General features: G+C 40.3%; 6 protein-coding genes and 1 pseudogene across 8 annotated transcripts; all 7 read right to left on the reverse strand.

The window, feature by feature from the left end:
• Positions 1 to 15,698: 15,698 nt before the first annotated feature.
• On the reverse strand, positions 15,699 to 24,367 carry LOC148104139 (uncharacterized). Its single transcript, XM_087835876.1, has 9 exons — positions 24,084 to 24,367; positions 23,842 to 23,978; positions 23,302 to 23,596; positions 20,360 to 20,511; positions 19,981 to 20,272; positions 18,125 to 18,270; positions 17,593 to 17,860; positions 15,840 to 16,018; positions 15,699 to 15,760 (listed from the first exon to the last, which is right to left on the reverse strand). Exons 1-9 carry the CDS (start codon positions 24,086 to 24,088, stop codon positions 15,699 to 15,701), a joined length of 1,536 nt encoding a protein of 511 aa, XP_087692002.1. The 5' UTR covers positions 24,089 to 24,367.
• A 2,161-nt stretch (positions 24,368 to 26,528) lies between these two features.
• On the reverse strand, positions 26,529 to 30,381 carry LOC148104140 (uncharacterized). The gene is made up of 7 exons (XM_087835870.1): positions 30,215 to 30,381; positions 28,748 to 29,259; positions 28,405 to 28,593; positions 28,179 to 28,274; positions 27,825 to 27,978; positions 27,500 to 27,676; positions 26,529 to 27,368 (listed from the first exon to the last, which is right to left on the reverse strand). The coding sequence occupies exons 2-7, from the start codon at positions 29,255 to 29,257 to the stop codon at positions 27,325 to 27,327; spliced, it is 1,170 nt and encodes a 389-aa protein (XP_087691996.1). The 5' UTR covers positions 29,258 to 29,259; positions 30,215 to 30,381; the 3' UTR covers positions 26,529 to 27,324.
• Positions 30,382 to 39,194: 8,813 nt separating this feature from the next.
• Positions 39,195 to 41,370, reverse strand: LOC148104141 (uncharacterized; annotated as a pseudogene).
• Positions 41,371 to 42,770: 1,400 nt separating this feature from the next.
• LOC148104142 (E3 SUMO-protein ligase ZBED1-like) lies at positions 42,771 to 44,627 on the reverse strand. The gene is made up of 2 exons (XM_087838260.1): positions 44,342 to 44,627; positions 42,771 to 43,717 (listed from the first exon to the last, which is right to left on the reverse strand). Exons 1-2 carry the CDS (start codon positions 44,625 to 44,627, stop codon positions 42,771 to 42,773), a joined length of 1,233 nt encoding a protein of 410 aa, XP_087694386.1.
• A 6,724-nt stretch (positions 44,628 to 51,351) lies between these two features.
• LOC148104143 (uncharacterized) lies at positions 51,352 to 58,501 on the reverse strand. The gene is made up of 7 exons (XM_087835882.1): positions 58,373 to 58,501; positions 53,420 to 54,468; positions 53,060 to 53,248; positions 52,834 to 52,929; positions 52,480 to 52,633; positions 52,148 to 52,330; positions 51,352 to 52,016 (listed from the first exon to the last, which is right to left on the reverse strand). Exons 2-7 carry the CDS (start codon positions 54,464 to 54,466, stop codon positions 51,973 to 51,975), a joined length of 1,713 nt encoding a protein of 570 aa, XP_087692008.1. The 5' UTR covers positions 54,467 to 54,468; positions 58,373 to 58,501; the 3' UTR covers positions 51,352 to 51,972.
• A 13,133-nt stretch (positions 58,502 to 71,634) lies between these two features.
• On the reverse strand, positions 71,635 to 86,093 carry LOC102786141 (uncharacterized). 3 transcript variants are annotated; one of them, XM_006808520.3, is made up of 21 exons: positions 85,951 to 86,093; positions 85,392 to 85,437; positions 85,215 to 85,274; positions 83,607 to 83,663; positions 83,455 to 83,520; positions 81,745 to 81,804; positions 81,608 to 81,664; positions 81,256 to 81,315; positions 80,532 to 80,594; positions 80,372 to 80,422; positions 80,185 to 80,262; positions 79,786 to 79,845; positions 79,625 to 79,675; positions 79,397 to 79,471; positions 78,744 to 78,821; positions 78,410 to 78,451; positions 76,726 to 76,803; positions 76,586 to 76,625; positions 76,466 to 76,511; positions 74,025 to 74,439; positions 71,635 to 72,298 (listed from the first exon to the last, which is right to left on the reverse strand). In XM_006808520.3, exons 2-21 carry the CDS (start codon positions 85,434 to 85,436, stop codon positions 71,819 to 71,821), a joined length of 1,962 nt encoding a protein of 653 aa, XP_006808583.2. In that variant the 5' UTR covers position 85,437; positions 85,951 to 86,093; the 3' UTR covers positions 71,635 to 71,818. The 3 variants fall into 3 exon arrangements, with proteins under 3 accessions (XP_006808583.2, XP_006808582.2, XP_035771601.2); XM_006808519.3 differs by having other exon boundaries at positions 85,392 to 86,093; XM_035915708.2 differs by lacking the exon at positions 80,372 to 80,422 and having other exon boundaries at positions 85,392 to 86,093.
• A 7,068-nt stretch (positions 86,094 to 93,161) lies between these two features.
• LOC118455806 (uncharacterized) lies at positions 93,162 to 104,681 on the reverse strand. Its single transcript, XM_087839286.1, has 30 exons — positions 104,590 to 104,681; positions 104,353 to 104,424; positions 103,646 to 103,711; positions 103,047 to 103,088; positions 102,551 to 102,607; positions 101,286 to 102,440; positions 101,018 to 101,137; positions 100,830 to 100,919; positions 100,623 to 100,685; positions 100,036 to 100,095; positions 99,889 to 99,924; positions 99,732 to 99,788; positions 99,586 to 99,636; positions 99,443 to 99,505; positions 99,057 to 99,122; positions 98,868 to 98,975; positions 98,677 to 98,736; positions 98,509 to 98,574; positions 98,332 to 98,385; positions 98,160 to 98,213; positions 96,923 to 96,985; positions 96,587 to 96,697; positions 96,398 to 96,496; positions 96,238 to 96,297; positions 96,084 to 96,152; positions 95,267 to 95,335; positions 95,123 to 95,162; positions 94,967 to 95,021; positions 93,974 to 94,319; positions 93,162 to 93,812 (listed from the first exon to the last, which is right to left on the reverse strand). Exons 1-30 carry the CDS (start codon positions 104,605 to 104,607, stop codon positions 93,408 to 93,410), a joined length of 3,675 nt encoding a protein of 1,224 aa, XP_087695412.1. The 5' UTR covers positions 104,608 to 104,681; the 3' UTR covers positions 93,162 to 93,407.
• Positions 104,682 to 115,152: the final 10,471 nt, after the last annotated feature.

A 115,152-nucleotide genomic window follows, 5' to 3' on the forward strand; every position in this document is an offset into this window, starting at 1 on the left:
ATCAATAAAATGGCTCAAAACTGTGACCCGTGGACTCACCGTGCCTTATTCACACCACACTGGTGCCGAAACCCAGGACGCAGCACGACGGGTGCACGCCAGTGCCAGGAAAGGGGGGGAGCTGGCCCAGATCATAGACGAAATGGTGGCCATCCAGTGGGAGCAGGCGTCGCCAGCAGGAAGAGCTGCGGGACCAGACCAAGATCACTTAAAAAGGATTGGGGGTCTGGCGGCACTGCTCTGGGCCTGCGCCACCCCCACAGGGGTGTCCCGGCGGTGGTGAAGCAGTGGAGGAGCCGCGTGAGGCACTTCAGCAGCCGGAGGTGGTAGACAAGGGACGGTCCACACCGGCTGGAGGAGTGGGAACAGCCGGGAGAAGGGCTGCTCCTGCCGGGAGCGGTGGAGGAGCTGCTCCAGTCGGAGGTGGCGCTCCTTGTAATTTTGCTTGACTTCCCTTGTCTCCTCCTCTGTGATTGTTTCCAGCTGTTTCCACTTCCAGACGTTTAAAGTGCTAGTGTGTTTCTAAATAATTTAAAGTAAGTTTATACTTTTCAGTTTTCCGTTTTGAACCTTTTGTTTCACCTTTTTAGAATTCCTAAAATGTAAATTAATAGCTCACTTTGACATTAAAATTGTCTGCCAACGCATGGCTTCATTTGGGTCCTCTTTTTTACGATCTAAAACATTAATAGGTTTTTTCAAAATGGATCACAGACAGGTTTTTTTGATAGTAGCTAGCTGGTATCCCTGTCAAAGGGTAATTTAAGTGCCATGTTGGGGACAATACATGTCTTGTAAACTTTGAACTCTCGCTATTCTGAAATGACTTTCACAATAAGAGTAGTCTAATACAAATTCTCATCATTATCTGTGGTTGTTGTTTCCATTGTTCTCCAGCACTCTGGCATAGACCTTCCCATGGAGGCTGAGGAGTGTGATTCCCCAATAGTTGGAACACACCCTCTGGTCCCCTTTCTTAAAGATGGAACCACCACCCCAGTCTGCCAATACAGGAGTACTACCCCTGATCTCCACGCAACATTGTAGAGGCGTGTCAACCAAGACAGCCGTACAACTTCCAGAGCCTTCAGGAACTCGGGGCTGACCTCATCCACCCTAGGGGCTCTTCAACAAAGGAGTTGTTTAACTGCCTCAGTGACCTCGCCCCCGAAAATTGGCAGGTTATTCCCCTCATCCCCAGACTCTGCTTCCTCCACAGAAGACCTGCCAGTGGGATTAAGGAGGTCCTTAAAGTATTCCTTCCACCGCCCGACAATTTTCTCAGTCGAAGTCAACAGTGCTACACCCGCGCTATACACAGTGCAGGTAGCACACCACTTTCCCCCCCTGAGTCACCTGAAGGTTTGCCAGAATCTCTTCAAGGTAGTCCAAAAGTCTTTTTCCATGGTCTCTCCGCCACTCCTCCCACACCCGAGTTTTTGCTTCAGCCACTACCTGTGCCGCGTTCCACTTGGCCTGTTGGTACTATATCAGCTGCCTCCAAAGTCCCACAGACTAACCAAACCCGATAGGTCTCCTTCTTCAACCTGGTGGCTCCCCTCACCTCTGGTGTCCACCATTTGGTTCAGGGGTTACCACCACAACAGGCGCCAACCACTGTGCGGCTGCAACTAAGGGCAATGGCTTGAGCAATGTAGATGCTGAACATGGTCCATTCAGACTCAGTGTCCCTGGTCTCCCTCAGAATGCTGTTGAAGCTCCAAGTGTGGAGGCCTATCTCCCCTCACCACACTCCCTGCCGTTGACTGATGCCCTCAGGGGTCGGTGCATTGTTGGTTCTTGGTGTCCGGGGCTGGGCGCTCAGGTATGTGCCAGCTCACTCCCGGTGGCTACTTGGCGGGGCCTGGCGCCTGCCGCTCCGGCCTCTGTGCCTGCGGCTCGGTTCACTCTGGCACAGCTGGCTGCCGGCAGAGCCGCAGCCCCCTCTAGCTTCTGCCCGGTGGCTACTGGTTGACCCCTCGTCTGGGGATCCTCAGCCCTTCCCATGAAGGTGGCACAGATGCCCCTCCGGTGGTCCTCCTTGGGCTCTTGCACTCTGGGGCCTCTGGATGTCTGGGGCCTGGATCTCCTCCATGCCTGCTTCATGCCCTGGGGGACAGGGCTATGGCTCTCTACATCCTCTTGCAGACCATTACATGGGGAAACCATTTGAATGCAAGCGCGCCGATCCACACAGGTGTGCACACGGGTGTTCACTATTCATAGACTTAAATCACACCTTTCATGGCTGCTACTTCAAAGCACATTGTGCGCTGTCTGTCCTGCGTGCTGCACAACAACATTCAATATTTAGTATTTACTGCTGTTTACACTTAGCTAGATTAATGCGATGGTGTTGTGTTTAGTATGTTGCTTTGTTTTGTTTTTTTTGCTTGTTTTCTATTCTTTTTCTCTCAACAGGTGATCCCGGAGATATCCCCCCCCCCCTTTCTCACTGTCCCTCTCCCCTTCTGTTTTTCTTTTCCTTCCTCTTTCTTTCTCCCTTTCCTATCCCTCACTCATGTCTGTCCCGTCTGTAACAACTTAAAATAAAATAAAATAAATAATAAAAACAAAGGTCGATCAAATGGACCAATACGGCAATGCCATGATGATCCATTTGGCAAAATAAATCCATTGGGTATCCTTGTTGGTCTTCAGACAACAATTCTGACGGCTAAAGAACCAAATGGGACAGGCAAAAAAAAAAAAAAAAGAATGCTTGAGCAATACAGATGCTGAACATGGTCCATTCAGACTCAGTGTCCCTGGTCTCCCTCAGAATGCTGTTGAAGCTCTGCCGGAGGTGTACGTTGAAGATCTCGCGGACTGGGGCCTCTGCTAGGTGTTTCCACCACACCCTCATTACACGTTTACAACCCTAAGAAAGATAATCACTGTAAAATGCATGCACTGTATTTTGTGATAATCACAATGACCCCCAAATTAAACCTTGATTTGTTTGTTCTTTGGTATTTGACAGGCACGTGCAGAGGGGGGGGGGGGCTAGAGGGGCTTGAGCACCCGCCCCTTTCCTGATGGGTGCCCAAAGTGCCCTTTTGTTGAGGCAACTTTTTAAAAAAATTAAAAAAATATATATATATTTTTTTATGTTTGTGTGCGTGCGGAGTCCTGTCTGTGCCCCTCAACAATAATATGTAACTATTAATCACAGTTTTGCTAAATAAAAGGCTCTGGCTTGCATCATTCACATGATCACATTTAACCAATGATCGCTCTTGACTCCAGAACGCGCTGGTTACGAGCCGGGAATGAGCTCACAAAGAGCATTAAAGAGCACAAAGAGAATTAACTCAGAGACACAGACTTACTATATTTCTTCCATACAGACTGATGCGACAAAACCAGTAAGTAGGTGTACAGCGTACACTGTTGTGTATAGCACACAGGAGTATTAGCTTATTACGTACACGTTGGTAAGCTGTCTTGTTGCAACTGACGCACTGAAACAAACGAGCGTGCTGTGTGTGCAACAGCGTGACAAACATTACCTGTCCTTTTATTAACTGCACAAGTAGTGCTGGTCATAGCTGCTGGCTACCGGTGTGAGGCTGTCATGGGTCTGTAGCTCTGTCCACCGTTTTAGGGAACATATTTAGTTTTAAAGTAAGTTACAGAGCTTTTCCTGCCTTTCTGGTGGGATTATATTTCACTAAAAAACGATCTAATGTGCATGTCCACATAATTATGCATTATTATAATATTTTAAAAAACACACGCTGTATTTTAAAGAACACACATTAAGAAGCAGATTATATTAGATTTATATTTTAAATTAAAAAAAATTGGATTTTACAGCAGTAAAATTATTGTATCTCTACAGTTTAAAAATGTAATAAGCTTTGCCCCTGCACAGAGTGGATAGTGAAACAAATGGAATCATCATAAATACATTATTTCATATTTATTACTTCTCCCTCCTCATTGCTTTATTATTGTAGCTCTAGTAATAAATAATAATGTAAGGATTCTGGATCAGCACCGTGATGCCCTTGGTATATACAGTATTCTGAAGAAGGTCTAAAATGTCACTGTGTGTGCGTGCATGTGTTTGTTTTATGTATATGGATTTTTTTAAATTATTACTCATGATATAACATTGTCCAGACATGGCTGGTAAGGACATGAGGAAGAAACAGTAGGAGCTGTGTGAGGCTACGAAAGGCAGTGCTATAACATTTTTCTGTCATCATTTTATTATAGATTAAGTGCAAGAGTTGTTAGGTGTGGATAATTAAATTATAGTTTATTGCAATAGCAAGTTGTACCTTTTTCTCAGATAGACAGCAAGTGGAGAGTGATATATGAAATGATGGGATGGAAGGAAGAAGAGAAGCAAAGAGTGATTCACAGGCAGAGCCTAATTTATTTCTCACAGTTTTTTGTTGCCTTATGGTTCCAAGCGCTGTCACCAATCTTTGCATTTTGTTATTATCTCATGATACTTGTTTAATCAGCTACCATCTCTCCTATGGACTTTTTAATGTCTACAGTCTCAGATCAACACAGCCCTGCCCTTCCCATATTAGATTCTTGATGAATGTGTGTTGTTGTTATTCAGCCTGGTTCAATGTGCCCCTTTTTAACTTTGAGCCCCCGCCCCTTTAAACCTCTCTGCACAGCCCTGGTATTTGATGTGGTTACCCTAAAGCGTGTCTGCTGGTAAAGTAAAAATTAAGGCTTCAGACTTGGAATTCTGTGAACTACCAAACGTCTGTAACACCAACAGACTGTCTACCATAGTACACTTCAAGCTCACAGAGACTTAGGACTTTTTTACTTCCTGGTAGAAATACAGTGATTTAGCATCCCTCCATAGAACTACATGGAAAGTAGAATGTCTGTCGATTTGGAATGTGAGAGATGACCGCGCAGCTGTGTTGGAAGGAATTGGAAAAAAAGAGAAGAAACAGAGAAACTAAATTTTTATGATAATGATTTTAGATTTATTATCTGGATATGGATCAAGCTTTTTTTACCTCATGCTTTCATGGTCACTGATCTCTGATGAATTTCCAATCCAGATTTCAGCACCATCCAACCTGTTTTCCAGTTCCATTCTATTGGTTATTATTACAGCACCAATTTTATAAACATTTACCAGGTCTACTCTCCTCCAAGGGTTGGATTCTACATTGGTAAGCGTGCAGGACTCACTTTGATAGCTTACATCTCTGTTTCCAATCAAATGCCTTGCCAGCAAGACCCACATTGCTGTTGATTGAAGATTGGACAGCTTTTTGTTTCAGTGCCGTGTTATAAAGGATGATCAATGATGTGACAAAATGGCGCCAGCAGTATGCACGGCGACACGTCTGTCGACATTGCGTCTGTCAACTCTTGTAGCTTTGCTTTGGCTTCTGCTAGCTTTATCCTTTTCTATATTATCCCAAAATGCCATTGGTCTGCGTGTGTACAATCGCCAGCTACTTTGAAATGGTAAATGGCTTGTATTTGTATAGCGCTTTACTTAGTCCCTATGGACCCCAAAGCGCTTTACACTACATTCAGTCATCCACCCATTCACACACACACATTCACACACTGGTGATGGCAGCTACATTGTAGCCACAGCTGCCCTGGGGTGCACTGACAGAGGCGAGGCTGCCGGGCACTGGTGCCACCGGGCCCTCTGGCCACCACCAGTAGGCAACGGGTGAAGTGTCTTGCCCAAGGACACAACGACCGAGACTGTCGGAGCCGGGGCTCGAACCGGCAACCTTCCGATTACAAGATAAACTGCCAACTCTTGAGCCATGATCGCTCCACTTTTAGAAATCAAAGCATCATATGATCTGGCTCTTAAACAAACGGAGACAGGAGATGATTATGGGCCTCCTCCACCACTTTTTGAGCCCCGTATTCCAGCCTATCTGTGCCGACACTCCTACAACACCTCCTGGAAGAACCACCCGAGGAAACGATGAAAGCGAGCTGGTACACTCATCAAAGTCAGAGCTCTTCTCCGTGATTCCCGTGGAACTACTGGAAAAGCAGAGTTCATCTTTAGATGGATCCTGCCTGTTGTCCCTAGAGCTCCCACAACACCCCCACACTGAGCATTTTATTTCCCTAAGCGGCCTCGGACCCGTGGATGCGGTGTGGACCACAGAAATCTTTGCACGCTTAACTGAGCTGGAGCATCAGATGTTAGGATCTACACCCTTCAAATGGCTCTACCTAATGTACAATCTTTAGCAAACAAGACATTTTGTATTAAATTACTTCCTAAAGTCACAACAGCTGGACTTTGTTTCTGACAGAAACATGGCTTCAACTTTGTTTCTGACAGAAACATGGCTTCAACCTGGTGAGTCTGTAGCTTTTTCGGAACTGGTTCCTCCTGATTGCTCATTCTTCAGCCTCCCTGGGTCCTCTGGTAGGGGGGGAGGCTTAGCCACCGTGTTCAACGCATGATTTCATTGTCATCAAAAACTACAGCACGATTCATTTTCTAGTTTTGAACTCCAGCTGTTTGAGTTACACCTGAGCTCTGCTGCGCCTTTGTTGTGTGCCCTCATATACCGCCCTCCCAAGTTTAATAAGGATTTTATTAAAGAGTTTTCAGATTTTATGGCTGGAATTGTTCTTAAATTTGACAATTTTTTAATCCTTGGTGATTTTAACATCCATGTCTGCTGTGACTCTAAACTTCTGGTCAAGGACTTTTTAAATATTATTGACTCTTTTAACTTGACCCAGTGGGTTACAGGTCCCACGCATGAAAAAGCTCACACACTAGACTTGGTGCTTTCCCACGGGCTGGATGTGTGCATCACGGAAATATCTGAGTTGCGCATCTCCGATCATTTTCCTGTGTTGTTCACTCTAACGCTGCCCTGCTCGGTAGATAAGCCGTGCGCCCCAGCGCAAAAGAAGCTCGCGCTTAATGCTCTAACAGCGCCCGCTTTTTCTGCTGCCTTTATGGACTCTGGAACAATGAACTCCAACTGTAAAAGTGTCAAGGATGTTTCGGACATTCTTCATTCTACCTGCACTGATATTTTGTACTCGATTGCTCCGTTTAGGACTGTGTGCGCCGAAAGGAGATGGAAAAAGGACAGATTGCACGTTTCTCTACAGATTTTAAGGTCTCGTCTTTCTGCTTACCAAGAAGCTGTAAAAACTGCAAAGACACAGTTTGTCTCAAACTTAGTGTCAGTAAACAGTCACAGGCCTCAGGTACTTTTTAATGTCCTTAATCGTTTTCTTAGTCCACGTGATTATACCGGTATACCAAGTATTTGTGATGATTTTTTAGCATTTTTTAACAACAAGGTTCTATCCATTAGGGCCCTTGTTTTGTCGACTGCTGCCTCAGATCCTAGTCTTTCTCCTATGTGCTCAGCTGTCTTAGAGCAGTTTGATCCTGTCTCCCTGAATGACTTGACTCCAGTAGTTTGTAACCTAAGATCATCACACTGCCCCGCTGATTGTCTCCCCCCAAGTTTGCTTAAAAACACTTTTAATACTGTTGGGCCTTTTATCCTGAGATTAATTAAAACGTCCCTTGCTACAGGCTGTGTCTATCATCCTTTAAACAAGCTATAGTTCAGCCTCTTCTTAAAAAACATAACCTGGACCCAGCTGTTCTGTCAAATTAAAGGCCAATCTCAAAACTTCCTTTTCTGTCTAAAGTTTTGGAGAAAGTGGTCTACTTACAGTTGCAGGCTCACCTTGATTTTAACATGATTTCTGAAAAATGTCAATCTGTTTTTTAATCATTATATAGCACTGAGACAGCACTTTTAAGGATTTTAATGATATTCTTTTAACTCTAGCAGCCCTGCTGCCCTTTTATTGTTGGACCTGTCAGCAGCTTTTGACACAGTCGACCATGACATCCTGTTATCACGGCTAGAATTTCATGGTGCCCTAAAGGGATCTGCCCTATAGTGGTTTCGGTCTTACTTGTGAGGAGGGTCTTAATATGGGCCCCCATAGCTCCAAAATAGCCCCTCTTAAATACGGTGTACCTACCTTGCGTCCTGCCCTTTTTGCACTGTATTTGTTGCCATTGGGTTCCATCTTCTCGCAGTACAACATTTCATTCCACTGTTTCGCTGATGATTTGCAGATTTATCTGCCTTTAAAAGCAGGGTCAGACCATCCCCAGCTCTTATTACGCTGCCTTGATGACATCAAACAATGGATGTCGTTAAACTTTCTAAAGCTAACTGAAAATGAAACTGAAGTTGTCATTTTCGTCTACCTTGATGGTTCTTTTAAATTGAATAAGCAGCTGAGTGCAGTAGTCCAGGCCTGCTTCTTTCAGTTAAGACAGCTAGCCAAGGTAAAGCCATACCTCCCGGCTAACATCTTTGAACATGTTATTCACCTCTTCCTTACTTGCAGGTTGGACTACTGCAATTCATTGTATTTTGGTCTCGACCAGGCCTCCATTCATCGTCTTCAGATGGTCCAAAATGCAGCTGCTTGCCAGCTACTTGGTGCCAAACGGAGAGAGCACATAACCCCAGTTTAAGCTTCTCTACACTGGCTTCCTGTCTCCTACAGGATCCAATTTAAACCTTTACTTTTTGTTTTTAAGTCGCTTAATGCCCGAGCCCCTTCTTACCTGTCTGAGCTCCTTTCTGTTTATGCTCCTGGAAAAACCATGAGCTCTAGCTCAAAATTAATGCTATCCATTCCACAGACTAGTCTCAAATCTCGTGGCAATAGATCCTTCTCTGTGGCAGGTCCCAGACTTTGGAATAGTCTTAATTTATATTAGTTCTGCACAAACACTTGATCAATTTAAATCACTACTAAAGACACATTTCTATGCCCTGGCTTTTAACACACTATGACCCAAGCATTTTGGTCTTATTTTAATAGTCTTAGTTATTGTTTTAATTCTTTTATTGTCCTATCATTGTTTTATATTGTTATTATTGTTTTACATTGTCTCTTTTTAATGGCATTTTTATATTGTTAAGCATTGACAGCATTGTCTGTCTGGAAACGTGCTATATAAATACATTTGACCTTGACTTTGACCTTGACCTTAAAGAAGTTGACCTTAATGGCAAATAAATACATAAATAAATAGATAGAAATTATTAGTCCAAATCTCAGAGTGTCAGATTTAATAGCTGCTTGCACTAGCACAAAAGTGCCTGTTCGCATGAACACTCCAAGGGTTAAAGTACTTCTCCAAGTTCACAAAACACATGTAGATTGGTTGGGCAAACTCCCACACTTTGCCCTCTCAAATATTCTTGAGGGGGCAAACACCCCACCCAAGGACTCTCTACTACTCTGAACTACCGTTTGATACAAACATGCAGATGTCAGGACCTGTTCTCTGACCTGAAGGCACAGAGAATAAAGCCTCTTGTTCACTGGGAAAAACTCCAGTGTACAGGTAGCAAGCTGGAGGGATACCAAGATACCCATTCCAGCCTATCGCCTCTCACCAAGGGCAATTCCAGACTGAGGCAGAGTCCAGGCCCTCTGCAGTAGACTGGTTCCAGAACTCAAGGCATGTGTTGAGGTGAGCTGGACTATATCTAGCCATTACCTCTCAACCTCACACACTAGCCAGGCTCCTACCTCACCAGAGAGGTGATGTTCTATGTCCCAGTCGCCAGCTTTGGTAGCTGGAGATCGGTCTGCCAGGGTCTCCACCCTTGCCTGTTGTGTACACATAAGGGTCTTCTGAATTGCTCTTTGTGTAGCCCCTCACCCAGGACAAATTTGCCATGGTAAACCCTACCAGGCAGCAACAACCCCCTGACAACATAGCTGCTGGGATCCCTGGGACACGCACATCGCTGCAGCATGATAAGGTAGCGATGCACTGTACAAAAATAATGTATATTGTATTTTATATGGAAATTTAGTTGACTTCACATTCATATTTTTTAAATAAAGTATAATTTATATATAATTACAATTTAAAATGTATTTAGAAACATTGTTGTTAATAACAATTTAGCATTAAAAACACATAACACAAAGTTATATATTGCCACTAAAAGAGTTATAAAAAATTGCACTGTATATCTGTGGTTTCTGCAAAAAAAATATTAGTTAGGTTCTAAGGAAAAAAATCTGTGAATCTGAAATCTGTGAAAGAGTTTTATTGTTTTCTCAGAAATGACATAGACATTAGTGATGTGAACATTAAGTAGTATCACAAGCGACAAAGGACCCATTACTATCGAATACTGTTCACAAATCTGTTTAAATCTGTGTTAGTGAGAACTTCTCGTTTGCTGAGATAATCCATCCCACCTCACAGGTGTGGCACATCAAGGTGCTGATTAGACAGCATGAATATTGCACAGGTGTGCCTTAGACAGCCCACAATAAAAGGCCACTCTAAAATATGCAGTTTGATCACACAGCACAATGCTACAGATGTCGCAGCTTTTGAGGGAGAGTGCAATTGTGTGTGAATGTGAGAGTGAATGAATAGTGGAATTGTAAAGCGCTTTGGGTGCCTAGAAAAGCTCTATATAAATGCAATCCGTTATTATTATTATTATTGGCATGTTGACTGCACGAATGTCTACCAGAACTATTGCCCATGAAATGAATGTTCATTTCTCTGCCACAAGCCGTCTTCAAAGGCGTTTCAGAGAATTTGGCAGTACATCCAACCGGCCTCACAATCGCAGACCACTGTAACCACACCAGCCCAGGACCTCCACATCAGCATGTTCACCTACAGGAAGGTCGACCAGGTGGAGACCAGCCACCCAGACAGCTGCAGCAACAATCGGTTTGCACAACCAAAAGATTTCTGCAAAAACTGTCAGAAACCGTCTCAGGGAAGCTCATCTGCATGCTTGTCATCCTCATCGGGGTCTGGACCTGACTACAGTTCGTCACTGTAACCAACTTGAGTGGGCAAATACTCACATTTGATGGTGTCTGGCATGTTGGAGAGGTGCTCTGTTGATAGATGTTTTTACTGTTCAGGGTAGATGGCAGACAGCTTGTGTGGCGTCGTGTAGGTGAGCAGTTTGCTGACGTCAACATTGTGGATTGAGTGGGCCATGGTGGCGGTGGGGTTATGGACAATGAACACGAGTGCATTTTGTTGTTGGCATTTTGAATGCACAGAGATACCGTATTGAGATCTTGAGGACCATTGCTGTGTCATTTATCCATGACCATAACCTCATGTTACAGCATAATAATGCACGGCCCCATATTGCAAGGATCTGTACACAATTCCTTGGAAGCTGAAAACATCCCAGTTGTTGCATTGCCAGCATACTCACCAGACATGTCACCCATTGAGCATGTTTGGGACGCTCGGCTCGGCGTATATGTCAGTGTGTTCCAGTTCCTGCCAATATTCAGCAACTTTGCACAAGTATTGAAGAGGAGTGGACCAATATTCCACAGCCCACAAGCAACAACCTGATCAACTCTATGCCCATTGCACACCATTTGCCTCACACAGTACAACACATCTCCATTAGATGTGTTGCACTGTGTGAGGCAAATGGTGGCCACACCAGATACTGACTGGTTTTGGGACATCTGTAGCATTGTGCTGTGTGATCAAACTGCATGTTTCAGAGTGGCCTACGTTCACAATGCAGGTGAAAGCACATCATCATTTTTGACCCTATGCGACACATATCCAATCATGGTATGACAGTTTGAACTACACAAATCCGATATTTTCAAATCTGATCTGGGTCACTTTTGTATGTGGTACTGAATCCGATACATATCTGATGTTTTAGAAAGCGACTGCTGTTTGAACGGTCATGTCACATGAAATCCGTCTTTTATGTCACTGACACAAGACAGACGCCAATTATCAGCTCTGGAGAAGCACCCGAGAAGACATTGTGAACACTTCCTGGCCATCCAGTGTAGATGTCAGTGAAACTGTTGGGAAGACAACGTTGGAGAAACGTGAACATTTTATTTGTACTGTATAATCTGCAGATTCTGACAGAAATCTGCAACTATCCTTTGAAGCACCGCTCCTCTCTAAAACAGCAATAAGGATAATTATTAGGCCATATGTAAATAACAAAATAACTTTATAACTTAAAGCAAAATTGGGAAACATAAAGTCTGAAACAAGTCTTTATATTAAGGGCCATCAGTCAAACAATTCTGTTTGCTCTGGGTCTAAACAGAGCGCGTTGTGTGTGACGTCTTCTTTTGCGCATGCGGGCCGCTTTGAGGGTTCACACTAGAGCGCGTTTGCTGTCACATTTTATATATAGTGTGAACAAGCAGACAAAAAAATCAGATTTGATCAAAAAATCGAAATTGAGCATTAAGACCTGCAGTGTGAACGTAGCCTAAGGCACATCTGTGCAATATTCATGCTGTCATGCTTGACATGCCACACCTGTGAGGTGGGACAGATTATCTCGGCAAAGGAGAAGTTCTCACTGACTGAAATCTGTGAACAATATTTGATAGTAATGGGTCCTTTGTGTCTATAGAAAATGTTTCAGATCTTTAAGTTCAGCTCATAAAAAATGGCATATAATGCGTTTATATTTTTGTTCAGTGTAATATATTAACCCTTTAAAGCCGGCGGGAGTGGGCACGCTCCGTTTTGCGTAACTATTTTTAAATCCCGGTAGCACTGCAACCACGCACGTTTTTTGCAAGTTATGTAATTACTATGCACTTAATGCATACATATTATTAGATTTTGGGCTATAATGGTTGTATTGATGTATAGCAACTTGAAATGCTCCCAAAAATGGCACTACAGCATGTAAAAATATAATATAAGCTCTGGCGGACTTGGTTCTATGGTAGGTCTTAAAGGGTTAATGGCATGTTTTGTGCTATATCCACAACTGAAAACTAAGATTTTGATGTATATACATCATTGTATTTGTAATGTTGAGAACTTACAAATGTGCGTTCACACTAATACACAAACAATTTGAAAACATGTTTTTTGTTTGTTTTTTCTATCCCTTTTTAAATAAACTTTATCCCCAGATTGTTTTTAGCTTGTGAATCGGACAATTCCCCCCCTAAAAGAAGTCACACAAATATTTTGTTGTGTTAACAAGTATATGTCTTGATGCATGTGCAATCACCCGGGTTATTAAATCCCAAAAGGTTAATTCTGTTCATCTGGACGTAGTGTTTTCAGTGGGAGAAACATCCAAGTGACTTCTTCAGTCTCAGCTGACTGCAGGTTTCCCCAACCTTATAAACAGTAAATTTTCATAATGACTGAAACCAGCCCACTGAAGGAACAATGGGCTGGGAGGTCAGTTCCTTGATCATCAAAATTCTCCTGACTAATCATCAGCAAGCACTGATGGCTGATCATTGACCATTGCTCAACGGTCATGAGTACCATTCAGAGAGAGTTGGCCTTCTCGTTTGGCTCTCAGTGAAGGCGGTCGCACTTTTCTCCTCTCCTCCTTACCCTTATCTTCCCTGCTTAGCCTCTGTGTCCTTGTCTGTCTCATGTGCATTACTTTTCCCTGGAACAGTCTCTCACTGTCGTTCTCTAAAACCTAAAAGAGAATTATGGATTTGATCAACTGGTCTCTGAATGCTATTGACACCCTCTTCTCAACGAGAAGTCTGGGCTCGGGAGAGCCCGAGTGCCCTGGAGGGACTTTCCCTGCCGGATACACGATGGACGGGTGGCAGAACTGGAGAGTCATGTGCCTGGCGGGACTGTCGATCGAGGACGCTGAAGATATCTACCTATTCGGAACCATGATAACAGGGTTCTTGCTGATCGGAGCTGGCATGGCCCTGACTTATCGGAGAATTGAGAGAGCGGAACCGGCTGTTCAAACCCCCCCCAAGGCTGCCCGCTGGAATCGAAGCGACTGGACGAGTCGCGACCTCTCACAACGAACGCAGCATGGTTAACACCTTGGAGACGCTTACAGCTGCTGTGAAGGCTCAAAACAACACCATTGAGCGTATGGTGGGATACATCAGAGAGGGCCCTGCTCAAAATGACAACCTTGAGCGAAAGTTGGATCACATCACAGAACGGATCACTGCAGTTGTGAGGTCTCAGAATCAAAAGAATGACAACACCACGGAACAGAAGTTTGATACCATCATGGGGAGGCTCGCGGCTCTCCAACGGGAGATCGAGAGACCAGCATCAGAGTGTTAAAGATCAGCTTGAAAATTCTCGTGAGCTGCTCGTATGGAAAGAAAATCAACAAATTCGGGATCAAAATGCAGACACCACCACGGCGCCAGCTGTAGGCCCAAGGCTGAAGCCGGACAAACACTCCCTGATAACGACTGTGTGATGACTATTCTCCCCATCCCATGCAAGGCCACCTGGATTGGCTGGAGGACTGTTTACTTAGCCTGATAGGGCGAAGGACACTGTCTCAGCTGAACTATGGACACGCACACACACACACTTACACTGATAAGCACTCATCTCCCCTTCCCTTTCCAACGCCTTCGATGCTTGTTACCTCCTGGGAACACGAGGCGGGTCTGGGCCCGCGCTGGCGAGTCGGTGCAGTGGCAGGATGTCTGCTGTGTTGCCTGGGATTACTCCTTATCCCCTACCCAACCCTTTTGCTGGTCACGTGCTCTATAATGTTGTACTTTGGACATTTATGTGCTTTTCTGTGCAGAGGAGTTTTTTTGTTTCCTGTTCTCATGCTGTCCTCCTATAGCCCAGCATGAGTAGAGGTCTCTTTTTTTCCTCTTGTACTTTTTCCCATTGTAATGTCCATTTCAGTGGTTTTTCTGTATCAACCGTTCTCTGACTTGTATCCCCATGTGATGTCTGTGTTGTGTATGTAAGGTCGGGGGGCGGGTTCATTCCACTGCAGGGCAACCTACCTCTGCATGTGGCGAATAAAATTTGAACTTGAACTTGAACTTGAATGGCTGCAATCACAGCATTGTATGATGGTGAAAGATGCACCCTTAGGCCCCCTCCTCGATTCAGAGATGGTCTTTCCCTTTTTAAGTAAATGGCCTCCTTGCATCCCTTCTCAAACCAGCCTCCTCCCTGTCCGGGATACATCCTCATCATTGAAAGCGTGTCCACTGGCCTGTAGGTGTGGAGTCCTGGCCTGTCGAGTTAGCTCTCCTGTAATGTGCCATCCACACAACACAGAAGAACTGAGACTGAAGAAGTCACTTGGATGAGTGATGAAATGTTTCCTACTGGAAACACTACGTCCAGATGAACAGAATGAACTTTAGCAAGTATAATTAGGATTAAACAAAACAGTAAGGATGGTTGAACAGAGACTATCTGCATATTTTGGAAACGTTTCTATCAGACAATTTCATAACATACAACTGTATCTGTTGCTTTAATGAATTTTTATTACTTTGATGACATTTGTAGTTTTACATTTCTCAGGTGTCATCTGCATTTCATCACTACGGCTTTCACAAAAGTGTAGAGTTATGTGGCTGAATTCACAACCCCTGCAAATGCAGAGGAGTACATTACAGGGTAATAAGCCCACACATTTTCCATAGGTACATTTGCTATGAGCATGAGGTATGAAATAGCCAGCAGCCTTTTAAATAGAAATCAGTGCTATAGTAGCTACATGCAGTGCATCATAAAGTCAAAAAAAGGCAAACATGGTATTGTGTGCAGAAACGTCTTATAGTTTTTCTGTAGTATAATTTACAGAACTAAAGGAGTGCAAAAAGGTTTCAGATATATGTATTTGTATCCATTCCATCAGACAGTACATTGTTCTCCTTTACTAAGGACTTATAGGATCCTTGGTGCTGTAGAAATAAACTCTCTGCACAGCATCGTCAGCACCTGAAAGAACATGAGTTACAGTTAAATTAAGGCAATGTACGATAATTGCACACAAGCTTTAACGTGATGTAAGTAAAACCTGATTGGCAGATGAAGTTGAGGTTCTCTCCACAGGGCTGGTCCTGCCAGAGGAAGTGCTCCGTGCTGGCCACACCTCCACAGGTGCTGGAGTAGCTGTCAGGAACAAAATCTTGTGGCCAATTTAAGAAATGCATGGAATATCCAGACATCCAGAACCACTCGTCTGCTCTGAGGGATCTGATGAATCAGAAATGAGTTAAAATGTTTTTTTCAATCCAAACAAATACAAGGACGCACAGCCTGAGACGTCTTCATCTATAAAAAATGTCTGAATTTGCAAAATTCAAATTGTCACGGCGTAGGAAAAGAGAACAGGTTAGAGCATCAAGCCTCTAGCTATTCTGCATGAGCTTAAACATGAATCATGACTCTGACTCTGAAACAAATCCGTCATTTGAAATTACATTAGCATATTGCTAGTGTTACACAAAATAGGTGAAGCACATTTCACAGAAAATGTAAAATACACACACAAACATTTAATTGGAGCACCGAACACTATTTAAATTTAGAGCTTTAAAAACAGGTTTATATTGAAGGCTTTGCTGAAAGAAACAGAGCAACAAACAGAGAGTTTATTATAAATAGATTGCAATTATATAGGACTTCTCAACAAAAAACATAACAAAACAATACACACAAGCTCTTTTTCAAATCAATCTCACACCTCCTAATCATATATTTATGATTCTTGAATATATAGTAGAAAAGATGGCGGTGCACAGTAGAGCACAAAGTATTATTTATTGTATTTTTTTTATTACTATATATATATATATATTAGGGGTGCAACGATACTCGTATCGATATTGAATAATATATAATCAATATCGATACGAGTATCGTTGCACCCCTAATATCTATATATATATATATATATATATATATATATATATATATATATATATATATATATATATATATTTTACTTACAAAAAAATCTGTTTCTTCATTATTTTGTTTCTTTTCACTCCAGGACTGTGTGTACATAATTTCATTCCAAATCATGTTAACATGGGATGCGAATGACAATAAAGCTCCTTGAATCCTTGAAATATTTTACAGCAAGCTTAGATCTGAGTAATAGAGCAGATTGGATCGATGCATTCTGTGTTTCTGTGAGTGAGCTTGCAGTTGTTTGTGTTTTCAATTCCTGTTTTGATATCACTGTCGTTTTATGTTGAGATCTTGTTCTTGTGGTAGTATCTCGGTTCTGGTTCTTGTTTAATATTAAAGTTTTGGTGGCTGTTGGATTACTTCATTGAAGGTTTGTTGTGGTATTTAACACTGAGATGCTAGTACACAAGACAAAATATAAAAATATATATATTTAAAAGGTATCCTACTCACTAACAGGTGCCATGATGAAGAACACCTGTCAGTGTTCCTAATGTTATGCCATTTCTTTCTACCATTTCTACCATTTCTTCATCTTCTTAATTTCATGTTCTCCTGGTTGCTTCTTATTTTGTTGATTGTCTGTTCATTTTGAGTAATTCTGTTTTTTTCTTTTGGTGATGTTCAATAATTTCTGTTAATCACTGTTTGTTTTTTTAGTGGTGGCTCTTTTGTGGTCATTTTGCTCTGAGCTGAGAATCCTACATAAGCTGTGGATTACTTATTACTTGACATTAAGACAGTTGTCAGCAAAGGTGCACTATGTAACTGGAAAACAGAATGAGCTAATTTATATTATTTCTTGCTAATTAGTTTGGTTGTTAAAAACACTAATTTTCTCATTTCATCAGTACCTGCGCAGTCCCATCCAGACGTGGTCTGTGAGGGAGAAAGGAACGAGGCCCAGCAGCTGCTCCAACTCGCTTTGCTCCTGTTGGCTGTGAAGGCTGAGCAGGTCCCAGTAATAACGTCTACAGTACATCAGAGCATCAGACCAGCAGAGCCTCTCTCCCACCACCGTCACGTTCCTGCCACCAAGCTGCATGCTAACAGTGGGAGGAGGGCTGGAAGGAGGGCTGGAAGGAGGTGGAGGTGTCGGTGAAGGAATGACGGCTTCTGGTGCTGGAGAGAAATAGATTTGTTCTATGTTTGGCTCTTCTTTAATTTTTTTAACAGGTTAAACTGTATCATTATCATGCACCCAATTAAAAAGGGAAGACTGAAAACCAAAAACAAGTTCAATTTTTCCACTGTGTAGTGGAAAATGAAAAAACATTAAACACTAAAGGGTTAAAGCTGTTTCTAAGTTTGGAAGTAATTTTCCAACAGTCATACATCCACACATGACCACAACAGATCTGCTAGAAAGAAATCTTATGGCCTTACCAGGCAGAGAAGCAAACACCTCCACTTCACACAGCGTTAGAACTTTCGGAGATCCTGGTATGATCACACTGATGTAGCGACCTTCCATTTCATTACACTGGAATGTATATGTTGGTGTACCCGCTAATGATTCCAGAATGCCACACCTGATGGTGTTACACAAACATCAAAGTGAAATCATCATCATCATTTTTCCCTCTAGACCAGGGGTCGGCAACCTGCGGCTCCGGAGCCGCATGCAGCTCTTTTGTCCTTATACTGCGGCTCTGGGTGGTTTGGGAAAATAAATTAGAAGTATTTAGCTGAAGTGTATTTTATTTGAGTTTAGTTCTTTTTTTACCTTGTAGTTCTAAATTGGAAGATTATTGTGATTTTGAAATATAAAAATAAAATTATATCTTATTATTTTTTCATTGTTCAAAATAAGCATCACACTCGCGGAAGCCAGTGTTCCCGCCGAAACGCCGTGCATTTGTCGAGACTTTCAAACCCAGGTAGGCCAGTTATGGATCTTCAGATCCACATTATGTCGGCAGCTATTCTCCACCGTGAACTATCTTAAAAACAAACACAGCTCACGCCTCACAGATGGCAGCTTACAGTCCTGCGTAAAGATGAAAGCCCCGATTTGCAGACGCTGTGCGCAGAGGTTCGGGACCATAAGTCTTATTGTAAACATATCACGGCAGACCCGACGATGTTTGCATGAATATGCTTTTCAGCATCTCTTTATCGACCACTTTTCACACACGGTTGCTGTACGCATACAGCCGGCTGTAGCTTTTCAGCTCACAGCCCGACAACACAACAGCAGAGAGAGCACAGACTTTAAGGTGGCAAGGCATGATTGCGGGTGCCGCTCAGGTGCGTCCGACTCCCCTGCAGCGGCGCTGCAGACCACGCCCCCCACACACATTAACCAGGTAAAATACATATTTAGGCAGAATTTTGCAAATATCTATTTGTTTTTTAGCAGCATAGTGCTTTTTTTCCAATGACTTTTTAAAAGTCAGGTTAAGGCTCCAAAAGCACAAAGGCGATATAAGGATGGCGGCTCACAACAGTTTTTGTTTGCTACATGGATCATTTTTGTTCAGCTGGGTGTCTTTCCTTTTGTTATATTTCTTTAAGAGTTCAAAATGTTTTAATTACATAAATAAAATGTAATTTTCTCTGTAACTTCATGGAGTTCATAAGCAACACCTTATTTGCTCTGTGGATTCTTTTAAAAAGCAGTTAAAAACTTTTCTGTTCAAACAAGCCTTTTGTTGATCTACGTATTTTATATTCTTTACATTATGTACATTTGATCTTTTACATTGTGTATAATGTCTATTGATTGTATTGTTTATTTTAATATCTGTGTACAGCGCTTTGTGACTGCCTGTCTGTGAAAAGCACTTAATAAATAAACTTTACTTACTTAGTTGTTCACACAAAGCATAAAGGTAAAAAACAATATATGCAGTGTTATCTTCATTTCAGATGTCAAAAGGTACTTGCGGCTCCCAGTGTTTTCTTTTGCGTGGAAACCGGGTCCAAGTGGCTCTTTGGGTGTAAAAGGTTGCAGACCCCTGCTCTAGACCTTTTTCACTAGGACTTTGGGTGTTGCTGATCCAGCAGTTACATTTACAGCCACTTTCTTTGGTTTTGTATATTGAATAGTTATGCTATTTTACAGTCATATGCATGACATGTATATTTCAGGTGGAAATAACAGAAGTCGCACATTGGGAGTGTTTTCAGTTTATATCCTGTAGTTGTTTATTTAATATCTCCAAGTTCTGGTTAACATCATCCTCTACATGTGTGTTTGGATCCTTTGAATCCTTTCTACTATCAGTCTCGTGTCTCACCTGGAATTTGTGTTGCCATTCTGCTCCAGTGAGTCTCCAATCAGGATCTGTGCCCCAAGAAGTCTTTCAGAACAACAGTCTTGTCTGTTGATGATGGTGACAGCAGTGACTTTATAGACAGCCAATAAGTCTACTCTCCACCAGGGATTCTGCTGTGTCCAAGTGTGGGTACAACATGAATAACCCCAGAATTCAGTTCTGCACCCATCGACACCTTTAAAGGGTATCCCTGCATGCTCTGTTGATGACTGCACTGTTTTTTTGTTTAAGGCCACATTTTGAAGCGGCTCCACTAAATTGTTGAAAGGAACAAACAAGTATGAATCAGTATCAAGCAGATGTGTTTCAATAGTTCAGATCCAGTCACTTAAAGCTCTACCTGCTGGGGCAGCATACACCTCCACCTCACACAGGGTGAGAGTCTTCTTCTGTCCAGGAAGAAACACGTTCACAAAACGACCCTCCATGCTGCCTCCATCACACCGGTATGTGTAGGTTTTACCCGCTTTGATATGTGAGATGGAAGCACACCTGACACCAATGGATGGGGGCAATATTAAGTTGACATAATTACTTTCTCAAGAAGAGAATGTAACTGAGAACATAGGAAAAAAGTGCATTTTCAAGCCTTTTGAAAGTTTTCATAGGTTTTCCCAAAAAATCACAGAAGCTTTTATTGGTTCCTTTGCTAGTTTCAAGTAGATGACTTATCAACGAACTGATATTAATGACCGATGTAAGCTATTTACATCTCTATGGCATTTATAAGAACCAATACATGACAATTTAAAGAGTAAAGGACAAGTGTGAAGAAATACCCTTTAACCTTATTGTGAATGTTACACATTGCATAATTAGTGATTAATTAATCCAAACAATTTGCAACTGTTCTCTAATGTGTCTCCTATTTTTGTTTATCTGGTTTTGTATATATCCCTCTTGACTGTATATATTTCTCCTGTTGCTATTTATTTCTGCTGTCTACTATTTATATTTTATTCTGCTGTACATGTACAATGACAATGAAGGGCTACTGTATTCCATCTATTCTAGTCTATTGTAACGCAAGGTTTCAGCACATTTGGAACAGTGCAAACACAACAACAGAGCACAAACAAGCAAATAACTACACATAAGACATGTTAGGGAATGTGTGTTGTGTTTTTAAAAGGAAATTAAAATATCAAATATCAAGATATAGAATATCAGAGTTTTTAGAATGTCAGATTTTGAAACCTGTAAATATACACGTTTAATTTCATTCAGGTTTATTTATATACAGTGGGGCAAAAAAGTATTTAGTCAGCCACCGATTGTGCAAGTTCCCCCACTTAAAATGATGACAGAGGTCAGTAATTTGCACCAGAGGTACACTTCAACTGTGAGAGACAGAATGTGAAAAAAAAATCCATGAATTCACATGGTAGGATTTGTAAAGAATTTATTCGTAAATCAGGGTGGAAAATAAGTATTTGGTCACCTCAAACAAGGAAAATCCCTGGCTCTCACAGACCTGTAACGTCTTCTGTAAGAAGCTTTTCTGTCCCCCACTCGTTACCTGTATGAATGGCACCTGTTTGACCTCATCATCTGTATAAAAGACACCTGTCCACAGCCTCAACCAGTCAGACTCCAAACTCCGCCATGGCCAAGACCAAAGAGCTTTCGAAGGACACCAGGAAAAGAATTGTAGACCTGCACCAGACTGGGAAGAGTGAATCTACAATAGGCAAGCAGCTTGGTGTGAAAAAATCAACTGTGGGAGCAATCATCAGAAAATGGAAGACATACAAGACCACTGATAATCTCCCTCGATCTGGGGCTCCACGCAAGATCTCATCCCGTGGGGTCAAAATGATCATGAGAACGGTGAGCAAAGATCCCAGAACCACACGGGGGGACCTGGTGAATGACCTGCAGAGAGCTGGGACCAAAGTAACAAAGGTCACCATCAGTAACACACTACAACGGCAGGGAATCAAATCCCGCAGTGCCAGACGTGTTCCGCTGCTGAAGCCAGTGCATGTCCAGGCCCGTCTGAAGTTTGCCAGAGAGCACATGGATGATACAGCAGAGGATTGGGAGAATGTCATGTGGTCAGATGAAACCAAAGTAGAACTTTTTGGTATAAACTCAACTCGTCGTGTTTGGAGGAAGAAGAATACTGAGTTGCATCCCAAGAACACTATACCTACTGTGAAGCATGGGGGTGGAAACATCATGCTATGGGGCTGTTTTTCTGCCAAGGGGACAGGACGACTGATCCGTGTTAAGGACAGAATGAATGGGGCCAAGTATCGTGAGATTTTGAGCCAAAACCTCCTTCCATCAGTGAGAACTTTGAAGATGAAACGAGGCTGGGTCTTCCAACATGACAATGATCCAAAACACACCGCCCGGGCAACAAAGGAGTGGCTCCGTAAGAAGCATTTGAAAGTCCTGGAGTGGCCTAGCCAGTCTCCAGACCTCAACCCCATAGAAAATCTGTGGCGGGAGTTGAAAGTCCGTGTTGCTCGGCGACAGCCCCAAAACATCACTGCTCTTGAGAAGATCTGCATGGAGGAATGGGCCAAAATACCAGCTACTGTGTGTGCAAACCTGGTAAAGACCTATAGTAAACGTTTGACCTCTGTTATTGCCAACAAAGGTTATGTTACAAAGTATTGAGTTGTATTTTTGTTATTGACCAAATACTTATTTTCCACCCTGATTTACGAATAAATTCTTTACAAATCCTACCATGTGAATTCATGGATTTTTTTTTTCACATTCTGTCTCTCACAGTTGAAGTGTACCTCTGGTGCAAATTACTGACCTCTGTCATCATTTTAAGTGGGGGAACTTGCACAATCGGTGGCTGACTAAATACTTTTTTGCCCCACTGTATACTGTAAGGAAAGCACCCTATAGTATTTGGGCGATCACCCTAACAATCAAGTAACCCCCTGTGAGCAAGCACTTTGCAATGGTAAGAGGGGGAAACTTTCTTTTAGTGGGGCGCAAACTTCAGCAGAATCAGACCCGGGGATGGGCCAGACCGGTTTGGGGGTGAGGAAAGAAGACAGCGAAGACATAAGACAAAACACCAACAATTGGAGAGAAAAGACAACAATTTAAAGACATTGCAGCTCACTGTATTGTGATGTTTATATCGATCTTAAAAATCCTAAATTTGTTGCACTGCAGTTAAAAGGTTGGGAAATCCACTTATTATATGTTAGTTCACCATGTGGTGGACAAAATGAATCTTGTAAACTTTTGGCTTATCACTGTTTCAGTTATACTTAAAAACTCACTTTACATTGAAACACTTGTAATTACCTGGGATTATTGTTTCCATTGTTCTCCAGTGAGTTTCCTATTCTGATCTCAGCTCCATCCAGTCTTTCAGCACAGCAGTCTCCTCTGTTGGTGACTTTTACAGCAGTGATTGTAAAGCTTCGCTGCAGGTCCACCCTCCACCAGGGGTTGGTCTCGTCTTCAGCCGTGTGGCTACAGAACCCATTGCTATAGAACGAGTTCCGTCTGCCATCGATGGCTTTGGACGCAGTGGCAACAGAGAGTGTAGATGACTGGGTAGCTTCTCCTTTGAGTGCCACATTGGGTAATGGGTATCCTTGAAGGAAAACCAAGAAGACATCATCATTGTCAATAGTTAATTATATTTGTTGCAGAAGGTGCAGAGTGCAGTAAGTTTGAAGACCACACTTGGCTGTCATTCTGGCTCAAAGACCTTTAAATATACAAAACAACAAGAAAGATTAATTTGTGTTGGGAGGTGGGCCATTTGGAAAATTAACAACAACTTGAACAATCAAGGCCTCAGACTTGTGTATCAGCATCAGGCTGAAATGTGATTACCATAGTAAACTTCAACCTCGCAGATGCTAAGAACATTTTCACTTCCTGGTAGAAACACGGTGACATAGCGTCCCTCCTTGGAGCTACATGGAAAGTAGTATGTCTGTCCACTGGGAATATGAGAGATGACTGCACATCTGTGTATGAGAAAGCCAAAAAGAAGAAAAAAATAAGAAGGGACAATATGCTACTCAAATAATGATTACTCATGTATTTTATCTGTCTGCATCAAGCTGTTTCACCTCATGCTTTCAATGTCATTGATCGCTGCTGACTTTCCAATCCAGATTTCAGCACCATCCAGTCCGTTTTCCAGTTCAGCTCTATTGGTTATTATTACAGCACCAATTGGATACACATTTACCAGGTCTACCCTCCACCAGGGATCAGATTCTGACTTGGTGAGTGTACAGGACCCTAACTGATATCTTGATTCTCTTCTCCCATCAACTGCTTTGCCAGCAATACCCACGCTGTCACCAACCGAGGACTGGATAGCCTTTTGGTTCAGTGCCAGGTTATGGAAAAGATAACCTTAATATAAAAAAATTAGTTAATATTATGAATTATTCTCTAATTTTTTAAAGATTGTTTTGAGGGAAGTGAGGAAAAAGTTTACCTGTCAGCACTCTAGATATCATCATGAAGGAAATCCCTGTTAATGTAAAGAATTTGACTTAAAAAATATAAAATATAATTTATATCATATTCATGTTTAACTGTAGTGTTTGAAATTGTGTAAAAATGGGAATTTTAAAGGGAACAGCATACTCAGCAACATCTCTGCTGAGTGACTGTTGATGTAACAAGCAATAAAACTTAATTAAATTAACGGAGTGGATATAAAAACAAGGAATCATCAAAACCAGAAACAGGTTGTGTCTAAATGTGTCTGAAAGACACCTGAAGCTACACTGATTGATAATTCCGATTAATCCTCGCTTGAATAGCTATTATTCCAGATCTGACAACAAGTTCTCAAGTATCTCACCGTTGTTTTTAAGACTTGTATATATTTTCATATCACCTCTGTCCAAAATGTTGCCTCAAGACTTTGCCTAGACCAAGATTTAAGTAAAAGAACACTAAGCTACTACTCAAAGTATTATCATCATTTTTGTATATGATAATGATTTTGAGGGGTTTTTCCAAGTTTTAAAATGAATTAAATCAAGTGTAACTGAAGATACTGTAAATTGACTTACCAATGAAGATGCAAACATAATTTCTCCCACTCATGGCTTTGGAAAATAATCACAGCTATTGTCACTTTACTGCGACTGTGGTTTTCTTCAGAGCATAACAAATCACAAACCTTTCTACCTCATTTATTCTGGTGCAAACAAACATGTAAATTTTTATTCAGTGCTGTTTGCATGAAGGACAACACACCCACATATTGCATTTGCTTCTTCTAAACAAATCTTGCTTCTGAAGTTTTCATAAGTTTTCTTATGTTTTGTCCACATCGTTGTTAAAGACTTTTCTCTGTTTCGTTCCCCTTTTCTCATTACACATTTATGTTCCACACACCAAATTTTTCTTTGTATCCAAAACTCTTGGTCAAACAGCTCATTATGGACTCTAAATATACTCAGTAATAAGAAATGTGTTTGAGCAATATTGCCCAACACAATTTACAAGGTTATTAATAAGCAAGAAATAAAAAATTACACACTGACATGTGTAACACCTGAACAGACCCCACAGGTCTCGCACAGGGTTTGGTTTTGTGTTTTTTTGCTATTCTTTCATTTTCTAGAAAATTTGCTCCTGGTGATGTCACATAATTTTTTCTGTGTGTACTTTTATTAGTGCTTTACAAATGTTTTGTGGTTTCAGCGAACACCAGTCAAAAGCACCCAGTTCCACCCAGTTTTAATAAATGGAATTATTTATTTAGTAAATGTTTGACATGGGTCTTAAATTTAAAAAATCACATAGGATTCAAGGTGGAAATGAACGCTCTTTAGGTCACGTTGAAGAAGAATGACTCCACTGCTGTAATAATCACCTGGATGAGGTTCTTCCCAAGCTGAAAGTAATCAAAAAATGGAGATGTTGGATCAGTTGACATGTCATACATGTTTGTATGCACTTGTTTGCTGTTGGACTACACAGCTGCCCTTTGTCACAGATTTTGTTCATTATATTTATGGACAGAATTTTTAGTTGCATTCAAGGTGGTGGTCTCAGGATCTCGTTTCTGCACTTTCCAGATGATGTTTTTCTCCTGGCTTCATCAGACCGTGATCTCTGACTCGCACTGGGGGTTTTCCCAGTTAAGTGGTGGGATAAGAATTAACATCCTCAAGTTCAATGTCATGGTTTTCACCTGCTCCAGGTTGGGAGCAAGTTTCTAGAATATGTTGAGGAAATCAGGCTCCTGACACTGATGTGGCTGCTGTGCTGCTCTGTTTGGGTAGAGAGAGATCTGAGCTTGATAGTGAAGGTGTCACTTCATATTGATCAGCATTCGTATCCTTATGGTCACAAGCTCTGGGCAGTGACTTATTTGGCTGACTCTTTAATATACGGCAAGACACAACTGCACCGCATGAAAAGTGCATGTAGTGAAAATATTGTAGTTTTAAGTAATTTCATTTGAAAACACCCATAACCAAAATTGACTAAATGTTAAAAGTTCCAATTCAAATCTAGCAACATCCATCAGAAAACACACAAAATAATTTTTTGATAAATATTTAATTATAAACATTTAATACAAAATCATTACATAAGCATCTTCAGTAGTACCACATATAGCATTATTTGTGAACACCTGCTAAAAAGCAAGCAACACATGTGAACATCAGCCACTGAAGGCGTCATTGTAAAGGTACTGCTGAACAAACACCATTCATACAAACAACATACAACAGAAATATACTATCAGAACATAATTCTTTTTAAATGCACCTCTGCCATTTGCTGGCATCATTGTCATCATCAGCAAATGAATTTTGCTTTTGGTGTTCTGAGGGTAGACAAAGGCAAACAATGGTTTACCAGCAGTTTCTGTTTACACAGTTTAGCAGTTTAATAATCAAAGTAACCATAAACTTACCGAATGTTTTTGCTTAGAAATAAAAATGTGGGCTTTAAAGGGTACCAGACCGTTTACCCAAAATTTGCATAAATTGCACACACTGGTAAAAGCCATGATTCTGGTTCACTTAATTCAAACTATGTGTTCGGTTACTCTTAATAATTCAGTTGTGCCCCATCTTACCACACCGTTTTAAAGAGTTCTACAAATGATTCCAACAAAATCTCTAACTGCATGTAAAAGCAATATAAAAAAAGCTTCTCGAAAGTGATTGCCCTCCACCAGTCCTTCTGATTTTTAATGTGACCTTTTCCCACAAAATTAATCATAGCAGTCTGGTACATACTGTTGATAGTAAACCTGTGAGTTGAAAAATAGTAGCATGGTTGGATAGGGAAGTTTTAATCTGTTATGTAGGGCAGGTTTCAGTTTCCTTATAGCCAGCTCAGAGTCAGGATGCCCACAGTGATCAGCAAAGCTAGAGGCGAGGAAGGAAGAACAGAAGAACAAGTATTAAGTACTCTACGTGTTTCATGTTTGAAGCACATATTATTTTCTCAGGTAAGTATTAAACCAAAAGAAAGAAGAAAACTTATCTGGCACTTTTACCTTGCATCATTGATTGCTGGATTGTAATTGCATTAGCCGCAGAGGTGGTGGGGGGTTTGGTGGTGGTGGTGTTGGTGGAGTTGGAACTAACCAAATTGGTGACGGTGGCAGTAACATTTCTCAGGTCTACCACATTAGTTCTTATTTGGAAAGCAGGGCTACCCAGATCCCCTGAAGCTGAAAGAACAAGCAGAGAAAAAAGATCACTGATGTGTTTAAAGTGCATAACAACATATTGATATATTGTCAGTGATGGTCTGTGTAACCATCATTAAAAGAGGTCTGTTAAAGGCGCAATTGATGTGATGTTGATGTGTTAGCTTACTGGCATTGTAAGTTCCAGTGGAGACTGACATTGAGAAACTTGTACTGTCTGTGGCTGCTTTAGTTTGGGCGCTAGTAGAGTCTGGTACTGTGGCATCAAATTGACACTGGATGTTCTTTCCATTGATTTTGCCCTTCACATTGTTGACTTTAAGCTGTGGAAGAAAACAGATCACAAAGAGAAGAGCTTAGTTTTTATTAGGATAATAATTTCTTCATTATTAAACTTCAATGTAAGTGAAGGCAACACAAGGGCATAAGCAGTGATAGGCAGAATGAGCATTTGTCACACACTCCAACCCTAAAAAAAAAGTATTATTAAAGTGTTTTTCAAAAGTCTGCTAGTAGAACTCACCGTTGTGGGATTCAGCTTGCCATTGTTGAGAAGAGCACTTATGTATCTGACTACATTGTTGTTATTTGCACAGATGTAGGTTGTGTCATTGACTCCCTGTGGTGAAGAACCAGAAATTGTAAATGTTACCTCTCTATAAAGATGACGACTAACAAAATACTAGACTGTGTCATTGTTAAACTTTACTGTATTTTCATCTGTGCTAAAAGGATTAAATTTGACATACCAGTGTGGTGTTCTGTGACAGGGTGAGAGCAGCGTAGCCGTCTGATTGTCCTGACAGTGAAAACTTAAAATTTTGACCTCCCAGCGCTTGGCTACCAAGGAAGAAACATGTCCCACTGGAGGGGTCGCAGCCAGAGGGCTCTGAAACGCACAGCTGTGTCTTGCTACAATTATCTCTAGTAAAAGAGGTCTGCAAGGATAAATAAGATCCGTGTTAGAGAGTGGTTTAGTTGTATACATTAATAGGTACTGATCAATGCAACTGCAACTTGTTTTTGTCAGTCTTCTGCTATAGTAATTAACAAATAATTTAATTTATTTTTAATTTTTTCTACATTACTCACATTAAGAGTTGTCACATTGCTGTCAGGCACTAGTGGGGCAGGTGTTGGAGCTGCAGTCGTGTTGGAAGTGGTGTTGTTGCTGGATGGTGTTGTGGAGCTGGTGTTGGAGGTGGAGTTGTTGCTGGATGGTGTTGTGGAGCTGGTGTTGGAGGTGGAGTTGTTGCTGGATGGTGTTGTGGAGCTGGTGTTGGAAGTGGTGTTGTTGCTGGATGGTATTGGGGTGCTGGTGTTGGAAGTGGTGTTGTTGCTGGATGGTATTGGGGTGCTGGTGTTGGAAGTGGTGTTGTTGCTGGATGGTATTGGGGTGCTGGTGATGGAAGTGGTGTTGTTGCTGGATGGTGTTGTGGAGCTGGTGTTGGAGGTGCTGTTTGTGCTGGTAGCATTTGTGCTGGTTGCTGGAGTCACACTCATTGTGTTGTTGGGTGCTGCCGTAGCGTTTTGAGCATAAGTGCCCATGAAACACCCAGTCAGCATCACAAACAGGAGAGTGAGGACTAGTCTGCTGTCCATGCCTAAAACAGAGGGAATAACAGAGATTGAGTAAACTCTAACTATTAACTGTAAGTGAAGTAAAGTTTATTACAGCACTGTATTTAATAACATCTACTGTCACTACAGCTACTCTCTCTCTCTCTCTCTCTCACTCTCTCTCTCTCTCACTCTGTGGTTTTTTCATCATATCATTTGTCCACCAGAGTGCACTCTGACTCACATTTTACAATATCTTTAGCACTGAGGCCAGTGCAAGCATCAGTGTACACATCAAAGCTAAACAAGCAGAAGGTGAGTTGTGAGTTGGTTTGGAATTAAAAATCAACCTCATCATCTGTGTATACCATTCAAACATAACATAGGGAATACTGGCTTATATAACAACGGTGAGGACTTTTACAAAATAATCAGTAGCACTTACAGTACAGGCTCTAGAATTAAGTGCAGCAAGAAAACACATAATTTGTTTCTACAGATGATATAAGTATGGAGTTAAATAACAAAAAAGCGAAACTTTAAACCACAAAATAAAACACTAATAAATCCCAACACCAAATATCACATGAAAAGTTGCTCAAATAAATAAGAAAAACAATCAAACTAAACTGGCAACTGTACCATAAATGCAATGAAACATTAAGATTAATAAAAAGTAATAAAGTAATGAAAGTAATAAATTCGTTTATGTTTTTAAATGATTAATATATTGTAATTGGAAAGTAAGCCTAACAGTCTTTCAGTTTACAACAAAGGTACTCCAGACTCTAAAAAAGTTATTTAGGTTATACTGCCATATATATATATATATATATATATATATATAATGAAATACTATTGAAAACTAATTGCAATCCTAATTTATTTATTGTTACAATAATAAGTTACTCTTCACAAAACATTTTAGATACTGAATGTCAAACTTAAACAGATATTGAACAAAAAAAAACTCATTTAAAAACTGATGTTTTTACCTACCTGTAAGTTTTCTTATTTCCAGTGCAAATAATGAAAGAAATTGAATTAAAGATATATCGTTCCTCAGATTTAGCCTACGTAGTTTTAGTCTCAGGTAGGGCTTGGAGGTGGACCGCTTCTGATGAATCCAGTGGCGTCCAGTTGAACAAGTGACACCTGTTCACTTTCTGTCACTGTTAAATAAGCAGAGGGGAGGGGAGAAAATTGCAAGCATTACAAGAGCATTACATGTGAAACTCTGCCATCACTCTAGTGATCAGGGTGGGGCGAGGAATAAGGGTGTGTTGCGTTGAAACAAACCTGAATTTTGTCTTTTCACCTCTTTGTTTTAGAGAGTTTTGTTTCTAAATGCACCACTTCCTTGACAATGCATGCAACTTACATGGATATTGCAGTAAAAACAGGGGATCTACTTCAATCTTTAATGTGTATATTTCCATCGAACAGCAATGAGACTAATTACCAAGTATTTTTATTAACTCTGAAAATGTACAAGAAAGAAAGAATGATTGAACAGGTCACAGAGGCATTCTGGTTTATACATACTTGGACTGAACTGGTTGGGCTTTTTTTTCAAATATCAAAATATTGTTACTGACTGTTTAAACCAATTCTGAAACTTTTAAAGTGAAAGAAAATTGATCTGCCTCAAAGGCACAAGGCACCTCTCAACAAATGGCCACAAGGCACAAAGCTCGGTTTGTTCCTCTTGGCCATTTGTGTAAACGTAATATGTTCCATTGTCTAAAGTGGGTTTTAAGTGTCCTCCTGAGAAGAAGGCCACTTAAAAGATTTGACTTAAGATCAAGGTCCAGATCTGGGAGGAGATTCATCAGGACATCATCGCCTATATGATCTGAGTGCTTTCAAAGTGTTCCTTTCATTTTTTTTCAGCAGGGTAGTTGCTTCCTGTGGATATGATCTTTATGTTATTCTGTTTATTGTGTAGTGTATTGACTGTAAAAGAATTTTTGGATGTCTACTAAAATCCAGCAACACTTCTGTCGTGCACTTTCTTACTATTAACTAATAAATAATCTGACTTGTTCAATTTTTTTAACTTTATTATGAACACACCTCTTCGAAATACACTGTTTCCTTTTCCCTTATTGTGTTTAAGTACACAGACACTAAAGTTCTGATATCTGTGTTCACTTAAGTTTTATTCGGTGCTTCAAGGTTTTTGCAATTGCAGATCAAATCTTCATTGTTGCTACTTAACTTCCACTTCAGAATTTCCGAGAAAGAATGAGGGTGGAACTCTTACACGTCAGTCAGTGTATATGTTTGGCAAAAATCAGGGTCAGTGGCGTGAAGGTATCTCTTCGTCATGCCTTTAATATGCAAAACTGGTCGTGCTGGTTGAGTTACTGCACATGAAACTGGTCATATGCTTCCCTGGGTTTTTTGGGGTCAGGTGGGTGCAGATTTATCTGTAGTGAATCCGACAGAATGTTCCGAGTGAAGGAACAGAAATGTAAATTTTGTAAACAATTGAATACTGTCAACGTCACATTAATACAATACAAATTTCATTTAATACAAATTTTATTTGTCACATAAACAGTACAACATTTAGTGAACATGTAGTGAAATGCTTGTGTCCTGAACTGCGGAAAGGCTGCAGACGTAGCCGCGCCATTCCAGGGCTTGTTTTTACCATGGGGAGTCAAGCCAGGATCCTTACTGGATACCAGGTGGGAATCAAACTTACAATCCCAGCTCCATCACATCACAGATGTTATACCCTTGTGGTGTGCAGTGCATCATAAGAATTGCAATGGAGTAAAGATGACCCTGGTTACCCTGTACATGACATCAGTGGTCATTTTAGTTTATTTAGACAAAGGTCAGGTCTTTAACTTGGCCAGTCAAAACTCATTTTTGATAGAACTACTTTGTTTTGAGGGTTGTTACCTGTGATATAGACCTTTGGTTGCTTATCAATCACTGCATTTTCCAACTAAACAGTAAAAACAATACACACCTTGTTTTAGAAGTATTTTCCTTTTCGATGGCCACTCCCTTGAAGAGTACAAATACGTAGACAGAATTTCCTTGATGTTCAAACAGCCTGACTTGGACGTTTGCCACACGTCATGCAGCATTAGCTCACGCTGTTGAAGAGAAGATAAAAACAGATTTCATCAAGCAGATGAACAAAGGTTAACTTGTACCAGAGTGATTATACCATAAATATAAAGAAGGTGAGAAGAGCTAACAAGCTAAAGCACATCACATTATCTGTCAGACATGGTGGAGGTGGCATTATGGCTACCAGTGGAACCAGGTCACTAGTGTTTATTCATGATGTGACTGCTGATAGAAGCAGCAGATTAAAATGTGAGGTTTATGTGGCTGTACTCTCTGCTTGATTAAATCAAATGCTGCATAACTAATCTGACAAACCTTTAATGAACATAAGGATATTAACTCAAAGAATATTGCAGAAGCAACTTAACAGTTTCCCAAGGAAAGGAAATTAAAATATTTCTCAATGGCCAAGTAAGTCACCTGGTCTCAACTCAACAGAGCAAAACTGAAAACAAAGTGACCCAGAAACAAACTGAAGACCAGCTACAAGGTCTGACAGAGCATCGCAAAGGACAAAACACAACATCTGGGGATAACTATGGGGTCTATATTTAAAATTGTGTTTATACTAATATCTTCATTTCAATCCTATCTTAATTGCTCTATATCAAATCCAATGTGGTAGTCATCAGAGGCAGGCAAAACAAAAATGTACAAATGTCACTAATGTGTTTCCCGACACAGCTCGTATACTTTTCTTACACTCAGACAAACTGTAATGCTTCACTTACATTTCTGGCTCTAAGGCTGTGTGCAAAGATCTCACAAATATCTACTCTTGACTTTTGTAAGTAAGTAATGTTTATTTATATATCGCTTTACAAGAACAAAATTCACAAAGGGTTTTACAATACAGAAGTAGGTATACACTAAGTTAAAATAGCATAAAGAGATAAAACTAAAAGCAAGTCTGCAGAGGTGTGTCTTGAATTTCAAAGAACTTCTTCTACGTTTTGACAAATTGAAGCAAACATTGGTGTTGCATGTTGGTAGAGAGAGAAATATGGATAATTCTGAGTGAGCTATGTTTGTTCTTACTTAATTAGTTTGGCTATGCTTTAACAGCCCCACTTGCAGCAGCAGCATTGCCTGATATCTGACATATATTAGCATATTAACATAATCTCATATTATTTGAATTCTACAATTTTGACGTTAACTAACATCTGAAAGTAAAATTTCAGTTTTTCAAAACAGTAAAAATTAAAAAAGTCCCAAACTAAGTAGCTATTAACCAAGGCTTTTTGGTTTTTGTGGTTCTTTGTTTGTGAATGATCACCCTAATTTGCCACATGTAGAGGCATTTTGTACATGTGCAGCCGTCTAAGGGTTTTTGTTTTATGTTCCCACCTTACTAGGAAAGAGAAACCGGTATTTTCAAGATGTAAATTACAGCTTAGCTGACATTAACATCTTCTGAGCCTTCAGCGTGACAGATTGAATGTTTCCCAGGTTAACCTGTTTGCTTTCATAACCTGTGTAACTGGGTTTTTGTTTTGTTTGTTTTTAACATTTGATCTGTCTGTATAAAAATATACTACAGTGTCCAAAGTATTTACTCATCTACCTTCACAAGGTCAAGAGCTTAAGTTCAAGAAGAGTTCAAAAAGAAGTTTATTGTCATTTTATGTGGTATTTCAAGAAATACCCAGGCTGAAATGAATTACTGTTTCTACAGTCTCTACAGTGCAATAATCAATATACATGCATGTGAACTTGAGTGACATCCTAGTCGTAATTATTTTATATGATGTCAGCTCTTGCTGCTGTAACAGCTTCAGCTCTTCTGAGAAGGCTTTCCACAAGGTTTACCTGTAAAGTCCAGTGGCGAAGTGCTATACACCACTGCTTTCGACATTTTGCATTGTTTTTGTTGCACAGCGGGAATCCCACCACGCTGCAATTCACTGATTGCAGTGTGGTCGCACTCCTGATAACGATGCATTTTTTCACAAATGTTTGTGCAAGCAGTCTGCCGGCCTAAGTGCTTGATTGTACACACATGTGGCAGTAGAAGTGAATGGAATACCTTTGGCGATACTATAAACAAAAAAAAAAGTTAAAATGAAACATGTGGACGTTCAGAGTGAGCTGGTTTTTCGGTTGAGGTGATCAGTAAATGATTAATGTTTTTTGCTTCTTTCTTTATTATTGACATTTCGGTTGTAAATTCATTTTTCTGCTTTCACAGCAACAGAAAAATAAAAAGAGTCATTCATGAATCATGATCTGGTTTTGGTTGGTCTAAGTATGTGTTTAACACATACGGCATTTCTGAACTTGTCAGCAGGCTATTCGGAGTTACAAAGAGCATGTTGCTCAATCAAAACTTTACTGAACAACTTTATTGTGTGACCATGGCTCTGGATTGTGGCCTGACTGGGAAAACAGGGTTTGTTTGTAACAGTGTATCGCTTCTTCTGCTTGTTCAACTGCAATAATACTTTAATTATTTTTTTATTCTTATTCCTGTAAAGGCAAATTACAACAACAGTTGCCTCAAGGCACTTGATGGCACCATGTGTTGAGTTTTCAAGCAGCAAATATAGTATCATAAAACTGCTTTATAGAATCTAGTTCTTGACCTGCCACAAAGGAATCTTGAAAAGCACTTCACCATACTCATTGCAACTGTGCAAGATGCTTTGTAGGTTGCATTTAACACGCAGGCATACCCTGTATGTATCTTTCTTTATCCAATGTAATCTACCTGTTTTTGTTAGACCAGAGGATATTCTAACTAACAAAGCTGGTGTTTTGCAAAACTGGGCAAGCCTGCTGTTGACGCAAAACAAAACCACAAAAATGTTGTATGTTTTCCTTTAGTTCAACAAAACATTCACAACACATTTCTGAAATTCGTTTACAGATGGGAGAATGAAGAAGTAGGTAGACAGTACACACTGCCAGAAAGTACACACCTTGTTCTTGAACTATTTTATTTTTCACTGACTACCCCGCAGAAGAGTAAAAACAAGTAGACTGAATTTCATCTTCAGACAGCCTGACTTTGGATTAGTTCTTGTCACATGTTATTCAGCATTACATTTGTTGTAAATGTATAATGACAATACAGGGCTATTCTACTCTATTCTGTTAGTTGACGAGAAGACAAAAAAAAACGTCACCACATCCATGCTGACAATGACGGTGTTTGTTTATACAACATAAGACGTACGAAAGGTTTCGGAGCTGTCGTCATTCAAATTGGAGCATAAAAAAAGAAAGAAAGTGAAGCATAAATAACACATAAATTCCACGATTACTCGAGTTTTCCAAACAGAGAGCGAGAGAGAATTCAGTTCAGTTCAGTTCTTTTTTATTTCAAACATATACATTCATCGACGTTTCATAAAATCATTCCATGCAGTTGTTTGAAAAGGAGTAGGCAGAAGTATATACTTATTTAGCCCTACCCCCTCAGGTTTACATCCTCATCATCTAAATTTGAACAACAAAAACATATACAACGCCTTCAACTTAGAACATAACATTACAAAAAAATATTTTCTCATGTTCAACTAAACTATATTTAGATTTGCTAATTTGCAGAAGAAAATAAACATCAGTTTGACTGGTGTCTTGGGTTAATTGCATTTTCTTCATTCTTATACTTATTTAAAATTTCTTTTTTGAGTTTTATTTTAAACTGGTTTATATCACTACTGACCTTTATTTCTTCTTTTAACTGATTCCAGAATTTAACTCCCGCTATTGAAATAGACATCCTTTTCAATGTTGTTCTTACTCTTTGTAATTTTAAATTCCACTTCCCTCTAAAATTATACCTCCCTTCTCTTTCTAAGAACCATTTACTTATTTCGATTGGGAGCATCCCTTTCCTTGCCTTATATATTGTTTGCACTGTTTTAAACTTCACTAGATCCTGGAATTATATAGCTTGCGTCCTAATAAAGAGTGTGTTTGTGTGAGTCCTATACCCCTCCTGATTTATTAGTCTAATGGCCCTTTTCTGCATTATGATTATAGTCTGAATATTACTTTTATATGTATTTCCCCAAACCTCTACACAATAACTCATGTATGGTAATTCTACAATTTTGACGTTAACTAACATCTGAAAGTAAAATTTCAGTTTTTCAAAACAGTAAAAATTAAAAAAGTCCCAAACTAAGTAGCTATTAACCAAGGCTTTTTGGTTTTTGTGGTTCTTTGTTTGTGAATGATCACCCTAATTTGCCACATGTAGAGGCATTTTGTACATGTGCAGCCGTCTAAGGGTTTTTGTTTTATGTTCCCACCTTACTAGGAAAGAGAAACCGGTATTTTCAAGATGTAAATTACAGCTTAGCTGACATTAACATCTTCTGAGCCCTCAGCGTGACAGATTGAATGTTAGTAGGTAGGTAAACCTGCCAGACAGTACAAACCTTTAATATGCAAAACTGGTCGTGCTGGTTGAGTTACTGCACATGAAACTGGTCATATGCTTCCCTGGGTTTTTTGGGGTCAGGTGGGTGCAGATTTATCTGTAGTGAATCCGACAGAATGTTCCGAGTGAAGGAACAGAAATGTAAATTTTGTAAACTGTCAACGTCACATTAATACAATACAAATTTCATTTAATACAAATTTTATTTGTCACATACACAGTACAACATTTAGTGAACATGTAGTGAAATGCTTGTGTCCTGAAATGCGGAAAGGCTGCAGACGTAGCCGCGCCATTCCAGGGCTTGTTTTTACCATGGGGAGTCAAGCCAGGATCCTTACTGGATACCAGGTGGGAATCAAACTTCAAAAGGAGTGTGTTTGTGTGAGTCCTATACCCCTCCTGATTTATTAGTCTAATGGCCCTTTTCTGCATTATGATTATAGTCTGAATATTACTTTTATATGTATTTCCCCAAACCTCTACACAATAACTCATGTATGGTAATAGCAAAGCACAATATAACATATACAATGTTTTCCTATCCAGAAATTGTTTTACTTTCCCCAAGACAGCAATGCCTCGTGCTAACTTTCCCCTCACATAAGTGATGTGTGATTTCCAACAGGCCTTATGATCAATGATCACACCAAGAAATTTTATGGCATTAACCCTTTCTAGATATATATTATCAACACAAATTTCAGTGTTAATGTTTTTCTTATAGTTTCCGAATAACATAATTTTATTTTTTTTTTAAATTTAAGGACAATTTGTTTCTATCAAACCACTTCTTTAATATCTTTAACTCCTGTGTGATCACCTCCAAAACCTGTTGAAATTCCGCACCTGAACAAAGTATATTTGTATCATCTGCAAAAATTACAAGCAAGTGCATACTTCTTGTTATCCATACATTCTGTTATTTCTTCCATTAAATCCATCAATGCCAAAACTGTTGATCTATTATTTCTTTGTCATTAAGACTAAACAAAACAGTTCACACTCGAGCAAAAATAAAACATGTCACGGCTCTGAGTCATTTTGACCGAGCATTTTCAGTTTCTTGTGTTTTAGTATCATTCTGTACTATGGTTTATGTTCTGATTGTCTAATTGTGCTGTTTTGATTATTATTATCCTATGTTTCAGTTTAATTCTGGTTAAGAGTTTAGTTCTTAGGTTTAGATTCCATGTCCCTTCTGTTTAGTGTCTAGGCTGTGCCTGTTAGCTCTGATTTCTCCCAGCTGTGTTTCCCTCGTTTCCCATTCCCTGATTGCTCCAGTGTGTATTTAAGCCCCGTGTTTTCCTTGCTCTGTGTCGCATCGTACCCTCACTTTGCTGTGTGTTCTCTCGCCTGCGATTGGGTTCTCACTCCTGGCTGCCACACAGCGCATCATGACATTGGCAATAAAAATAATTTGCTCACTTTCCTCTTCTTAGACTTTTATGTATTTGTCACACTTAAATGTTTCAGCTCATCAAACAAATTTTAGGGCACAAACTGATGACTGGACAGTCTCCAGGATTTTCAGTTAGAGAACAGAATTCAAACAATTTTGGTAAGTTGTTCTGAAGCAGCAAAAAACCCCGGTTGTTGCACTACCACCACTATGTAGATTTATGAAATGCTGTGTTAGTTTTTTTGTAGATGTGACAGGACTCCTTCCAAAAAGTTCAACTTGTTTCTCGTCAGTCCACAGAATATTTTCATGAACTCTTGGGGATCATCAGGATGTTATTTGATAAATATGTGACAAGCTTTTGTACTTGTTTTTTGGTCAGCAGCGTTTTTCTCCTTGAACTCTGCCACGGACGTCATTTTGCCCAGTCTCTTTCTTATTGTTGAATCATGAATTCTGATCTCAACTTAGGCCTGCCGTCTGTTAGATGTTGTTCTGGGTTCTTTGTAACCTCTTCTACAAGGTGCGAGTAAACTGTGCGGGGCCTGGTTGCATTGAGAGATTTGATGGGTTGTTGTTGTCACGGTTTGGCGTGGCAAACCGTGGGGGGTGTGGGGAAGGAGGACCCAGGCGCGGTGCTCTATGTACAAGCAGTGCGTTTATTTACAGTGAAAACTGTACACACAACAATACATCCCCGTGTGCTCCCGACTTCCACTCCGTGTCTTCTCCCAGTGTTTGTGCTCGTGTGTCCGCTCCCTCGTGCCAGTGCACTCTGTGTCTGCTGCCCTCTCGTCCAGCAATCCTTCCTGGGAAAATAGAGGCAGTAGTTAGTACCCTAGGTAAGCTCACACTCACAAACAGACCAACTGGAGAACTGACGGGAAGTCTCACGAAATGATCCCGCGTCGGTGGGAGCTCCAAGACTCTCTTAAGTAGCTCCCCCGACGAGGCCTGATCAGGAGCAGGTGTGTGGCCAGTCCACCAGCAGGGCCACACCCACCCGGCCTGAAGTGGAAACACACACATCCGCAAACAGGAAGAAGAGAGACAGCAACACCAAATATACATATAATACAACCAGTCCATAGCTGCTCAGGGATCCTGGGTTGCTCAGACCCAGAACCCTGACAGTACCCCCCCTCTAAGGGTCGGCACCCGACGACCCAAAAGCAAAAACAAAACCACAGTACAACCAACCCAGGGCGGGCGGTGGGGGGCCCAGGACGGAGGGCCCCAAAACCTCTCCGCCAAACAGCCACCACAAAGCAACAAAAGAAAAACACAGTTCAACAGTCCAATCCCCCGGTCCAGTGGCAGCAAACACAGTTCTGGCGGCCGACCCGCAGGACGGCAAAACACGCGGGACCTGCTGTGGGTTAGGCAGTGGCGGTAAAACAGTTCAGGTGGCCTACCTCTAACCCCTTGATGGAAACGCAGCAGCTCCGGCGGCCTGCCACGGGTCCGGTGGCGGCGGCGAAACGGTTCTGGTGGCCTGCCACGGATCTGGCGGCGGCGGCGCTGCAACTCCAGCGGGCTGCCACGGGTCCGGCGGTGGCGTTGCTGCTGCGGCAGGCGGCTATGCGTCTGGCAGCCGCTGTGAAACGGTCTCGGCAGGCGGCCACGGGTCCGGTGACGACAGCGTGTCAGCTGCGGTGGGCTTCCACGGGTCTGGTAACGACAGCGTGGCAGCTGCGGTGGGCTTCCACGGGTCCGGTGGCGTGGCAGCAGCGACGGGCGGCCACGGGTCCGGTAGCGGCGGCGTGGCAGCAGCGACGGGCGGCCACGGGTCCGGTAGTGGCGGCGTGGCAGCAGCGGCGGCCTGCCCCGGGTCCGGTGGCGGCCACGGGTCCGGTAGTGGCGGCGTGGCAGCAGCGGCGGCCTGCCCCGGGTCCGGTGGCGGCAACGGCGCTGCTCCTCCGGCGGCCTGCCCCGGGTCCGGTGGCGGCAACGGCGAGATGTGGTACATGGCCGATGACGCGCTGGTCGCTGACGTGGACGCGCTGGATGTGGACGGCGTGGAGGGCGCGCTAGACGTGAAGGTCCCTCCGGCAGCGGCGCTGGCTCCACCGGCTCGCTGAGCTGCACCTCGGCTGGCAGCGGCGCTGGCTCCACCGGCTCGCTGAGCTGCACCTCGGCTGGCAGCGGCGCTGGCTCCACCGGCTCGCTGAGCTGCACCTCGGCTGGCAGCGGCGCTGGCTCCACCGGCTCGCTGAGCTGCACCTCGGCTGGCAGCGGCGCTGGCTCCACCGGCTCGCTGAGCTGCACCTCGGCTGGCAGCGGCGCTGGCTCCACCGGCTCGCTGAGCTGCACCTCGGCTGGCAGCGGCGCTGGCTCCACCGGCTCGCTGAGCTGCACCTCGGCTGGCAGCGGCGCTGGCTCCACCGGCTCGCTGAGCTGCACCTCGGCTGGCAGCGGCGCTGGCTCCACCGGCTCGCTGAGCTGCACCTCGGCTGGCAGCGGCGCTGGCTCCACCGGCTCGCTGAGCTGCACCTCGGCTGGCAGCGGCGCTGGCTCCACCGGCTCGCTGAGCTCCACCTCGGCTGGCAGCGGCGCTGGCTCCACCGGCTCGCTGAGCTCCTCCGGCAGCGGCGCTGGCTCCACCGGCTCGCTGAGCTCCTCCGGCAGCGGCGCTGGCTCCACCGGCTCGCTGAGCTCCACCGGCTGCGGCGCGGGCTCCTCCCGCTCGCTGAGCTCCACCGGCTGCGGCGTCGTAGCAGATGGCACTGTTACAGATGGTGAAGAGCTGAGTGGTGTGGAGATCGCTGAACGAGGAGACGCTAGCTGCACTGTTGGCTGGCTTACAGCAGCGTCGGCGGTGTCACCATCCACTAAAAACAAAGAAGCAAATGGGGTGAGAAATGAAAAAGTGTCCTTATTACTCACCACAGCCGGCTCTTGAGATGTCCGGGAAGTCGGCTGCGGTGAGGAACGCCGGCGGCGCGCACGTCGTTTCCGGGTAGACGTCGGGGCCGGCGTGTCAGGCTGTGCATCCACCAGCTGACCGGGCTGGCGAGCAGCCTGAGTAGGAGAGTGAAGGTGGAGAGTTGAGAGCAGGAAGTCCAGGACTACTGAATTGAGGGAGTCCACCAGCCAGGGGAATTTGAACAGCGTCTCTTGCAGCCGCCTCTCCACGGCGTGACGCAAACCTTCCGCGGGCTTCTCCCCCCACAACTCGCATAGGCGGTAAACCTTGTCCATCACCTCCCTCCTGAGCCTCTCCTCAGAGACCGCTGGGTCCATGCCTGGCGGGATCATTCTGTCACGGTTTGGCGTGGCAAACCGTGGGGGGTGTGGGGAAGGAGGACCCAGGCGCGGTGCTCTATGTACAAGCAGTGCGTTTATTTACAGTGAAAACTGTACACACAACAATACATCCCCGTGTGCTCCCGACTTCCACTCCGTGTCTTCTCCCAGTGTTTGTGCTCGTGTGTCCGCTCCCTCGTGCCAATGCACTCTGTGTCTGCTGCCCTCTCGTCCAGCAATCCTTCCTGGGAAAATAGAGGCAGTAGTTAGTACCCTAGGTAAGCTCACACTCACAAACAGACCAACTGGAGAACTGACGGGAAGTCTCACGAAATGATCCCGCGTCGGTGGGAGCTCCAAGACTCTCTTAAGTAGCTCCCCCGACGAGGCCTGATCAGGAGCAGGTGTGTGGCCAGTCCACCAGCAGGGCCACACCCACCCGGCCTGAAGTGGAAACACACACATCCGCAAACAGGAAGAAGAGAGACAGCAACACCAAATATACATATAATACAACCAGTCCATAGCTGCTCAGGGATCCTGGGTTGCTCAGACCCAGAACCCTGACAGTTGTAACCCATAAGAAAAACTTTGACTTAAATGTTTTAGCAAACAATTTAGTTCAGGTTATGTTGGGAGCACTTAGTGATTGCTTTTTTTCTTTTTTTTAAAGAGCTTGACTTTAACAAAAATCCTAACCAGGATTACTTCTCATTGGAGCTGGGCGATATAAGATTTTTTCATATCACGATATGTTTTTTTTTTTTTTCATTTCAGGTGATAATGATATATATCACGATATAAGCCAAATAACTAAATTTGTAAGATTTAAATGTGCCGTTGCTCACAAGCAAAATGTGAAATAATCAGCAGCTTGTTTTGATTTGAATATTTATTTCCCATAATAAGTTAAACAGGGCAGATGTACTTAAGGAACATGAGACTTCAGTTTCAGATAAATAGAGGCAAATATTGCAAACTACACAAAAGGTAGCCGCTAAAGCGTTTAAGTTTGGAAATAGAACAAACAAAACAGACTACTAAATTGTCAATTCCACTTAGAAACAAAATATTAATTCTAAAAATAAATCTTAGTTTGTTTTACAGAAGAACAGACAAAATTGACTAACTTTTGTCAATATCAGATAAACTGAGAACTAAAAGGAAATTCTCACTCTCCTTGTTGTATAGCTTAGCTTTTCAAACAGTTTTAAAATAAAGATGCTAACAGAACATTCTTTAAATCCTAGGTACACACCCAAGGTGCAATAATATATATATATATATATGTATATATATATATATATATATATATATATATTTATATATAAATAACTTTAGTCTGACAAAAGCCTACAGGTTGTGGGACAGGAAGACAAGTCTATCCACTGCTTCATGCTTTAAAGCGGCCCTGTGGCAAGTCACAATATTACCCCCTGTACTAAATACCCTCTCAGAGGGGCTGCTGGTTGCGGGGATGCACAGGTAGCGCTTTGCCAGGCAGCTAACTCTTGGGAAGCTTTTTCGTTGATTTTCCACCACTCAAGTGGGTCCATTTCACTGTCTGCATCAGGTGCCAGCAAGTACTTTTCAAGCTCCTTTTCAACTGTCTCTTTCTCAGTGAGCCCTGTGCTGGTGGGGTGGGATTTCTTAAAGAAACTGCCCAGTGACTTTCTCTGTTTCTTCTGGGTTGGTAGTACTGCAGCAGCTATACCAACTTCTGTTTCCTCCGTTCCTGCTGAAGTGGACGGGTGCTCAATTTGCCCCAACATCTCAGACACTGCTCTCATTTTGATGGCATCAACGTGTTCTGCATTAATGTATTGTACTTTTAAGCGCGGATCTACCAGGGTTGCAACATCAAGCAGTTCATTTGTAATCTGGTCATTGTACTTTTCATCAAGGTATGTCATGACTGTCATCTTAAGGTCTTTTGTAAGTTGTGTTTCATCCTCAGATGGTTTCAAAATCTGTGTTCTGAAAAGGTGAAGCATCGGCTTGAGGTAGGACACACTCACGTAACACTCTCCAGAAAGTGAATCTGTGAATTCCAGTAGTGGGTTCAGGGCCACATGCACAGACTCCAGAACATCTAGATCTTGCCAGGAGGGAACTAAGTGCCTGGTCTTCTTATTTGCACTGAGGACCTGAGAGATAGCTTTATGTTGCTCCAGAACCCACCCAACCATTTTTTGGCGTGAGCCCCACCTGGTAGGCGACTCTGTCACTAACTTGTGCTGGGGTAGGTGAAGCTCCTCCTGAGCAGCAGCCAATTCCCTTTTCTTCTTCCAAGAAAAACTGAAGGCGGCCACCACTCTCTTACACACGGCCACAGCTCGCTCCACCCTCTTGTCTTTGCCGGCTTTTTCTGTGGATAAAAAGGTAAATAATAGCACATATTAACCTCAGAAACTAATTTAAGATTTTCAATTTTTTTTTTCAGTCACAAATAAAATTCACTGCCTGAAAACCCACTTACTTGTTATGATTGTACTTTTTTTTTATTGTACTTTTACTTTTTTAAATTTTGCTGACAGACTGACCAAAAATTTTTTTCTTATATTTAAAAAGGTGACAGAGGCTGGTATTATCAACATCATTGTTATATTTGACGTTTTCATCACTTGTTTTTTTTGTCTTGAATTGCCCCATTTGGTGGAATCATAATTTAATGTTCTTTATAGGAAAAAGAGCTGAGGTTCTGTATTAGCCAATTGGGATCCTGATAGAACCCCAAAATTCTAAATTTTATTTGGCACATTTTGTCAACTTGATTTACACTGAAGAGTGACTGAATATTTGCCTATTATGCATGCCAACAGCAACTATTGCCTCAAATAAATAGGCTGACATGAAGAATATTCTTTCTGATGTTTATTTTTTAACAATAACCATGGAGGTGATTTAGATCTCTAGCTTTTAATATATTTACATGGGCTCAAAAACCCAATTAAAAGAGGCATTTTTAATTTTATTCTGCTTCCCAACTTACCGATAGCTGATTGAAGTCGATGTCCGAAGCACTGCAGCCGGGTCCAGTTATTCAGGGATGTGGCCTTCACTATATTTGTCCCACTATCAGTTGTGATGCAGACTTGTTTGTCTTCACTCAGTCCCCAGGATGCAAGCGCTTCTGACAGTCCTAATGCAATTACTTCACCCGTGTGGTCGTCGGGAAGGTAGGCAGTTTGAAGACATTTGCTTTTCAGATTCCAGTCTTGGTCGATATAGTGGGCAGTAAGGCTAAGGTAAGGTTCTGATGTGTGACTTGACCACATGTCGGATGTAGTAGCGAAGAACGATACAGTTTGTAGCTCCTTCTCAAGAGCCTCACGGCACTCTCTATATAGCTTTGGAAGCGCTGTCTGAGAAAAATGTTTACGTCCAGGGAGTTGGTAACGAGGATCCAGTACCTTAATTAGCTGCTTGAATCCTTCATTTTCGTGTTTATTGGTAGCATGTCTTTAGCAAGACAGTAGGCTATGGCATTCGTTATGTCGCTATGTCTCTTAGCTTTTTTGTCATATGGTAAGACGCTGGAGAAAGCCGACTCAATTGACTGTTGCTGCTTCGCAGGGATTCCCCTGGTTGTTTTCGATGACGAATTAGCACTTTCAGTCAGAGATTGAGCGTGTTCTAGTGGGTGGCACTGTTTCAGGTGATAAAAAAGGTTTGTTGTGTTTCCAGACTTTGTGGGAACATGCTTTCGGCACAACTTACAGTGCGTGCTACTCTGTTTTTTGTCAGACTTGAAATAACCGAAACATCTCCACACTACGGAACTTTTCTGGCCCTTCTTTTCGACAATCTCTTCGGCATTCAAACCGTCATCTGTGTTCTCTTCGGTAACGTAGTCACCCAAGCTCTCGGTTGATTTTTCTCTACTTGGCACATTCATTTTCTCCATTACCCGGTCGACACGGTGGTTAGCTGCTTCGCAAACAAATACGCACGTGCTGCTTGGCACTTGTGCTGTATGTAACAAGTCACGTGACGTTAATTTGGATTGGCTGTTCCTTTTTTTTTTCTTTTTTTTTTAAAGAGGAAGAGAGAGAGATGAGGTCTATCGCGATAGTTGTATTTTTCTATCGAGAAGAAGTTATTTTGCAATACATATCGTTATCGTTCTATCGCCCAGCTCTACTTCTCATTACAGAGATCAAGAACATTTTACTAATAATTACTAATCAACTTGAAGAATATAATATGGGGATGAGTTTGAATATGCATGCAGGCCTCCAGAGCTGCAAATATGCTACATTTGTTACAGATATCATTACTGCTAAAGGAGGCCGAGGAGTAACTAAACATCTGACACAATGAGCAAGAAAGTGCAGGAGAGACAGGTGAAGTAGCCATGGTGCTAACGAGTCGGCTACGAGCTAAGCTAAGCTAGCGAAACATTACAGAGACAGTGAGTGAATACTTTGGCTATAAATTAGGTAGTGAGTACACAGAAAGTGTGCTTCGGATGAAGCACGTGAAGATTATACTATGAAAAAAGAATGTATTTAAAAGTTGTTAATTAAATTGCTAAGCAGTTAAGCTACTCAGAAACACCACTGTGTTTGAGCAGGAACAGGAAGTAATACTCTACCACAGAGCGAGCGAACACCAAGTGACAGCGCCACCAAGAGAGTAGAGTACAGTAGAGTACAAAGTATTATTTATTGTATTTTTTTATTACTTGTCATTCCTGTTTGTTAAAAATAAATTAATAAATAAATAAAATATTTATTACTTACAAAAAAAAATCTGTTTCTTCATTATTTTGTTTCTTTTCACTCCGGGACTGTGTGTACATAATTTCATTCCAAATCATGTTAACATGTGATGCGAATGACAATAAAGCTCCTTGAATCCTTGAAATATTTTGCAGAAAGCTTAGATCTGAGTAATAGAGCAGATTGGATCGATGCATTCTGTGTTTCTGTGAGTGAGCTTGCAGTTGTTTGTGTTTTCAATTCCTGTTTTGATATCAAAAGTATAGTAGTGGTAGTATCTCGGTTCTGGTTCTTGTTTAATATTAAAGTTTTGGTGGCTGTTGGATTACTTCACTGAAGGTTTGTTGTGGTATTTAACACTGGGATGCTAGTACACAAGAAAAAATATAAAAAATATATATATTTAAAAGGTATCCTACCCACTAACAGGTGCCATGATGAAGAACACCTGTCAGTGTTCCTAATGTTATGCCATTTCTTTCCACCATTTCTACCATTTCTTCATCTTCTTAATTTCATGTTCTCCTGGTTGCTTCTTATTTTGTTTGCCTGTTCATTTTGAGTAATTCTGTTTTTTTTTTTCTTTTGGTGATGTTCAATAATTTCTGTTAATCACTGTTTGTTTGTTTTTTAGTGGTGGCTCTTTTGTGGTCATTTTGCTCTGACCTGAGAATCCTACATAAGCTGTGGATTACTTATTACTTGACATTAAGACAGTTGTCAGCAAAGGTGCACTATGTAACTGGAAAACAGAATCAGCTAATTTATATTATTTCTTGCTAATTAATTTGGTTGTTAAAAGCACTAATTTTCTCATTTCATCAGTACCTGCGCAGTCCCAGCCAGACGTGGTCTGTGAGGGAGAAAGGAACGAGGCCCAGCAGCTGCTCCAACTCGCTTTGCTCCTGTTGGCTGTGAAGGCTGAGCAGGTCCCAGTAATAACGTCTACAGTACATCAGAGCATCAGACCAGCAGAGCCTCTCTCCCACCACCGTCACGTTCCTGCCACCAAGCTGCAGGCTCACAGTGGGAGGAGGGCTAGGTGGAGGTGTCGGTGAAGGAATGACAGCTTCTGGTGCTGGAGAGAAATAGATTTGTTCTATGTTTGACTCTTTTTTTAATTTTTTTAACAGGTTAAACTGTATCGTTATTATGCACCCAATTAAAAAGGGAAGACTGAAAACCGGAAACAAGTTCAATTTGTCCACTGTGTAGTTGAAAATGAATAAACACTAAACACTAAAGGGTTAAAGCTGTTTCTACTTTTGGAAGTAATTTTCCAACAGTCATACATCCACACATGACCACAACAGATCTGCTAGAAAGAAATCTTATGGCCTTACCAGGCAGAGAAGCAAACACCTCCACTTCACACAGCGTTAGAACTTTCGGAGATCCTGGTATGATCACACTGATGTAGCGACCTTCCATTTCATTACACTGGAATGTATATGTTGGTGTACGCGCTAATGATTCCATAACGCCACACCTGATGGTGTTACACAAACATCAAAGTGAAATCATCATCATCATTTTTTCCCTCTAGACCTTTTTCACTAGGATTTTGGGTGCTGCTGATCCAGCAGTTACATTTACAGCCACTTTCTTTGGTTTTGTATATTGAATAGTTATGCTATTTTACAGCTATTTTACAGTCATATGCATGACATGTATATTTCAGGTGGAAATAACAGAAGTCGCACATTGGGACTGTTTTCAGTTTATATCCTGTAGTTGTTTATTTAATATCTTCAAGTTCTGGTTAACATCATCCTCTACATGTGTGTTTGGATCCTTTGAATCCTTTCTAATATCAGTCTCGTGTCTCACCTGGAATTTGTGTTGCCATTCTGCTCCAGTGAGTCTCCAATCAGGATCTGTGCCCAAAGAAGTCTTTCAGAACAACAGTCTTGTCTGTTGATGATGGTGACAGCAGTGACTTTATAGACAGCCAATAAGTCTACTCTCGCCAGGGATTCTGCTGTGTCCAAGTGTGGGTACAACATGAATAACCCCTTGAATGAAGGGGTTGAATGATATCTGTAACAAATGTAGCATATGAATAACCCACGTCTTGTGGCTACAGAACCCATTGCTATAGAACGAGTTCCGTCTGCCATCGATGGCTTTGGACGCAGTGGCAAAGGAGAGTGTAGATGACTGGGTAGCTTCTCCTTTGAGTGCCACATTGGGTAATGGGTATCCTTGAAGGAAAACCAAAGAGACATTACATCATTGTCAATAGTTAACTATATTTGTTGCAGAAGGTGCAGAGTGCAGTAAGTTTGAAGACCACACTTGGCTGTCATTCTGGCTCAAAGACCTTTAACTATACAAAACAACAAGAATGATTAATTTGTGTTGGGAGGTGGGCCATTTGGAAAATTAACAACAACTTGAACAATCAAGGCCTCAGACTTGTGTATCAGCATCAGGCTGAAATGTGATTACCATAGTAAACTTCAACCTCGCAGACGCTAAGAACATTTTCACTTCCTGGTAGAAACACGGTGACGTAGCGTCCCTCCATGGAGCTACATGGAAAGTAGTATGTCTGTCCACTGGGAATATGAGAGATGACTGCACATCTGTGTATGAGAAAGCCAAAAAGAAGAAAAAAATAAGAAGGGACAATATGCTACTCAAATAATGATTACTCATGTATTTTATCTGTCTGCATCAAGCTGTTTCACCTCATGCTTTCAATGTCATTGATCGCTGCTGACTTTCCAATCCAGATTTCAGCACCATCCAGTCCATTTTCCAGTTCAGCTCTATTGGTTATTATTACAGCACCAATTGGATACAGATTTACCAGGTCTACCCTCCACCAGGGATCAGATTCTGACTTGGTGAGTGTACAGGACCCTAACTGATATCTTGATTCTCTTCTCCCATCAACTGCTTTGCCAGCAATACCCACGCTGTCACCAACCGAGGACTGGATAGCCTTTTGGTTCAGTGCCAGGTTATGGAAAAGATAACCTTAATATAAAAAAAATAGTTAATATTATGAATTATTCTCTATTTTTTTTTAAAAGATTGTTTTGAGGGAAGTGAGGAAAAAGTTTACCTGTCAGCGCTCTAGATATCATCATGAAGGAAATCCCTGTTAATGTAAAGAATTTGACTTAAAAAATATAAAATATAATTTATATCATATTCATTTTTAACTGTAGTGTTTGAAATTGTGTAAAAATGAGAATTTTAAAGGGAACAGCATACTCAACAACATCTCTGCTGAGTGACTATTGATGTAACAAGCAATAAAACTTCATTAGATTAACGGAGTGGATATAAAAACAAGGAATCATCAAAACCAGAAACATGTTGTGTCTAAATGTGTCTGAAAGACACCTGAAGCTACACTGATTGATAATTCCGATTAATCCTCGCTTGAATAGCTATTATTCCAGATCTGACAACAAGTTCTCAAGTATCTCACTGTTGTTTTTAAGACTTGTATATATTTTCATATCACCTCTGTCCAAAATGTTGCCTCAAGACTTTGCGTAACCAAGATTTAAGTAAAAGAACACTAAGCTACTACTCAAAGTATTATCATCATTTTTGTATATGATAATGATTTTGAGGGGTTTTTCCAAGGTTTAAAATGAATTAAATCAAGTGTAACTGAAGATACTGTAAATTGACTTACCAATGAAGATGCAAATATAATTTCTCCCACTCATGGCTTTGGAAAATAATCACAGCTATTGTCACTTTGCTGCCACTGTGGTTTCTTCAGAGCATAACAAATCACAAACCTTTCTACCTCATTTATTCTGGTGCAAACAAACATGTAAATTTTTATTCAGTGCTGTTTGCATGAAGGACAACACACCCACATATTGCATTTGCTTCTTCTAAACAAATCTTGCTTTTGAAGTTTTCATAAGTTTTCTTATGTTTTGTCCACATCGTTGTTATAGACTTTTCTCTGTTTCGTTCCCCTTTTCTCATTACACATTTATGTTCCACACACCAAGTTTTTCTTTGTATCCAAAACTCTTGGTCAAACAGCTCATTATGGACTCTAAATATACTCAGTAATAAGAAATGTGCTTGAGCAATATTGCCCAACACAATTTACAAGGTTATTAATAAGCAAGAAATAAAAAATTACACACTGACATGTGTAACACCTGAACAGACCCCACAGGTCTCGCACAGGGTTTGGTTTTGTGTTTTTTTGCTATTCTTTCATTTTCTAGAAAATTTGCTCCTGGTGATGTCACATAATTTTTTCTGTGTGTACTTTTATTAGTGCTTTACAAATGTTTTGTGGTTTCAGCGAACACCAGTCAAAAGCACCCAGTTCCACCCAGTTTTAATAAATGGAATTATTTATTTAGTAAATGTTTGACATGGGTCTTAAATTTAAAAAATCACATAGGATTCAAGGTGGAAATGAACGCTCTTTAGGTCACGTTGAAGAAGAATGACTCCACTGCTGTAATAATCATCTGGATGAGGATCTTCCCAAGCTGAAAGTAATCAAAATATGGAGATGTTGGATCAGTTGACATGTCATACATGTTTGTATGCACTTGTTTGCTGTTGGACTACACAGCTGCCCTTTGTCACAGATTTTGTTCACTATATTTATGGACAGAATTTTTAGTTGCATTCAAGGTGGTGGTCTCAGGATCTCGTTTCTGCACTTTTCAGATGATGTTTTTCTCCTGACTTCATCAGACCGTGATCTCTAACTCGCACTGGGGGTTTTCCCAGGTAAGTGTTGGGATAAGAATTAACATCCTCAAGTTCAATGTCATGGTTTTCACCTGCTCCAGGTTGGGAGCAAGTTTCTAGAATATGTTGAGGATCTCAGGCTCCTGACACTGATGTGGCTGCTGTGCTGCTCTGTTTGGGTAGAGAGAGATCTGAGCTTGATAGTGAAGGTGTCACTTCATATTGATCAGCATTCGTATCCTTATGGTCACAAGCTCTGGGCAGTGACTTATCTGGCTGACTCTATATGGCAAGACACAACTGCACCGCATGAAAAGTGCATGTAGTGAAAATATTGTAGTTTTAAGTAATTTCATTTGAAAACACCCATAACCAAAATTGACTAAACGTTAAAAGTTCCAATTCAAATCTAGCAACATCCATCAGAATCACACAAAATCATTTTTTGATAAATATTTAATTATAACCATTTAATACAAAATCATTACACAAGCATCTTCAGGAGTACCACATATAGCATTATTTGTGAACACCTGCTAAAAAGCAAGCAACACATGTGAACATCAGCCACTGAACGCCATTCATATAAACAACATATAACAGAAATGTACTATCAGAACATAATTGTTTTTAAATGCACCTCTGCCATTTGCTGGCATCATTGTCATTATCAGCAAATGAATTTTGCTTTTGGTGTTCTAAGGGTAGACAAAAGCAAACAATGGTTTACCAGCAGTTTCTGTTTACACAGTTTAGCAGTTTAATAATCAAAGTAACCATAAACTTACCGAATGTTTTTGCTTAGCAATAAAAATGTGGGCTTTAAAGGGTACCAGACCCTTTACCCAAAATTTGCATAAATTGCACACACTGGTAAAAGCCATGATTCTGGTTCACTTAATTCAAACTATGTGTTCGGTTACTCTTAATAATTCAGTTGTGCCCCATCTTACCACACCGTTTTAAAGAGTTCTACAAATGATTCCAACAAAATCTCTAACTGCATGTAAAAGCAATATAAAAAAAGCTTCTCGAAAGTGATTGCCCTCCGCCAGTCCTTCTGATTTGTAATGTGACCTTTTCCCACAAAATTAATCATAGCAGTCTGGGACATACTGTTGATAGTAAACCTGTGAGTTTAAAAATAGTAGCATGGTTGGATAGGGAAGTTTTAATCTGTTATGTAGGGCAGGTTTCAGTTTCCTTATAGCCAGCTCAGAGTCAGGATGCCCACAGTGATCAGCAAAGCTAGAGGCGAGGAAGGAAGAACAGAAGAACAAGTATTAAGTACTCTACGTGTTTCATGTTTGAAGAACATATTATTTTCTCAGGTAAGTATTAAACCAAAAGAAAGAAGAAAACTTATCTGGTACTTTTACCTTGCATCATTGATTGCTGGATTGTAATTGCATTAGCCGCAGAGGTGGTGGGGGGTTTGGTGGTGGTGGTGGTGGAGTTGGTGGAGTTGGAACTAACCAAATTGGTGACGGTGGCAGTAACATTTCTCAGGTCTACTACATTAGTTCTTATTTGGAAAGCAGGGCTACCCAGATCCCCTGAAGCTGAAAGAACAAGCAGAGAAAAAAAGATCAGTGATGTGTTTAAAGTGCATAACAACATATTGATATATTGTCAGTGATGATCCGTGTAACCATCATTAAAAGAGGTCTGTTAAAGGCGCAATTGATGTGATGTTGATGTGTTAGCTTACTGGCATTGTAAGTTCCAGTGGAGACTGACATTGAGAAACTTGTACTGTCTGTGGCTGCTTTAGTTTGGGCGCTAGTAGAGTCTGGTACTGTGGCATCAAATTGACACTGGATGTTCTTTCCATTGATTTCGCCCTTCACATTGTTGACTTTAAGCTGCGGAAGAAAACAGATCACAAAGAGAAGAGCTTAGTTTTTATTAGGATAATAATTTCTTCATTATTAAACTTCAATGTAAGTGAAGACAACACAAAGGCATAAGCAGTGATAGGCATAATGAGCATTTGTCACACACTCCAACCCTAAAATAAAAGTATTACTAAAGTGTTTTTCAAAAGTCTGCTAGTAGAACTCACCGTTGTGGGATACAGCGTGCCATTGTTGTGAAGAGCACCTATGTATTTGACTGAATTGTTGTTATTTGCACAGATGTAGGTTGTGTCATTGACTCCCTGTGGTGAAGAACCAGAAATTGTAAATGTTACCTCTCTATAAAGATGACGACTAACAAAATACTAGACTGTGTCATTGTTAAACTTTACTGTATTTTCATCTGTGCTAAAAGGATTACATTTGACATACCAGTGTGGTGTTCCGTGACAGGGTGAGAGCAACGTAGCCGTCTGATTGTCCTGACAGTGAAAACTTAAAATTTTGACCTCCCAGCGGTTGGCTACCAAGGAAGAAACATGTCCCACTGGAGGGGTCGCAGCCAGAGGGCTGAGAAACGCACAGCTGTGTCTTGCTACAATTATCTCTAGTAAAAGAGGTCTGCAAGGATAAATAAGATCCATGTTAGAGAGTGGTTTAGTTGTATACATTAATAGGTACTGATCAATGCAACTGCAACTTCTTTTTGTCAGTCTTCTGCTATAGTAATTAACAAATAATTTAATTTATTTTTAAAACATATATTTTTTAAATTTTTTCTACATTACTCACATTAAGAGTTGTCACATTGCTGTCAGGCACTAGTGGGGCAGGTGTTGGAGCTGCAGTCGTGTTGGAAGTGGTGCTGTTGCTGGACGGTGTTGGGGTGCTGGTGTTGGAAGTGGTGTTGTTGCTGGATGGTGTTGTGGAGCTGGTGTTGGAGGTGGTGTTGTTGCTGGATGGTGTTGTGGAGCTGGTGTTGGAAGTGGTGTTGTTGCTGGATGGTGTTGTGGAGCTGGTGTTGGAAGTGGTGTTGTTGCTGGATGGTATTGGGGTGCTGGCGTTGGAAGTGGTGTTGTTGCTGGATGGTATTGGGGTGCTGGTGTTGGAAGTGGTGTTGTTGCTGGATGGTGTTGGGGTGCTGGTGTTGGAAGTGGTGTTGTTGCTGGATGGTGTTGTGGAGCTGGTGTTGGAAGTAGTGTTGTTGCTGGATGGTGTTGTGGAGCTGGTGTTGGAAGTGGTGTTGTTGCTGGATGGTATTGGGGTGCTGGTGTTGGAAGTGGTGTTGTTGCTGGATGGTGTTGGGGTGCTGGTGTTGGAAGTGGTGCTGTTGCTGGATGGTGTTGTGGAGCTGGTGTTGGAAGTAGTGTTGTTGCTGGATGGTGTTGTGGAGCTGGTGTTGGAAGTGGTGTTGTTGCTGGATGGTATTGGGGTGCTGGTGTTGGAAGTGGTGTTGTTGCTGGATGGTATTGGGGTGCTGGTGTTGGAAGTGGTGGTGTTGTTGCTGGATGGTGTTGTGGAGCTGGTGTTGGAGGTGGTGTTTTTGCTGGATGGTGTTGTGGAGCTGGTGTTGGAAGTGGTGTTGTTGCTGGATGGTATTGGGGTGCTGGTGTTGGAAGTGGTGTTGTTGCTGGATGGTATTGGGGTGCTGGTGTTGGAAGTGGTGTTGTTGCTGGATGGTGTTGTGGAGCTGGTGTTTGTGCTGGTAGCATTTGTGCTGGTTGCTGGAATTACACTCGTTGTGTTGTTGGGTGCTGCCATAGCGTTTTGAGCATAAGTGCCCATGAAACACCCAGTCAGCATCACAAACAGGAGAGTGAGGACTAGTCTGCTGTCCATGCCTAAAACAGAGGGAATAACAGAGATTGAGTAAACTCTAACTATTAACTGTAAGTGAAGTTTATTACAGCACTGTATTTAATAACATTTACTGTCACTACAGCTACTCTCTCTCTCTCTCTCTCTCACTCTGTGTTTTTTTCATCATATCATTTATCCACCAGAGTGCACTCTGACTCACATTTTACAATATCTTTAGCACCCAGGCCAGTGCAAGCATCAGTGTACACATCAAAGCTAAACAAGCAGAAGGTGAGTTGTGAGTTTGTTTGGAATTAAAAATCAACCTCATCATCTGTGTATACCATTCAAACATAACATAGCGAATACTGGCTTCTATAACAACGGTGAGGACTTTTACAAAATAATCAGTAGCACTTACAGTACAGGCTCTAGAATTAAGTGCAGCAAGAAAACACATAATTTGTTTTTACAGATGATATAAGTATGGAGTTAAATAACAAAAAAGCGAAACTTTAAACCACAAAATAAAACACTAATAAATCCCACCACCAAATATCACACGAAAAGTTGCTCAAATAAATAAGAAAAACAATCAAACCAAACTGGCAACTGTGCCATAAATGCAATGAAACATTAAGATTAATAAAAAGTAATGAAAGTAATAAATTCATTTATGTTTTTAAATGATTAATATTTTTTTATGATTAATATATTGTATATATATATATATACACACACACACATATACATATATATATATACATATATATATATATATATATATATATATATATATACATATATATATATATATACATACACACACACACACACACACACACACACACACACACACACACACATACACACATATATATATATATATATATATATACACACACATATATATATCCGGGCAACGTCAAGGATCCGGGCAACGTCAAGGATCCGGGCAACGTCCGGACGTCGCCCGGATCAACAAGGTCCACGTCAGGTGTTGAGGAACCAGGGCACCCTGGAAGTGGGCTACTGGAACAAGAAGGCATCGGTGGTTGAACAGCCACAAGGGGCAGTACCCTCCATGGAGAAGGAGGCTAGAGGGAAAGATTAAAGTAGCACGGGGGCAAGATTAAAGTAGCACGGAGGGAGGTTAGCCAGAAAGGTGCGACAAAGAAGGTGCATAAGAAATACAGCAAGCTGTCCATACCTGATGCCATGGAAACTGCCAAGCAAAGACTCACAGCCTTGGCTAGCCGCTTGAGGAGGTACACCAGAGAGATAGAAGGCAGGAGAATAAACCAGCTGTTCTCCATAGAACCAGCAAAGGTGTACTCTCAGTGGCAAGGGAACAATAAGAGAACAGCACCACCAAGGCTGGAGACGGAGCAATACTGGAAGAGCATATGGGAGAAGGACGCAACCCATAACGGCAATGCTCAGTGGCTAGTGGATCTGAGGGCAGACCATAGCAACCTCCCTGAACAGGGTCCAGTAACCATCACAGTGGCAGATATCCAAGAAAGGGTCTCCAGTATGAAGAGTTGGACAGCACCAGGGTCCGACATGGTTCACACCTACCTGCTAAAGAAGCTGACTGCACTCCACGAGCGTCTGGCAGCACAAATGAACCACCTGCTAGTTAACGAGGGACACCCGGAATGGCTAACCGAAGGTCGGACGGTCCTGATCCCCAAGGACCCCAAGAAGGGACCAGTCCCCTCCAACTACCGACCAATAACCTGCCTCAGTACTACATGGAAGCTCCTGTCAGGCATCATATCGGCTAAGATGAACAGGCACATGGGTCAATACATGAGCGGGACACAGAAAAGAATTGGCAAGAATACCAGAGGCGCAAAACACCCGCTACTGGTAGACAGAACAGTCAGCCGAGACTGCAAGACCAGACTGACCAACCTGTGCACTGCCTGGATTGATTACAAGAAGGCCTATGACTCAATGCCCCACAGCTGGATACTGGAATGCCTAAAATTGTACAAGATCAACGGGACCCTAAGAGCCTTCATCAGTGGCGTACAACACTAGAGGCCAACTCCAAGCCCATAGCACAAGTCACCATCAAGTGCGGGATCTACCAAGGAGATGCTCTGTCCCCACTGCTGTTCTGCATAGGCCTGAACCCCCTCAGTGAGATCATCAACAAGACTGGCTACGGATACCGACTACGGAACGGAGCAGTTGTCACCTCCTGTACATGGATGACATCAAGCTGTATGCCAAGAGTGAATGAGACATCGATTCACTGATCCACACTACCAGGCTATACAGCAATGACATTGGAATGTCGTTCGGACTGGAGAAGTGTAGTCAGATGGTAACAAAGAGAGGGAAGGTGTCAGAACTGAGGGGATTGAACTACCAGAAGGTAACATTGCAGACATAGAGGACAGTTACAAGTACCTGGGGATCCCGCAGGCGAATGGTAACCATGAAGAGGCCGCTAGAAAAGCTGCAACCACCAAGTACCTGCAGAGGGTCAGGCAAGTCCTGAGGAGTCAGCTGAATGGTAAGAACAAGATCCGGGCCATCATTACCTACGCCCTGCCCGTGATCAGGTACCCTGCTGGGGTAATAGGCTGGCCAAAGGAGGAGATAGAAGCCACTGACATAAAGACAAGAAAGCTCCTTACCATGCATGGAGGGTTTCACCCCAAGTCCAGCACCCTGAGGCTGTACGCTAAGCGGAAGGAAGGGGGCCGGTGACTGGTGAGTGTCAGCACCACAGTCCAGGATGAGACAACGAACATCCAAGAATACATTGGGAAGATGGCCCCAACTGACCGAGTGCTCAGTGAATACCTCAGGCAGCAGAAACCCAAGAAAGAGGAGGGAGACGAGGAACCATCATGGAAGGACAGGCCCCTGCACGGTATGTACCACCGGCAGATAGAGGAGGTGGCTGATATCCAGAAATCCTACCAGTGGCTGCCAGTGGCTGGACAAAGCTGGACTGAAAGACAGCACAGAGGCACTAAACATGGCAGCACAAGAACAGGCGCTGAGCACAAGATCCATAGAGGCTGGGGTCTATCACACCAGGCAAGACCCCAGGTGCAGGCTGTGTAAAGATGCCCCAGAGACAATTCAGCACATAACAGCAGGGTGCAAGATGCTAGCAGGCAAGGCATACATGGAACGCCATAACCAAGTGGCCAGCATAGTGTACAGGAACATCTGTGCCGAGTATAACCTGGAAGTCCCGAAGTCAAAATGGGAGATGCCCCCAAGGGTGATGGAGAATAACCGAGCTAAGATCCTGTGGGACTTCCAGATACAGACGGACAAAATGGTGGTGGCTAACAGACCGGACATAGTGGTGGTAGACAAACAGAAGAAGACGGCCGTAGTGATCGATGTAGCGGTTCCGAATGACAGCAATATCAGGAAGAAGGAACACGAGAAGCTGGAGAAATACCAAGGGCTCAGAGAAGAGCTCGAGAGGATGTGGAGGGGGTGAAGGTAACAGTGGTCCCCGTGGTAATCGGAGCACTAGGTGCGGTGACTCCCAAGCCAGGCGAGTGGCTCCAGCAGATCCCAGGAACAACATTGGAGATCTCTGTCCAGAAGAGTGCAGTCCTGGGAACAGCTAAGATACTGCGCAGGACCCTCAAGCGCCCAGGCCTCTGGTAGAGGACCCGAGCTTGAAGGATAAACCGTGCTGGGATTTTTATATATATGGAAAAACAATATATGGTGGTGGCTATATATGCTGACTATATATATATATATATATATATATATATATATATATATATATATATACACACACACACTATTGAAAACTAATTTATTTATTGTTACAATTATAAATTACTACTCTTCACTATTAGATAGTGAATGTCAAACTTAAACAGATATTGAACAAAAAAAAAACTAATTTAAAAACTGATATGATGTTGCATATGTATTGTTTTTACCTACCTGTAAGTTTTCTTATTTCCAGTGCAAATAATGAAAGAAATTGAATTAAAGATATATCGTTCCTCAGATTTTGACTACGTAGTTTTAGTCTCAGGTAGGGCTTGGAGGTGGACCGCTTCTGATGTATCCAGTGGCAAGTGACACCTGTTCACTTTCTGTCACCGTTAAATAAGCAGAGGGGAGGGGAGAAAGTTGCAAGCATTACAAGAGCATTACATGTGAAACTCTGCCATCACTCTAGTCATCAGGGTGGGGCGAGGAATAAGGGTGTGTTGCGTTGAAACAAACCTGAATTTTGTCTTTTCACCTCTTTGTTTTAGAGAGTTTTGTTTCTAAATGCACCACTTCCTTGACAATGCATGCAACTTACATGGATATTGCAGTAAAAACAGGAGATCTACTTCAATGTTTAATGTGTATATTTCCATCGAACAGCAATGAGACTAATTACCAAATATTTTTATTAACTCTGAAAATGTACAAGAAAGAAAGAATGATTGAACAGGTCACAGAGGCATTCTGGTTTATACATACTTGGACTGAACTGGTTGGGCTTTTTTTTCAAACATCAAAATATTGTTACTGACTGTTTAAACCAATTCTGAAACTTTTAAAGTGAAAGAAAATTGATCTGCCTCAAATGCACAAGGCATCTCTCAACAAATGGCCACAAGGCACAAAGCTCGGTTTGTTCCTTTTGGCCATTTGTGTAAACGTAATATGTTCCATTGTCTAAAGTGGGTTTTAAGTGTCCTCCTGAGAAGAAGGCCACTTAAAAGATTTGACTTAAGATCAAGGTCCAGATCTGGGAGGAGATCCATCAGGACACCATCGCCTATATGATCTGAGTGCTTGTGAAGTAGCGTGACATAAGCAGCATGGAAGGTGATAGGAAGACAGCATCTGCAGACTGTTAAAGTTTCTTTTAAGTATTCTTTATTTTCTGGCGTCGCCTTTCAACAATTATTTCACAAAACATAAGAACCTCTCAGTCAAAATCTCACCTGCTTTATATAAAATTCTACTCACACCTGGATCTCATTAACCTCCACCATTGGGAAAACAGGGTAGACTAAATAACACAGTCTAGTCCAAAGAAACAGAAATAAAATAATTTTTCCACTTAACAAACTCATTCACCCAACTAAACAGTTTGAAAAGTCAATCTCTTCACTTACTGACTCATGAGGTTATTTTAAATGAAATAAACAATTTTACACAAAAGAAACACCCCTTCATTTGGTTACACCCAATTGACATGATCAGTGACATCATATCCTATAAAACCAGGAAGTACTGGGGCGGCCATTCCCACATACCCGTTTTACACATAGGACCTGTCCAGAGGAACACACAATAGTAAGTATAACCAAACTACATAAACAAATGAAAGATTCAAATCAATTAATGATGAAGTGACATTTAGCTTTAAGTACATTTGCACAGATGAAATGAATATAACCAATGCTACCACAAACAGACCCGGGATAGTATGTAGAGCCAAGGCTACATGTGCTGTGTTTACATTAAAGCATTATGAAAGACTATAAGATAACAGAACACAGAATAACAACATACACAAGTGACAAATGGCAAATGACTTCTCTCCTAGCCACTTTGTCACAGTGCTTTCAAAGTGTTCCTTTCATTTTTTTTTTTCAGCAGGGTAGTTGCTTCTTGTGGATATGATCTTTATGTTATTCTGTTTATTGTGTAGTGTATTGACTGTAAAAGAATTTTTGGATGTCTACTAAAATCCAGCAACACTTCTGTCGTGCACTTTCTTACTATTAACTAATAAATAATCTGACTTGTTCAATTTTTTAAACTTTATTATAAACACAGCTCTTCGAAATACACTGTTTCCTTTTCCCTTATTGTGTTTAAGTACACAGACACTAAAGTTCTGATATCTGTGTCCACTTAAGTTTTATTCGGTGCATCAAGGTTTTTGCAATTGCAGATCAAATCTTCATTGTTGCTACTTAACTTCCACTTCAGAATTTCTGAGAAAGAATGAGGGTGGAACTCTTCCACGTCAGTCAGTGTATATGTTTGGCATTAATCAGTTTCCACTGGAAATGCCTTTTGTGGAGTGTACCACATAAAATCGTTTTAAGGTCAGTAAACACAACCAGAATTCATGCATAAGGCACACGGGATTATAAGGGGCACTGTTGATTTTCAGAAAAATCAAAGGATTGATTTTAAGTGTGCTGGAAAGTATTTTCCAAAAAACACGGTAATAACGACGGCCCGCTAGCATGCTCTACCAAAATTAGTGCTTTGTATCTGACGGACGAAAGCTAAACCAGTTCCACCCCACTGAAGTTGCAGCATTTTTACAAACCAATTCTGGTTCATCCGATTCATTTAACGATCCACTTTCGCTCTTCTCATTCTCCGTCACCGCCATGCTTTTTCCGCCATGTGCATATGAAAACAAAGGCACTGCGCATGTGCGTTTTATCCATATTCTATTGCGATATTTCATTTTCTTATCGTTGCCCAACATTATACCGGTATTACCGTGAACGGTATGATATGGCCCAGCCCTATTACCTGCCTCAGGTCTAACTTGGCCAGTCAAAACTCATTTAAGATAGAACTACTTTGTTTTGAGGGTTGTTACCTGTGACATAGACCTTTGGTTGCTTATCAATCACTGCATTTTCCAACCAAATAGTAAAAACAATACACACCTTGTTTTAGAAGTATTTTCCTTTTCGATGGCCACTCCCTTGAAGAGTACAAATACGTAGACAGAATTTTCTTGATGTTCAAACAGCCTGACTGTGGACGTTTGCCACACGTCATGCAGCATTAGCTCACGCTGTTGAAGAGAAGATAAAAATAGATTTCATCAAGCAGATGAACAAAGGTTAACTTGTACCGGAGTGATTATACCATAAATATAAAGAAGGTGAGAAGAGCTAATGAGCTAAAGCACATCACATTATCTGCCAGACATGGTGGAGGCGGCATTATGGCTACCAGTGGAACCAGGTCACTAGTTTTTATTCATTATGTGACTGCTGATAGAAGCAGCAGATTGAAATGTGAGGTTTATGTGGCTGTACTCTCTGCTTGATTAAATCAAATGCTGCATAACTAATCTGACAAACCTTTAATGAACATAAGGATATTAACTCAAAGAATATTGCAGAAGCAACTTAACAGTTTCCCAAGGAAAGGAAATTAAAATACTTCTCAATGGCCAAGTAAGTCACCTGGTCTCAACTCAACAGAGCAAAACTGAAAACAAAGTGACCCAGAAACAAACTGAAGACCAGCTACAGTAAAGGTCTGACAGAGCATCGCAAAGGAGAAAAGACAACATCTGGGGATAACTATGGGGTCTATATTTAAAATTATGTTTATACTAATATCTTCATTTCAATCCTATCTTAATTGCTCTATATCAAATCCAATGTGGTAGTCTTCAGAGGCAGGCAAAACAAAAATGTACAAATGTCACTAATGTGTTTCCCAACACAGCTCGTATACTTTTCTTACACTCAGACGAACTGTAATGCTTCACTTACATTTCTGGCTCTAAGGCTGTGTGCAAAGATCTCACAAATATCTACTCTTGACTTTTGTAAGTAAGTAATGTTTATTTATATATCGCTTTACAAGAACAAAATTCACAAAGGGTTTTACAATACAGAAGTAGGTATACACTAAATTAAAATAGCATAAAGAGATAAAACTAAAAGCAAGTCTGCAGAGGTGTGTCTTGAATTTCAAAGAACTTCTTCTACGTTTTGACAAATTGAAGCAAACATTGGTGTTGCATGTTGGTAGAGAGAGAAATATGGATAATTCTGAGTGAGCTGTTTGTTCTTACTTAATTAGTTTGGCTATGCTTTAACAGCCCCACTTGCAGCAGCAGCATTGCCTGATATCTGACATATATTAGCATATTAACATAATCTGATATTATTTGAATTCTACAATTTTGACGTTAACTAACATCTGAAAGTAAAATTTCAGTTTTTCAAAACAGTAAAAATTAAAAAAAGTCTTTGCTTTCATAACCTGTGTAACTGGGTTTTTGTTTTGTTTGTTTTTAACATTTGATCTGTCTGTATAAAAATATACTACAGTGTCCAAAGTATTTACTCATCTACCTTCACAAGGTCAAGGGCTTAAGTTCAAGAAGAGTTCAAAAAGAAGTTCATTGTCATTTTATGTGGTATTTCAAGAAATACCCAGGCTGAAATGAATTACTGTTTCTCACCAGCCTCTACAGTGCAATAATCAATATACATGCATGTGAACTTGAGTGACATCCTAGTCGTAATTATTTTATATGATGTCAGCTCTTGCTGCTGTAACAGCTTCAGCTCTTCTGAGAAGGCTTTCCACAAGGTTTACCTGTAAAGTCCAGTGGCGAAGTGCTATACACCACTGCTTTCGACATTTTGCATTGTTTTTGTTGCACAGCGGGAATCCCACCACGCTGCAATTCACTGATTGCAGTGTGGTCGCACTCCTGATAACGATGCATTTTTTCACAAATGTTTGTGCAAGCAGTCTGCCGGCCTAAGTGCTTGATTGTACACACATGTGGCAGTAGAAGTGAATGGAATACCTTTGGCGATACTATAAACAAAGAAAAAGTTAATATGAAACATGTGGACGTTCAGAGTGAGCTGGTTTTTCGGTTAAGGTGATCAGTAAATGATTAATGTTTTTTGCTTCTTACTTTATTATTGACGTTTCGGTTGTAAATTCATTTTTCTGCTTTCACAGCAACAGAAAAATAAAAAGAGTCATTCATGATCTGGTTTTGGTTGGTCTAAGTATGTGTTTAACACATACGGCATTTCTGAACTTGTCAGCAGGCTATTCGGAGTTACAAAGAGCATGTTGCTCAATCAAAACTTTACTGAACAACTTTATTGTGTGACCATGGCTCTGGATTGTGGCCTGACTGGGAAAACAGGGTTTGTTTGTAACAGTTTATTGCTTCTTCTTGTCATGGCTACTGGACGGACCCACGCGCAGACAGTTCTTTCTTTGAGAACAAAAGGAGATTTATTTACAACAGGGATCACCTCAGTGCAATATATATGTACAGTGAGTTGGGAGGGGGGTCCAGGGCTCCAGGGAGAGAAGGGGGGAAATCCACACACACGCTTCCTCTTCCACACAGTCACCGCCACAGCTCCTCCTCACACACGCACTCCTCTTCAGCCGCACTTGCTCCAAAATTCCACACACGCTGCCAAACCCGGGTAGGTCCCGTGATTTGGTCCAGAAGAGGGATATCTACACACAGAATTTAACGTTAGTTCCACAGCAAAATACATACAGGGGATTCTTTCGATAATGCCGAGAGCACGAACTCAGGAGGTTCAATGTTCCAGCGGTGAGTTGCTCTGTGCCACTGCCTTAAATAGCAGCTGGGGAAATCAGCCAGATCAGCAGCAGGTGGACACAATCACACAGGTGCGTGGGCCAAGAGCGAGAGCCCATAACGAGCTCCACCCAGGCAGAGAGGAGGAGGAGAGACAAAGAAAACAAAAACGAACAACAACAACACCTGTAGCCAGCGTGAGCCAACCAGAGAGACACGGGGACCGTGACACTTCTGCTTGTTCAACTGCAATAATACTTTAATTAATTTTATTCTTATTCCTGTAAAGGCAAATTACAACAACAGTTGCCTCAAGGCACTTGATGGCACCATGTGTTGAGTTTTCAAGCAGCAAATATAGTATCATAAAACTGCTTTATAGAATCTAGTGCTTGACCTGCCACAAAGGAATCTTGAAAAGCACTTCACCATACTCATTGCAACTGTGCAAGATGCTTTGTAGGTTGCATTTAACACGCAGGCATACCCTGTATGTATCTTCCTTTATCCAATGTAATCTACCTGTTTTTGTTAGACCAGAGGATATTCTAACTAACAAAGCTGGTGTTTTGCAAAACTGGGCAAGCCTGCTGTTGACGCAAAACAAAACCACAAAAATGTTGTATGTTTTCCTTTAGTTCAAAAAACATTCACAACACATTTCTGAAATTTGTTTACAGATGAGAGAATGAAGTAGTAGGTAGGAGAAAATCTAGAAATCTAAAGAAATCTAAAAAAAAAAAAAAAAATAGAATAAATGTAAGCACATTATATTAAAGTACTGAACAAGGTTATCTATTTACTGACAAATTATTTTCAACGTCAATCTTGCAAATTTATTCTTTCTTCATCCTTGGTAGAACTACATTGTTTTAAGGGTTGTTAGCTGTGAAACAGACCTTTAGCCGCTTATGAATTGCCCCAGTTTCATTTCTAATCTGCCAGACAGTACACACCTTGTTCTTGAACTATTTTATTTTTCGCTGACTACCCCACAGAAGAGTAAAAACAAGTAGACTGAATTTCATCTTCAGACAGCCTGACTTTAGTTCTTGTCACATGTTATTCAGCATTACATTTGTTGTAAATGTATAATGACAATACAGGGCTATTCTACTCTATTCTGTTAGTTGACGAGAAGACAAAAAACCAACGTCACCACATCCATGCTGATAATGACGGTGTTTGTTTATGGAACATAAGACGTACGAAAGGTTTCGGAGCTGTCGTCATTCAAATTGGAGCATAAAAAAAGAAAGAAAGTGAAGCATAAATAACACATAAATTCCACAATTATTTGAGTTTTCCAAACAGAGAGCGAGAGAGAATGATTTTGTCATTAAGACTAAATAAAACAGTTCACACTCGAGCAAAAATAAAACATCTGCTCCAAAATTAATGAATTGTGTTGTTCTATTTATTTCCTCCATTCACAGGATTTTTTTGATGGCTCTGTATGCATACTTTAAAATAAATTGTCTTTAATGTGCAGTCTGGCTTCAGAGTTTCTGTAATGGCACCTTTAGGTTTCTTTCTACATTTCTTGGTAACAGTTGTGATTCTTCCATTTGTCACTGATGGTTTTGGTTTCTTGCTGAGATTATCAAGCATTATCATGCGTGATAATCACCACTGACAACGAGAAACTAAGATAGAATATCTAAACTTCCCCATATCTGTGTTCCCAGTGCTTCTTTTACCGTAAAAGCTTTAAACATGGTCATTTTTCCTGTTTGAACAAAAAAAAAAAAAGTTCACCATTCCTGGATTAGGGTTACAAAATAATATTTATGCAGGAGGTGGACACTGCATGTTACATAAATATATTAACTGTTACAGTAAATTAACTGTTACAAAGTAAGGCTAAATATGCCATGCCAGATTAGAAGAAACCTCTACAACAGGGATGTCAAACTCATTTTACATTGTGAGCCATTTGTTGGCTGGACTACTGATACTCCCTGTTCTGTCAGTGTAAAGTGTAATTACACATTTAATCCCTGAAACATATTAATATTTTTTTAAAAGTTAATTTTGTGTTACTTTTCAAGTGCCTTCACCATTTCAAATGTTAATAACCAAAAACAGTATTTTACCTGGTGTAGACTCACAACTTAAGAATGAACAAAAAGCATACAGCATGCATACATTATTATTATTATTTTTAATTAAGTTTATTCAAAACGACAACGGATTTAGGTTGTGAGAGCGTCTTGAATAGATGAATGGAAAAGTTCACTCTGACGACTTTGTCTTTCTAAATGGAGGGAACTTTGTGTGTATATGTAAGCGTGTAAAAACTGCAGATAGTCAGATTAACTGCAACAATATTTTGTCTATATCCGCCATTGTAGAGATTTATCTCATGTAAACAACAACGCGGCGCACAGCATCACATCAAAAAAGAAGCACACCTTTGACGTTGCGTGACTAAATCTCAGTTTTCCTCGTCCATACGTAAAAGCAAAGCAAAGTTTTTGGCAGGAGTTTTTAAAAATCTCTGTTTTCAGAGATTTCAACATTTTTTCTGAAAATGGTCAAGTACTAGAAATGGATTGAAAATAAGTTTTACAAAAAAATTATTCAATGTCCAAAGAAAAAGTTTTTCCGACCTTCAGAAAGTCTGGAGAATTTCTATCACAGGGTCAGGTCTGGTGCTTCGGAAGCTAAATGTAAAGATATGAGAGATAGCCCATGACTTTTTAGGCAGTACATCATTAAAGATACCAGAAGTTATTTATTGATAATGTCCCCAAAGCTATAGTGAAGGATTCATAAAATGCAGGGTTAATGTTAGTTATTTATTCCTAAGATATGTTAATATAAAATAAAAATGAAATCATTGTGTGTGTGTAAGTGTGTGTGTGTGTGTGCGTGCCAGTTTTTGTACTTGATTCGATTTGTAGGTCAGAAGTATTGGCCCTGTCAAAACTGACACAAAGTCAAGGCAGAGAATATTTAAGTTAACTGTTTTGTATTCTGAAGTTTGTGAATTTAGGCTTTAACACCAGTGACTGCATCTTCAGCCATGTTTAAAGTTATGCTTCATGTTGTGTTTAAAGTAATTAGTGCAAAAACATAAAGTAGTTTGACTTATCATTACTTCATGTGTCCATGAAACTAAAAGTAAAATACAAGTGAAACTATGGATTGAATAACAGGTGGCAGCTATAGCGTCAAACAAGTTTGACCAGTAGCTGCATTGAGGCACCAGAAGAATTGGTATGAAGGTATGTTATGAATACGCTATAACTAATAATAAAGATGGAAGCAACCACGCAACAAAGCTTTTTTTGTCAACTAAAAGGCCAGAATGGTCTGCATTGTACTTTAAACAAGAATACTTTTAAAGGTCACGTTTTACCATAGCTGTACTGTTTCCTGTATTTATGACATACAGTGCTGCAAAAAAATGTTTGCCCCCTTCCTGATTTCTTAATTTTGTTGTTTATATGCTTGTCACACGTTTCAGATCATCAAACAAATGTAAATATCAGACAAAGAAGATAGAAATAAAACAAAATGCAGTTTCTAAATGAAGGTGTTTGTCATGGTCCGGAGTCTGTGACTCCGTGTTTATGTTAAGTTTATTATTATTCTGTGGTTTGGTTATCTTGGGTTTTTGTACTCTCCTGTTTCACGTTTCATGTTCCTATGTCTGTGTCCCCCAGTCTGTGTTTAGTTGGTGTGTTTTGTGTTCAGTCGGTGGGTTTCCTGTTTTATTTTGAAGGTCTTTGTCTGATTTGTAATGTCTGTGTTCTCTTTACGTTTCCCCTGCCTCGTCAGCTGTTATGTCTCCCAGGTGTGTTTCCCTCCTGTTTCCCATCCCCTGATTACTGGTGTGTGTATTTATGGTGTGTGTTCCCTCGTCCTCGTTGCTGGTTCATCTGCTTCTCTCCGTCGTCATCCCGTGTATTTCCCTGTGCCTCCCTGCATCTTGGTTTCTGGTTAGTTTTGTTAGTTTTGCCCAGTTTAGGTTTTCTTAGTTTCATGTTCACCCTCGCCATTTCTTTTTGTATCTACTTTTGTTTATTAAACTCACTTGCACCAGAGCTGCCGCTTCCTGGGTCCTAAATCATTCACACACGGCTTGCCCTGGCAACCCGTGACAGTACGAACCAGCCAGCATGGACCCAGCGGCATTAAACTCGTCCGTGGAGCTCCGGGACGACATTACCTACAATGTGGAGATTCTCCTCGGGCTGTGGTTGGAAGGCCCTCCGGAAGAGCTTCGCCGCGCCGTTGAAAGCCGGCTACAACGGCTCTTTTCTGGCCTTCCATGGTTATTGAAATCGCTTCCCCCGACCATGCAGGCCTTTCTCCAGCACACACCACACCTTCTCCCAGCCACTACTACCTCGCTGCCCGACCCGCCGGATGTGGTTTTGCCCGGCCCGTCGGAGCCGTCCGCGGGGAGGAAACGACGATTGTGCCACCGGCACATCACCCCACAGCCGGACATTGGGACTTCTGAATTGTCGGCTGTGGTGAGTGAGGACTCTTTTTCTGTTTTGGACTATGGAACTGTTTATTCCGGGGCTGTGTTTGGTGTGGGAGATACTAATGTGAACAGCTATTCACCTGCGCAGCCACCTTCAGCTCAGTTAGCTGCCCAGCAGCCACCTTCAGTTCAGTCCTCTGCCTCCAGTGTCTCCTGTAGTTCAGTCTCCAGTGCCTCTAGTGTCTCCCGTAGTTCAGCTTCCAGTGTCCCTAGCCCCGCTACCCGTAGCTCAGGCTCCAGCGTCCCCGCTACCCGTAGCTCAGGCTCCAGCGTCCCCGCTACCCGTAGCTCAGGCTCCAGCGTCCCTGCTAGCTCCGTCACTCGTTCTGACCCCAGTCTCGCTCGTTTCTTCTATGCAGGGAGAAAATCTTATTTCCACCCAGGGTGTTTCTCACATTTTAGCTGCTTTGGGCACAGTTATGCACTCCAGGGCCTCCCCAGAGGCTAGGTTTCAGTCCCCAGCTAATTCTGGATCCCCAAAGGTTAAGCAGCCCCCAGAGAACTACACCATGTCAGCGCTGTCTGGGCAGAGCCAGTGCTCACCACAGCACCCATTGCCTTCGTGTCTGCCAGAAGACTCCGTGCCTGCTGGCTTTGTGATAGGACCCTCTGCTGAAGGGTCCAAGGGGCCCGTCCGGCCTTCGTCTCGTGTCTCCGCTGGAGGGTCCAAGGGATCCGTCCAGTCTGCAGCGCCACCACCTCCGGCTTCCACGCAGTCACCTGCAGCGCCACCATCTCCGGCTTCCACGCCATCGCCTGCAGCGCCATTTTCATCTGGTCCAGCCTCAGAGTCTTCAGCCTTGTCTGATCCAGACTCAGAGTCATCTGGTCCAGCCTCATCACCCTCGCCTGGTCCAGCCTCCGTGTCTTCGCCTTCAGCGTCGCTGGTCCAGCCTCCGTGTCTTCGCCTTCAGCGTCGCCTGGTCCTGCCTCGTCTGGTTCTGCGGTTAACTTGCCACTTCCTCGTCCACACTTTCCAGGCTTCTGGTCGGGCGTCATTGCCGCATAGTTGGCCCCCCGGACCAGTGCTGTCATCGCCGCTGCTGCCTTCCGCGCAGCCAGCCTACAGACCCCCTTTGCCTGAGTCGTTGCCATTGCCTTCCGCACAGTCGGCCTCCGGACCAGCTCTGTTGTCTCCTTCGCCTGCGTCGCCGCCGCTGCCCTCCGCACGGCCGGCCCCTTGAACTGTTCAGACTCCTGTGCTGTCGGCCTCTGAGCTTTCTGTTTTGGACATCTGTGCTGACCTCCTGGTCGGCTCTTTGAACTGTTTTTTCTTGGGCTCCAGTGTTTTTTGTTTTGTTTTTTTATTTTGGACTTGTGTTTTGTTTTGGGACCTTCAGATGCTCCTGTTTTGTTTTGTTTTTTTGTTTTTTTTTTACCTCTGTGCTTCCTGGGTCCTAAATCATTCACACACGGCTTGCCCTGGCAACCCGTGACAGTGTTCAAAAAACAAATCTAAAACGAATGTGATTGGGCCACTGAATGCGATTTTTCTTGTGATAAACGAAAAATCACAAGTGCACATCTAAATCTACGGGCAATTGAAGGTTAAGAGAGCTGTGTTTCATTCAGGTTCTTTGTTGAATGATGTTTGAGAGTGTGTTAAGTGACGATAAGGTTCTACTTTAAATCAGCAAATGTCGACATATGCATTACTTTCAGAATGATAGCTGTTCAAATGTTGTACTTGGTGTTCGTGTTTGGCGTCCATGTTTCACGCCCTCTAAACACTCACATTCCACAGTATTGTGTCAGTGCAAAGCAGTGTGTCTTTACATTTCCAGGCAACATTACAGTTTTCTGGCAGTGACGGTGCAGCCATCCTGCAGCACCTGCACACGACTGTCACCACTGTTCCAGTAGGGTTTTGATGGTCAACTTTTGTGGTTATGATAAGCTCTCATACAGAGTACGAGAGTGCAAATTTACATAGTGCACATGATACTCGGAAAGCGGCATACGCCCTTAAAATACACACCGTACGACATTAGTCATGGCAACTGACGTTGACCAATAACGTTATAATTACCAGGCTTCTTTATGCTCTTCTGTCATGCTCTGTGTGCGTAAGATTGATGACCAGTCTGCGTCACCAGCTTTATCCCCAGGATTAGTTGGACTTTCCGAAAAGAGCACACACTCTGACAGCAAGGTTATTTTTAGAAAATTTCAACTTTTCTGTGGGATGTGGCTTATGCTTCTACACCTCATTACATCAGCTCAAATTAAATACCATTAGCCTCTACTTCGACACACACATGCTCAAGAATTTTGCACAGTACTATACAATGGAAGCTGTTACAATTACTGCCTATTGTTCATTGCACGGTCAATATTTCTGCTTTGCTACTTTACCAGTCTTGGATTTTCCATTTTGTTGCCTGTTGGCAATCAAATAAGGCTAATTAAAATAACCAAACAGGCTGTATTTGGTATAGATGTCACAAAATGTCAGTGGCTGGAAGGCTAATCAAAGTGTTATGTTGGTGCTATATTTTTAGGTAAGGAAAGGGGCACAGGGTGGATTATGCGAGTAATATGAAACTCAAACTGTCCACCTCCACTAACTGGCGGGCTAACAACCTTTTTAAAAATTTCACCTCAGAAATCTCAGAGACCTCCATAGCTCACTCCTGTTTTGTGCAGATTGCAGTAGCAAGGCTGCTAAAAAAAAAAACTAGCCGGTGGTCACATATGACACCTATTCCTGCACCTATTCCAGTCCTTTGCTTATGTATCTGAGCTTCTAAAACCTTATTACTACAGCTGACCTCTACAGTCATCCAGCCAGGTTCCCCTGACTGTCCCTTACTCTGATGTTTAAAGCCAGAAGTGATCATGTATTTCCAGGTCAGCTGATTCTGTTATTTGCTTTAGACAACTACTGAAAACTCATTTTCATAGGTTACGTTTCCCTTAATCTTTCATATATCCATATAGCCATAGTGAAAATACTTGTGTGTATATGTGTGTGTTAGAATGAATGTATGACCATGTGGTTCCTTATGTGTCTGTTTATGTGTTTCTGTTTTCACATGTGTACTTATCGACTTATGTGTGTATTTTATTTAAACTGTGAAGCACTTTAAAAAGTGCTATACAAATAAAGTTATTATCATCATTTTATCATGTAAGATAAAAGTTGAACCCTCCAAACCCATCTGAATATGGAACAGCACCCTGCAAAGATCCCCAAAGTAAATCCAAGTAATATGAAACCCTCACTGTCGGGACTCAAAGGCTGTCATTTAAACTGTGTTTCTTCAGCATGCATGTGCCACATGTCAGCATAAGATTGATGGCCAGGAGCACCCTAACTCCTGGACAGATGAAGAACTGAGATAGACTAGGAATTTATGATTATAGCTTTAGGAATGAGATAGGCAGACTCGACCTTTAACATTCTTTTATTTCTGGCCTTTGACCCCACCCGTTTGAGTAAAAGGTCATCTCACCTTGTCCACTAATAAAAGTATTGTGTAAGTCAGATCAACTCAAAATTGCAGCAAACCAGCAATAAATGTTTTTGGTATCAACACAAGACAATGAGGACCTTGTTTTGTTTTCTAAACACTGCCCTTCAGTCTTCAAGGTCAGTGAGTTTCTTCAGATCAGATTTCAACTGCTCTTCATTCTCCACCTCCTCTACCTCCACTTCTATCCCATCCATAGTTTTCTGAAGCTGTTCCTTGATTCTGTTCAGCTCCAGCAGGCCATTCTGTAGGTCCTTGCAAACTTCTCGGATCTTGACAGCAAACTCTGTTTTTGCCCCCTTTTTCAGTTCCATAGAGTCCTTTGCCAGGAAAAACACATCAAGAGCCAGGAAGAGGCCTGACATTACTCCGGTAGTGACACTCATCACCTGGGCAGCTTTGGCAGCACCACCAGCAACATTCAGGACTTGAACAGTATTGATCAGACTGTCTGTGTTGACCACCAGAGCTTTGCCAGCTCGACCACCCTCCTTGATTACATGCTTGACGTCCTGGTTTAAGTGGTTTTTTGCGATGCTCTCTGCATACTTCTCAAAGTCCCACTGCTGGAGTGTCTCCATCCCTTCCTGTCAGGTATACGTGAGATGAAAATTTTACATTAGCAGCTGTGGCCATACCAACACTAGAATTTATTTCTAAATGTAGATTAGCTGAGAGACTTTTTTTGCCCTTGAAACTGATTGTACTGAGATAAAAAGATGAGATGAGAGAAAAAAATGCAAGGTTATGTCACATGATTAATATAGTACTGTAGGTATGTTTTTTCTAAAGGCCTTCCACAACTCTTCTGTCACATTCTTGTCTCCCTAAAAACACTTCCTCATTGTTTTGTCAGCATTTTTTTTTTCAGTTTCATTGTGTTTTATTGAACTTCTACTGTGTTTTTTTTTTCCAACATCAGTATTGTTTTGTATGTTTTGCTGCATTTTTCCATTTGCTGTTTTCTCAAATTGGAATGTATTTTACCTTTAAGGGCCAACATAAAACTTAGACTCATCTAAAGTTAAAGCTTACTTGGCTCTTTATGTATACTTACTATATTTCCTTGCATTATTATTGCAGTCAGTTGGTTAAAAAAAACAACAGTCGTATCTGACAGTCAACTGACAGACAACTGACAAAATAATGCTGCATGACAGCATCTCATTGACAGAATGATTGTTTATGTGTTTCTTGTTTCTTTCTCGAGAATTCACTCCGGTAAATGGTTATCGTGAAAGTTCAATTCAAACCATGCATCAACAGGAACAAGGCAGCTGAACTGTCAATGCTTCTGTAAACACTGTAGTTGATGTGGTTTAACCACAGTGCTAAATGATGCTTCAACGACCTCGAGCCAAACATTCAGATTAACAGATTTTTCTTTATATGTTGAGTAAATGGATGCCTTTCAAACGTGGTATGTTGAAAGTATTCAATGCACTCCTATGCCCCATGACAAATTCTTGAGCTAAGAAATAAATTATATGTTGCCAGCTCTTCACCAACATCTTACAGGTTTTACATAAAGGACTAACAAACCCAATCAGTGAATTCAGTTTGCAAGTAGGGTGGGTTTAAAAAATAGATTTCTCAATTCACACGCTGTTGGGTGCTGAAAGTCGACATCTCAGAGATTCTAAAACTGCAGGTTTTATTACTCTCCAACCTAAAGTCACTGATCCAACAACAAAAAAGCAAAATTACGTTTCGCCTTTGAAAAACAATGTCATGAATTTCCTCTTACTTTTGTGTTCTTGCTTCCACCATGATAAAATTGCACTTCCTGCACAGCTCTTTTTTAGTATGCTGTAAGACCAGTTTCCAATCAAAAATCGTTTGGCTGCCTACTGTTTCGTCTTGTTTATACAGTATCAGCAGTATCACATAATGTTCATAGGTTCATTCATGGTTTTCTTTAGTTTTTCATCTACTGCTGAATATTTTTATTTCAGTCACTTTGACACAAAGGCGTCTGCTGTGATGTTTGCACCTCTGATGAAGTCTCACAAGTGTCGGCTTTCTTTTTATACTGAGATAGTTTACACTGAGTTTTTAATAGCAGAGAAATAGGCAAATAATTTAGAATTACATATTTTCAATTTAAAATGTTTAGAGGGTTCTTTGGACAGGACATATCCAAGATAAATGATCAGAATTATAATATTTCTGACTGTCTGAGTCAAAATTAAAATCGGGGATCAAATCGGGACCTTGTGATCAGAATTGAATCAGTTGTAGAAATACGTGACGATACCCAGCCTTACTTGTAAGCCAGCCATCGTGTGTGTTCCCTTCTTGGTGCGTTCTTACCTGTAAAAAGTCCAGGCACTCTTTGATGTCCTTGATCTCCCCCTGGTAATCTTGAATCATCTTCTCCACCTTCTTGCGGTCCGTCTTTGAATGGACAGTGTCAGTGATATTGGCCGAAGCAGATGTCACGCCACCAGCTGTAGCTATGCCAATGCCTACAGCTGTGACAATCAGCGATGTTCCAGCTGTGAAGGGAGCCAGAATGAGGCCGGTGATGGTGGTGATAGACCCGGCGACACTGGCCAATCCACCGCCGACACTGGCCGTGACCGTTTTTTTGTGAAAATTGTCTGCTGCATCAGCCAAGGCAAGGAGCTCAAGGATGCGCTGCTGCAGTGAGGCGCCACGTTGGTTAAAAAAACGAACAAAAAGTCGAGCGGCCATGAAGACGCGATCAGCTGCTTGCTCCACCACTCTGAGAAAAAGGCACAGGGGAAGGGTTTCACGGGGAAAGCAATGAGTGAACTTCAACCAAGAGACATGTTTTTATATTAAAACTGTAGCTCAACATTGCAAAGCTTCCTATGGGAAAAGATATTCTGTGAACAATAAAGAACATGTCTACCGTGCAGCAAGAAATGACGGAATGGTAAATACTTCACTGTCATGGCAAAATAGTCTGAGGTTTTAGGCAGTGTACTGCAACAGAGCTTAAGACTTATTTTCTTAACGCAAATGTGTGATTTTAAATGGGATCAGCATCTCAGATGTGGCTCAAAGAGCATCAAAGAAATGTGATATTTGAGAACTTGAGACCACACCCTCTCCATGTTAACCAGCTACTTTGCTGCTGGTTAACATGGAGAGGGTGTGTTTCAGCACTCCCTAACTACTTCCTGGATGACTCTTTATGGCTGGTGGACTATATAATGGGATAAAGGAATGGAAACTGTCTTTAAGAGAAAGAAAGGAAAGCACAATGACCAGTTATTCGTGTGTTCACAAGAAGGGCGGTGGACGGCCATATATCCCGTGTGTTAGTACAGTAATCTGATCCACCCATCAGTGCCTCAGGTCTCTCCATTATGGGCTTAAAGCTAAGGGTGTCTCACAAAAACCTGATAGACATGCAAAACAAGAGACCGTCTTGTTCTGGCTACCAAGAAAATACAAGATGTGTGGGCAGGAGAATGCTGAGAATGAAGATAGGGAGACATCAATGTTGTTGTTCCAGTATTCCAGAAACCAGGATTACACATCCTGAGTCAGGAACCTGCAGTTGGTTTAGCAATGCTACAGCTTACAGGTGACTGGCTGCAGCCTGAGGACCACACCCTCTGTAAGGAGTGAAGATGTCAACAATCTGCAGAGAATAATTTGATTTCCCTTTCATCCAACCAGCTACAGCAGTAATTTTTTGTAAGTTGCAGTTTTTTCAGGTGTGAGCTGGCGTTTGTTCATTTTATAACTATTTTGCCTGTTTTGTTGGTCTAGGGAAGTAAACCCTTGTTTTTTTACGGTTTGTAACTTTCAGGCAGGTTCTTCAGAGTTTGTGTTGGTGAATAGTTCTGCCTGTTGTTTGTTTCTGCTTCAGACTTCCCTGAAGGTTTTGTAGTCCTGTATTTGTGAATCTGCTAAATCCTAAATAACGCAATAGTCTTTAATAGAGAAGTTGTTTCTGTGGCTATGGGTGAGTCAGTTGTTGGTGGGAAACACTTTGGTTAAAGTTAGTTGTGTTAAGTGTGCTATACACTCACCAGCTACTATTTTAATTCTCCGTAACATGGATGCAACAAGGTGCTAGAAACATCCCTCAGGGATTATGGTCCATATTGACATGACAGCATCACACAGTTGCTGCAGATTTCTTGGCTGCTTGATAAGAATCTCCTGTTTTACGACATCCAAAATGGTGCTCTATTGAACTGAGATCTCCTGACTGTGGAGGGCATCTAAGTAGAGTGAACTCATTGTCATGATCAATAAACCAGTTTGAGATGATTTAGCTTTGTGACATGGTATGTTATCCTAACTCATCCATACCAAGTAACAATTTTTCAGTCTTCTACTGTCCAATTTTGGAGCATCCATATGAACCGTATCCGATCTGTTTCAAGGTTCAAAGAATTAATTGAGTTACTGTAGTCTGACCATTCTACCCGGTCCTCAAAAAGGGATTCTTGCCCAAAGAAATGCTGCTGGCTGGAGATTTTCTCTTTCTTGGATCATTCTCTGTAAACTGTAGATGGTTGTGTGGGAAGATCTCAGCAGATTAGCAGTTTCTGAAACACTCGGACCAACAACCAGGCCTTGTTTAAAATCAGTATCAATTTCAGTGAAATCACATTTGCTTGGCTTGAACATCAGCTGATTGTCTTGATCATGTCTAAATGCCTCAGTTGCCGCCATATGATTGGCCAACTATTTGCACTAATGTGCAGTTTAAGAGGTGAAGTGGTCAGTGAGTGTAATAAACTGATTTCAGTAAATGTTCTACTTACTCTTCAGTTTCATCATTCTGGTTTGCCTCATTCCACTCATCCCAACCTAAGGCACAGAAAGACGTTATGAGGTGCAACTTTCAACAACAATAAATAAGGTTAACAGTAAATCAGTGATACCTTCGACTGTTCTCCACCATGACAAAAGGCCTTCGTCATCCTGGAAATAAACAGTCTTTTAACTTACTGCTTTGTGACTGTATGGAGAAAGAAATTTAAAATACACAGAACATACACCAGAAAAAATAAGATAAACATACGTCTAGAGGGTCCAGGTCCGTTCCTTCACTGCGCACTGGTACTTCAGCCAATTGCAATGTCTGAACTTCAACTACCTCCTGGAACAAGAGGTGACACATGGAACACTAGGCAGAATTTCTAAATGAGCCTAAAATCTCGTCTGCGTTTGTGTTGCGATTTCAGCAAAGCTTATAAATCATCTGAGGTTTAACACAGTGACGCTTCCTGTTGTGAAATATTAATGTAAGCTGTAAATAACAGCTTCACAAAACTGCCTACAACTAGGCATTAACAAACAAAAAAATGTTACTGTGTAAGTTTTTCTTTCTCTTTAAAACATCTGTACACTGCCGCCTTAGCTTTACTATAACTGTATTTACATGCTTCAATTTTATTACTCTCCAAAACTTTATGCCAACCTCGACAGACCTGACTAACCACCTAGTTTCACCTTTCTTTTTTTTCATTTAAACTGTCACGTAATCATATCCGGAACAGCAAAAATGTAAATCTATAAACTATATAAACACTATAATTACTTCTTAGAAATTTCTGTTAGCGAACAAGAAAAAAAGAGTTTTTGATGTTGTGTTTATAGAAATTTAATGACGTTGACAGCAATAGATTAATTCTTAATGTTTTGTTAAATGAAAGGCAGAAACCCGTGAACTGCAAAAATGAAATCATGTTGTACTCAAGAGGACTCGATAAAGAGAGGACAAGATCAAGTGAGCCAAAGAACCCATGCATTAGACTAATAATGCATTTTTAGTTCATTTATCTTCATGAGATGATAGATGATCTAGTTTTGGTGAAAAGAAATAGTCCCAAATTGAAAGGTTACTGCAGCGTTGTTTACCAGGTGTTTAGAGTAAAATATGTCAAGCATGGGGACCAAAAACTGGAATGACAACTTCAAAGTCACAAGCTAACCAAACATGGAAAAGCAAATAACATCTCTCTTTTAAATCACCAACTGTTTTCTGGTAACTTGTGAAATGCCACGTCATCCTAGTATAATATTCCTACCTCAACATCTTTATATGTTTAGTATTTAAACATAGCAGTTTAAACCACCCTTTTTCTCACAGCTACAATTGGACTGTAGAATCCTCGCATTGTTTGTCGTTACTCAATGGGTCAAATGTAGAGCAGGCTTTATCTTCTTATGTATATGTGGCTGTCATATTTACTTACACATTACATGAGTAAATAAAGACCGAATTCTCACTGAAATGTCCGTGTGTAGTTTTATTTACACAGTGACATAATAGCACTGTGCAAACCTATTAGCATGCTCACCCCCCAATTGTATTTTGAAAATAAAACCACTGATAAACATTTGATTAAGTTGTGTGTCAAGGTTCTCAGCCATCCAGGTCATCGTAGTCTAGGGAGCTTGGGAAGAAAAGCGTCTGGACTTCTATAATTTTCTTGAAGACATTTCACCTCTCATTGGAGAAGCTTCACGAGTTCTAAGAGCTAAATCCCCGCCTTAACGCCCACTCACATCCTGGGCCATTTGACCTATTAGAACTGAAGAAGCTTCTCGGATGAGAGGTGAAACATCTTCAAGACACCTAAGAAGTCCAGATGCTTTTCTTTCAAGCTCCTTAGGCATTTGATTACATTTATCTTTATTGCTTAATGTAAAGATAGCATGTAAGTTAGAAAGGTGCTATATACATTTACTTCATTACTAACCTGGGGCGGGGCTTGAGTGTCAGAAAATGCATTTGCAGAGTCCTGTGGAGTCAAAAACAAAGCAAATAAGAACTCGATATGTTTGAGAAGAAATTGCCGGTGGTGTTTCAGTATTCCTGTGAAATCTGGAAAATAGTTTAAAAGTCTTCAGGAAAGAGGAAAAAAAGTCATTACAAATATGTTTTTCTTGATTTTTTTCAGCCACCCACATGAAAACAGTGACATCAAACCATCATTATCAACATGAAAAGAACCAGGCAACATGTAAAACAAAGGTGAATATTAAATTAGTTTATTCTGAATTCATAAGGACCCAATACTCTGCATAACATACCCTGGTTCTTCTCCTTTGGGCCTGTGTTGGCTGGGTTTTTACATCACAGCTGGTGTCAGCATCTATATACCAAACAGACTTTGGAAAGGGAGTGAACTGAGTGCTTAGAGCTTAATACTGTGTAAATGTTACACTTATGCACCTGACAAAGATTTTCAGTAGGTACAAAGTTTCTTGTTTGTTTGTCTGGTTTTCTTCACTTTTTCTCCAGTGCATTTGGCTTTATTAGCATAGTCTCTGAACACATTCCCGTACACTGTTGTTATCAAACTTCACCAGTCCGGGAAATATGAGTGCCATTTTCCTTGTTATGGCTGCAGTTAAGACATCAACAAACATCATGACGAAAATGCTGATCATTTAAGTAAGCACTGCTTCAACCTGGTCACATGCTTTGCATTTTTGCAGACTGACAACATGCTAGTATTTTTCATTGAACAATAGGTTCTGGAAATCACCAAGTGCGAGAAGACGGTAAGATAAAACAACCATTACATGAAATGCAATTAGGTTAACAAAAGGCTGCTTCCTTGTAAAAGTGATGTACTAAATGAAGTCATACATTTCTGTGCGTAACAGGTGAATAAGAAATAACTATGAGCTTTGAGGGCTGGGTTCATTTTAAAGACAAGGAGATGTGGTTATTGCCTTACATGTCTCTCTATTGTGCTGTCATCCAGGCTTTCAGAGCTGGTGGAGTTGTCACTGTGAATATCTGCTTGGTTTTCCTGATAATTGTTGAGAGAAAAACGCAGGAAATCACAGACAGAACCAAGTACACTTCTGTTATGATAAAATCTGTCAAATGTGTTATGTTAAAAGTCCTTAACCATAAGAAATACCAGACATGTGCATCTTTTTATTTCCATCTTAGGCCTTACCAGTGTCTTGACAGAGGTAACCGTCAAATCTCTCTGACATTGATCCTGAATCTAAATTGCAAACAAACAGTGGCAAACATACTCACATTAAGTAGATACTCCAGCTAGGTCAGTGGGAAACTCTAAAACTGACAGATCTGAATTGATCATCGACATCATACCTGTGTGTGCGACTTAAAGGGATTTACTTTCTGCATCGTCTCTTTGAACATTCCAGGGTTCTAAAAACAAAAAGTAGAAAAGAGCAACAGACATTACTTCTTTAAATCTATGTGTCTTTTAAAAGCTGTAAACAATCAATGTAAGCACTGTTCATGAAGTGGATTCAAAATTAAAATAGAAAAGAAAAAAAAATGGTCAGGAAGTATTTGCTCTGTGGAGACTCTATTGTTTTTGCTTTGGCAACATCTTGTGGTCGTGGAAAGAACAACACTGAGAGCGTACTGGAATATTTTCTCTACTCCAAATTACACAGCTGACTTTCTTAAACTGTTAAAATACTAAATGTGGGTAGGAAAAATAAACGTGTATGTAATGGTATGACACAGACAGAGATCGACCTGCTTCTCTGGCAAGTTGCTTTTGCCTGTCAGGCTTCCAGCGCTGGATGTGAGGTCATTGTGTTGAGGCTCAACATCCTGAAAACATAAGATGCAAGAAGAGGACTTTCCAAAAGGATAAACCGAGCACAGTTTTCTGTTCGCGTTCAACAATTAAATTATCAGTAATCATTATTAAAAATGAAACCTTTGGCTGCGAGGATCTGAATGGGTTGACTTTCTGAATCATTCCTGGATTCTAAATTATTATTTAAAAATAAGTCAATAAATAAGGAGGCTCAGCACTGCAAGAACAAGCCACAAATTAACACAGAGGGTAGTAGATTATGCAGAACTTGGTGCAGTACTTGTTTGCCTTGAAGTTCTTTCCCAGTCTCTTGATGATTTGCAGAATCTTTTGGAGGATCACTCTAAAGTCAAAGGAGATGAGAGGAAGTGTCAAGCTCAAAATCTGTTTTTATCTTTATTTGTTTTTGTTTTTTGCAGAAAAAGGTCTCAAAGTGAGCAACTAAAATGTAGATGTTACAGATTCAGTTTGTACTTTAACTGTTAGATTGGAGTCGGACCAAACTGGAAGTGAAATGTTGCCAGCCCACAAATGTTTGTTCCAATGAACAAAACAACCACTTCCTTACAAAGTTATTATGAAAACATTTTCAGGTTAATGTTTTTTGCTTTGCGTGTCGCCACAGGAGCTCCAGATGAATGCAAATAGTGACAATAGGCTTGACCTTGTTTTCCCATTGCCAGTGGCTTTAGGACGATCCATCATAGTATTTGCTTCTACTTGCGTACACCTGCTGTGTCTTTGCATTGACTTTGTATCTAACTTTGTAATCAGTCTGAACACGCCAATTGGCACAACTCCCAAACTTTGTATTAAAATAAGAATTCAACAGGCAGAATTCGAAAATTTCATTCAGTCGTCCATAGACTAGATATTGGCGTCTGACAAAGATACAAAGCTTTTCAATTTTGAAACTGTGGTGTCTTCAAACATAGTTCATATAAAGATGATTTGACCTCCGAGGCCGCATGCTGAGAACAGACATCAAACGTAGAGTTGCGTACCTGTGCAGAAGACTTGAAGGGGTTGACTTTCTGCATCATTGCTTTCAACACTCCAGAGTTCTGAAACAACAGCATAACTATCAGACTTTGGGGGTTTTTCCTTCCACATCCGTGTGAATTTTTGTGTGACATGATGATCAGATGTTAAAGGTAATATGGTATTTTGTCCCCATTTTGACCTTTTTTGTCTTGTGAAAATCTGTAGGGGCTTTTCAGCAGTGTCATCTCAAATGTTAGGAAATCCAGTTTCAAGAAATGCGTGCGACTTGAAGGAACCTATGATCAAGTAATTTTTTTTTCTACCATCAGATTTCTGACATCAAATTCATGCAGATTCTCAACTTTTTCCTACCTGAGTAGAGTCTTCCTTTCCCCGCTCCGGCAACTCTGAATATGGTGCTTTAGAGACCTGTGTGAGAAACCCAGCTGAGTGGACAACCTATTATTACTGCCACTATTTTCTTGGTAACATTGAAACAATCCTATTACCTGTGAGGTAGGCTTGAATGGGTTGACCTTCTGCATGACCCCTTTCAGCATACCAGGGTTCTGAAAGTGAGCAAACACTGAGCCACTGTGCACCAAACCATGACTAGAGGAATGCACATTTAATATGCTAACTGAAGGCAACTAATCACCTTGACTCGACCTCGCTGAGAGAAAACAAGAAACAGCAGTACTGAGGTTAAGTCTTCAAAACACACATTTCTTGTAGGAAATCCCTGCTGAGACCCCGTTACTTAAATGAAATTAGCGACACCACATTAAGAATATTCTCATAATCAGGACAGAACTTTAAAATGTTGTCGTTATTTGTGTTTACTTTTTTTCTTAGCTTTCTCTTAGCTTCTTAAAGCAGCTGTGAGTTTCTAGGAATAAAAAGAAGCTATTTTTGTGACCTTGAGTTGGAAATTATATTTAGTTTTTCCTTCCTTCCTTCCTTCCTTCCTTCCTTGACTGATGGTGGTGCTGTTTGCTCCATTTTGGGTTCTTTGTTTCCTTCTATGTTGGCAGTTGAGGATCACATGGGGGACCAGTGATGACTAACTGTTTGTTTTCTTTAACTCTGTGTTTGGTAAATCTGGCTTTACTCCATCTGCATCCACCATTTACAAGCAGCAGCTGTACAATTTAGAGGTCATATCTTTTTTGTTTTATAAGTCTTCTTTATTTGTTTAAACATGGGAATAACTTTATAAATAAATTACTGGAACTAGTTTTCGTGCAATGTACTGTTTATAAGGTTGCAGAAGCCTGCAGTCAGCTGAGACTGAAGAAGTCACTTGGATGAGTGATGAAACATTTCTTCCACTGAAAATGCTGCGTCCAGATGAACAGAACCAACCTTTTAGGGTGCTGGAGCTAGAGCTTTCTCTTTTCATTGACAATGGTCATTGTTGGGGGGGTTCATACTTTTAGAGCAGCTATGCATCCCTTCCATCTCTCCATCTACAAGTTGTACCATAGACTCTTTTATATAAAATGTCTATAATTTAAATTTAAATCAACAGATGAATACAGCGCAGTAAAACGCAGTAGATTTCATCCAATACAAGGCTTTATTCAAGAGTTTTGAATTGCTCAAATAAGCTGCGTCTTTCTGCATCCAGTTTTAAGATAAAACCATACAGCACTCACTAATTTTACACTGTTGTGGTATCACAATGTCTTGTTTACTCACGCTATCTATATATTTGGAACTACACTGATAAGAAAATTAATTCTTAGCATAGAAAGCAGGTTTCAAGTGAAATATTTTGGGAAGATAGGCAGCAAGGTGGTGCAGTGATTAGCACTGGTGCCTCACAGCAACGAGGTCCCAAATTTTGACTCCACCATCTAAACCGGGCCTTTCTGTGTGGAGTTTGTGTGGGTTCTCTCCAGGTGGCTGCCCCACACAGTTTAAAGACATGGAGTTAGTGGGGATAGGTTAATTGTGAGCGGTTGTCTGACTCTCTGTGTCAGCCCTGTGACAGACTGGAGACCTGCCCAGGGAGTACTTGTGCCCTATAGTAGTGAGGACATGCTCCAGCCCCACTGCAACCTTGATAAGCAAAAGAGGATGGATGGATAACTTTGGAGGAGTGGTAGTTGTTTTCAAAAGTGACTTTGCATAACTGTACAACTGGCAAAATTATTGTCCATGGTGTACTTTTTACACAGAAGAATATCACATATTAGCAGTACTTTACACCTCACCTGAGCTGTGTCTGCTGGTTGTTCCAGTGAATCTGAGGAGGAAGTTGTATGAACCGTGAAGGAGGCCTGCATGGAGAGTTAACGTTCTGTCATTTTCAATGAGGTACCAAACAAAGAAGCTCTTGTGTGTCAGGTTGTCCATGCATTTTTACCTGAGCAGTGGATTTGAAGGGATTGACCATCTGCATGACACCCATCACCCCCGTCCTCTGATGTTTATGATAACAACACATTTATTATGAAAAAAAGCAAAATTCTTTCTGCATCCAGTTAAAGTCGATCTTATTCACCAACAAGAAATGAATGGGCTTTGGCCTTGTCAAATTAAAAAAAAACATCCTGGAGGGGTCATCATCACTTAATAAAAGATTGAAATATATGTTTGCATTTGACCCTGTGTGGATTAATTAAACTCCAAAATAAATTCAAACCTGTTCCACCCAATTATTTTTGTTTTGCTTTTGTTTTTTAAGTCATGCGCAATCATTCCACCCTGGAAAAAGAACAGTTCAAAGAACTCATTATAAGCCCAAACGTCCCGTGACATTCATGCCCACGAGGCATGTCATGTAAGCTTCTGCACACAACTGTAAATGCTTGTGAATCAAGTGTTTGTTCTGCAATAGCCATTTTGAGTTTCTTAAATCGGTCCCTGACAAAGAACACTGAAATTTTAAAACATGAAACTAACACAGAATCTTAAGAGGAACAAAAAAAAGTCATAGTTGTAACATTTTCAAAAAAAACTATGATACACTCAGCGTGGAAAGGGCCAGGGCTGTAGTAAAAGTTTGTTTTATGATGTTTTTATTACAATATTGTGACGTCAGCCTGTTATGGGATCATTGTGATGTCGTGTGGTGTTGTATAAAAAAAATTTAAAAGTGTTTGTACAGCTCTCTCTATGCCCTTTCATATGATATATTACTCATTTTTTCCGAATTTTTTTTCCAGCTCACATTGGCTGCTAACCGTTAAGGGAGAGATCTAATGCTTAGCTAACCAAGGTACTCGTGTCTCCCACAGCCTAGTATACTGATGAAGAGTCAGTTAAGTCTTAAGTTTCAACTGATTTACAAATTTGTTGTGACCTTGACCTGATTTTCACCTAAATTAAATGAGCTCAACATGGGACTGCTACAAACAAACAGGCAAACCATCGGGATCCGACTGAAATGAACAAACACACTGTAGGAAGTAGTTGAAACTAAATTCATAAGACAATTAACTCAAATTGAAAAATAGATATTTAAATAAAAACACTGATTTAAATTGAAATTATTTTGGAAGAGTGACAGACGTTTGTAGCAACTGATGCAGAAGTCACTTTGCATACTGTACAATTTGCATAATAGTTGCCAAGTGTGTACTCAGCTTTTCCACAGAAGAGTTTTTCACTATTATCAAACATAATAATTTTCCCTGTGATCATATTCAGGTATACCTTTTTTCTGTCTCAAAAGAAGATTTGCTTGCACAACTATGTCAGGAAAGGCAACAGTATCTTCATGGTGCATTTTTACCTAATAGGTCAATGTGAAGTGATTAACTTTCTGCATGCCCCCATCACACCCACCCTCTCGTGTCTATGCAAAGCAACACGTTTATTACAAAAAGGGAAATAAATGCAAAATTCAAATTGAATTGTGCCAACTAAAAACAAACTCTCAGTTTTGTCTTTGGTTTAAGTTTAATAGCGTCCTCAGTGGTGTCTTCCTATATGAAAAACTGTGTTTTAATGTCCCAGTGTGAACATTCACCTGTGAGCCATCCCCATCATCCTGCTTGTTCTGGCTGTGTCTGACGGCACTGCCGAGCTCCTGATGATAAAGGAAAGCTTGTTTGAATGGCAGGGAGACATGTAGTATTAAAAAAATAAATAAATCAGGACGTTATCACACTTCCTGTACTTCTCTAGTGGATATAGGTGGGACTACCTGAGTAGCAGCCGCTGAGCCTTTGTCTCGTTTGAATATATTCATTCTGAAACACATTAAGTTTTCATAATTTCGTTGTACACATACAATGACAATAAAGGACAATTCTGCTCTATTGTATTCTGTTAAGGAGCTGTTTTAGTGCGTTAAAGCACTTTCACTGTTTTCACGGCAAAGCTAAACAACAACATACTTAGCAAGTTATAGCGCCATGCCTGCGTTATAAGCCAAACACCAATTCTAAAAATGTTAGTTAAAACGACATTAATAATAACAGTTACAGTCGTGCTCTTGACTGTTATTATTGCGTCAACTTGCGCAACTCTGCCCAACTTGAGGCAGAGTTGCGAAACAACTTTTTGCTTATTGAGTCGCTTTAGACGACATAAACAAGAAAGGCGGCACAGCCCGAAAGTGTCAGGGTTTAAACACAGCCCCGCGTGAGATGCACAAAGCAAAGCCACGTTCAAAGCTCTGTGCACTGTGGGCGTTTTGTCCGGAGGAATGTTTGACAGCAGCAGAGCCACAAACAGCACGGCGAAAAGAGCACGGATCCTACCTCGGTGTCGAGTCTGGAAAACAAGGCAGCCAACACTCACACACACAAACACACGACACAAAGTGGGAAAAGTGAGGTACTGTTGTCAAGCCAGCGTCCAGTTCGAGAAGTACAGACGAGCGAGTCCCCACTTTTTTGTGTTTTGTGTGTATACTGAGTATTATGGTAAGAGACGTCGAGACCTGATTTCAAAATAAAAGCCCCTTCAAGTGAATTTAGGTTCAACATTAACTAACATATCTGTCCATTATGACAATAGTTAATTAGTCTCCTTTCCACACTCTAACGATAGTTAGATAGATTAGTACTCTAGTCGTACCCTGTCAGTATCAAGGCACTCTTCTTTTGGATTTCAAAGTAAAAGCCCAGATTTTTACCTTTTTGAGCTATCTTTCAATGACTTTAGAATCCCGTTAAAAGGAAAATTCCAGTTTCCACATACTAAATGCAGCCTATATCAACAGTACACACCCTCGCACAGGTACCATGTCAATATCAAATCAATCTGATTTTGCATTTCAAAGTAAAGGTCCTTTGAAATTCTTTGTATATGAGGTACACTTTCAAGAACTTCATGATGCTAGTAGGAGCCATATGAATTTACCTATGTATGAACTAGTTTTTGAACGTATTAAGGACACTGTTAAAAGGAATATTCTTGTTTTGATGACAGGCAACCAGTCAGCAGCCTGTAGAGAGCAAATGAGGTGAACAATTTTTTCATGGGGTTCAGTTTACAGCTCTCTACTGCCTCTTGCACCGCACACTCTGGCCTCCAAACATCACTAATGCCTATGATTCTTTACTGCTCCTCCTGTTCTTATCCCCGAGTAAACTTTGTTGCTTTAAACCTGACAAACATCCTTTGCTTGACTATGACTTCGGTCCTGGTTATGTTGCAGACTGTTGGAGAAACTACACTAGGGTAAGGAAGGACAGGTTATGGTTGGTATTAGCCCCAGGGTTCTGAGCACTCTCCCAGCTGTCTATGATCTTGAGCAACATTTACAAAATGTTTCTGAAGCAGGAGAAGATACTGATGTTACACACATTTTATGTTGTACATATTTTGCCCAGTTCCTGATGGATCAACACCGTCACAGTTTAAGAGTGTCCTCCTAGCCTGATAATAGTGGCCACACAGTGAGAACTTCTGAAGTCAACATCACCTTGTTTGATTTCTAAAGTGAATTTAACACAATCATTCTACTGAGGGAGACAGTACACAAAATGCCAGCAAGCACATCCACTATCTCATGGACTGCTGGACAGCTGTCAGACAGGCCACAGTATGTGAGACTGGGCAGAGCTCAGTTTGATTTGATGGTGTGTAGTACAGGAGCTCCACAGGAGACAGTGATCTCTCCAACCCTTTCACCTTCTACATCTCAGACCTTCAGTACACCTTCAGGAAATTGTCACAATGGGTGTGGTTTCACCTTACTGATCTGGTTACTCCTCACGTGGCATGTGAGGGGAGAGGGTGTCCTCGATTACTGGATGAAATGGAAGACCAACATAGTAAAAATATATAAAAACAGGATGTTGATCTTCAGCGCTATAATATGTTGTTTTAGAATTATTGTGTTGTCCGTGCCGAAATGTGAAAACATTGATACACTTCCTACACTTCTTCAGATTTATACTATATACTCATTTATACTGTAATGAAAGTTAATAGTGACCTGTACATGTAAATCAAAGAGAGAGTAGAGGAGAACAAGTTATCAGTACATCATGGGGAGTCCATATACATATACTGACCAAAAACAACCACGTTCCTGACAGTAATACCGTGGCCAAGGTAAGGTCATCTTCAGAAAGTATGTGTTTCTAAGGTCTTTGGTAATTGTATTATTTTTGAATTTAGAAAACAACTGTTACAGGTCAACCTGGCATTACGCTTGTAGTTTAGCTAATCGATTTGTGTTGATTTGCTTTCAGTACCATCCAACCAAGCTCACAGAGATTGGAGTAGAATCTCTTTTGTTTCCCGGATGATAGACGACTTGACAGAAAGGCCACTCTTTGTCAGATCTGGGAAATTCGTTACTGGGACATTATTGAGCAGCACGAGGACTCAACAGGGGACCGTCCTGGCCTCATTCTTTTTCACATTCTTTTTCTTGCCAAATCCAGAAATACTCAGATGACACTGCTATTGCAGTGGGTGTCTGAATCTGAATACAGGGGTCTTGTAAAAGCCTTCACAAATTGGAGTCACAAAAATTACCTCATAGTGAACACCTCTAAGACAAAGGAAATAAATAGATTTCTGACGATTCATGCCCCCCTCCAGCCTGTCAAAGTTTGTGGGGTGGTCATAGAGGTGGTGACAATATATAAATATATACTTTTACACTTAGATAACAAACTAGACTGGTCCCTGAATACAGACAAACTTTACAAAAAGGTGCAACGCTGCCTCTTTATTTCAGAACGCTAAGCTCTCTCTGCAGTAACACACAGAAAGTATTCTACCAGTCTGTGGTGGAAAGTCTGCTGTTCTATGCTGCACTCTGCTGGGGAAGCATCCTTGTTTCCAACAAGCTAGTGGGAAAAACTGGCTCTGTAACTGGAACTACGATGGAAATGGTAGTGGAAAGATGGACACTAAAGACCTTATTTGCACTCACAGTATCAGGCTTTTCAATTCTCATACAAATATCAGATTAACTATGAATTACCCTCTAGGATCAATATATTTTTTTCTTATTCTTATTATTGTTCCTAAGCAATTGTCTGGCAAACTGCTCCACAGTGGACCACCTTTGGTTATAAAAACCTTTACAGACTCCACTGTTAGATTATATGTGATATATGTTGACATGAACTGTAGTCCATGGAAACAGAAATTTTCCTTTTAACAGCATTCTGAAGTTACTAAAAGAATAGGTAAATTCTGAGGGCTACTCTGAAATCCAAAATCAGATGGACTTGATGTTGACATGATACACTGTAAGGGCATGTATTGATGATATGGACTGCAATTAGTCAATGGAAACAGGAATTTTCTTTTGATAGCATCGTCCATTAATTATAAAACGTATCTTATATACAGGTTATTTCAAAGAGCTTTTACTTTTAAAACCAGGCTGACTTGAGATCGACGTTATACCAGCATGAGAATGTCTACTGATGATATGGACTGCAAATAGTCTGTGGAAACAGGAATTTTACTTTTAACAGCATCCTGAAGTTACTCAAAGAGTAGCTCATATACAGGCAAATTCAAATGGCTTTTACTTGAAATGTAAAATCAGATTGATTTGATATTAACATGGTACCAGTGTAAGGGTACTGTTAATATAGACTGCAATTAATATGCAGAAACTGGAATTTTCTATTTAACTAAAGTTATTAAAAGAATACCTCAAAAAGTTCAATTCAGAGGACTTTGAAATCCCAAAGAAGACAGCTTTGATATTGACGAGGTACTACTAGAGTACCAGGGTGTGTCCTGTGGATCTAACGTTAGAGAGTGGATTGATTATTGTTATTATGGGCAGATGTATTTGTTAATGTTGAAGGTTAATCAATCGAAGGTGGCTTTTATTTTGAAATCAGGTCTCGACGTCACTTACCATAATACTCAGTATACACACAAAACACACAACAAAGTGGGGACTCGCTCGTCTGTACTTGTCAAACTGGACGCTAGCTTGACCCCAGTAAATGGACCTGTGTTTAACCTAACAACACAAACGAGTTTTCAGACGTGTACACCGCAGAGTGGTGCGCTTCCTCTTCAGAATTAAGGGAGGGGCGTCAAGGCAGTCACACCGTGCTCTGATTTCAGCACAGTGTTGCTGCACATAGGAGAACAACAGCTACTTGGCGTCACTGCTCCACACCCTGACAGCTGTGAAAAGGCAGAACGTGACACGCCATGCTTTCATTAATCCTACCAGTTTTTACCTGCCGCACCGTGTTACCTATAAGGGGCGTGGCTTTGCGTTTACCCATTCCCTGGGGCTTGTTTTGAATGTGTGCCCAGAAATGTGGAGCTGACTGAGCATTAAACATCCACAGAGGCAACACTAAACTGTTTGGCCTGGATATAAACACCCTTTGTGGGCCTTTCTTCATTTGTCATACCTATTTTTTAATTAACACATAATTCATCCCACAGGATTACACAACAATCTTCAGCCCTTATTTCTCAACATACTGTAGCCTACTCATGGTTAACTTGGTTTTGCCTGGAGCATCAAACTTAAGACTGTGCAGTTTTCTTCATTTCAATTGCCACAGGATTAAAAAGGATTAGATTAAAGGGTTTTTTTGTTTTTTTTTAAAGGCAGTCTTAGTTTTCTAAGACTTTTTTTAACATTCTCTGTTAAAAAAGTATTTGCACCACATTAAGAAAAATATTGATAGTTTTGAGAATAAATTCAAAATTTTGAGATTAAAGTTCTAATTTTAATTGTAGAAAAAATCCTGTTCTGAATTTTATCTTCAGAATTTTACTTTGAGAGAAAAAAATCAAACTGAGTAGATTACATTTCTTGTTTCAAGATAAACTGCTAGGCCAGCGACGCACATTTTGTGACAATGGTACATCCTCTTCTAATGTCTAATCATCGTTTATTTTGTACAAATGCATTTTTCCAAGTTTATGTTTATGGGATAAAAGGAAAATAATGTCCTTTGTTGTCACTTAAACTGATTCTGAAGTACAATTTTACTAACTCAGAGGTCATAGCAACTGTGGCAGTATAGCAACAACTGTAATGTCCACATTTTGACTTTTTCTTTTCTCAAAATGCTCAATAATTTGTTTTTCTTTATGTGGCTCCAATTCTCCTTTCTACTATCCTTCCCACCATCTTCAAATAGATGTGGGGGAAGTATCCGATATCTACAGTATCACTGCCAACACTGATGTTGGTACAGAATCGATGGTAGTGCGATTGTCTAATAACCGGTCGGGGCAGATGGCTGCTCCTACTTGAGCCTTGTTTTGCTGCAGGTTTCTTCCTGTTAAAAGTTTTTTTTCTCCTTCCCACTGTCACCAAAAGTGCTTGCTCACAGGGGGACTGTCCTGATTTTTTCTGTGTTTTCTTATATATAAAGAAGGTTTAGGCGACAGTGTTGTTATTTGGAGCTATATGAATTGAATAGAATAGCATGGAATTGAATTGAAAGTAATTTGTTTCTATCAATGTTTCTTTTTTAATAAAAAACAAAAAAACACAGCTCAAACATGCACCATGAAAACTGTCTGAACCTTTTTGTGTGGACGTCTCCTTTTTTATAGAACATTTAAACAAGAAAAGTTGACCCAAAGTGCATTAGAGATTTATTTTTATTTTTCAATTATTAAGCAGTGTCACTGTGGTACTTTAAAATGCTCTTTTATCAGCCTCTGACTGTTTCGATTCCTCGTTGCCTTGTACTTGTGACATGTGCAATGACAATAAAGTTGAATTCTATTCTATTCTATTCTAAAATACCTTACCTACCCAATGGCACACTGGTTTAGTGTGTCTAATGCCACTTAATGTCAGTGTTGCGAAGCTTTCAGCTGAAACACAAATGATTGTTTTTAGTTTCCAGTATATGAACTCACTTTTGTGTCACATCCGTTGGATAGGGACTTTCTGATATTTTACTCTCTGTGGTTGTTTTTTTTTTTTTAAGAAATTAAGAAATATTAAGAATCATGATTTTCACAGCTTAAAGTTGCCTTATTGTTAGCTGCTAATGGCTAAAACATTCTTAACCTGTAAGGTGTGCTCTTCTCACCTTTCTTTTAAATGATATTTCTTAACAGCAGAATCTTTTAATGCTTTTTTGATTTTTCATTTTTGGACAAAGACATGACTCAGTGTGTGCATTAGCAGTCAGCTAGACAAGATGGAATAAACTAGCTGTCCTGTGAAGGAGAGTCTTAGGATATTGGATAGATTATACGAGGTGAAAAATGAGTGCCTCCACTGTCTTTTTTTTTTTTTTTTTTGGAATCACAGTTCTGTAAACCAAACTATTGATTCTAGCATTTTATTTATGACAGTAAATACTCACAGATACAATGTTACAAACAAACTTTTTATTCTAGCTTCTCACCAATACACATCTCTCCCCTACAAACCAATTTACTAACATAACAGCCTGTTCATTTTTTTGATTTGTTTTGGTATTTTTTCTATTCATGACTTCATTTTTAAAGCAATTAAAGCATATTTTCCATAGATTTACAACAACTTGCTTTTGACAGTCAAAACACAAAATGAAGAAACTAGCGTCAAAGTGTGGGCCCAGTCTTTAATTCTACCATAATATATACTTACTGAGCTCTAATGCTAATTTCATGTCTATTTGTTAGGTTTGCCAAGTCAAATTATAGAAGTAAATATTTACGTTAAAGACCTAGTTACATTACATTTTATGATTATTTAGCTGTTGAACTAGTACACAAATGACAGTTTGTTTGTGCGTAGTCTACAGTACAATACAATCACCTCTTTTCAGTTTATGCAACCAGAAGTGCAGGAATCTGCCAAACAGGACACAGGTTCAGTGTTACATGAGCATATTTCTTTATTTCACTGTCTTGACAAACATCTTACTCAGGTTAAAACTAATGCAGGAAGATTCACAAACTAAAGCCTTCCTTGATTCATAGTTAGGTTCAATATAGCAGTTAATATAGAGGCTCATTCAGATTACCAAAAAAAGGAAGAAAAAGGGTTGCTTTATGTACAGAGTCAGAATAACTCATCAGAAAAGGAAAATGTTAAAGTAACAAAGTAAAATCTATATGGATCTATAATATATCTAGCAGCACAGAGCATCTCAAATCCATGCCATGTAATATAATTCAACAACAAACAAAAAAAAAAAAAAATACCAGTAAAAAGCTGCATTATAGTGACACATCACCAGTATAAAAAAATTATAATAAAAAAAATAATAATCATAATGCGCATGCAAATGGGTTATTTCTCTTCATAAATTTTAGGCTTGTTTTTAGGAGAGCAGTACAATGATATATTAAAAATAAATTAACATATTCAATAAATTACAATTACCCAAACATTTCTTTGATTGTGAATTTGAAGCACTGTCACATTTTCTCTATAAACATCTAAAATGAGTTCAGCTCTTCTAAAGTTTTTCTTACAGATAATTAAAAAAAAATAATAGTTGCGAGAGTAAAATTTACCAAACAATACTACTAATACTTCCACTGCAAACATTTTAATACGTGTGGCAGGAATGTCAATCATGAAACTGCAATGTACTGTCTGCAGCCAAAGTGACCATTACAAACGTCACATGTGTTGCATTCCTTGCAGCACAGTAGTAATTTACTCGAAGTACCTCGAATAGAATAAACCAATCTGAAACTTCATATTTAATGGCCGGTGCAAAATGAATCAACAGTTCCATCAGTGAGCCAGGAGAGGGTGTTGGTAATCTTTTATAAATGAGTAGTAATGTGCTGGAGTTGCTCAAATACTTCCAGTGGCCTCCTGAAGCTCCTCTCTGAAGGTGTTAAGTTCCACTATTGTGTCATTGAGCACGGCTGCAACTTCTTTTAGTCTAGCTACCATCTCCTTCTTGCAGCTTTTCTTCAGCTCTCTGGAGTCCTTGGTGAAGTACTTATCCATGCCTTCAAAGAGTCCTTGCACTGAGGCCACCGCTCCGTCAGTTATTTCCGTCGCTCGCATCACGGGGGAGTCGACCAAGCTTATTATTTGGACAGCCCTGCGGATCTCCCAGTCCTCTGAGTAATGCTGGGTGCCAGACCTGAGAAACGGATGGCCTCGCAGTTTGTACAAGCCCTCATTGACAAAGTGGAGGATTTTGTTGATGTCCAGCAGGTGAGTCTCATACTCTTGCAGCACTATCTCAACCTAAAGAGAGTCAGAAAAGACAAAGGCAGGTTCAAGCACGAGATGAAACGTGATATTCAGTTTTAACTTTTACAAAAAAAGATGCATTAAATCCTCAAATGAAAAGTAAAAACACTGCTCTGAGAATCTACAGCACTGCCCTTTATAAAACTGCAGCTTACCTTCTTCTGGTCCTGCATGTTGTTAACATTGTCCGAGATGGCTGCAGAGGCCGAAGTTATTCCTCCAGCTGTCGCCACACCCACACCTACAGCTGTAATTATCAGAGAGACGCCAAAAGTGAAGGGTGCCAGAGCTAAACCAGCAATAGCTGTCACACCGCCCACAGCTGTGGTGGTGCCACCAGTGATGCCAGCAATCTTGGCTTTCTGGTGGAACTCGTTGATGTTGTCAGCAATGGCGTGGAGCTTGATGATGTCCTGCCAAAGGACCTCGGCTTGCTCTGTGAAGACCTTGTTGAATACACGCAGGCCTCTATGAACCTTGTCTGCCAATATGGTGAACGACCTGGGAAGTAATTGAGAGCCAAAGCAGAGAATTGGAAGCAGCGAGTTAAAATAGGATTCTTGATAAAATAACATCTGGGATCCCATCAGCTTGTCTGCTGACCCTGCCTGAAGAGGCCAATTTTCCTGGCTTCCAGTTTAGCCAGAATGTAAGTGAACCAATATCATAGATTTGACAGGCAATGCTATTTTTTTCCAGACATAATTTTGCACCACCAAAATGATTCAGAACAACTTATAAAAGAATTCCATCTGCATGGCATGTAATGTGTCCTTAAAATCAAAATGACATCAATGGGATCAAAATGACAGGGAACAGAGCAGAAGGCAGCCAACAGGGCAAAGAAGCACTTTTATAAGAAAGCTTCATTATGAGAGTTCAGTCTATTATAAGGAATAAAGGTGGCCCATACCTGATAATTAACTTTCAATCACATTAGAAACTAGGTCACCTTATCTACTGTATTTCCACACGTTTTTGAACATTTCAAAAAAAAAACAAAGAAAAAACCCAAAATAAGCACTGCACCCATTTCCCATTTGCCTAGAAAAAAATATTTTAAAAAGGAGGGGTTACTACTTATTTACTGAATGACAGATTACCACAACATTAACTTCTGGTATCAAGCTGCAAATTACTGCACGTACTTTGAGTCATCTTTCATGACTATCTCCTCATCGTCTGATGCCACCTCGTCCCATTCTGTAATGGAAAACAAGCAATAGGTGTTATTTAAGCTTTGAAGATATGTCAAAGTGTTAGCTTCCTTTATTTGAATGTGAACAAGTCTGATTGTGACTCACGCTCCACTGTGTTCCACCACTCCATCAAACTATCAGTGTCCTGTGAAAATGAAGCGTGACAGTTTACTTGAAAGATCAGTAAACAAACCTGTTTAAAATAGTATCTGCAGTGTTTAAAAAAAAGAACAAAAAACAAAAACTGACCCCATCCTCATCTTCATTCTCATTATCTACCAAAGCCTGCTCATCCATCTGAGCAGCCCGCCACTCTGCCTAAATTGGAAAGGAGGGGTGGACATGACCAAAAACAAACCAGTGAATGCGTCAACAAGTCTCTGCAGCACACATGACTTATCAAAACATAGCATTAGCTGAGCCCTTGCACATATCAAGTTGTAGTTGGTGTGTCAGACTATGCAACTAAACCAGTCTGGCTGCATGTCAAAGGAATGTGGTTCAGAGAGAAACAGAACGAAGGCAGCAGTGAGGAACAAAACATTTCATTGTCAAAAAGCAGCCGACGACTGAAAAACGAAAGTTTGCCATGTATGAATAACGACAAAATGTCCTTAAGGAAAGGAAAGGAAATCACTCAGAACAGTTTGTTTGATCCTGTTTTAGGCTTCGGTTCTGTCACAGCACACTCTTCATTTACTAAATCAAGCTTAGAACAGAGTTATTAGTGTAAAATAGTGAAACTGGTAACAATGCTGTACCCATATGTGTGTTCAAAGTTTATCATGACAGCATTGTTAATTTAAAGATTATTTAAAGGTAAAATTCTCCATGAAGATGATTCAATGGAAAATGTTTTAACTGAGCCTAAAGTTATCAAACTCAAAGCCAAGTCAAGAATGTGTATCACATTCCAGAATAACCTGAGAGGAAGTAAATGCTTCTTATTAGGACATCAATACTGGTGTGATTAGATAAGGATTATGGACAGACTATTCATTGCTGTATAAGTCAAAGTACTTTTGAAACATTTAGTTTTGTTTCATGTTAAAAGCCGTAAACTCACCCTTGCAGCCTCTGATAGGTAGTCGCTAGCTCCTGGTGGATCTTCACTCTCTGCATGTGTGGCTTTGTTCTATAAAAACAGACAGAGTAATGATGCGGTCTTGTACCTGAAGACCAGACGGCAATAAGAAAAACTCCTGCAAAGTTTAGCAAACCTTATGTTTCAGTTTTTTGGGGACTTTTTTGGGCGACTTTTGAAGTTTTGAGGTCTTTTTCTGTTGGCAGGGGAGAAAAAAAAACCACAAGTATTTTTCAGACATATATTACATGATGGCAAAAGAAAGCAGTAGAAGTAAATCGAAGTGAAATGAGTACCGGTTTGTAGAAGTCCACTTCATCCTGTTTATCTTCATCATACATCTCTCCGGGACTCGTGAAATCTCTGTCTGTCGTGTAGTCCTCAGCAAACACATTCTGCAGAAGCAGGAAGTAAATAAATGAAACCCAAAGCTCAATAAGTGTTAGCAATAGTGTGTTATGCTAATGGTTGTAAGATAAACATACACTTGATGCATGCTGGGGTGTGTGGTAGCTGAATCCAATTAGTTCACTCTGTCCATTGGCTGTTTTAGCTTTTCGTGGCACAGGAAGGGGAGCTTTAGGTTTCGATTTTTTCTAGCAGGGAAAAAACAGTTTTATTTGTCATGGTGACGGCAAAAAGATGTATTTAACAGCACGAATAGATCAGAATCAATTTCCAAGTCACTCGGCAAAAAATAAATAAAAAAGTGTCCAAGTGTCTTTTTGTTGCATCGTACCTTGTTTCAAAGATTTTAATGGTAATGTTATAAAACACAAATTTGAGAAATTTTAAATTAAAAAAATCTAAGTCTAAAATACCGGTTTGCAGTCCTCCATTTCATTTAGCTCTTCACTTTCTAGCTCCTCTGCACACCAGCTGGTCTTTATCAGATTAAGAAAAGAAGAAACTTTATGAAAATCAGAAATCAAAAACTCATTACTCACCATCCTGAATCCAGATAGTATTACTCAGAGCAAAAATATTATAATAAAATTCCTGAATATTCAATCTGTTATGAATTCACCCTTAAAGCTGTAACTAAATCCTGCTGAGGACAAGTCATTCACAAAGCATACAAAAAGCTACTAAAGGCGATACAGAAGGCGTACTTTTCCCCTTCAGAGGAAACCAATAACGTAAGTTTGCATAATCCAATAATCTTTTTAAACTTTCGAGGACACAATCATCTCTAAAGTATGAAATGAAAGACGGCCAATCAAAACAAAGCAAACTTGTCCTATTAAGATTTAAGGTGGGTTCCTTGAGTCACATTTAACTCATGCATTCAATAACACTAGTACATGCTCATGGCGCAGTATTATTTGGTCTGTGATTTTAGTCCATTGTCAGATGGTTGCTAGGCAACAACACGTGTCATAGGAGGCATCGTCCTAATTTTGTGGCTATAAACAACATCTTAGCGTTGTGAAATTTAATATCATACAATGCTATAAAGAGTACAGTTTAAGCCCGTTGGTAGGGAGGTGGTTGCTTGGCAACATGAAGACATAATGTGATGGAGATCATTTTCAAGGAGCCAAAATGTGTTTGTCAAATTTTATTGCGCAACTCTTAATTGCAGGCAAACAGATTCCATGTATTATAGTAAGATAGAAGAAAATATTTCCCCTTTCATTGGTACAACTCCTGGTAAGCTTGCAATTTGAATTTCCCATCCATGTGATAATTTAATTTATCAGTTCTGATGTTAATGTCACAATATGACAATATTGGTGGGCAGAGTGATTACAAGGCTTACATCAAATACCATTTCAAACTACAAGGTTTCTAAATAGTAATTAATATGGAATGTAATCAATAATAATAATTCATTACAAAAACTAAACATATTATAAATAATCACAATTAGGTCAGTTAAGAATACATCTTTTTTTATGTACCTATTTACTTATTTTCATTCTACTATAAAAAGTGCTTAAAAACAAAACCATGCTAACTCTGTTGCTTCGCCCTTTTTAAAGGGTTAGCAAACTGGTTATAAACAGGAACCGAGTTATAGAAGACAGGTTTATGCAAGCCAAATCTGACTGTTACCTTCTTATCAGGTGTGTAGCCATGTGCACCAAAAGCTCCGTCATGTGATTTCTCCTACATGGAAAAACAACAATTTCAAGAATGTGATATGCCTTCATACCACAAATACCACATTTGAGCAACATCACATGCAATGTCCAAACTACAGGAGTCCTAGTTTACACGCTCCTACCTTTGAGCCTTTATGAGGTGTATAACCATGAGCTCTCTTTGAATCATCGTTTGTCTGAAGAGAAAATGGTTTAAAACATTTTTGCATTTTTTTAAACTGTTTTTTTGCAAATTATATGATTTTTACTTACAAAGCAGTAAAAGCTGAAATTTAAATAGTGCTCTGTGTGTGTAATACCTTAACTGGAGCAATGACGAATCCTCTGCGTGGCACAAACTTCACTTTCAATAACTTTTTGGTTTTCTGGAGAGAGAAAAGACTATATTTTTTAAAATGCACAGCAGTCTGCAGACTCTGTTATTTATCATAAGCATAACAAAAGCAAACAAATTTCAGAGCATGAACCTCTCCGTGAGTTTCCCCTTCTTCCCCCTCTTCACCACTACTTTGCTCCAAAGCTGCCCCCTGTAAAATGCACATTATCCATTGTTAATGCAAATATCAGGCCCCAATCACATGGCAGCAACTCAAAACATTTACACAAAAATTGGTTGAAATTCATGTATCCATACCAACTACACATTCACACAACCTACCTTTGATGCATAAGGTGAATGTCCATTCAAGTCCTTTTCCTCCTGCACAGGGGAATTGGCAGATGGTCTCCTAAACAGGTGACCAACCTTTGGCTTCACAATTTTCTTCTGGTAATAAAAACATACTGTTAATGAACAAAGTTATGAATTCTACTGAAATGTTAGAAGAGGGAGGAACATAATCTATACTTTGTAGTCCATCTCCTTGTTATCTTCAAGCTCTTCTGCAGACATGTGCAGCTCTGAAAACTGTTCCTGAAAATAAGAACGACACTTTTAAATTAGTGTGTTCGCTAGGAATCTAATAATGACCAACTTTATGGTGAAGCGAAATGGCATGCCCAGGTTTTATTAATATTTATTACTTTAACTATAAAACTTTAAGGAAATTCTAAACTATTGGGAATGTAGTGGTTTACAGATCACCCGAGACACAGGAATGTTTCCCACTTGAACCATTTCTCAAAGCATTGATCATTTTATTTGTTCTTCCTAGAATTATGTTTTCCCATTTTTTTCCAGTTTTATCCTTTAATATTGCACAACCACAGAGAATTTGGACAATCTAGTGTTACCTTGGACGATTTAGTCGTGAGCGTGTTGCTCTTCCCATTATTTATGTCATCAGGAGACTTGCTCTAAAAAGTGAGAATCCTTGGCATTAAAATGACAAACAGTCACACAGAAAGAAGCAGGGAAACTGTTTTTGGTAGCGTACCTTTGACCCTCTCCTGGACAAGTGGGACATTCTGAATGCCTTGTTCTTTTTCTATAAGAAATACTGGATGTGAAGCTACATGCAAGACATATGGATGTAGAACGGCCGGGAATGTGTAACAATGAATAAAATGAGATCGATGATACCTTGCTCTTGCTGTGACTCCCATCTTCACTACTTCCTCCATCAGAATCGGCCATTGCCTAAAGAAAATATTTTGGACTTTTAGCTACTTTTTGGTTTAAAATAACGATTAAAAAAATAAAATAAATAAAAGCTAGTCAAATAACGAATGTGTCTGACCTTCAGCGACTCCCTTCGCAGTCTCAGTGTTCCTGACTAGGGGAAAAAATATCACAGGTTTAGTAGCTTGAATGTTTTTAGCATAATTTTGCATAGACATGAGTCCATGATGTTCTCCAAGGTCAATTTTAAGAAATGTGTTCTTACAGGTTTGAAGTTTGGGTCTAGCTGAGGACTGTCATCAGGCCAGTCTTCCACACACCTTTCCTGTTTTAAGATGTTAATAAAACAGATCTTTATATTGCCAGTTGCCCACCCTCTTGTAATAATTCATGTTACAATATGTGTTTGTGCAACAACAGCAGAAGAGCTTATGTGGTGGTGGTGCCATTTAGTTTTAGTATGCATATCCACCCTAAACAGAGTACATTCGTGCACCCAGTGAGGTTTGGCTTCCATTTCAGATGGTCTCTCTTTACCATCAGGTCAATATACAGCATCAGTTCATCATTCCATAACAACATTTTCCAATAGACAAACTGCCTTGAATGTGATCGATTGGTAGTCATAAAGGTAAAATTTGACCTCACTCGTCTTGTATCTTTATATGTAATGCATATTAAGCCAATTGACATTATCCAGTAGTAAAAGTGTCTTAATGTTCATTCCATCCAACATTTCCATAGGATCTCATAAACAGTGTCGCCTCAGTCTTTCTGTAGAAAGTCCTCATCTTTATCGCAATCTCTGGAAAATTTGTGATCAAAGTCTCATATTTGATTAATGAAACTTACCTGCCCAATAAACAGGATGTCTTCAAAGACAACATAGTTCTCAGGCTCCACTGGTTTCATTTCCTGCACAATTATAATAAATAAATATTTATAAAAATAATATTTCCTATTCAGAGCATCATAAAAAAAAAAAACTACTGTTTTAAGCTCTTCTTATGTGCAAACCAATTAGCCACATAAATTTGAAATTTGAACCCCATGGCGTACCGGAGTTTTTTGTTTACGGCGAGTAATCGGTTTTAGATTTTTGAAGGATGGTTTGGGAGAGACCTTCGGTACGCTTGGTTCAGGTTCACTCTAAACACAGCAGCGAGGAGACAAAGAAGGCAGTTAAAAGCAAAGTAAATCCAACATATTTGTCAGCTCAACAAGAGGAAACTTAGTTTTTAGCCTACAGGGGATTCCAACTGTGGTGCCATTTCTGGTTTTAGTGGCTTTTCTGGCTGTGGTGGCCGTTCTGGCCTTCGATGTCGAGTTCGAGGAAGCGGCTTCGGCGGACGTTTAAAAGACTGCATCTGCGAAATTGATTATAAAAGAAGCTATCAGGCGCATGTCGTATAAATCAGAGTTAAACTTTGCTGCTGATATACAACCTACTGCACAAAGGGAACTTCATCACAGCACACTTGAATGTACAGATAATGAATGATGGTTGTTACATACGTTGCTCATTCTACTTGGAGATTGGCCGGGTGAGTCAGACAGATCCCCGGCCTGAATGATGGGGGTCGGCTGAAGAATGTCATGCTTGGTTCCCCGAGGAGTTGTCAAGGTAATCTCTTGTGGCTTTTGGAAAGGCTTTGGTGGAACTGGTGGCGGAGCTTTTGATTTTTTAAATACATGTGAAGATGATGCGTCTGGCACATCCAATTTCAATTCTGAAGGACTGTTAAGAGAAGAGTATGAAGAATCTGAGGCAATATTTTTGGAGGCCCTTCTCTGTGATGGAAGTCGCTGAAAAATGTCTGGGGTCCCACTAAAAACATCCTGGAAAGGGTCATATTTTGTAAAGGGAGTGGAACCAAATGGGTCATCCAAACTGGAGACATCTTGGAATAAATCCTTTGCGATTGGGCTTGCGAATGGATCAACTGAATTCGTCGATGAAGTGGAAAACGCACTCAAATTTTCTTTAAAAGACAAGCCAACAAGTTCCTTCTCTTTAGTATCTTGTTTGTCTTTCTTTGTTGAATCTGCCTGAAATAAATCCATTTCTTTGGTTGGGGCCGTGTAAAATGGCTGTGGTGACTGAAACAGATCATCTGCCTTCTCAGTGGCAGTATAAAATGGATTTGCCACAGTAGATTTTGGAGTCTGGAACAAATCATCCTCCTTATTTAAAGGAGATGTGAATGGGTCTACAAATGTACTGGCAGGTTTATCAAAAGGGTCTGCCTTCTTAGCCCATGCAGTTTCGAATAAATCTTCCTTTTTATCAGCCTGGAAAAGATCGTCCTCTTCGCCTTTAAAGAGGTCAGAGCTTCTGGACGGAAAACTCTTAGAGAGGTTCTGCGCCTGAGCCGGAGTTGCTTTAAATAAGTTTGGAGAGTTCAGGGTCACATCATGAAAACCATTAACAGTTGCATTATGACTTGGTGCTGATCTGTGGAAGAGGTCTTGGTTATTGTTGTCATTTTGGCTTTTGAACAGGTTGTTCTTGGGTTTAGAAAACATGCCTCCATTTTCCTCAGTCCTATTTTCAGAGGGAAGATCCGGAGGAGAGCTCTGAAAGTCAGGTGGAGACACAAAAAGGGAATCACAGTCGACGCTCTCCGAAGTTTTCTTTCTTTTGTCCTCTGTTATGTCACCTTTGTTTTCCTGATAGTGGAGCACAAGATTATTCTTTAAAAAAAAAAAAAAAACTATAAAACAAAAACGTGATGTTGTCATCTGGGTTTAAAAGCATGAAATCAGTGTAATATACATACCAAGTAATATGCATAGAAAGGGTTCATCCTGGAAGAACTCCCATTGACTCCATTCCTCTTTTAAAAGGAGAGAAAAGAAAGTGATTTTAGTCATGTCATGCAAAAACATCTCAGGGCTTAACAGGAAATGTTCCTCAAACATTTACACAGATTGTTTCATGGTGACAGGGTAGTATTTATGCCAAGTTTAACTTTAGTTGCTTCAGTATTGCCCATAAGTGATCTTTTCTTAATATTTCAATGGACTAAACCAGAATAGTGCCTCTCGTAAAAAGTTATTTGGAAAGCATCGCTAAGAAATGCTTCTTTTAATGACAGTCTAAGATTAAACGCTACAACATGCTGACAAGGCACTTTATTAATAGAAAAGTCCAGTCAGACAAGATCTCTTGACAACAGTGTGATTAGACAAAGGGTGCAGCTTTAACCTGTGACACAGACAGAAGAGGAGGACTTATAAAAACACAAAGATGAGTTTGAATTAACACAAACTCACCTGTGGTTCAACGTTGTCAGTCACATCTGACCACTCACCACCCTGTGGGCAAAAAGTCACTGACACTAAAAAAAAGGATTTCCAGAGGAAAGTGTTTACATAATGACCTTATCAGGACGTATCATGTGTTTGTTGCCTGACATGCTAATCAGTAAATACACTTTTCCAGGCATGCGACATGCACTTCCACACCTGTCCATTAAACACAAACTCATATTTTGGTGCCGTTTAAACCATAACTCACAAGTATGACAGAGGCACATCCAAAAATTTTACATAACCTGCAGTTCCGTGTAAGTGAAAAACTGCTTTCTACCCTCTGTGTTTTTTTGTGGGTTTTTTTGCCATTAATTAGTCAGAATTTCAGGTTGTCACAAATTGTTATTTTCTCATTTAAACTTTGGAGAAAATAACAAAAAAACAAAACAAAACAAACAAACAAACAAACAAACAAACAAAAAAAAAAACACACCAAACTTTAGTTATTACGTCAAAATTTTTAGACAACCTGAAATTCTGACACCCCCCTCGCTTCTTCCTCCAAAGAAAGTATGGATTGTAGATAGAAAGCAAGAGCGTGCATTTGTGTGTCTGCTCACCTTGTACCGATTATGGAAAGGACTCTGGGGAACTCTTTTCAGCATATTCTGCAGTTCCGCAATACTCTGTAAAGATAACATGCATGGATTATGGTCCGCTTTTCTTTGTTGTGAGCCAGCGAGTACAATACCAGTGATAGTTTGGTATCAATGGAGTATTTTCAGATTGCAGTTAAAATGATGACGATTATCTAAACAAAATAGCTACATGTAACTTTCTGAGACTTAAGGATGTATTCCTGCAGAAAGTTCTTCTTTTACTTTTAATTCACAGTACATACAGTATGTAGAGGCTTAAAAGCAGCTTTACTTTTAGACTAGACTGTTGCATGACATAAAGAAGTTACGCAACATCTACTTTAAAATGAAATCCTGTAAGCCTACTCCTCCTGTAGAATCTCGTGTTTAGGAATTAAATGAATCAATGTATGTTTGTGATTGAGAAGAGTCCAACAGCAGTGATAGCACAAAAATTAGCTTTGCTGTGCAAAAGGCACGCATGACAGGAGGCATCTTGATATTCTGGGTATGTCAATCTAGTTCGTTTGCCTCAACAAAAACAACACAACATGCCAGCAGCAGTACAGGGAAACTGGCGATGACACATGAAACCATGAAGAGAGAGTGTTTACCAGTCTGAGGACATAATGTGAAAACTGTAATATCTTTTGAGTGGTTCATTGAGTAGTGCACTTTTAAGTACTCACACGTCGTCTCTCTCCAGATGCAGCTTCTGATGTTGTCGCCTCTCCGTGTTCGTCCCCTCCCTCGATATTTTCCTACAATATTCAAACAAATCAAAGTAACTGATTACCAACAATGAAGCTGCAGTTTCTGACAATGGGAAGTTTTAAACCTCCTCAAAGCGTCAGCCTGCACATTCTAATTAGCTTGCATAGCTTGCATAAATATTCGCTATTTATTTGAAATTCTTTAATACTCACAGCCGCATCTTCCCTCATGATGAGCAAAACTGGTTAATTTTTTGATGTTGAAGGTGAACCGGTATGTGTTTCCCCACCTGTGTGAGTTATCCTTTACACAATCAACTTTCTGTTACATTTAAACGCAGCAGCTCCTCTGGACCTACTGGAGTGGCGTTTATAATTAGCTCTGAGTCTCACTCACCTGTGACAGGTCGGCCGGTCTGAGGATTTTCAAAATAAGAGGATTTTCTGCACATGCGATTCTTGTTCCGTCCACTTGAAACCCAAATAACAACAAAATTCACGGCTTAAGAGTGCCTTAGACACGTTATATTTTAATGCTTTAATTTTGTCACAGCCATTTGAAAAGTCAAGAATGTAATAATAATAATAATAATAATAATAATAATAATAATAACAATTTGATAGCACCTGTTTAATTTCCCGTTGTTATTGTCCTTTGATCGCTCTTTCATGTCAAGGTTGACCAACCACAGCTAAAAAATATGCTTCTGAATTTAATTAAATTAAGAGCCGTTTTTTCACAATTACTTTGAAGGTAAATTTCCGGTCTCTTACCTGTTCGGCCGGCTTGTCGTAGCTGCTTTTCTTCTTGATTTTTTTTTTAGCTGCAGTGCGAACCGACCGGTTATCCTCTCCCAGCTTAACCAGGCGGACGTGACGGTGTATTGTTATTTATGACACCTACTTTGAATACAACAAAGCTCTCTAATGTGTAACAAATGGCATGAAAGCAGACGCAGACTGACTGAATAACAATTTATTGTTCAGATTTGGAAATGCATAACAGGAAATACATCATATCTTCGTCTTCAGTTGAACTGTTATATAAGTAGTGAACCCATATGAACAAAAGCCATCCTCATGTCCAGAGCCCCTTGTTACTCCAGGGCTTTGGTCATGTCAAAGAATAGCAGTATGTGGACACTCAGGGAGATTATTAGGATTTGCCTCCTTTGCTGACTGAAGACACTGGATTCTTAGTTTAACAATGTCAGAAGTGTCAAATGGCAGAAGCTCTATAGAAGATCTGTATAATCTGATTGTGAGAAATGGTCTTATTTCTATGGGAAAACTGTAAAATACAGCATAACAAAGTGTATGTGCGACTGTAAAATGTGCTGACACCTGCTTGCCTCTTCAAACAGGAAGTTCAATTGAAATGACTCATTAGACCAAGCTCGCAGAAAGCTCAAAAGCTCATCAGCTTTTCAATCTTCTCCCACACCCACTCTAAATACGGACTGGAAACTAACAGCTTCACTGACACACATGCATGTCAACACACAGCATATTCAAATGTAACTCTTTATTTTCTAATACATAATCTTTATAGGATCTTTTAAGTTTTGTGTGCTCTTTCTCACACAAATGTTACTCTTCCTCCATCCCAAAGACAATGCTGTGTAGTGTTGTCTAGCACATTCATTAAAAGACACAACATGAGCAGTGATGGTTCTGGTTGGCTCGTGCTACTGTCCTTTTTTGTTTGTATGCCTGTATCATTTATTCAGTTCATTGTAAACAAACAGTAAAATGCCACCAGAAGTTTCTCTATAGATGAGTAAACTTCCTAAAATAATACAGAGACTTTATAAATGGATTTCTTAAAAAATCTAGCTAAACAACACAATTATTCATAATAATTAACACGTGGCTAATAAATGTTTAATCAAAAGCTACAAAAAAATGTTTGTATCAGTTAATCATAGGATCAACTATTTTTGGCCCAATACCAATAAATTAAATACTTGTAAAGAAATGAAAGGAAAACCATTGACACACATCATGCAATTCTTTCCACAGACAAACAAAGAAACTTGGCAAAACATGGCATGACTTTATCCTAGCTGGAATTACCTGTATTTTATGGCTATCATGTCCTGTCAAGTCTGAGAATTGATTTCTCCAACTTTGATAGACCATCTAAAGTAAATACTGTTCAAAAGGTAGTCATACTGTTGTTATTTACATCTAAAAATGATATCTTTAAGCATGCTAGAAAAGCATATTTTCACCAGCTGTTGCACTCCTCTGCACTAGCCATTTCAGCCAGCCTGCTATGCCATAGCCTGCTGTCTGAGCTGGCTGGTGCCACCAAGGCAAAGACTAGTGGGCTCCCTGAAAAGCCTGCCTCAGGTATGCTTTTATCTCCTCAATGTGTTGAGCTGGTGCTAATTGGCCACACCTAGTCAGTTGTGGATGAAAGCATACCTGAGGCAGGCTTTTCAGGGAGCTCACTAGTCTTTGCCTTGGTGGCACCAGCCGGTTCAGCCAGCCTGCTATGCCATTTTAAGATAAAACCTCTTCTTTCTAACACTCTGGTATTCGTCTCCTATTTTTATGTTGTGGCTTTTGAACCGGGTCGTAACACCAGCTAATCAGTGGACACTGTCATGGTTGCTCTTGTTCTCTCTCTTTTTGTCAGTGTGTGTGGCATTTGAGTCCCTGAGTCCTGTCGTGTCTCTATGCTCAGCTATGCTGACTCCCCTCCAGCTCATTGGTGATCAAGCTGACTACGTAAGGCTGGAACAAACATTCATTCATAGCCAGAATGTTGTGTTAGCCAGGTATGAACTCTATTCATGTGTTTGTGCGCGCCCTGTGAAGTATGCAATGCCTGACTGACACTATTGAAATTGCTCAAATGTCAAATGCTCGCTCTGTGGTTACTGCCTTTTCCCCTCTGTTTAGTCTGCTAATAATAATTTCTACTGTGCTCTGCCAGTCTACGACAGACAAATTGATTTAGGCTTAATACTTGCTACAGAGAAACTGTTGCAGTGTCAAAGAAATGAAAGAAAAACCATAAAACCAATGATTCGTATCGTGCCATTCATTCTACAAGCAATCAAGCCTTCCAAGATGTAACATGACTTTAGCCAAACAGGCAGGCTGTTTATAGTCACCATGTCCTGCCCTACAGAGCAATAAGTTCTAGAAGTGTTAAGTAGAAAAGTCTGAGGCTGAACATCTAACTCTTATTTATTATTATAGAACTATTATTAGAGTAAGCTCAATTTTTATACTTATCATGTCCAACCATATCTAAAATATCATGGAAATATTAAAAATGCCTCTGAAGGGTTCAACTCTGACGATGTTAATTATGCATTCTTGCTGTGAACATTCTTCACAGTCCACTTTCGGGACAGTTAAGGAGGTTCTGAAGATTAAATATTTCACAAGCGAGAGGCATGTCAGATACACATACAGGGAAAAGCCCAAAATATGTTCCCCCTAAGGGAACCCATGTTTCTGTTATGCTATAGGAGCATGTTTATAGTTATTGTAATAGTTATAGGGATTTAGATCTGATTCAATGTTTAATCATATAAAATTAAAAATGCTTGCATCAGTTAATCAGAGGATAAAGTGTTTTAGACTTGATAGTTTGCTATCAAGAAAATCCATGATTGTCAAAGGGATGGAAAAAACCTACACATGTTAAAATAACATGTATTTTACACAAGTGTAACACATATGATGAAATTCATTCTGCAGACGAAGGTTGGGTGATATGTAACAGTTCTCCAACCGACAATCGTCAGTCCATAGGTGATATATTCACTCAGGTGACTTTTTGATGGGCGGAGCAATGTAATCATGCACGACTGATTTGCTCGTTTTGAATTTATAAGTTTGGTTTGGAGGGAATATTTTACCTTCTTCTCTTGTTTCTTTCAGTATTATTAAAGCTACTTTTTGGATTATAACTCAATCGTAATCGTAATCAATTTTAAATCAATCGCTGCATTTTGCACACTCTGACGAGGAAGAGGGTGCTGTCAAAACAGCGCTATTACTTTTTATGTTGACTGCTTCTCTTAGCTTCAACCAACATTATTAGCTGACTCATGGGCAAATAAATCACACTTAATAAATAAATCAATAGTTTATATAGTCATCCAATCGCCCAACCTTACTTACTGCAGACAAACAAGTTTGCCAAAGATGTGGCATGACTCTTTCCAAACAGGCAACACCTGTGGTGTCTAATTAAAGTTACAATGTTCTGACCTGAAGGGCACCAAGTCTAGAAAGGATGAAGCAGATAAATAAAGCAAATAAATAAAATGATTATGAAAGCTTTATTCCCTTTTTAAAACCACCATATGAGAGAGAGAGAGAGATGTGATTTGAAAGTATTGTTTTCAAATGCAGATAAAAGTTTTGCTGTGGCAAAAATATAGACTGTACATATAGACTTTTTTGTAGATGAGTTTTTAAGTAGCAAATAAAATACATTTTTTGGTTCCCCAAGATCTGCTTCTTTGTATTTGAAGGACACAGTGTGAAGGTAAATAAATTATGCTAAATGCATCATAAAGGTGGGAATTGCAGGAAATTCCTTTGTAGGCAGGTGAAAGAGAAAGTAAAACAAACTAAATAAAGACCTGGAATGACACACAGAGGCTGCAGTTGATCTGAGGAGTGGACAAGCACAAGTCGACTGTGTTCTCATCTCGTTAACAGGCGAGTATCAGACTGAAACTATATTACGTAAAATACAAAAAACGTAAAACTGCTAAATTTGTTGCAGGTTTTAGTTTTTGATTGTCACTTCACAATATGCAATGTTGAGAATGACTGCAGCTCTTTTCATGTCAGAGAGATAACCTCAACTTTTTAAATTCTTTTCTGACCAGATTTTTCTACTCCTTTTCCGAAAATGGATAATGATGAGGAGCTTCTCCTCAAGAAGCTGGACAGTCTGGTTACAAACATTAAGTGGGACCCAAAGGAAGTCAGTGACTTGTTCAAAGCTCTTCTGAAACGATATGAAAAATCAACAAATGACAAATTAACAAATCTAGTGTCATGGATGATAAAAATGTTGCATTGCATAGAGATTCATTATATTTCTCCATGTTCGAAATACGATGGTGAAAAGACACTTCTGGGACTTGTCCAAGATGAAAAAGTAACAGATGAAACCTTAAAGAAGTTTTTGGCTGAAGACAGAGAGAAGACCCTGGATGAAATACTTAACGAAATCCGCCAAGAACATTTGAACCAGGTTGATGGACTTCTAGAAGACGTCAGAGACATTGTATCAACATTTCATGAAAAGGATCGCAATGATGATTCTGTGAGGAGGGAATTGAAAAACACCTTGCAGAAGCTCTGTTGCGCAGTGGAAAAAACGTTTAAATATAAGCCACGACTGACGCAGATGGTGAGCTGGTGTCTCATGGCTCTTTCAAAAACAGGGCGGTTAATGCAGGTTGGGACTGGGGAGGGCAAGTCCTGTATAGTGGCCATGTTTGCTGCTTTTTCCGAGCTCTGAGAGGTGAAAAAGTAGACATCATGTCAAGTTCATCAGTTCTTGCAGAAAGAGATTTTGGGGAATGGCAAAGATTTTATGAACTTCTGAAGATCAGCGTAGACTGCAACACAAACAAATTAAATGAAGAATTAAAAAAGTGCTATGAGTGTAAAGTTGTTTATGGCACTGCCGAACAGTTTGCTGGTGACTGGCTTAGACACCACTTTCACAGGGAGGACATACTTGGGCAGAGAACATTTCAGTGTGCAATAGTGGATGAAGTGGATTCACTGATGTTGGACAAGGGGCATCATATGGTCTATTTAAGCAGCGACATGCCTGCTTTGCAGCATCTCAACCCACTCCTGGCTTTCATATGGAACACTGTTAACCAGTACGGTAAGATTGATACAAAAACAGTTGTAGGGCCAAAACACCTGTGTTGTCAGGTTGCGCTTGAAAGCATAAAGGGTGAAGATAATGACTTTATTACTTTTCAGATAGCTGAAGACACAGGCATACTGACGAAAGGCTCAGTCGAGAACTTAAGAAAGAATCACGGCTCCTTAACTCTACTAAGTGTCAACAGTAGTGTTACTGTTAAGGAGCTGGCTGAGTTCTTTAACAGAGTAGAACAGAGATTCCCATCCTGCCACTTTGCTCTGTACTGCATAAACAGCAGTGGCACAATAGAGGAACTTAACAAGGAGGGAGAAGGTGAAGATGGAGAAGCACAAAGAGTGTCACTGCTTTTATCCAGTGGCGGCCTCTGTCAGTACATGTACTCTGATGAAAGCACCGCACTGAGAGCTGCAGAAAAAGAAGTAAGAAGTGCACTGCGCTTTACTCCATGTGAACTGAGCCTAGCTGAAATCATCTGCTATGTCCCAGGATTCTTTTCAGATCTGGTCAAATCGAAATTAAATGTTTGGATTAAAAATGCATTCTATGCACAAACCATGACAAAGGATCATGAATATGTCATAGAGAAACATGGGATAGTGCCTGTAGACTACAGCTGCACAGGTGTTGTTGAAAACTGCATGAAATGGAGTGATGGACTACAACAGTTTCTTGAAATGAAGCACGAGTCAAAGCTGAGTGACATGACAGCCATAACAAACTACATGTCCAATGTTGGCTTGCTTCAGAAGTATGGAAATCAGATCTATGGGATGTCTGGGACTCTTGGCGAACAAGTGGAAACTAAGACTCTGCAGAAAATCTATGATGGTATCAAAACCTGTCAGATCCCTTCATTCAAACGCAGGAAGCTGTTTGAGGTTGAAGGCGTAGTCGTGAGCAATGAAGAAGAATGGGTTGAAAAAATCTGTGATGCTGTCATTGCACAAACAACGCGCACATCATACAGGGATCCAAGAGCTGTGCTGGTCATCTGTGAGACCATCAGTCGCGAAAACATTATCCACCAAGCTCTAGGTGATAACGTCAAAGAGAAAAGTCTTTATATAAACAACAACATGGACAATAGTTCAATCTTTTCCAAGGAGCTTAAAGCAGGAGAAGTTATAATTGCAACAAACCTCGCAGGTCGTGGAACTGACCTTCAGATTACCGAAGAAGTAAAGAGAGCTGGAGGTTTGTTTGTTGTGCAGACCTTCCTCCCTGAGAACGCTCGTGTGGAGGCGCAGGCTTTTGGTCGCAGTGCCAGACAAGGAGCTCCAGGATCTGCTCAGCTCATCATCTCTTCTACTCATCTGTCAGATCCAATTCCAATGCTGCTTTTAACAAGGAACCTTCTCTCTTTAATAGATGATTTACTGAATTTAACTAAACTTAACCAACATCTTTTTGTGAAACAGATTAAGATGTATCAAAAAAGCCCCAATAATAAAAGATTTGAAGACATGTCTTCAATACTGGAACTAATTTTGACTCTAAAGTCAGATCCAGAAATAAACTTGGCTAAAGATGGCCGAGAGAGCTCAGTGGCTCACAAACTATCAAGCTACTTGGAGTCTGACATCCCAAACATAAAGAAGAAGGAGGAGCTCTTCAATCAGTATCTGGATGAACTTGATGATTTGTACAAAAGCAACAACAACAAGCCAGCAGCTTCAGATTTGTCTGCTCTGAATGAGTTTTGGGGTATGTGGCTACTCACAAGCTTCAATGCCAAAGACTCTACTGAGGAATTGAAAGGCAGATTAAAACGAGACCTGGACGCAGCCAGGCTAAAACTCAGGCAAAGAGAATCACCCTCTTCTAACCTTTACCACTACATTGGCTTTGGTAATGACTTACGTGAAAAGGGGAACTTTGCAGAGAGCATCGACATGTACACCAAAGCCATAGAGCAAGACCCCTGCTGGGGAGCTATTGCATATTACAACCGAGCTTTTACAACTCTGAAGCAGCAAAACAGGGCTCAGAGTCGAGACTGCATCAGTCAAGCTTTGGATGATTTGAAAAATGCACTCAAGTCTGTGCAGCTTTACTGTGACCAAATTCAGGTCACTTATAGATTCTCCAAACAGCACACTGAGAACCACAGCAGTGATTCACCCAGCAGAATTCACAAACACTTCATAGCCAGATACAGTGTGTTAAGTTTTTTTAAAGAAAACATTACAGAGGCCATAAAGAAGGTGGAGAGGAGCAGAGACATGGGTGGGAATGTAAAAGTGGAAGAGAGTCTAATCTACTTTATGGTTCCACTGGGGTATCTCCTGCCCTCATTTAACCTTTCACTGGAAACACTCCGTGTAACCCACTCTAGAAACCCTCTAAAGCGCCAGCAACTCATCAGCGACCCCTCCTTTGATATTCTAAATGAAATTAGGTGTCTTGAATCTTTGGGTCTGAATTGTATCTATACTTTAGACACAATTTTCTCGCTGGGAGGCTTTTTCTCAAAAATAGGAAGGACACTAACAACAAAGAAAAGTTCTGATTAGAAGACAGGTATTCCAACGCATGAGCAAAACAATATGAATATGAGCAAACAAGAGCTATTTTAAAGAAACTAGTAAAAGCAGGTGTCCCTTCCATTATTTGTTTTCAGTTTACACGAGCAAAAAGTTACCTACGATTTTCTTTTACTTGCATTTATTTATATTTTTAAAGTACTGATTAAAACACTAATGTCATGAATTATATTTAGCAGTTTTTATGACTATGAATATCATATGTAATATATGGCATGCATTGAGTAAACCAATTGTTTTGCATTGTTTGCACTATTTGAGTCTGAGCCTGTAACGTGTTGTATAAAATTACTGATGTATTGGTATCTGAATCAGTATGGAAGATAGATATGTTTAAAATATAATGACTGTAAATTTGTATAATTGAAACATTTATCTTTGACAGCTAGTTATTGGTCCTCTAGGACCTTTGTCCTTGACTGCTACCCAAACACTCCCCTTATATCTCAAGGAAGCTGAAAAAGGTGGCTGGAAACAGGGAGGTCTTTGCTTCTTTGCTTAGGCGGCTTACTCCCATGATTTGAACTCAAGGAAATAGAAAGAAACTGGATGGATGGATGAAATGTTTATCTTAATTTAACCTTTTTTTTTATTACTAAAGAAAAGATGTCATATGGTTTATAACGTTCTAAGATTTGGTTTTGTTTCGGGGGTTTTTTGCTTTATGGACCATAAGGTTATGTTACTTAATACTTAATGCTGTTGTTAAATTGAGTTATTTGGTATCCAGTTACCAGCATTTGTTGACTGCTGAGACATATGCTTTGACCAAGTTTAAAGAGATCATAGTGACATTAACACATTTAGTTCCTTTAAGTGTTGAGATCCTACCTGATGAATTCAATTATAATCATAGAAATATGTAAATAAAGTTCAACAGTAAGTGAGACAGTTTGTGGAGTTCCATTTATTATTTTCATGCATTTAGCTTCATCCAAGGCACCAAGGCATTCAAATGTATCTGTTTTCAAAATGTCTGGGGTTTGTCTTTTGTTTTTTGAATGTATAAAACTTTTAAATGTGTTTTTATCTTACAAGTAGTAATTTATGCACAACTTTGAAGCACTATAAAATAATGCACGTTTTCTCTATTACTTAGTCAATCTGACACTTATATAACCACGCAGAGTGTGGTGCTCAGTGACTATTTACTATACGTCAAATTATCTAACAGTACACTTTATTCACAACTTTCTAGAAATATTACTATAAAATTTTGTATCACAATTCTTATGTCCTGGTAGTGTATACTTCCACTTTTTCTTTTGTGTCCTCCTGTTTAGAGCCGGAGTAATGATCTCCCTGTTCAGGAGATCATTTCAGCATTAGAGGCAAAAGCATAAAGGCTGAACAGGGATAATTATAGCATTGATAATCATTTCATTGCTGCCACTTTCTGGTGTAACGTCATACTGAAGCTTGCGGACACTGGACACTATAATCAAGCAATGTTATGATCATTTAAAAAAAAAATTCTATATATTTGGGGGTGGCTATGGCTCAGGTGGTAGAGCGGGTCACCTACTCACCGGAAGGTTGGTGGTTCGATCCCAGGCTCCTCCAGTCTACATACTAAATATCCTTGGGCAAGATTGTAACCCCATGTTTGCCTACTGGTGGTGGTCAGAGGGCCCGGTGGCACCAGTGTCTGGCAGCCTCGCCTCTGTCAGTGTGCCCCAGGGTAGCTGTGGCTACAATGTAGCTTGCCGTCAATGTGTGTGTGAATGACTGAATGTGTAAAGTGTATTAGTTTAGAAATTAGTGTTATTGACAGATGAGAAAAAAGCTAGTATTGGTTAGAATTATCAGGTGCAAAATGTGAAATTATTTACCTTTACCTCTCATCTATGCAGGTGTTTGGGTACTTTCAACATCTTTTTGCTTTTTTGTAAGAAGAGGTGTAAAATGCTTCTAAATGTAGGAAACAATGGAAATGTAAATTGCAGGATTGCAGAAGTAAGTTTTGGACACATTTTTGAGGCACTGTAAAGACATGCACTCTTTATTACACTTTGATTTAGTGTAACAAAACAAATATCAGCCCACATGATAGTCAATGACTACTTATCTGATATACTTAAAATTCCACTGTATTCACATCCGTTTATAAACAACACTATGAAATTGTTCAACAGCAAAGATTTTATATTTCTTTTTTTTTTTTTATCTGTGGCTGTTTAGAGCTTAGTAGTTTTATCTATTAATCACATTTTAATTGCAGCGCTACATCCAGAAGCACAAGACACTTCATTGCTGCCACTGTCTGGTGAAATGTAGTAGTGAAGCTTACCTGCACTTCACTCAGTAAAGCAGTATCATACATTTTTATTTGCAGGTAAGTAA

Source organism: Neolamprologus brichardi, chromosome 3 (assembly GCF_056152115.1).
Source record: "Neolamprologus brichardi isolate AB-2024 chromosome 3, ASM5615211v1, whole genome shotgun sequence".
NCBI classification, from domain to species: Eukaryota; Metazoa; Chordata; class Actinopteri; order Cichliformes; family Cichlidae; genus Neolamprologus; species Neolamprologus brichardi.

What these genes read in the sequence shown, in the direction of transcription:
- LOC148104139 (XM_087835876.1), bottom strand. An exon ending in AATGGAAACAATAATCCCAG is followed by an intron (nt 20,512 to 23,301) that starts GTAATTACAAGT and finishes CATTGGTGTCAG; the next exon opens with GTGTGCTTCCATCTCACATA. An exon ending in CAACTTCATCTGCCAATCAG is followed by an intron (nt 15,761 to 15,839) that starts GTTTTACTTACA and finishes ATGTTCTTTCAG; the next exon opens with GTGCTGACGATGCTGTGCAG.
- LOC148104140 (XM_087835870.1), bottom strand. Translation starts at nt 29,257, where the DNA reads ATGGACAGCAGACTAGTCCTCACTCTCCTGTTTGTGATGCTGACTGGG. An exon ending in GCAATGTGACAACTCTTAAT is followed by an intron (nt 28,594 to 28,747) that starts GTGAGTAATGTA and finishes TTATCCTTGCAG; the next exon opens with ACCTCTTTTACTAGAGATAA. An exon ending in CCAGCAATCAATGATGCAAG is followed by an intron (nt 27,369 to 27,499) that starts GTAAAAGTGCCA and finishes CCTCGCCTCTAG; the next exon opens with CTTTGCTGATCACTGTGGGC.
- LOC148104142 (XM_087838260.1), bottom strand. Translation starts at nt 44,627, where the DNA reads ATGTGGTCAAGTCACACATCAGAACCTTACCTTAGCCTTACTGCCCAC. An exon ending in TCGACTTCAATCAGCTATCG is followed by an intron (nt 43,718 to 44,341) that starts GTAAGTTGGGAA and finishes TTTTATCCACAG; the next exon opens with AAAAAGCCGGCAAAGACAAG.
- LOC148104143 (XM_087835882.1), bottom strand. Translation starts at nt 54,466, where the DNA reads ATGGACAGCAGACTAGTCCTCACTCTCCTGTTTGTGATGCTGACTGGG. An exon ending in TGTCACGGAACACCACACTG is followed by an intron (nt 52,930 to 53,059) that starts GTATGTCAAATG and finishes TCTTCACCACAG; the next exon opens with GGAGTCAATGACACAACCTA. An exon ending in GCACGCTGTATCCCACAACG is followed by an intron (nt 52,634 to 52,833) that starts GTGAGTTCTACT and finishes TTTCTTCCGCAG; the next exon opens with CTTAAAGTCAACAATGTGAA.
- LOC102786141 (XM_006808519.3), bottom strand. Translation starts at nt 85,448, where the DNA reads ATGTGTTTCAGAATGAATATATTCAAACGAGACAAAGGCTCAGCGGCT. An exon ending in ATGATGGGGATGGCTCACAG is followed by an intron (nt 83,664 to 85,214) that starts GTGAATGTTCAC and finishes CATAAACATCAG; the next exon opens with AGGACGGGGGTGATGGGTGT. An exon ending in TTACCTCTGTCAAGACACTG is followed by an intron (nt 79,472 to 79,624) that starts GTAAGGCCTAAG and finishes AACAATTATCAG; the next exon opens with GAAAACCAAGCAGATATTCA.
- LOC118455806 (XM_087839286.1), bottom strand. An exon ending in CTGACAACGTTGAACCACAG is followed by an intron (nt 102,608 to 103,046) that starts GTGAGTTTGTGT and finishes TCCTTTTAAAAG; the next exon opens with AGGAATGGAGTCAATGGGAG. An exon ending in GCCGTAAACAAAAAACTCCG is followed by an intron (nt 100,686 to 100,829) that starts GTACGCCATGGG and finishes ATAATTGTGCAG; the next exon opens with GAAATGAAACCAGTGGAGCC.